General features: G+C 34.7%; 2 protein-coding genes across 6 annotated transcripts in view; both read left to right on the forward strand.

Moving 5' to 3' along the window:
- The first annotated feature begins 15,167 nt into the window (after positions 1–15,167).
- LOC143256025 (triple functional domain protein-like) lies at positions 15,168–95,081 on the forward strand. 5 transcript variants are annotated; one of them, XM_076512595.1, is made up of 17 exons: positions 15,168–15,472; positions 45,926–46,166; positions 67,779–67,881; positions 77,186–77,297; positions 78,098–78,181; positions 79,078–79,254; positions 80,525–80,611; positions 81,087–81,307; positions 82,160–82,226; positions 82,598–82,710; positions 84,469–84,628; positions 84,888–84,980; positions 88,136–88,270; positions 89,883–90,068; positions 92,004–92,187; positions 93,223–93,268; positions 94,209–95,081. In XM_076512595.1, exons 1-17 carry the CDS (start codon positions 15,410–15,412, stop codon positions 94,792–94,794), a joined length of 2,658 nt encoding a protein of 885 aa, XP_076368710.1. In that variant the 5' UTR covers positions 15,168–15,409; the 3' UTR covers positions 94,795–95,081. The 5 variants fall into 5 exon arrangements, with proteins under 5 accessions (XP_076368710.1, XP_076368712.1, XP_076368709.1 ...); XM_076512594.1 differs by lacking the exon at positions 15,168–15,472 and adding an exon at positions 22,592–23,229; XM_076512597.1 differs by lacking the exons at positions 15,168–15,472; positions 94,209–95,081 and adding an exon at positions 22,514–23,229 and having other exon boundaries at positions 93,102–93,229.
- A 22,017-nt stretch (positions 95,082–117,098) lies between these two features.
- LOC143256027 (A-type potassium channel modulatory protein DPP6-like) overlaps positions 117,099–144,179 on the forward strand; it is a 367,278-nt gene continuing 340,197 nt past the window's right edge. The window contains exon 1 of the mRNA XM_076512601.1: positions 117,099–117,572. The gene's annotated coding sequence lies outside the window, so the exon portion shown is untranslated. The remainder of the gene's footprint in view (positions 117,573–144,179) is intronic.

Here is a 144,179-nt window from a genome sequence, read left to right on the forward strand (position 1 = left end):
GAGTTCAGCCAACATATTTCCGCAAGCCGCACATCATATGTCAAAGAGCCGCGGTTTGGCTACGCCTTATATACATTTTAATACCACATACTATCATTTAGTCCCTTAGGATTTTTGAAGAAGTTTCACCTATCCATTACTACATTTGTTGTGCCACAATAAAGTTAATGATATTGAGCAAAATTCATTATCAGCAAGGGATATGATAATAATATAGTTGAAATACATCGTTGGCCAGGTTTTTATCGATTATTCGGTTAAAATAATATGAATTTCAGTCCACTTAATGATAATGAACTAATTTAGTTCTTCAATAAAGCTTCCTGCAGACTAGAAGGAGCCTGTTTTAAGATAGTTATTATCCGGTTCTACGCACCAGAAAAAATAAAACAAAAAACATTTCTTAGCTAATGACCCCACAGTCTTGATCAATTTGTATTCCTTAAAATTGTTCGGAGATTTAAAAAAGAATTATAGTTTCTTCTACAAAAATTTTTAGGATTCTATTAAAAATGTCAAACATTTACATTTTTTTGCCAGGAAAAATGGCAACTAAACCATAAGATCAGATCATTAAAGTGTCAGAGTTACATTTGAAAATACCTTTCTTTTCACAGAATCAGCTGTGTGTTGTATAGGATTAAGATATCTCTTTATTTTTGCCTAGGATGGAGAATGTTTGTTTTGAATTTCACCCAAAGCTACACGAGGGCTATCTGTGCCAGCCGTCCATAATTTAGCAGTGTAAGACTAGAGGGAAAGCAGCTAGTCATCACCACCCACCGCCAACTCTTGGGCTACTCTTTAACCAACGAATAGTGAGATTGACCGTCACATTATACGCCCCCACGGCTGGGAGAGCGAGCATGTTTAGCGCGACGCGGGCTCGAACCCGCGACCCTCGGATTACGAGTCGCACGCCTTACGCGCTTGGCCATCTTCTTCGGTGAAAAGTTAGCTTGAAAACGCGTGTGGCCGTCCAAGAATAAAGCTAGCTAGCTTCTCGTCAAGTGAATTGTACCTACGTATCAACATAGAATCAATTCGCTCATCGCGAGATAGCCCTCGTGCAGATTTGCAATTCTAAACAAGCATTTTTGGTTTGTTTTTTTTTGGAATTTCGCACAAAGCTACTCGAGGGCGATCTGTGCTAGCCGTCCCTAATTTAGCAGTGTAAGACTAGAGGGAAGGCAGCTAGTCATCACCACCCACCGCCAACTCTTGGGCTACTCTTTCACCAACGAATAGTGGGATTGACCGTAAATTATACACCCCCACGGCTGGGAGGGCGAGCATGTTTGGCGCGGCGCGAACCCGCGACCCTCAGATTACGAAGCGCACGCCTTAACGCGCTAGGCCATGCCAGGCCCTCTAAACAAGCAAATTCTTCCTTTTTTGCTCACAGCTTCTTGTAACAGATATGGAGGCGAACACTTATAAACCTTTACAACTTTCGTTTGATGTCATAGCAATGTGGAAGATGTACACGTGGCCTCGTTCATAAGCAGATTATTAAAATTGCTTGATTTCAGTATTTGTGTCTGTGTTATGCCCCAGAAAATTAATTCAACAGCTAAGGAAACCCCATTGAAGTCTTTAAGTTTAGTACAACATAGAGAAGTACATTTGACAAATTAAATACATTATGGTAGAAACAAACAAAAGCAACAACATTATATATACGCTTGTATGTAAGAGAATCTTTATAACATACTATATTGAAAGAAATACGAAGCCGTTTTTGAAAGTAGTGCATCATATATTATTGATATTTTAGTCCTAGCTGTTTTTTGTTTTGATTGTTTCAAACTTGTTGAAATCCTATCAAGATATTTTATTAGTTCTTTTTAGAAAATACTTACATAAACACGATCGTATTTGATTTATTCAACTAGTATTCAAAGAAATTATAATTTTTATGTTACACATTTTATATATTAAAGCAGAAAACTATAGTCAGTAAAATAAACTGTTTGTAATCAATTTCTATATAAGTGCTTTTACAGTCATTTGTTAGAATGAGATTACGGTTACTAATAAAAACATGTTATTGCTGATAATTCATATGTACTAAAACTTGCATTTTGTTTTCACATTGGATTCCAGTCACTGATAATTTTATGACTAATTTAATTTTACAAACAGAGAAGGTTTTAAACCTTTATTTGTCAATTCGTGTATAAAAGCAAAATGTCCGACTTGATCTAAGTGCAAAATTTATTAGAGCTGTTGTATGTATACTGTTATAAAGAATATTTAATTTTGGTCAACACTTCATTTCTTGTTCCCTGCCACACTAAAACATGTTATAACGGTCAATTAATCCTACTGTTTGTTGGTAAAAGAGTAGCCCAAGACCTGGCAGTGGGCGGTGATAACTAGCTTCCTTCCATCTAATCTTACACCGCTAGATTAGGGACGGCTGGCGCAGATAGTCCTCGAGAAGCTTTGCGCGAAATTCAAAACAAACAAACATTTCTTGTTACTGCCAAATTATGACGAGGGATGTTGTGTCAGTAATTTGATACTGTTAAAAGTAATTTTTTATAACCAGGGCACTGTGTTGGCTTGGAACAAACACACACATATAATGTGCTTATTCATTACAGAATGAATAAAAATAACTGTTTTGTTAGTGGCAGAACATATGAATAGTGAACTTGTTATTTTAAGTGGGTCTGACAAATGATATGTGTCAAGACGGTCGACTGAACTACCTCTTATGTGGTAGCTTTGCAAACTCTTCAGCTTTCTGTCTCATTATAAGGTAACCTCTTTGCCTGGTATACTGGTGTTTGTGAAGCAGACAGATGTGAACTTTTCTTCTAATCATAAGGTATGAAATGAACTATTATTGTTAACATGCTGATAACAAAACTATCTTAATAGAAAAGTTTTGTGATTTTTATATCTCGGATATTACCAGTAATGAATATGGTTTTACTGTTGATACCAACATGTTACCACTATTTAGCAATATAGTTTAATGTTGAGATTGAAAACAGAACTAGTTACAGACATGTATTGTTTAACTTAAGATTTTATTAATACCTTAGAGCAACTACAATGCATTGGTGAGATTAACGTTTGTTGTATTAGGTAGTGTATTACTGAGATTTAATGCTAATAAAATTTAATAATATATTTCAATAATATCTAATAGTATATGTTGTTGTTGAAATTAATATACCCATAACACCTAGTGTAATAGTAAGATGTAGTGTAGCTCGAAGATTTACAAAAATGTAATTATTCTTACCATGAGATTGTAAGAGTGAAGTTGAGAAGGTGTGTGTTATTAAATATTCACTAAATATTGTGAAGGCAGTTAGCAATACTTCAGTATATAACTGATTTAATTTGTGGATGTCCACTGAACAAACAAACTTGAATGAATTGTGTCATTCTAAAATCACATTTTAAAATTACTATTTTTAAACCTTTTTAACATATTTCATTTAATACAGAATCCCAAATAACATTTCATGAAAAATGTTTTTATAAACAAAGCTCTAAAAGTAGAGGTCTAGTTTTTACTGAAGATGAATTATGTCATTTTAATAAACCGAATTCAAGGTTTCAAAAACAAAAGGAAAAAAAGCTAAAAATATCTTTTCATTAAGCATTATGCACTAACAGTTTCTTAAAATTCAAAATATTACAAGTGCAATTATAGTGCTAGTATGACTTTAGAACTTGATTTCACTATCATCTACTCTATATAACATCTATGCAAAATTGATGTCTAAATTAGCTAAAAGCAGAGGTTTTTGTACTTGAAACTGTAATATGTATACTCACAAGGCAAAAATAATGCCAAAACTGTTGATAAATTAATTTGTAAACAAAATAATAATAAGGCCAGTTTTATTACGTCAATTTCTTTGGGAAATTCCAGTATTGTAACTTCCACCTTTAGATTATTTGTTTTTGTTCAGGGTTTCCTTGTGGTAAAACCCTTACTTCGAACTGCTAGATATCTTATTGTAAAAAAATAATGCAAGTGACCAAATCAGAATGTTGTGGTTTTTCATACTGCTTTAGCATATGCCTCTGAAAGTAAGTAAAGAATTTTCCCAATTTTCTTGTTTCTGATATGACTTTGTAGGATGTTATTTATGAAAACAGTGTATAACATATGCAGAGGCTCGGTAACCAGTAATGAACCTACAAGTACTAAATACCAAGTGGATGAGCTACAACAACAAACCTACTAATGATGAAAATAGTTAATAATTTCAAAAATTCTATATTATTACAAATTATAAATAAAATAAATTATCACATTGGAAGCTTATCAGTATATACAACTGTGAAAATATGGACTGCCAGGTAGGTATCCATAGTTTGATCATTCTTGGCAAATTGCAGCAAATACACAGATCAATCAACACTAAATGATTTATTATAATTGTTTGTATTTACAATTCAAAAGTTTTATTTAAATTTCTTCATTAAGGTTAATGAAATTTAGTCTTGTAATTTACTATTATTCATCTCTAAGTCATATGAGAGGTTAATCATACATTATTAATATTCAAATTTTTGGACTACCTGGTATCATGCTACAGCATATACAAATATTAGTATTATAAAAAACTATATGGTTTTACAAATTTTTTTTTCAACTGGAATGTTAACAGTTGTAACTTTCAGAATTTTTACAGAGAGTTTTCTATCTTTCATATAACAAGGAATACGAGTATGTAATGAAAGATTACAGTATTACTGGTGTTAAACTGATATATTAATGTTCAAGAGATTGCTTGTTATATATCTTGTCTTTCTGTTCAAAAATTAGAAAAATAATGTTTATACAAAAGCTCAGAAGCACTATCATTGCTATTTTGTGAATACTGTAAGAGAGACAGTTGATATTTAAGTACCTTGGAAGTAACAAACAGTTTGGCTTGGGTTACATAAAAAAACAACATTCATATCAGTAATAATTACCAAGCTCATAATTATGGTTAAGAATATTTAAATGTAAGTTTTAAAACCCTTGAAACAGAAATAAGACTGGAAAATATTATGCAAAAGGATCATTCCATGCCAACTCACCTATGGCTTTCCTGTTCATGTTAGATTTTCCTTGAAAAAATTCAAACAAAATCTTCATTGTGATTTATTCAGCCATGAGGTACAGCTTTAGGATTTTGCATGGCTGAATAAATCAAAATGAAGTTTTTGTTTGAATTTTTCAAGAAAATCGATGGCATGAACTGAGAATTTTTTTTTTCTAGGTGACCCCAAATTAACATTTGAACAGTTCCCTTTTGATTGAACATTTGACAAGTATTGGTTTATTCTTTTGAGATATAGATACAATGAGCAATGAACTAGATAACAAAAACAGTGAAACTTAAAAAGATTTAATAGCTTTTATGTTTGATGAGAATAATCCTCAAACTAACAAATTCACTGGCATACCCTCTATACATTTTTTATTTCAGGAAGGAAAAAAAAACCAAGGTATTTTAAGCAATGTTTTTTTTCGTTCTCCTCCACTTGAGTTTTAGAACATGAATTTAAGCATTTTTTGTCTCTAATGTTGTTATACATTGAACAATAAATTACTGCTGAATTGAAGCTGCCATATACTCTAGTATATGTAACAAATTAATTATTATTAAAACTGACAACAAGTTGTTCCTTATTTTTAATTCCATAAAATTAGATCTTTCCATATTTATAAATAAATTTTGTAAGTACAGAATGTTTCTGTCACACTGGTTAGATATATTTTATTTAAATGAGTATGAAATATGCAACTTTAATTTAGTACTGACTGCAAACAACTGAAAATTCTTCAAGTTGATATGGTGACGTAATATTAACAGCAAAATGATGTACATTAAATGGATAAAACCAAGTTAACGTTCCAAGAATATTAAAATTGAAATACTGTGAAAAATTTAATATAACACTTCTAAATAATATAAACTAATACATACAAATAAAAGTGGATAAAAATTTAAAAAGAAAACAAAAACAAACACCAAAAAGCTTCTCTTAATGGTTTCAAATGTCAACAGAGTCCTGATGTAAGAAGCACATTTGTAATATTTAAATGTAACTACCTTAAGCAATTTTAAATTATTTGGGTCATCTAATGTGTATGTTTAATGAATATAATGGTTAATGGAATTCAGGTTACTGCATTAAAGGGTTATGATTCACTGACAAAAATAAAAAAGGAACCCTGCCGATACATTAATTGTGTTGTCAAAAATACAGTCTGACTATACAAGGTGTATGGAACGTATAGTACAGTAAAAACCATTAAGGGTACGAATGACTTTTCATAAAATAATGTTACTACATTATTTACACAAGTTTAGGTATTTGGTACCATTCTTTTAACTTGTGTTACTGCATATATTATCAGTTGAATATCATAATTCTAAATTGAGTTATTAACTGTATTATATGTTGTTAAATTGTATCAAAGCAGAACCAATCACAACTGTAAACCTTTGGAAAAAAAAATGTAAACTTTATGCACAACTTTACACAGTTTAAATTTTGTTCTTTGTCAACTCCATCAATACAATTTGTCCTTAGCCAACAATTTATATATATAGTAGTACTAGTAGTTTTAAAAATATGGCCATAGAACTTCAAGTGCAAACTACCCAACTTCGGTTTTAAAATATTTAACAATACCATAATTTATTCTACAATTGTTTTATTTCAAACTCAATTTTTTCTTCTTGCAATGCAAAACACGTTGACTCCTAAGCCTAATTTGCCGATACTTTCCAGGGTCCCACTAGTTCTTTTACAATTACTATTTTTTAATAAGTGTATATGTAGCCGTTGTGTCCTATCCAATAAGTGGGACTTTAAAAACAAAATACAGCACGACTCATGAGTGGGTCGTTTGGGTTTTACTCGCAGACTATCACGACCCACTGGAGGGTCGTCTGGGAGCCAGCGTGTTTAAGTTAAAGGATTTGGCAGTCGTTACCCTGTGAATATGCAAATTTTACGTCACCTTAAGAACTGAAAAAATAAAATGTTTGAACTTCACTACTGTGTGAGACACACCAATAAAAATAAATTTCGTTTTCTCAAGCAACTTTCAGTAATCAGTTTTACGAAATAATACAATCTTTTACTTACTGGTCTCACAATCACGTAAATGTTTCAAAAGGATTACCGTTGGTTCTAATGCTACTAACTTGAGGTTACAGAATAAATCGCGAATAAACTGAAAAAAACAAATCGGGATATGAAGATTCATCTAACTAATAAACTTTCTACTCTTACGTTACACACTTCTTTAAAGTTGCATTCTTGTACAAATTGTAGTTATAACCGAATGTTACAAACCAATGTGATGGATCCTTGCAATACAAATATTAGTCGTAGTACCTATGATTACTTTTCTTCAGATGAATTAGGATACAGGTTTTCTTTTAATAACCGGTGATATTTTTCTACGTTTATGAGCATGCTTTATAAGTGCATATGTTTAACATACAGTTATGTTAATTTATCATAGTAATTGTAAAACAATATTAACAAACAACACCTCACCTTCCATGCTTAACTTATAATTATTATAGCGCCCTCAATCTAAGTTAATATACATTTTAGTATAAATTAAACAATAGGCGGTAAATTAATATAATTTAAGGTTTATTTAAAATACTAAGGAAACTAGAACGAATAAATTAGAAAATAAAGTGAACAAATCAAGCATAGTTACTAGGTTTAAAGATATAGAAGACATTATAAAAATGTTGAGATTAGGGGTTTCTTAATATGTAGTTCACCAGGAATTGTGCGCACATAAAAATAGTTGTTGAAAATTCATTTACACAAGTTCAAGTGGATAAATACTTAAAAACAACCACTTACGATTATAAAATTATATTTTAGAGTTTATAAGGCGTCATATATTAAAAATGAAGTTAAAATATGGCTAGGTATTTAAGGCACTCGACTCGAAATCCGAGGTTCGCGGTTTCAAATCCCCATCAAACCAAACATGCTCGTCCTTTCAGCCGTGGAGACGTTATAATGTGAGAGTCAATCCCACTGTTCTTTAGTAAAAGTGTAGTCCAAAAGTTGGCGGTGGGTGGTGATGACTAGCTGCCTTCCCTCGAGTCTTAAATTGTAAAATTAGGAATGGCTAGTGCAGATAGCCCTCGTGCAGCTTTGTGCGAAATTCAAATCAAACCAAACCAATCGATAAGAAGGTAGAAATCGAAGTCACAAACATTAGTATTGTAAGCTATATTTTCAGTGTTTTAATTTAGATATTAGCTCATGACGGTAAAATCAAGTAAGTTTGTAAAAGTAGTTTTAAAGTTCCGAGAATATTCGTGAATATTACTAGTCGAGAAATCTTGCGATGCGTTTAAAACCACGGCCACATTATAAATACGAAATTTATTTCAGTTAATAAGTATCAGTCAAAGTGAATTATTCAGGTCAGTGTTAGTTATTGGCAGTATTATTAGAGAGTAAATGTTAAACGAAAGTGAAAATGTTATTGATGAACAGGGCCTACAATCATGGACATGTGGTGGCATTAGAAGGCTGTAGCAAACACAAACAAAGAAATAAAATAATTTGTTATTGTTACGTGACCTAGAATTTTCTCATTATTTTCATTAAGCATTCTAAAATAACCTGCCTAACAAAAGAACAAAATTAGATTTCTACCTTTGAGAACATACTATGTATGCTTTCTTATACAGGGTGTTCGGAAAGTCACTGTGCACTTATATATTTATTAACAGACATGTTTCAATATAGAATACAGGAGGTAAATATGAATGACAATTATAAACAATGTTGAAAGTGACCCTTGTTGGCATCAATACAGGCTTGGATCCTTTTTATTTTGTTTCTAAACACTGCTATCAGTTGCTGACTTGAAATAGACTGAAAAAATTTGATTACAAAACTGCACAGTGACATTCCGAACACCCTGTAGTACAGCCACATCGGGCTCTCTGCTACACCCACCGAGGGGAATCGAACCCCTGATTTTAACGTTGTAAGTCCGCTGTACCAGCCGGGGACAAGAACGAACTGAAATGGAGTATTTGCTATCAGCTAAAAGCTTCTAGATGTCGAACTTGCCAGAATTACGTGCTAAATTATAGGAAAAACAAACAAACAAACAACATTAAATCCTTAAATCAATTAATTAATTAAAAGAAAATGCGATATTTCTTGTGAAATTTCTATTGATAAAGATCAGGGAATCAATGAATAAAGAAGAGAAAGATAAGTGTTACGATCTAGTTTAACTTATACGTGACTACAGTCACTTGATCCCCGGAAAAATAAAAAGTTCGTTGATCTGATATACAGCAAGGGTTGTGTAGCGATTTATCACACATGGAAGAGACAAAACACAGTGTTGAAGTCAGGATTAAGATAAAACGTTATTAAATCAAAGCACATAGCGACTGGTTATTAGATGCAATAGGATTTTGCAAACGAGTTTAGATAAATGAGGGAATCGTATATCAAATTCAAGAGATAGCAGGTTCTATTTCATTCAGTTCAAAAATGCATTATCTTCTTCAAAAATTGCAACGAATCTGATGCTAAAGTGTTCAAAACTACTTTCACAATAACGTTCTTTCTGTTGTCGACCAATGAGAAAATGGGTTCCGGAATCTGGAAATACATTTGCTCCATGTAAAATTCACAAAATACCCTACATATGCAAGGTTAGGTACGACACAGTACAAACATTCATAATACAGTAGATAATTATTTTGACAAACTAAGCTAAAACGGATAAAATTGCAACCGGGTTTGTGATGTTCTGACGTGTTCTGAAGCGCTGCTCCCATATATGGAATTGAAGCTGACTCCAGAAACTTAAAAAACAAAACAAAATTTAGTATAATTCATAACGAAACTTTCAATGACAGAGAACACCATAGTTGTTCGTGATTCCCCAAATGACGTTTTTATCAAGACATGGAAATAAAACCTACACGTTTTAAAAGATTTATTATTTACATAACACACAACGATGTGTTTTTTTTTGTTAGGTATTCGTACTGACAGGAAAAGAGGTACGCAAAGCATTATAAAAGTCACTTATAAATGTTGCAAATTAATAATAAACGTGGTTTGAAAACCTGTTTTATTGCTAGTGATTTTCATATGGTACCTAGTTTTTTCATTTTCTTGTTTAAGAAGTTGTGTGTTTTCTCTCAGTAGCGTACGTGTATTCATCTTACAATATAATTTAATTGTTTGCTGGACAGAAATACTATTCATAACGATGAGGGAATGTCTAGACATTTCATGAGTGTTAATAATCAAGACGCTTCGTGTAATATGTAGAAAAAAAGGTACATTATGAATATGTTTTAATTTTTATTTGAAATTAAATAAAAAGCTACACAACGGGTTTCTATCTAAACAATGTTTATAGCGTTGGAAGTCTACAGACATGCTGCTGTGCCACTGGGGGTACATAACGCATATAGGAGTCAGTGAGATTGTAAATCAATGAGAAGCTATTAAATAATGAGTGTATAATTTATTTCATTATAAGAAACGCTGATAGGAGTTATAAATGAGAGTTATCACGTCTGATGAAATAAAAACCCTATAACCCGAGCGCATTCGAAGAGCGAACCTTTTGAAAGCATTCGGGTTATAGGACTTTTATTTCATCTCTATCATTCTTGAATCTACGTATTTTTTCAACATAATGAAGTCTGTGTAATTAATCAATCCATTAATAAAAAAATCAAGAAATACGTTTATTTGTAAATTAATTATAGGCATCATCAGTCTCGGAATTTCTGTTAGAGCTTTGTATATTAACTAAAGTGTATAACTTGTGTCAAAGTAAACGTAGTCTGTAGGAGTGTTATAGAAGAAATAAGGTAATTCCATTTCCTTATGGAGTAGACTTGACATGATTTTAACCTGGCCAAAGACAAAGCATCTTACAACAGTATGTAACAGATTTACCGTTGAACACTTATTTTAATATGCTTGTTTAAATTTGGTGCATGAGACGTATATTGTTGGATGTATATTGCACAAGTCCCGCTTGTTCTCTAAATTTGTAAAATATTCTTGAGAGTAAGAAACAACATTATTTGTTTTACGAAAACGCTAACATGTTTTCGAACATTGTTGAACGTTTTAGAATCTCGCGTGATTGGTATAAATCGATACGCCGAAAGACAGTTATTATTATTATTTGTCAGCTACAGCGAGCGGACTATAAGCCTCGGAAGCTATAATTGTGATTAACGTTTATTAATTGGAAAACTACAGCTTGACCAGGAACATTATAGATTTCGAAAATTAGTGCCATTTAACTTCAGTGAATAAACTTCAGACATTTGCATTACTACCAGGAAATTAAATATCTTCGTCGGTAAAAGGCAAACTTGTAAGACATGTGAGGCTAGTCAAGAAAAGACAGCTAGCTAGCTTGAGCGAGGTGTAACAATATCAACTCGGGATTACTTTGCTTGTCGTGGACCTAGATCATCGATAAAACATTTAGTCCTAGATTAGATAGAGGACTTATTATAGTTTGTAAAACCCCTGTATATTAACTCATATTTGTAATAACCGTATTATAACTTGTATTGTTGTTTGTATATTAAAATATATTTGTGTTAAGAAAGAAAATTGTTTATCAATCTTGTTGGCAAATATAAATTTTATATCTATTGACTTTCAATTAACTTCTAAATTCAGATTCAAATTTTCGGTTATTTGAAATCGTAATGCGTAACGTACTTAACATAATAAATGGGATACTCGTCCAAAATAAATTATAACACATAAAAATTCTTATGTAAGTGTTGCTGCTTATGCGTTATTCATCTAAAATAGATTTATAAAAGTGAAAATTAACTTCAAATATTAGACTTTTACCCTGATAGTAACATCACAAGTCTGATGAATTTTATCAGCTCTCCGACATATAAGATCTAGTTAGACGCCACTAGGTTATCTAAATTATAGCTTAGAAAAACTGTGTGCAGAGTAAGTACGCACTTTGGGAGAGCACGGCGTGTAGTATTTGTGCACCATCCGCAAACCGAGAGCGGAAGCAGAAATTTGGACCAGACAGTGGCATTTCTCTCACATACGTGATGAAGAGAATAGGGCTCACTACCTCTCCTTGAATGACACCTGTCTTCGCGATATGAGCACTCCGAGAAGGTGTCAACACATTAACACAAATAAGAATATGACGTTTAAGAAAGGGCCCGGCATAGCCAAGCGTGTTAAGGCATGCGACTCGTAATCTGAGGGTCGCGGGTTCTCATCCCCGTCGCGCCAAACATGCTCGCCCTTTCAGCCGTGGGGGCGTTATAATATGACGGTCAATCCCACTATTCGTTCGTAAAAGAGTAGCCTAAGAGTTGGCGGTGGGTGGTGATGACTAGCTGCCTTCCCTCTAGTCTTACACTACTAAATTAGGGACGGCTAGCACAGATAGCCCTCGAGTAGCTTTGTGCGAAATTCAAAAACAAAAACAAACAACAAAACAAACGTTTAAGAAATCTGTGCAATATTCTGACGGCGCAAAACGATACCTGTAATAACAATACACAACACATTCTCTCAGGTGGAATCTGAAACACACTTCTTCACCCATTTTATGGTTGATTAAAAAGTTAGTGAAGATCAATTGAAATGTTTTTATGTACTAAAAATACACACTTTTTTATACATTTAACAAACTGGGAAACTTATGTGTTTGATCGAATTTTTGTGCCCCCCCCACAAGTATCGAGACTATTTTAAGCCCTCTGGCTTTCGGCTGAGCCACTGGAGGGGGGCATGATTTTGGTTGTTATTTGTTGTTTTTAGCGAGAAGCTACTCAGTAAGCAGTTACGTTTTGTCCACTGTGAAGAATCGAACCACAGATTTTAGCATTATAAATATGCAAACTTACTGTCATAAAGGTTCGAACATTTAAAAAGTAACTTTTGAGTTACAAGAGCGCTGCCGCGGGAAAAAGGGAATAAACAGGTGTTAAAGTTGCATCATGCAACTTCGAGATGACCCCTTAAAACTTGACAACTACCATTCAGGATTTGATTTGACCTATATATTCATAAATACGCACGTACTCGCTCTCCCCCTGTATTCCTTGACTGGCACTCACGTACATCATTAAACTGGCCAGCGAAAGGACGCTACAACATTTTGGCTGACAAAGTAATCGATATTTGACCAGAGAAGACATGAAAAAATGTTTAGTCTGAGAAATTTCAGTTTTCTGAGCCACGTGTTTTAAACCATAACTGGCAACTATTCAGAACGAATAATAAGTACAGAATATTAGTTTTAAAGGAATAAGAAACCTCTGGAATATTCCAATACCACACTGTACATACAGTGTGTAACTGTTGTGTATTACTTAAAAACAAAACTAAAACCATAGTCCTTACGTATTGGTTGACTATATACTATTTAACTACTACAAGCTGAAATTACTATACGTATAAATCATTATTTCAAAATGTTATTCCTATATTGATGTTTTTCTTAGCCATATAGAGACATTATTGTTCCAATATTTTACTTACCTATAAGACTTTATTATACCAATATGTTACTCACCTATGAGACGTAACTATTATATAGCTTTGGTATAAAACATTATAAAAATGCTGCTTAGTTATAAAATGAAATTTGAGGCCCTATTATTTACTTATGTGCAGAAACCATTGGGCAAAGTTTCAATAAAGATACCGATTTCCGCCAAAGCTCTTTTTTAAGCAAAGCTACTGAAAATACTGAAGTTCCTCTTGCAACAAATTTGCTTTGTACTATTAAATTAATTCTACTAGTAAAGCTGATAAATTTCATCACTACAAATTCCCTATTTAGATTTTTGCAATAGCCCCTTAAGAAGACAATTTCTTTCGACATGTCAAGAAATACTGAAATACAATTTAACGAAACACATCCCTAACAGAGATTTAAACTGACACATCCAAATAATGACCAAGTAGTTAAGGCACTCAATTCATAATCTGAGGGTCGCGGGTTCGAATCCCCATCACACCAAACACGCTCGCTCTTTCATCCGTGAGAACGTTATAATGTGACAATCAATCCCACTTTTCGTTGGTAAAAAAGTAGCTCAAGAGTTGGCGGTGGGTGGTGATGACTACCTGTCTTCCCTCTTGTCTTACACTGCTAAATTAGGGACGGCTAACGCCGATAGCCTTTGCGTAGCTTTGCGTGAAATTAAAAAAACAAACACACATTTCTATAGTGAAGCGTTTATTATTGTTAGCTAACCGGAAGCTAGAGATTTGTCAAAGATTTGCTTTAAATTACATAGTTCATCGTAGAAAAGTACTTACTGTATGATAAATGTGACTAAAACAACGTCTAACATTTTAATATTCCTGAATTTCTCCTTCTAGTAATTATGCATATTGATTATTTCCTTCCATTCTAGTAATTTTCAAGATGTGATATTTCGATATCTTTAATGTATATCAAGATCTGAAATGTCCAAAATTATGTTTTTTTTTGGAATTTCGCACAAAGCTACTCGAGGGCTATCTGTGCTAGCCGTCCCTAATTTAGCAGTGTAAGACTAGAGGGAAGGCAGCTAGTCATCACCACCCACCGCCAACTCTTGGGCTACTCTTTTACCAACGAATAGTGGGATTGACCGTCACATTATACACCCCCACGGCTGGGAGGGCGAGCATGTTTAGCGCGACGCGGGCGCGAACCCGCGACCCTCGGATTACGCCTTACGCGCTAGGCCATGCCGGGCCCCCACAGATTACGAAGCGCACGCCTTAACGCGCTAGGCCATGCCAGGCCATCCAAAATTATAGATTCGTCAGTTTGGTGTTTCCTAATATATGGAGTTTATGGATTTGCAATATTTTCTTTATATCCAGTATTCGTTCAAAATTAATATTTTGTCGAGATATGACATTCATTTTCACAGAACGAGCAACGTTTCTCATAGAAGACAAAGATGTTCATATTATCAAACGCAGTGTTCGTAAGGACCTGAAATGTTCATACATCTACTTCATTGTCCACATTGGTTAAATAAGTACACTATACATACATACCATCAGTAGCGTTTCAAATTTCACTCGTATGAATTGTTCATGTTAGTTTAGTCAGTACTTACAAATCATCGGTATAGCAGTTATAATGTCACATAGACTGTTGTTCACACTGGGCTAATAACTATGTTTGTATATCGACAGTAGCGCTCTCTGATTCTTGGTTTGTTTGTTTTTCAACCGTAATGTTAATTTAAATGTTTTTTACCTGTTTTTGACGTGTTTGAGTACGCTTAATGTCACGTTAATTAATTTTCCCTGATCATGCTTCGAATAATTTCAATTTGAGTTTATCAGCTAACGTTCCTGATGAGTATAAAGTTGATTCAGGTACATGCGCACTCCATCCTACACTTGGTATTTATTGCTGGCGCACGAAAATAGAGCTAATAAAAAGGTAAGGGAAAAAAAATAGGTTAATTTAACCTAATTCTGCCTAAAAGAATTTCAAGTGCCTCGGCTGTTGAAGATTCCCTCTTTTTATTTTCATATATCTACAGTCAGACTTATGTAGGTGTTATATGCTTGGTGATATATCAAATAGCCGTTATGAATGTTTGATGGTTTGATATAACAGCTATATTGTTCGTGAGCATTAATATATTGATATATATATCTACAGCATTGCTAATATTCTCAGATACGTGCATATAGCAGTGGTTTATTTATAGGTTCTAGGCATTAGCTGTACATTTAGATATTTGTAAGCCTAATACAGAGTAACTTCTGAACCCATATAATGTATTCTAAATTTTAAACTACTGTTTACCGCATAAGTTGCTACAAACGGTTTAGTGGACACGCATGTTCTCTTGCACGCGTTGTTCGGTTTTCTCGACAACGAATCTTACCAGCTACTTCACCAGTGAAGAAACGAAACATCTGTACGTGGATTGACTTTATTTAGAAATATTAGTGGAACACAGCGTTGTTTCATTACAGTTTCCGTTCGATTCGGTAGAGCTGGTTTGCAGCGTATTAACCTAGGAATAGTATTCAATATTTTAGTTGGACATTTCACCTTAGACTAGCATATTTTATAGTTTTATTGTGTCTTAGACACATAACTTCTTTCATGAGGAGGGGGAACAATAACAAAAACAAACAAAAAATAAAATACGTGAGATTGTTTATTTGGTTTAGACGTTTCTAGTAGTTACCTTGCTTTAAAGTGGTTTATCACTAGTTGAGTTTCTTTGCGAGATATTTTTCTTTCCTAAAAATCCTCATATTTTGAAATTTTGGTTTCGACTTATCTGGCATTTTGCCAGTAAACGTGAAACTCGTTAGAAAGGAAATAAAAAAAAAAATGAATTTCCCATTGTTGTGCATGAAAAAGCAAAATATCACCAAGTTGATTGATGAAACATGAACGTGGAATCACTTATTTTGTTTTGCCTTGCACTTAGTACTTATGACCAGGAAACTCTTCGGAAAAAAACATCTTATCTAGTTGTTTAGCGTGATCTTTAGTTTTAAAATATTTCCTAAATAGAAACGTTTCTCTTGTACGTTGTATTATTGGTAGTTAAGGATTTTTTATTGTATCTAGATTCGCTGTAATTACTTTATTAAAAAAACAAGAAATTTTGTCGGTATTATTGTTTGTTTTGTTGAATTTCGGGTGAAACTGCTAGAAGGCTATATTATATGTGCGAGAAGTTCCTAATTTAGAAGTGAGAGAAGGCAGATAGTCAACACGCCCTCCGCCATGTAGTTCAGGTTTAGTTTTAAAACTTGTTAATTAAGTATTGAGATTTTATTATGATATTAAACTCGACAGAGAATGGTGTTTTTTGCCTTTGAGTACAAAGCTACACAATTCAAAATGCTGTTTGTTTTAGCGCAAAGCCACATTTAGCTTTCTGCTGTGTACACCGCGAGGTATCGAACTCCAGATTTCGGCGTAGTAAGTTCGTAAACTTGCCGTTGACCCACTAGCGCACCGAGAAACACTATCAGGAAGTAACAAAATACCGTAGCCACATTTCGCCTTTTGAACAAGACCAACAAGCATATGAACTTACTGAGTTCTGTTTAGGTTTAAATACTCATAACTATCGTTTTCCATTTCCTAGCGGGCCTGGCATGGCCTAGCGCGTTAAGGCGTGCGCTTCGTAATCTGAGGGTCGCGGGTTCGCGCCCGAGTCGCGCCAAACATGCTCGCCCTCCCAGCCGTGGGGGCGTTATAATGTGACGGTCAATCCCACTATTCGTTGGTAAAAGAGTAGCCCAAGAGTTGGCGGTGGGTGGTGATGACTAGCTGCCTTCCTTCTAGTCTTACACTGCTAAATTAGGGACGGCTAGCACAGATTGCCCTCGAGTAGCATTGCGCGAAATTCCAAAACAAACAAACCATTTCCAAGCTCCCACCCGCTAAATAGTTGTTGTGGATTGTCGTGATTTACCAAGTTCATCCATTTTCTTTTGTTTTTTCAGTGACAAAAACTGTCGAAAATAGAAAAGGGTAGAAATCGAAATATAAAACACCAGTTAATAGTGGTGTTTGACCAAGTTGTCATTTAAAAAATTAATATGCGTCTATATTGTTTCTCATTTTCTGAAAGTTGGAATTTTTAACCTGAACATAACCTTATGCAATACTTGGAATAACCAGCCAGCTAAGTCAGAAATCCCAAGATTATAGCAGTCTATATCTATAACTGCTTACGAGATTGAGGTCAACCGGTCGGCTGAGCTTTGGATCTGGAAAACACTTTCATTTCTTCGGACTCTGATGCTTGGTTCAGGCACAACTGTAATGGCATTTCGAAAGTGAGCGACAGGTTTGGTATTGAAATCTCACCAGAAATCACTTTGAATTGAAGCAAGCACAAAAACTTGTCATCTCTTCAACTGGTTTTAAACCGCTCAAATGTTTTCTAGGAAATTCCAAAATACTGCATGATTTATAATCTCTCAGAAGTTTCATAAATAATGTCGTTATGACAAGTATTTCAGTTTCTTGAACATTGCTAAAAGCAATATCAGGATAACATGTTTCGGGGTCTCATAGTAATATTAGTTAATTCAGGGGTCTTTTAATGTCGTCGTAAATATTGGAATGATACTGTTCATTTCATTACATTTTCAAATATCATACGCACTTTCAATGGTTCGTAAGCTCTTTGATTTCGCTAAAGGCATTCTTAGTACATTATGACAGACGTTTATGAAGCTTAGATAGTTTCACACATATGTTAAAGTAATATGACAGGCAATATCACTATAATAGATAGGGCATTTGTTCTTTTAATGCCATTGTAAGAAATATTACGACCTCCAATACTTCATGACCACATGACATTAGCTGAAGTACACTTATGCCACAGTATGTAACTTAATTGTCATACCAGCGTACTAAATACGTTAAAAAACGTTTAACTAATATATATCACCGAGTTACTGATCTTTTACGATGTTTACAAGTGGATTCAAGAATCCAAGTATGTCATAATGTATTTATAATATTGGAAGCAATTTCAAGATAACTGTTTCGTCATTTCTTATCGTGTTTGAGTAATAAGAAACTGACTGACAAACAATTTTAAAAATTGCATGATAGGACGAAATTGTCATATTGTATGTGACGAAAGTTCTCATCTTGATGTCACCGTAGCTGTTATGGTATTTAATATACTTTGACGTCACCTAACCTGCGATCCAACAAAAATTATCACGAACCAATCTCGTGTGCTAAAATCTAATCTGTAATCTAAATAATGTTTTAAATAGCTAATGCTATAAAAAAGTACACAGTCTTATGTCATCAATTCACGAACACAATGTACTGATATCGTTTTTGTGTGAAAACAAAATGGATTAGTCATCGGAGCAGCACCTATGGATTTCTGTACAATTGGATTGTTCAACCGGCCACCGAAATACGCTCTCCTCATACACTAAATTATGGAAAGGAAGCAGGAAGAGAGATTCGCTAAAGGACTATTGTAAAGATGCACGGTCGTCAAATAGGACATGCCAGACGTGGTGAGGCTCCAAAATCGAGTTTATACAATGTCCTCAGTCTCTGTAGAACACTTGTAGTTTCCTATTTTGTGGCGCATTATACACAAAATAATATTATATATCTCCTTACTATTTGCTGTTGTTATAGTGTTCCTAGATACTACAGTTACCATTCCTTAGAGGTCTGGCATGGCCAGGTGGTTAAGGCACTCGATTCGTAATCCGAGGGTCACGGGTTCAAATCCCCGTCACGCTAAATATGCTCGCCCTTTCAACTGTAGGGGCGTTATAATGTGATGATCAATCCCACTATTCGTTGGTAAAGGAGTAGCCCAAGAGTTGGCAGTGGGTAGTGATGACTAGCTGCTTTCCCTCTAGTCTTACATTGCTAAATTAGGGACGGCTAGCGCATGTAGCCCTTATGTAGCTTTGTGCGAAATTCAAAACAAACAAAACCATTCCCTAGAACATTCCGTATTTCGTTGACATCCTTTTTATTATATATCTACATCATTATAAGTTTCTATATTTTCTTTCCTCTTGGGCAGTCCTATTTGTTGTAGATATTTTATTTTCACTTCAGATTGTGTATTCTACCTTCCACTCAGTAATTAGTACACTACAATATGTTTTAGTTTTTACTCAAATATTTTATTGAAATTCATAGACGATTAGTCGTTTTGCCAGTTAGTCGCTTAACGACACGATTTTCACTAAGAAAGTAGCTACAGTATTAGTTTCAGTCGTAAGTCCAATTGCAACAAGAAAAATAAATCTTCCCACGAAAACCTAAAAGAAAGGGTACTACTGTAGGTTGGCTAAACCTTAATAACTTTTTGTTTTGTTTTTATATCAATTGACTTAATTTTCAACTACAGTAAAACATTTGCGCACTTTATAACTGGTAGCACGGTATAAGTGAACAATGCGAGTTTTACAGAGTTCATCTACTGTTACTCGTTTTGTTAATGGTACACTTTACACACTTGTTCTCAATGACGAGCGCTTTTGTTTCTTTAGGGTTGATTGAAGAGAGCAGTGAGTGATACGCCAACATCGTACAAGAGGGCTGAGCATGGCTCGTTATTTAGCGTGTTGGACTTTGGATCTGGGGTTCGGTTATCGCATAACAAGAAACAAGAAATACTGGTTTGTTTGTTTTTTTCTAGCAGGCTTTGCATATACCGTTGGAAGAATCGGGAATCTGATATGTCAAAATATGTAATTCATATGACAGTAGGCCCCGGATGTCCAGGTGGTCAAGGCACTCAACTCGTAATCCGAGATTCGCGGGTTCGAATCCCCGTCGTACCAAACATTCTCGCCCTTTCAGCCGTAAGGGCGTTATAATGTTACGGTCAATCCCACTATTCGTTGGTAAAAGAAAAGCCCAAGAATTGGCAGTGGGTGGTAATGACTAGTTGCCTTTCTTCTGGTCTTACACTGCTAAATAGGGACGGCTAACGCAGATAGCCCTCGTGTAGCTTTTCGTGAAATTCAGAAACAAAAATAAACATAAGATAGTAACGTACTTCTGTCGGGATTTGTGAGCAATCAAAGAGAGACGTGTTTTCCAAGTGATTTCACCGGTGACGGTTATACACATCAGTTTGCTGTTTCTTTCTTCTTTTTTTACTCTAAAATCAAGTTATGCAACCTTTCTTCATTGTCTATTTGATGTGGAAGGCCTTATTCTTGGTCTTCTGATCTGTCAGAAGACTACAACGGTTGTCACTGTTGTCCTTGTCATCACCAAACCTATTTTGAGGTGTCGACACAGCAGTTTAATGATTCGTAGCTAAACTTGCTGGAACAGAGGTTGTCTAAAAGCCCTATTGTTATTGCAGCTATAGCGACAATACAGATTGTATGAAGAACTTCTCGGAACCTTGTACATGTAGGTAATCAAGAGAATAATGACGACTGGTGATGATATGCTGAAGTTCTAGTATTTATTGAAAATCTCTTGTGTTCTGGTCTGAAATATAAATGTGATGACGCACGAATAAAAAAAAACATGATAAACAGACCCACTAGTTACGCAACAGGAAGTTCTGTCATTAACTATTGGGATTTCTATTGATGATGTGGCCAGTCATAGCTTGGTCCTTTTATGTATGACTTGGAACCATCTCGTCGTATGGTACATTCTTGAAAAGAATAATTTGATATTTTCGGATACATTGATTTATTTAATCTATCGGATAGTAGCCGCAAATTACAGGAGAAACGACCAAGAGACGTATCATGAAGTCACACTGTGTCACCAAGAAGCATGTTAGTATATGATGCACGTTTCTCTGCGAGCTGCCCTTGTAGTAGACATTGGACTTCGGAGCTGGCGAGCCGAGTTCAAATCCGTGCGATACTACAAAATGTTATTCGCGCTTTAACCTTTTGGCGCGTTATTAAAGTGATAGTTAAAAGTTAAACACTTAGCGTGGAGGTGGGTGCTGCTGACTGACTGCCTCTCTCTGGTCAGTAGCTCAAAATTAGAAGTGGCTGCAGTCAGCATTATTAATTTCCCGTAAAATATACTACAAAATACGTGATTAACTAGTGTTTACTACTGTGTTAAAACGCTTAAAAGTAGAAGTTAGAATGTTTTATTATGAGTTCTTAACTTTTTTAAATACTGTTCGGTATTGAATACAACCTTGCAACACGCAGTGCTGATGTCGGCAGTGCACTATTAACAAGCAACCCTTCATTCAGTGCAAAGTCACATCACCTATAATCATCTTATTGTGACTTACCCCTCTCCTTTTTAAACTAATAATTCGTTGTTTAGTTTTTAGAGAGATGAGAGCGCGCACTCATGTGCGTGTGTGTGTGTTTACCGTTGTGTTTGACAGTTGTTGTTGCTGTCAGGTTTAAACGCGCTTAAACGTGAATATAATTATCCATTATTGTTAATATGTGGATATGATATCACTCACAAAATATGTATTCGAATTTCAGATCATTTTCCAAACTAGCTAAGATCGTGTTTTTTTTTAAACACGTGACTTCACAGTGTTGTTGTGAAACACTGCTTAGTTTTCTATGTGGAAAAGTAAAAAAATACTATTATGAAACGCGAGTGTGGGATTTCCAGTGTACATACGTGTTATAACCGTAACATAAAGACTTACTGTAGTCTAGGCTTAGTTTACAGATATTTTAACGGTATGCCTTTTGCGCTTTACACTATCAATTTGCACGTATGGCCTCCCCTTCCCCGCTGACTGCTGTGGCACTAGTGTTTGTACATAATAGAAGTATATGTAGAAGGTCTATCGAAGTCGTTTCAAGGCCAGTGGAACTTCTTTTACCGTTATTATGACTAGAGATAGCAACACTGTAACATGTCTATATAAGGTCATAGTTTCTGATAATATTCATGATATTCAGAATGAGTATCGATACAAGAGATGTAACTCCCGATAAAAGACAATGCTGTGAATCCTAAACCTTTACTATCAGCTCGACTCGTAACATAGAGAGTGGGATTCTTATAATGTTTACGCACACTTTTACTTCAATAACAGGTGCAACGTATGGCTGTTGGCGAGAGATACCTTTAACGGGAAATTTCGCTCTGAACCTTGACACTGATATTACCAGCAACAAAGTAGTACTTAAGGCGCATTTAGATATAACGTGAGGTGTTGGCTTAACCGTTCTGTGTTAGTTACTTTCTTCCATCAGTACACTTGGAGCTGTCCTAATGTACTGATCACGTGGCACACCTTGACTAATACTCTCTCACATCAACTGTGGCGAGTTTGAAGTCATTATTTATTTGTGGTGACGATGTTGCCTGAACACTACCAGTGAGTCATGCGGAAGTTTAGCCTTCCTTGGAATAAAGGATCCTCCTACCAGCTTGATGCAGCTTCGACTAGCGAGCAGAATGGGAAATTCACCTCCAGATATCGTAAAACTTTCCCATCAGAAGTCCATGAACACGGTGCAAATGGAGAAGATTCTTGTTGTCGTTATTGTACCAACTCGCATCATCACACCAATACCTCGACAGGCTATGGTAACATTAACGTGAAGAACGAACATTGTCAATGTTCTTGTTGCTATTGTCAAAGCCACCAGCGTAGCCCAAGACAGGTTATGGACAAGAGTAACAGTCTACCGTTGGTACAACATTCCAAGCTTCCACATGAAGGACGCCTTACAGGATTCGGGGAGGTTGGCATTCTTTAAGATTTTTGAAAGAGTTAATTACTGTTAGACGTAGGAGTATTAGCCCCGTTTATAAATAACTTGTACCTTAATATACGCATAATGAAAAACTAGTTGTAGAATGAGTTAAGCTTTGTTCAAAATTGTTTAAATATAAGTTTCTAATTAAAACTAACAAATATAATACTTAAATGTTCGTTATGCCTCATAATACATTACCTCCAGAATCGAAAACTGCATGTTGGAAACGCCACCTATCTGTGTTTGTAGTGTTAGTACAGTCATGACTTAAACTGTGTGTTTGTAGTATAATCATAACCATGCGTAACTGTGCTTGTAATGTTTGTATAGTCTCTTGTGTATGCGACTGTGCTTGTTTGTGATGCTAGTAAAGTCATGTGTGACATGGACAGGTTTAGTATTGTTTGTTTGAATTTCGCGCAAAGCTACTCAAGGGCTATCTGTGCTAGTCGTCCCTAATTAAGCAATGTAAGACTAGAGGGAAGGCAGCTAGTCATCACCATCCATCGCCAACTCTTGGGCTACTCTTTTACTAACGAATAATGGGATTGAGCGTCACATTATAACGCCCCCACAACTGAGAGGGCGAGCATGTTTGGTGCGACCGGGATTCGAACCCGTGACCCTCGGATTACGAGTCCAACGCTTTAACTCACCTGGCCATGCCGGACCACAGGTATAGTAAAAACTGTTAATTTCAAAAGGGGAAATAGGGATAATCAGAACTACATTGATTCAAAATGAAAGTATTATATTTTTAAGCCTACAACTAGGGACTATAAGAGAAGTAAACTAACTAGATTGGAAATAGTGTAAGCATTATTTTCTCAAGTGATAAATTCCTATTTTGACTAAAATTGATAAGTACTGTAAAATAAAGAGATATGCTGCAAGTAGTGTCTACATCATTTTCTCAAGCTATAGATCTCTATTTTGACTATCTTTACCGTACTTGTTTCTGTACTATTTTATTTTTGTGACAGTCCCTATTCCACTTTTTAGAATAACAATTTTTTATTAATTTTGTTTCTTTATATTTTGATTCCGATTTATGGAGAGTAAATTTTATCAACGCATTCGAATCTTACATGCTTGTCAGTAGTTTACTGCTACGTTGATTTTCCCATCCAACAAAGTTTACTGAGCCAGATAGATTGCTTTAAGCCTGAGGTTTAATGTAAACACGTGCCTACCAAGCATTGAGTATAGATAGGGACAGCCACTTATATTGCAGGGTATATTTATAAACCAACTTTTAAATAGGTCACGGACATTGGTGCAATATACCCAGACGAATTTCCTGTAGGTCTGCGAAACAACAATATGAATAATAACGTGAAGTGTGATAATTTTGATTTTTGTGTAATAATAATAATAATAATAATAATAATAATAATAATAATAATAGTAATCGTGAAATCGCTTATTTTATTTATCATTAAAGTTTGGGTGGTATTAACTGTTGAAAGGGAAGGCTTTAGACTTTTAGTGTTGTTTCAAAAATAAGTATATTTTTGTCCGAATTTTACGAGTTTTGAGTAAATGCCTATGCGATCCATATTATGAACTACTATTGTGGATCATGGTAACGCTAGTGTAGGAAACAACAATAAAAGCTAAATATACAAATTCAACTTGGCTGTATTTTAATAAAATCAATGTTTTCAGTCCTACTAATCAAATAACTGGTTGAAAATTAAACAGCTGTTGATATGTTACGAAAGGGGTTATGGGAAAAAAATGAGGTAGAGCAACATATGCTTAAAACCACGTGAATGAAGCAATAAAACATTAATAAAGTTACAGTCACAAGTGTGTGTCTGTGTGTATTAGTGAGACAGGGGATCGTCTGGTAACTATAGTTTTTTTTTTTTGCAAAAACTACTTAAACTTGAACATCAGTAACATTGATGTTTATATTATTGTAATTTAAGTTTAGAATATTTTTAAAGCATTAAGTGAACTTTTCAGCCATTTTAATAAATTAAACGTGATAACGTCTTGAGTTATTTTTGTCTATTTAAGTGTGTAAGGAATTCTACGTTGTTTTTCTGCCTCGATTTACGTAAGAAGCGAGATTCTGTAGACAAAGCTTTGTAAATTGAGATTTTAATTTCAATGCTTGATTTGTTGGAGAGTGGACATTTCTCTCTTTTAGATATATTATAAACGACTTGTATTCTTTCATATCAAAGCATGCATTTGTTGACAGACTTAAATGGAGATGTTATTTAAGAAAATCTAAATTTCAGAAAGTCAACAAATTTCTACGCCTATTCTCAGTTTAATTCTACATTGCACAAACAAGCAGCTTATTAAATTTATTGTTTAAAAATAACTTCCCAAGTTGGGTTGTTCGTTTGAGGTTTTTGCTTTTGCATACCTGTTTACAAGCAACAAGCCTTATTCGCATATTAAAGTACTGTCGTGTTGCTTATCGGTTTGGAAAGAGCAGGTGACACTGACATATTAAAGTACTGTCGTGTTGCTTATCGGTTTGGTAAGAGCAGGTGATACTGACATATTAAAGTACTGTCGTGTTGCTTATCGGTTTGGTAAGAGCAGGTGACACTGACATATTAAAGTACTGTCGTGTTGCTTATCGGTTTGGTAAGAGCAGGTGACACTGACATATTAAAGTACTGTCGTGTTGCTTATCGGTTTGGTAAGAGCAGGTGACACTGACATATTAAAGTAGTGTCGTGTTGCTTATCGGTTTGGTAAGAGCAGGTGACACTGACATATTAAAGTACTGTCGTGTTGCTTATCGGTTTGGTAAGAGCAGGTGATACTGACATATTAAAGTACTGTCGTGTTGCTTATCGGTTTGGTAAGAGCAGGTGACACTGACATATTAAAGTACTGTCGTGTTGCTTATCGGTTTGGTAAGAGCAGGTGACACTGACATATTAAAGTACTGTCGTGTTGCTTATCGGTTTGGTAAGAGCAGGTGACACTGACATATTAAAGTACTGTCGTGTTGCTTATCGGTTTGGTAAGAGCAGGTGACACTGACATATTAAAGTAGTGTCGTGTTGCTTATCGGTTTGGTAAGAGCAGGTGACACTGACATATTAAAGTACTGCCGTGTTGCTTATCGGTTTGGAAAGAGCAAGTGACACTGACATATTAGCACGCACACAATGTAGGGCAACTTTTCAGGCAAGATAAAAACAAACAAACTAACAAAACAACACAAATGTGTCACACTTAAAGACTTAACGGTGCAATGTGCAATAGATGGAAGGATAAAATCACTCTAGAAAGAAATCCCTAGATGTAGGTCCAGACTGAGGTAAAGACACGCGTTCATCCGGTTTCTACAACTGATATAATTGTTTATGATATTGTGTGTTATATTTATTACTGTTTTGTGTTCCTGATTTTATTAGTTCATTATAGTTGATGCTATGTTGTTTGCCAAGTATATTATAAGGCAGTGGTTCCCAACCTTTTTTTATGCCCCGCACCCCTAAAAAATTTTAATATGTTCTCGCACCCCTCACAGTAATTATTTATTTAAGAATAAAGGTGAAGGTGGCCTAAACAAATGTTATCTCGCATTCCCTGGAACGCTATCTCGCACAACTGGTTGGGAACCACTGTTATAAGGTAATGAAGTCGTTTGTGCGAGTTGTCGGAAAAAAAGACATGACAATATTAATTATTTAAAATAATAGACAAACATAGAAATAAAGACTATGAAACTGAAGACAAACTTTGGGAAGGTTCAAGGGGAAACGTTTATGTGATATCTTAAAAATATTCGTGAATAAATTCATCGATTCACCATACGCCGCTACACTTGGGATCATTTGATACAGATTCATGGGTTTGCATTTATGGAAATAACGTTTCAGTTATGGTAATCACTGAAATTCTTCAAAAAGAATTGTATATGGATTACAACACATTGTTCACAACTTTGTAAGATCTATTGTTTAAAAGGAATTGCTGCGTACTCTTCAGGACAATGTTGTGGAATAAGCAGCTGAAGACAATGTTAAGAGTTTTTTCCTTTAAATTTCCGTTACCTCTCTCGAGACTTGAAGAAAGTTTGTTTGGTTTGTTCTGAATTTCGCGCAAAGCTACATGAGGACTATTTGTGCTAGCCGGCCCTAATTTAGGAGTGCAAGTCTAGAAGGAAGGCAGCTAGTCATCACCAAACACCGACAACTCTTGGGCTACTCTTTTACCAACGAATAGTGGTATTGACCGTAACATTTTAGCGCCTCCATGACTGTTTTGGTGGGCCGGGATTCGAATCATGGACCCTCGAATTACTAGTCGAGTACCATAACCACCTGGCTAAATTGGCCCTAATGAAGACGTAATTCGAATTTCATTTCTCCTACTGTTCCTCTCATCACTAGTTATTCGGAGAACTTCCAGTTAGGGTTTCATAACTATAGATTTCATGAAAAATAAAAAAGTCGAGCTATCAAAAGACATTTGCAGTTTATGCTTACTGTCTCCTTATCGTGAACAAGAACTTGTTTTTATGGGTGGGTTAGTGAAAAAATTGTGTTTAACAGAGATGTGCTTAAAGCGCAGCACTCCAAGACGACGTTCATTCACCCAGCATAAATACTTGCCAAAGCGGTAAATGGAGTTTATTTGTTTTGTGCACTTTTTACCAAGGGTTTTATTATGGCTGCGAAGACAAAGATAAACAAGCGATGGTAATTTGAAGTTAAAAAGAATGACTCCTGGAGTGTAACGACTGACAAAAGACTATACTGTTAAGCATTTTTTTCTTATTTTGTGCATGCTTGATTGGACGTTAGTGTGCTGGTTTCTTAGAATACAACCTATTTTGTGAATATATTATGTAAATACTTAAAACAGTTGTTGGAATGAATTGTTGGAATACGTTGTTGGTGAATCCTTGAAATACACTAATCATCAAGAATGCATGACATCTGTGACTACCAAAAACGCATACACGAAGTCTTCTATTGACGTGGCCACATACAATTCCTTTTCTAGACAATTGACGTGATCACATATATGTAACTATCTAGACCACGGTCATGTAAGTTTGGTAGTTTGTATCACCTACAAGAAAAGGTATTTAAAGTTTACCAACAGTTTCATGTTATTTTTGGTTTTAAGTATTTATCTGTAAAATAAACCTGAGTATGAAGGAGATGTTTACGTATAATAATGTCAATGAAAGAGCTACTAACAAGCCTGCCATTAATGTTAATAGTTTTCCCCAAACCTTAGCTTTTGATCTTCAGTGTTACTTTGACTGCTAATACTACATGAAAGTTTGTATTTATAGACCAGGAGGTGTAATATATTTTATGGTCCAGCAGTTATGTAAATTATACGTGATCATCAATGATTAGGATTAACACAATGTATACATATTTACAGAATGTTTGTTTATCGTAGGTTTAATTGACGACTCCACATTTTTATAAAAACATTTTGTTAACGTATAATTCAGTCTGTGTTTACAAGTACAGTAAAACAGAACAAGGATGTAAATATACGAATGAATTATATCAATCTTTCAAAAACAATGCAAACAATATACAAGGAATGACACTTGCATCATCCATTCACAATAACACAAGCACAGTGTTGTAGAACGTTAAAAGACAAAAGTAGGATAAGTTAAATTCAGTTGTGACTTAAATAGTTATGTATACTGCTGTATCTAAGTTCTTGCCTGTGTTATTATGTGGGAATAATACAAATACAGTCCCTACTATCTTGTTTGTATTGTTTTTAAAGGCTTGTTGATGTCAGTCATCCATACATTTGCATCCTTTTCGAAACGTTTTTTATACTTGTTTGTTTGTTCGTTGTTGTTGTTTTTAATTTAGTGTTTCAATAATCAAGCTTTAAATACAATGAGATTTCAACTGTATTATTTATTGTTTATCTATCATTGGCTGATAATTCCTGTTTCGCTATATAGTTAAGGTTTTTTAAATAAACACCAAGTTTCTGTAAGAAAGTTTCAAGGAGTTATGATAACACTACTATTTTTTAATGATACTTATGAATATTTATGTCACCTCAGTGAAATTGGCTGAAACCAGTGTTTTGGTTTTTGAGTTAGTACTTTAAAAAAGAGCAGAAGAAAGAAAAACAAATTCACACTTTTTACTACAATATCTATGTAATGAATGAGTCACAAGTTCTGGTAATGTTTGTAAATATTACAGTATTATAATATTTTGATGACGTAGTACCAGGTAGGCGGCAGCACTGCTCATGTAGGGATGACTCGGATTGTTTATCGAAACGGTATTTTAAGTATCTCCTGAACAGGTCATCAAAACGGAACGAGTGGCTAATTTTTACAGTAGTGGTAGATGTTTGTTTCGGAAATTAGTAGCGGGCTACACAAATCCTATCCGGCTAACTGTTCTAATTTTGACTGGTACACCAGACAGACGGAGAGAAGGCATAATCAGCAGCACCCACAACCAGCTTTTGGACTACTGTAACCAAAATATTGGATTTGATCATTATTACTATAAAGAAGATCCAGCCCCAAAACACAAAACATGTCTTAGACGGCAAGGGAGTGCAAACCATAGATCCTCGTATTCAGTCTAACACACTGTGACCAGAAAGTCAGTCTCTGTCCACGGAGGATCTAGATGACTTCTACGTCAAAACCAACATTGAAATTTTGATTTAAGTTTAAATCTTTTGAGATTTAAAACCAATAAGTAAAATATCATGTTTATTTTGTAATAAAATAACGGAAAACTTGAGAAAAACCCTCGATATTTGTACCGAAATTAGATGGTTTCACAATTTTGAAAACTGTTAAACATTTCAAGATCTAAACTAGAACCAGTTTTGAAACTTGTAAAATTTTGAAGTTATTCTCTAAAGTAAAAGCATCATTACTTTAAAAAATAAACCTTCATGATATTTTCAATAATATTTTGAACAGGAAAAAGTTTACCAATTCATTCAGTACTTTGCATTTTGGTACTTTCGTACCGTATGCTATTTCACCATGTGTTAAATACAGAACTATCTTTCTGTAGCGTTGAAGACACACCAACAATTTTATGTTTAAACAATACTATTTCGTTTGGACAATAAAGCCAAAATCAACGTGTCAACCTTATTATAAGTAAGGTGAAACTGAGACTTGGACAATCTAGAATAAGCTGGAATTTTGTAACAAAAAAACACAACAACAACAAATGAATGACACTAGCATAATAATGCAAAAATAATCACATAATTAACAAAGAAATTAAAAAAACACCTACTGAAGGAACAGAATAAGACTGTTCTCAGCATCTTGCATGTTTAGATTTAAAACTACTCTAGAAGGGGCAAGGTTTACTGTCAGCAAGACAGTGCAAAATCTAAATTTTTTGTTGTTGAATGTTTAGACTTCGAAATAATATTGAGCTCAAATCCAATATATAAGTGAGCAGGCTTTCTTTTTAAATATTTTTGTCGATTCTCTAATGTTGATGGGAAAAATCTGGAATGTGAAATAATTTTTTGATTGATCAAAGTTAAATATATGGTTGATAGTATGAAGACTTAAACGCTAAATACGATTTTTGAACTTCCTATCGATGGCAATAGCCTTTATGGTCCTTACCTTTAATTGAAAGAGTTGTTGTTTGACTAATATAGCCATCCGGTAGCTCAGTGGAAATTTTGAATGTTTACAACACTAATTTTTTTTCAATACACAGATAGACCATTCTGTAGCTTTGTACTTAACAAGCAAACAATTTAACAAGAATAAAAATTATTACGAAAACAAAATATACTCTTCAAAAAAAGAAACGCAAAAGGCAATATGGGAGACAAATTGTTAACAAGTTTATTCCGGGTAGTTCTGTATGACATGTGTGAAACTTTGCACATTCACTGCTGAACATTCAAAGTCTGCAAAGGCGAAGTCCACGCTTACTAGGTGAAGGTTAACGTCACTCAACGTCAATAACGAGTATGCCCCCCCGTGAGCATCAATAACTGCTTGGCATCTCCTGCCCATGGAAGCGATGAGATGACGAATCACATCCTGTGGAATGGCTGTCCACTCAGCCTGCAAAGCTGCTGCAAGCTGAGGTAGAGTCTGCGGTTGAGGTTGTCGCCGTCGCAGACGTCGGTCCAACTCATCCCAAAGATGTGCGATGGGGTTTAAATCTGGTGATCTGGAGGGCCAGGGAAGAACGTTGATGTTGTGGTGTCTCAAGAAGACAGTGGTGAGTCGGGCTGTGTGAGGACGGGCGTTGTCATGTTGAAAAACGTCGTTGACGTTCACCATGATGGGTTGCACATGGGGCCTAAGAATCTCGTAGACGGTTGCATACGGTCTGATCGGAAATCCTACGCAGCTTTGGTATGGCTGAGGCAGTAGACGTCGCAGTGGTGGTCCTATCCCGAAGGTGACGTAACCGGATGTTGCGATCTTGTGCGGGCGTGGTCACACGAGGTATGCCAGATCGTGGACGGTCACGAGTTGATCCATGTTGTTGGTGACGATTCCATAGCCTTGTGATGGTGCTTGGGTGAACATTCACAGCTCTGGCAATATCTGATCGAGATTCGCCTGCTTTCAATCGACTAATGGCGTTGTTGCGTTGTGCTTCAGTCAGTCTTGGCGTAACTGTATTGCGTGTCGGTGGCTTAACACTGAGCTATGGAAACCGAGAACCCGTCACTTTTATAGGGATTTTGCACATTTTGTACTTGCAGAACATGCAGATCTCTCAAACAAATTTATTGGACACGCATGCGTTTTGGCGAAAAATCCGATGTTTTCCTCTGTTTTCAAAGTGCACAACTTTTATTGTCATTTTGGTCTGACAATCAGTGTCTTAACACGTGTAACATCACATACTCTGAGCTTGTAACGTTATTACATATATTTCTCTTTGAAATAACAAAAATATCCCTTTTGCGTTTCTTGTTTTGAAGAGTATATAAATAACTTCTTTGTTGGATTCTATCTGATTTTTCTCTTTCTTATAAGTTGGTTTAATTTTATCCCGTTTTAATAAGATACATATTTTGTTTTTATATAATAGTTAGATAAATATCATCCTTTAATCCATCTGCAATTTTTTGTTTCGTTGAACTGAGTACTATTATTACACATTCAAAGAAACTTATCAAAGGGAAAATAAGATAGAAGGAAACCTAAGGTTGAGTTTAGGCGAGTGAATGCTGTGGGAAGTGTTGATGTCTTCTATTCGTACAGATGAATATGTGGATCTATATGAAAGGATTTCTGTTGATTCAGTCTGATAAACCTGGCTACTGGCAAGTGTAATTAGATGATGAAAGTAGATCTCAAACTTCTTACATTAAGCCAGTATAATACACATCTTACTTTCAAGGAGCTGATTTAGCTTACAATTAGATAACTAATCTTTATGAACTATATACTGGTTTTATTTGCAGTTTCATGGCTGAACAGTTGTTAATGTATTTGAAACCGGTCTACTTAGTGTTCAAAAACAGAGTAAACATAAATAGCGAAAAGATTACTGTTGTCAAGAGTGGCTCCAGCATGGTACCAAATGGAAAATGGAAGAAGATAGCTTGGATCTTAGAAGTGTATTTGCAAACTGTAAGCTAACAGCTTCCAGCTCCTGATAGCAATAGTATTTGTCAAAGAATGAACTGCTTGCGGCTGTAGCATTTGCCAGAAATTATTGGCGTTACTTGTATGACAGAAAAGTCAATATTAGAATGAATTATACATCCAGAAGATATGATTGTACGTTATACAACAATTTGAAAGAGTTGTATTGTACACTAAACCCAAAGCATAAAAATTTGAACATATTATTTTAGTAACTTATGATATTGTCTATTCAATGGAAGCCCACATCATAAATCCTGTGCAATAGAAGCCATGGTATTGTTAACAAACGTTAAAAGTAGTTACAATTTTGTTTGTAGGCTGACAGTACAAATAGGTAGTCAAGACCATTCTGATAGATACATAAATAACCTTGATTACTTACCATGCAGAAAGATAAAGTGATGAATGGCAACTGTTACATAGTGGTAAAACGTATTGCTAGTGTGGAAAATATGTAGTCGGTTACCAATACAGGAGGATATGATGTATGTTGTTGTGAACCAATGAGGGATAATAGCGAACTTCTAACATAGTCAGTAGACTACGAAGTTATAAAGCAAGAGACTATTCAGATATTGCATAACGTAAGCATTGTCTGAGACTAGAGAGAGTGGCGCATAATTCCAAGAATGTGGAAACAGTCAGCAAAGTGACCACACGAACTATCTAGAGTATAAATTGGCACTATGCTGGTAAAGAGACGTAGGTTCTATCCTAAAGAGAATTTCCCTGGATATAACTGGTACTATTGCCAAACCTGAGAAGGGTAATAGGTTTAGGTCCGTTGTTATTAACTGATCTATTAAATAAATAAAAACTTGTCCATTGGTGAATACATTAGCACAATCCGTTTCTTTTGTTTTGGCTGTAGAATAAAAAGCGCTATTTGAGATCCTAATTTCAATGGATCAGGAAGCCTCCTTCAGTAGCCAGTTTTTCAGCATTGTGTTGAGTGTTAGGTGTGGTTAAAATGCTCACTTCACCATATCATCTTCAATAGAAATAAGGTACAGTTCTATATCATCAATGAGATTTTTGAGAACTGATTACTTCATAAATTATAGTTGAATAGTATATTAATTTAAACCACTTTTCATGAAGCTTGAATTCAAGTAATTGTGTGCAAGGTGAAGGCAGTAAATATCTGATGGTCTGTGAGAAATCTGTTATCAGATGAGGAAATCCCATTATAAGAGTGGTTTAAGATGCTGACACTGGTCACCTGGTTATTATTTTTGGGATTTACTGTTAAAGAACGGTTAGTATGGCTAGTTAAATGATAAATCAATAAAGAAAGAAATGAAATTTTGTGGTTCACAGAAATACATCTACTAGATATTAAGGGGTAACTATTTGATTAAAATATAGGAAAGTTGGATGACTGAAGGATCATCAAGTGAAATGTGACCATTCACTGTATTAATTGTTGATTGATAATTTGTTACAAAATATTGGTCCGACATAAAATAACTCCTCAATCAATCTTATAGGTTGTAATGACATTTCAATGGAACAGATATTGCAGGACAGCAAGAACAGATGTTAATGTCAAATAAAAAAAAGAAGAAATTGATAATTGATTTTGGCTGTTGACTTCTGGGAACTTTTGACATTATAACTGACCGGAAGGACTTAACAGCTCTTGCTTTCCAAACACTCAAGTTGAAATAATCCTTGGCAAATATTACCAGATGTATATCTGTAGAAATTTCGTTAGTGAATTTGTGATCTTGCACATAATCTAAGACAACTTTGTTTTGTACCACGGTGTGAGATTGTAGATTACCACTCTTTCTCTGATGGATCTTCCTAGAGTACACTAAGACAGATGTGTTTTAATACAGCAAAATGCTTTGGTAATGGACAGTAATAAATCAGGCGAATATAGTGTTATATATGATAGCACGAGAATGGGTCTGGATTGTGATAGCAGGTCTATTTCTCTTTATTTCTATCCATTATTACTTTATTTTTTTATATCTTTCGATTTAGTATCGGTGTAACTTGTTGATTGGCTCCTGAATTCCATAAATGTGCTTTAGTTGATTGATGTTGATTTGCTGTTGGATTATGACGTCGTGTACTACAAATATAAATTGATTAATATGTAATGGCGAGTTACATGTGCATTTGTTTGCACATACACATTTCATCTTGCATTCCGATTATTTTATGTAATCTGATTATAAAAATTAATTTTAAATACACAAGAAGACATATTTTAAGGCAAATAAACTTTGTCGTTTTGAATTTGTGAATGCTTTTCAATATTTCACCCTGTTAGTATTTACAACCAAGGTTTCTGTTATATATAAATTTTGTATTTAACCTCTATTTATCTGCAGTAAATTCATTATTTTACGTTTTTTTTTTCAGATTAAAAAGAGAAAATTGTATAAAGGATAACATTTCCTTTCTTCCTTCGTTATTATGTTTTGAAATCCCTAATAATCTTATTGGATTTGTTTGTTTGTTTAGAATTTCGCGCAAAGCTACTCGAGGGCTATCTGCGCTAGCCGTCCCTAATTTTGCAGTGTAAGACTAGAGAGAAGGCACCTAGTCATCACCACCCACCGCCAACTCTTGGGCTACTCTTTTACCAACGAATAGTGGGATTGACCGTCACATTATAACGCCCCCACGGCTGAAAGGGCGACCATGTTTGGTGCGACGGGGATGCGAACCCGCGACCCTCGGATTACGAGTCGCACGCCTTAACCCACCTGGCTATGCCGGGCCGGTGATCTTATTGGATGTCAATTTCATACCTTGTTGCATGAAAGGTTAATAACTGACTTTTGTAACTGGTTAAATAATTGTCTTTAATTTCAAACCCAAGAGTCTATTTAAAAAAAGCGGAAATGTTCTCTTTTTAAAGGTATATTTTTTACCCTTACTTTTGGCTAAAATATTAAAATAATCCACGTACACCGTCGGACAGTTTCCAGTTACCATGATAAAACTATGATGCTAATAGAGCCAACCAATACACACACATATACCCTCGATTTATATATTTGAAGAGTGTTGTTTTTGTTTGTTAATGATAACATTTCTGTTTTGTAAAAGGTTATAACTATTTTGATATATTCAATTTCATTTTATCTGCCAACTGAAACCTATATGATTAAATAAGTCTTTCACTGTTGATGAACATAAGTGTCATGGGATCGAGTAAAGAGATGATTATGGAACTTAAACTAGTCTGATAAGATTAATTTTTACACTACATTTAGTCATAAATCCTTACATAATTTATTAATGTTGCTAGGAGCCAGTGTACCGCAGATATCTGGCCCGGCATAGTCAGGTGGTTAGGGCGTTCGACTCGTAATCTGAGGGTCGCGATATCGAATCCCCATCACACCAAACATCGTTATAGCGTGACGATCAATCCCACTATTCGTTGATAAAAGAGTAGCCCGAGACTTGGCGGTGGGTTGTGATGACTAGCTGCCTTCCCTCTTGTCTTACACTGCTAGCGCAGATAGCTCTCGTATAACTTTACGCGAAATTCAAGAACAAACAAACAATCCGTCAAAGTTCTACAGATTGGACATTCTTTAACACTTGGGACATGTGTATTATTATTACAGTAGAGAAGGAATGGCTTTACCAGACACTCACTATCCACCCACTAGATGATGTTTCTTGGAATAAGGCCTTACATTACTTGCTGAACCTCTGACCAATCAGAGTTGGGTTGACTTGGAATTTTCAGTTTTGCCTTGATTATATTGTTTATAGATCTAGTAATATAACGTAATATTTGGCAGACGTCACTGGGATACCATTTGTCTCAGGTGAACTGCTACATCTTTAAAGCCTAACTGAATGGAAAAGGAGCTAAAATCGTCTAAGGGAAGTTGAGTTAAACTCACCATGTTGGTGATATTGTACTCAATATTTCGGTGTTTGGTGTCATCATCCAAAAGCTAAAGCCATCCACTAGATAAAATCTACCAGACCAGCCACCCAGAACCTGATATGACAATTCTCCTTGCTATATGCTGAATAAAGGATGAAGCATCAGCACCCTGTCTAGTTGAGAGGTGCAGAGCCACCAGGTTGCATTGTGGAAGTAGGTATTAACGTCTTAAAATTTGTACAAGAACACCCTCCCAAACAGCATACTCCTGAAGATCTGATGACCGTTCAAGTCTTATGTCACTGAAGTTGCTGATTTCATCAAGGTGAAGGAATGTCTGGATACCATTTCCGTCACTTTAATTGGAAACGTACTTGGCTTCACTGCTCTGACAACCTGAATCTACAGATCACAGGTGTGGTGGTAATACCGTTAGCTCTAGGCTAGCTTAATGGAGGCCCATATTTTGATACAACAAGGAGATTGGACTAAGGTCGGATCTGATGCTAACGAGAACTGTTGGCTTTAGAGTTAGAAGACATGAATAACGAGATATTTATAGGGTCAAAGATTTATTTCTGACAGTCTCCTTTCGACTATACAAATACACTTATTGTTTAGATAACGTATGCATTACTAACGAGCCTTTGAATGTTTATTTTTCTCCTTATATTGCTTATTTTAAATTCAGTTTCATTTAATACGTAACTGTGCCTCGAGTCTGTAATTTGAAATCATATGAAGTTGATTTTTCCTTTCTTGGTTTTTAATTAAGATCGAGCGTACGTGCGGACACACATAAATGCTTCTTGTCGTTTTGTGTTGTATTGTCTTTTCTCGCATATTATACATGAACTCATGCTGTTTTCTTTATGTTCATGTTCAAAAATATTGTTTTGAGGCATTGTAGCTGATTCCCTTTTACATTTTATAGGTTTAATTTGGTTTTTATGCTTGAGTTTAAATGAATGTTTGACCAGATTTTGTATTATAAGATACCATCTTGTTTCTATATTTCTTTTTATGGGATATTTTGTTTATTATATTTGTTTTAGTCTTCCGTCATTGTACCAGTTCAGTTGCAATAACTTTTGACAATTTTTCACTTTTGTAAAATAAAATTCAAACACTGTTTTAAGTCATTCAGTTTTGCTTTATCTTATCTGTCTATTGGGTATGGATATTTAAATAATTTTCCATTAGTAATGAACATGGAAGTGTTATAGCATCATATTAGGACGTGATTATGGAACTTGTAGTAATCTAATGAGGTGATAATGGAATATATATTCTCGTTAAATGAATTCATAATTTGGCATTTTTAACGTTCAAGTTTAAGAAATCTTTGAAATAAGGAAAGGGAAAATATCGTAATCAAAGAACTGTTGCATTTTATTTTTTTATAATTACATTTACTTCAACAAATTCAGGTAAAATTATCAAACATTTGCGTAAGTGCTCTGCACTTAGTTTATTAATGCTCTAGTATAAAGAATCTAATAGGTTATATATTTGTGCCAATTTGTATCTTTGATATAGGTAACATACTTCAACAGTCACCAAATAGAAGGCTTCTTCATGCTTGCTTAAGGCATGGCCAGGTGGTTAAGGCGCTCGACTCGTAATCCGAGGGTCGCAGGTTTGAATCCCTGTTACACCAAACATGCTCGTCTTTTCAAACCCTCGGTGTGGATTCCTGTACCTGGTGAGGGGACATCCCAGGGAAGGTTCCGTTCTTTCAGTTTACATCCTCTGGGATCTAAACATTTACCCAAGTGTTTGCCGTGCGTGGCAACCCGTGAAAGGGAGGAGAGGATCCTGGTGGCTGAGGCGTACAATCCTGACACACCACTTTGATCATGAATTCCAGTAGACGGACGGCCTTGGGGTGGCCCCCCTTGGGTCAATCGGCTGGTCCACTCGGGTTAGAGTCACCCAAGTACCAGTGTTGGATGTTCTCAACAGGTGTTGTGGACATTATATCTGATGCTGGTGTTTGGATATATTGCTCACGAAACCCTGGCGTTCCAGCAGTGTCCTTGTTTGACATTGTAGTGCGTCCCCTCGTAGGGCTCCATGGTAGGTGGGGCCAGTGGGCACCGAAATTTTCCTTTATTATTATGGATACTCCAATTAAAAATTTTAAATAGTGAAAAACAGTGAGACGTATCTCCATTCGCAAAGATGGAATTCTAGTGCCGACCAATGTTCTCATTCTGACATTTACGTCACACGTCCGCCTGCCACCATGAAGGCAGGTTATCTTAATTGCAAAGTACGGCTATACATTCCAAACCCTCTCCAATGTTTCCAGTGTCAACGGTTCGGCCACTCTAGGACGTCATGTCGTGTGCTCGTTGCAGTGGCAAGGACCATGATGCTTATAAATGTGAAACGGACCCTCATTGCATCAGTTGCAATGACTCTCACCCATCCTACTTTCGTTCTTGCCCTAAATTGTTGGAAGAAAAAGATGTGCAGCGTCTGTAAACGATTCATAACATTACCTATCCTAAGGCTCGAAAATTGCTGCCCACCACCTCATCTCAGACATATGCTGCTGCACTTCGTTCTACAGCTACTGTGGGAGTGCAGACAGATCTCTCTGTGCCTCCTAAAGAATCGTTCTCCAAACAAATGAATTTTTTTTACCTCTATGGTTAAAAAAGTTGATGAACCAACTTCGACACCTATCTCTGTCCCTTATATACATTCCACCAAACCCCAAGATCCACATCCCTTTGGTTACAGGTACAGGCATTTCCTCGGATCCATCTTTCTCTCTCACCCCAAGATGTAAAACAATAATTCGTTCACGTCCCCAGTCTCTGGAATCCCTTTCCAACAGCAAAGACCTGTCCAGTCGACCCAGGGCAGGATCCATGGAGGTCGATAGACTTTTCTCGAATAAGAAAAAAAGACGTGGTCATAAACAGAAGGGTTCTCCGCCCAATTCGCTTACAAGAAAATAAAAATGGCCACCCTGATACAATGGAACTGTCGAGGTTTACGTTATAATCTGTTTGTCTCTCCCTACAGGAAATATTTCTGAAACCTGCCGATACACTACCTTTCGGCGGTTTTCTTTATACAGAAATGACAGGTTGTGTGATGGACGAGTGCATGGAGAACTGGCACTGTTAGTTGATCAGCATGTGCCCACCCTATCTTTGCCACTCGACACATCCTTAGAGGCCGTAGCCATCCGTGTTTCCTTGGGTCATACCATCACTGTTCGTTCTCTCTATCTGTCACCTGGGGAAGTGCTGATATTGATAGAAGGGGTCGCTCTGTAGAGCGTATGCTCTCTGATCACAACCTTTCTCTTTTCAATACTGGTTCTTCTACTTATTTCCATGCACCTAGTCAGTCCTTTACTGCTATTGATCTCTAGATTTGCTCTCCTTCATTATTTTCCAATTTTTCATGAAGGGTTGACAATAATCCACAAGGCAGTGATCATTTTCCTGTAATCTTGAGAGAGACTGGCTGTGATCGATGTCACCCGACCCGCGTGCCCCGGTGAAAGCTGGATCAGGCAAACTGGCTCTCTTTCACTGTTCTCGCAGAACTTGATCCTGCCATTGTCTGTAAGCCTTCAATAGACAACTGTGTGGCAACAGTAATTGACTGTTTTGTACAGGCAGCTGCTCAATATATTCCTAAAACCTCGACACGTTTTCCACTATATCCTCGTCCATGGTGGAATCCTGCCTTCCACATTGTACGGAAGGCTGAAAAACGATCTTTGGATACTTTCCGTAGATATCCCACACTCTCGAACCGCATCGTTTTCCAGCGGGCCCGTGCACATGCTCGATGGGTGAGACGTCAAAGCCAGAAGGAATCTTGGATTAAGTTCACAACCAACATATCCTCTAACACCAGTTCCAAAGTTATAAGGGACAAGATTAGAAAGGTCAGTGGGCAATATCATTCTGTCTCCCTCTCGATCTAGCTCTCTGAAGGCCAGGAAGTAACTGATACCCAGAGCATCGCCGATACTTTAGGTGAAAACTTTTGCCGGGTATCTAGCATTTCTGCCTCTTCTTCCACTTTTTTAGCCATCACGATTCGGGCAGAGCAATCACCTCTTTTCTTTCGAGCTGATTGTCTCTATGACTATAATCGTCCCTTTACACTGGTGGAACTCAAACTGGCTCTTCATTGGTCTGGCAGTACATCGGTTGGACCTGATGATATACACTATGAGATACTTTGCCATCTATCTCCTGCTTCTCTTGCTATCCTTCTGGTTGTTTTTAACCGGATCTAGCAATGAGAATGTTTTTCCTGATGCCTGGCGCCGGGCTATTGCCCTGCTTTTCTTTCAAGCCTGGGAAGGATCCCAAGATTCTTTCAAACTACCATCCAATTGCTTTGACGAGCTGTCTCTGTAGACCTTAGAGACGATGGTTAATGCTTGTCTTGTTTGGTTCCTCGAATCAAACAACCTTCTCTCGCCCACCCCGTGTGGGTTCCAACGACAGTTCACCACCATGGACCACACGATTCGAGTTGAAATGTCAATCAGAGAAGCCTTTCTCAAACGACAACATCTTGTATCAATATTCTTTGCCATTGATAAGGCTTATGATACAACATGGAGGTATGGTATTTTGCGAGACCTCCATATATACGGGTTATGTGGCCATTTGCCCATTTTTATTAAAAATTTTTAACAGACAGAAGATTCCGAGTTCTTGTGGGTTCGACACTTTCCCGTTCTTTTCTACAGGAACTTGGAGTCCCTCAGATCTGTGTTCTGAGTGTCGCACTTTTCAATATAAAAAATTAATGCCATCACTGAACAACTTCCTCTCGCTGTTGCAAACGGGCTCTATGTCGACGACTTTCACATCTCATGTCAATCGTCGAACATGAGGTATATTGAGCGGCAGCTACAGACTGCCCTCAATCGTTTACTGAAGTGGACCACAACAAAAGACTTTACCTTCTCTCTCTCTAAAACCGTTTGCAGGCATTTTTGCCGCCAACGGGGTATTCACCCTGATCCTGAACTCCGTATCGGTGAAGTTGTGCTGCCTGTCCTGTGGTCTCTGAGACTAAGTTCTTGGGGCTTATCTTTGACCGTAAGCTAACTTTTATACCTCACATCAAGCAGCTGCGAGTCAAATGTACAAGAGCACTGAACATCCTCCGTGTCCTCTCTACCACCACCTGTGGAGCGTATCGACGTTCTTTGATTCATGCTCTTATTTGATCGAAACTCGACTATGTGGGCTCTGCCATCGTTTTTTGTGGTTTGATGGTTGCGCGAAGAATCCCCTCTTCAGCTTCTGTGTTCACTGCTGAACTCTATGCCATTTCTCTTGCCCTGGATTAAATAGAAGCTAAGCAGTACTCGAACTGCATGATTTATACTGACTCGCCTAGTTCTCTAGTGGCCCTGGAATCGCTTCACGTTGATTCACAACCTGTTCTCACCGGTATTCAAAACCAACTGGCCCATTTCTCTTTAACATCTACTTCTGTCCAGTTTTTCTGGATGCCGGGCCACGTTGGTACTCGCGGGATCGAGCTCGCCGACACTGCAGCTAAGTCTATCTGCTCTGGCACTGTCACTGCTGTGCCTGCCCCATACATGGACTATGGTCCTGTATTCAAGGCTCGGCTCCGTGCCAGCTGGCAGTCGACTTGGAGTGAGCAACGCGAAAACAAGCTTTTCCAAATAAAACCCTGTATTGGACTTTGGCCGTCCTGTTGCCATAAGGATCGAAAAGAGGAAGCTGTTCTGACTAGACTACACATTGGTCACACTTTTATAACTCATCGTTTTCTTTTATCTAGAACTGATGCACCAGTGTGTAGTCTATGTAACACTCAGATCACAATAAGCCACATTTTACTTTCTTGTCATCGTTATGATTCACAACGACGACACCATTTTAAGCATGTTCTGTCCCAAGGTTTGTCCATAACGTGAGACAGTGTTATTGTGACACTGTCCACCTTGGTAATTTTTTTAGTTTTTAAAGGCCATTAATCTTTTTAATGCCATTTAAGTTTTATAATTTATACTTTACACCTTTTTAATGTAGCTTCCTTTTAAAAATCACAGTTCATCTAGTTCAATTTGCAATTAGAAACTGACCGTAACATTGAGTAACTCGAAACCAGGACTGGAAGGGTCAACTTCAGGTGACTGACGGTGGTTTTTGTACTTACCTGTTTGTCTTCCAGGCGAGTTATGATTATTACAGTCACGCTACAGAAAGTCCTTTACAACTCGAATTACTGTAGGTTTTCTCTTGACGTTGTAGACTAGATGTAAACATTGGTTTTATGCTATTTGTTTATGTTTAAACTTTGTTTTGTTTTACCTTAATTTCCTTTTATGAATTTTACTGAATTTACTTTTACCTTTTTACCGGACGTTTGGCGCAGATAGCCTCGCTGCTTTGTGCCATAAAATACTAAATCAACCAACCAACAAACCGCCTATTTAACCGTGGGGGCGTTATAATGTTACGGTCAATCCTCCTATTCGTTGGTAAACAAGTAACCCAAGAGTTGGCGGTGGGTGGTGATGATTAGCTGCCTTCCATCTTGTCTTACACTGCTAAATTAGGGACGGCTAGTGCAGATAGCCCTCGTGTAGCTTTGCGAGAAATTCAAAAACAAATAAGCAAATTTAACTCTGTATTTGTGTCTTTAATCATCTGGGGCGTGGAGTATGGTCAAACTAAAAGGTGATCCATGTACTTATAAAAGTAGATAAGATTTATCTATTTTGAGTATGTGTAACTGAAGTGATTTTTAATGTAGGTACTCTAGGATTGTAGGATGCCACGCTTCGTCACACCAAACATTTGTCAGATACATATGTGTTTTAAGCTTGTTTTAACAGCAAGAAGATGACTCAACAGACAGTATTTACACTTAACATAAACCACAAAAACTGCAGCGGAAATTAGTTATGAAAAGTATTTTTGTTTCTGGATAATGTTCTGATATATCAACAGTCCATCATTTTAGTAAGTTTTAAGTTGTATATAAAACAATTGGTTTGTTTTGAATTTCACGCAAAGCTACACGATGGTTATCTGCGCTAGCCGTCCCTAATTTAGCAGTGTAAGACTAGAGGGAAGTCAGCTAGTCATCACCATCCACCGCCAACTCTTGGGTTACTTTTTTACCAACGAATAATGGGATTGACCGTCACATTATAACGCCCCCACGGCTGAAAGGGCGAGCATGTTTGGTGCGACGAGGATTCAAACCCGCGTCCCTCAGATTACAAGTCGAGTGCCTTAACCATCTGGCCATGCCGGACCATAGAAAAGAAACCAGCTATGTAAGGTAGCTTATGTTTGTTTTCGTTTTTGTTAAATTAAAACTACGTCTTCTGATTAGATTTCTTGAAATAAACATATATTAAGTTGTAAGATCGAAAAATGTAATTTTGTGTAGCCAGGTGAAACTTGGCTGGTTTTACTTAGTATAACAGTAAACCTTCATGCTTTATGAACGACGAGATCCAGTGGCTTACGTTCTTTACGTTATTTAGTAAAACATTCTGTTCATCAATGAACAAAAATGTCTTATATCAGTTTTTTTTTTCATAGGTGCACCTTTCAGCTAACATGGCTCTTGTAGGAATGTGTTTAATTTTTTTTTGAAAGTGAAAAACACTTTGATCTCCATGTTGGTGAATCATCTTTTGGACATTTATTTTACTTTTGTACTTTTTGTGCAAATTCTGTGTCACTCTTCCTTATTATTATTTATTGTTGTTTTAAAAAAATAGTTAATTTTAATAATATTAACGTATAGTTATAAATATCTTACATTGTGTTCGCTACCGTTGTACTTTTATTTACTCAATCTCACAAATGATTTTTGTTTCGGATGTTTCTGTGGATGGTATTGAGATAATTTGTTAGGCGTTGAAAATGTTTTACGTATTTTCTGTATTTATTTCGTTAATTTTAAAATATTTCATGACAAACTGTTAATTGTCAGATATCTTATTCGGACCGGTTTTCTTCGTTTTATTTTAATTTTGATTTTTAAACCGGTCGTGACATATTGACAAGTGTACCCTTCCTGTTAACCCGTGCGTTAACGGTTCGCTACCCGTTGTCTCAACAAAGCGCCCTGCGCTTTGAGGCTTGGATACATTATAAAAGTAACAGTCGAGTCTCACTATTCGGTTAGATACGAGTATTACAAGAGTTGTTGGCGAATTCTATTCGCTAACTGCCTTTCCTTAAGTACAGGTAACACAAATGCGCCTGGTGTAGATTTATGCAGCGAAATTTTGGAACAAAGCCTTTCGATTTTTTTCATTAAGTTACATGTTTACGTTGTAAGTTGTTCAGCAGCGTTTCATTTTTTTCCCTTGAGTTGTGGGAAATTTTATTTATTTTTTCGTCTTTTGATTTTAATTTATCTGGACTTTGGACAAAATATCCTACAGACTGTAGTGTTGGTTACTGATATGACATAACAGTTTTGTTCTGGTGAAGTTGACCCTGGTTGTTAGTTTTGATACGTAACAAGAATCAAAGCTGAAAGTATAGGTCACAACTAGTTTGGTTTGAATTTTGCGCAAAGCTACAGGAGAACTTTGTGCGTCAGCCGTCCCTCATCTAGTGGTGAGGGAAGACCGCTACCAAATACTATCCACGGCCAATTGTTTTACCAACATTATAACGCCCCTACACCTGGAAAGGCAAGCAAGTTCTACGACAAGGATTCGAACCTGCGACTCGTAGAGTCCGACTTGAGCGCTTCTTTATTTTTCCTTTATTAATCCACCCTTACAGAGGGGTGGATAGGTGGGATATAAACAAAAATACATAAATGATTCAAGACACATGATTATAGTTATCCAGATGGTAAAGAAATATTAGCGAAGGGTGGTTACCTGAAATACATACACAGAAGGTTAGTAGTGAGATAACAAATTAAAAATAGGATAAAATAATTACTAAACATACTAACCACCAGGTCATGTCAACAGGAATCAAGCAAGGGGGAAGAATGAAAACTTTTCACATTAAATTCTACTGGAAGAGTTTTGAGCTCAGGTTTTCTCGTTGGTGAGTGTATTTTAAGAATTTAATGTTTTCAAGTTAGACCTCATGTTTGCTAACTTTTTACATTTTTTCGACGTATTTTTACACTCAATATCAACAAGTTTCTTTTAAATGAAAGTAATGCATTACTTTACATTGTCTTACTTTCAGGGTTTTGATGAAACCACGCGAGTTGTAGAGAGACACGTGGCCTGTTCCAGCTGTCAGGAAGTAAGTGTTCGACCCGGCCAGCAGGTGGAGAGAACAGATACTGCAGGTTCAGAGTGCTGTATGGTTCGTCAGCAGTGCTCTAGTGGTTCTTCTCGTCATCAAGGTCTCGTGTCTTCCTCATGTTTAAAACCTGCTCGAAACATGCGTAGTTCTACCAACACTGCTAGTATGGATAAAGAAGGTGAGGTTTTTTTTCGTACATTGTAAACGAAATCATTCAGACGGCATAACATCAGGAATAAATAACAATAGTGTTTGATATTCGTAGTTGGATTTGTTTTTGAAACCATTACTTACAGAGAATGACATTACCTCTTGTTTTTATAATTCTTCACGGAAAAGTTACAAAACACCAGCTGGTTGAGAAGATAAAATACGCTCTAAAACACTGTTTCTAGCAATACAACTTACTCTTTACTGTCACGTACAAAAGCTTAAAAATGTATGCTGCTAAATAAATTATATTTAATAACACCACTGTATTATAGTCATAACTAGCTAGCGAACAAGTGGTGTTGTAACACATTTATCTTTCTGCCCATACAGGATGGATGTCGAGAGACTGGACATATTTTGCTAGGTTGGTGATTATGTGATAGATTAGGTACTTGTACTAAGTGGACTGTTTTCGTAATTTAGAACCTGGAAACTGAGGACTCGTCTTCCTATAAAGAATCAATTGTAAGAAACAACGACTAATTATACGTGTACACACGTACATAGAATACATTGGTATTCTTTAACCTGAAAGATAAGTCTTCACATACCTGACATCTGAACATAGCATTATCAACAATAGCCAACAGCATAAAGTGATTTAATTATCGTATAGAAATTACATGTTCGTATTGGACTTTTTTAAAGAAATTCTCTGTATTTTATTTGTTTAATTAAAATTAGTTAATTTTAACCTTCATTTTTTACAACATTGAGTATGCTTACATTTATTATTTATTACATTCTAACAAGTTTCTGTGACAGATAAATCAGTCTTAGACTACACATGGCAAATGAACGTTCCAGGACCTCCCATTGTACGTGAACGTCAGCTACTAAAGTTGCCCAGAACCCTTTTAAGCAGACCAAAGGCAAAATTACTATTAGAATTCCATACGAGACTTTGTCAGGTATTTGTCAAATGGATTGCTATAATTCCATCCTTTACATGAAAATAATATTTGATTTCGCTGTTTGGCTGGAAACTTGAGAATATCTGGTTTGTGTACTTTAATTAATTGTAAGTGCTTGTTATCTTTTCAATGTATCAGGAAGTATATCCAACGTCACTGCAATGTTTTTGTTTTAGGTTGGAGAAACCTCTTTCATAATAATAGCTTGTTTTACAGATGATTGGTGTGGTTGGTGCTCTAAATATAATTTTGCTTTTTTTTTTTTTCACTGTTCTCCAAAGCTCGGAATGTTTCTTCCTATAGTTCGGTAGGTATTAGTTAACAAGTGCTTCTTAGAAAAGGGCTGTGTGGTACTCACCCTGTCAGAAATCTTTCCGTGGCTGTATTGCACTGTTGACTGATCGGGAATTCGCCGTTAAGAAAATAGTTGCTAAATATGATACACATACTTGCGGGTGACACGCCACTGATTACATAAAGCACAATTAGTTCTGTGTGATTACGTACGAACATATCAGTATCTTACTTGATGGTGATGCGCGATGTTTGAGGAAACATGAACATTTCAAACAACGTAATATATCTTAAGTATATCATATACCCACTCATATGTTTTCATTGTTATATACCACACTTTTGATTTTAAGTTGAAATAAACTTTATATCATCTTCATATGAACATCTTAACTTTTGTTATAAACATTTTTTACTAACTATTTACAACTAAGATGTGAAGTACGGATATCAAATGCTATGTTTAACAACTCGTACGATCTCGTAAGAAAGACAGTTGATAGCACATCAACCTTCTTATCTGGATGTCCCAGAAGACTAGTTAGCCAAAACAATAACAAAGTAATTAGTAGTTTAGCTTCCGGTAGTTGAGAAATATTAGTAACTTAGTTATAATTAAATGTACAGATTATCATATGGTGCTAACCATAAAAGCGAAGTTTTAATAAAATTGATTAAACATCTCTCTCTCTCTCTTTTTTTTCTCTCTTTTTAAAGTAATAATCCGGTTTTGTGGGCACAGTTTTATTGTTTGGTCTGGATCAGTATTTGTGCCGTTGCACGACGTGGGGGGGCTAAGTTCATTCAGAACCCGGCATGGCCAGGTGTTTAAGGCACTTAACTCGTAATTTGAGGGTCGCGGGTTCGAATTCCCGTCACACCAAACATGCTCGCCTTAACAGCCTTGTGGGCGTTATAATGTGACAGTCAATCCCACTATTCGTTGGCAAAAGAGTAGTTCAAGAGTTGGCGGTGGGTGGTGATGACTAGCTGCCCTTCCCTCTAGTCTTACAATTGGGGACGGCTGGCGAAGAGAGTCCTCGTGTAGCTTTGCGCGAAATTCCGAAACAAACAAACAAACAGGTTCATTCTATGCTTCACCCCCCATGGCTGTTGTTATTGACAAACACTACGTGACAGTTCAAGAGAATTAGCGCATTAATGGTGGTATTTCTTTCGCTCTTCGTATTTAGTGTCGTTATAAGCACTTATCTGCTGAATTAGGATTATTTCCAAGAGTGAACGAGACATAACGGAATCTGTTTTTGAGGAAACTTATTCAAATGTCTCCCACAAGATGTTGATTGTATTTTAAATTTAAAAGTAATAGCAAAATTACTTTAAGTGGAAACAGGAAAGTTGTCATTTATATCGATTTCAATAATGTTACTAGCTCTTGAAGAAGACTTATTCAATAAACGGACACTGAGTAACTGAATTTTGGTTACATTATTTTATTACAGACAGTTAGGGTGTTTCGCTTCAGTTACCGTACTTTATTACAGACAGTTAGGGTGTTTCGCTTCGGTTACCGTACTTTATTACAGACAGTTAGGGTGCTTTATGTCATGAAACAGTAGGACGTAGGCCAGTCTCGTTCTACCGAATGTTAGAAACAGTTTGGTGGTATGTTTTATTTTGGCTTGCAGTGGAATGTGAATTAGTTTGTTTTTACCTAGTTGAAAGTAACGTAAGTTGTTTTGTGGTGTGTGATTTAGTTTATCTTCAGTACGATGGGATGACTGCAGTACGTGTTACTTGGCTTGATGTAAAGTTATGTAGAACGGATCTCGACGTCAGTTGCGAGTGCGAGTTCATAATGCAGATTTAATGTCATTTTAAGACAGAGTATGGGATTATTGAATTTATACAGGGCCGTATAAGTATATTTGTACTGAGGGCAGCACCAAAATTTACCGATTTATAGCGTATTATTTTTCATTTCATTTATATTATCAAAACAACTTTGGTAATCATATCGCATTTTAATTGCAACCAAGGAGATACACGAATATTCTTTATCCATTCGCGAAGCGAATATTATAATACATAAGTTTAAATACTTAGAATACATACATGATTATTTTAAAATATGGTTATTTGGATTTACTAAACAAAATCAGTATCATTAATCAAAGCATTTTACAGGTCACTTCTGAGTAAGTGTTTTTTTTTTTAATTTTACAAAATACAGTTCTTGCAAAACCTATATTATTCATGACTTATGAGAGTCAATATTTTCACTTTATGTACGGTCATAAAATTTTAATTGGAAGACATTTAATGTATGTTATTGTGTGTTTATACCAGCCAAATGTAATGCTACCATCTATAATGTTTCTTTGGCTTTAAAATACTGACACAGTAATGTTAATGTTCACTTCACATAGCTTGTTATTCAAATTACTGGTTCTTCCTGGATAGGCCCGGCATGGCCAGGTGGTTAAGGCACTCGACTCGTAATCTGAGGGTCCCAGCTACGAATCTCCGTCGCACCAAACATGCTCGCTCTTTCAGCCGTGGAGGCGTTATAATGTGACGGTCAAACCTCAGTATTCGTTGGTAAAAGAGTAGCCCAAGAGTTGGCGGTGTTTGACTAGCTGCCTTCCCTCTAGTCTTACACTGTTAAATTTGGGACGGCTAGCACAGATAGCCCTCGTGCAGGTTTGCGCGAAATTCAAAACAAACCAAACAAAGCCTCTAAAATTAGTTTGTCAATCTAATTCAATTAGTTTATTTTTCAATTTTAGTCTAAATTTTTACTTTTTGTATCACTTGGGAATTATAATGTTATTAGATATCCTAGGAACATTTAGCTCTCGTGCTTATTAGAAATACTCTAAATTACATGTTAGAGTCACACTTTTTTTTTCTTGTAAGTTATTTGATTTTATTTGTTCCTGTTTCGTTACATGTAGTTAAGTTTTATTTCTTTTTTATAATATTCAGTACTTTTATTTGTATATTTATTCCAATGAGCTTTTTAAAACACATCGCAGCTCTATTTTATCTACATTGTTTTTTCTTTACCTAATCATCTACTAAGTAGAAAGCCATATGAAAGTTTGACGTTTAACAGGGATCAGTGCTTTCAGCTGTACAATATCTTTTACGACAGTTCTTCCTGTGTTATCAACATTTTTTTTTTGTTAGTGGCCTTGTATAGCTAGCTCTCTTTAATCTCAAAACTCAAAGTCTGGCGAAGTTATCGCACAACTTGCGTTACCTATTTCCTCCGGGGTTTCCAACTTACTACCAATCACAAATAACACTGCTGACTATCACGTGGTTTAGTATTAAAAACATTAAACATTATCTACTTGTGTAGACAATACTTGGAAAAGTTTAGTAATCTTAACTTTTTAGCTGACTTGACTACCCTACCTCGCTTTTGTTGTTGCTAATATCAGCCCCAAATAATAAAACTATAAATCTATGTAGTACTTTCAACTAGATAACAGCAGTTGTATATTTAGAGATTTATTAGCAAGATAATTATAGACCGTTTAGTTGTACCATTTTGTGAAGTGTGAACAAATTTAACACGGAAAAAAACAATAAAACCTGAAATCGATCACTGTAAACGAAAATTACCGCAACTTTTTAGTTTCAACTAACTTGGGTTTACCCCACGCTACACTCGACCACTAGTTATGTTAAATAAAATTTATCTGATAGCCGTAGTTGATTCTAATTTCAAATGCATGAAAAACTGTTAGTTAGATTCGTTTGATTTGGGTAATTGTTAAGTACGAAGCTACACACTGGGCTATCTGAGCTCTGTTCATCGCACGTATCGAAACCCAATTTGTTGCATCGTAAGCCTGCAGACGCACTATTTAGCCACTGGAAGGGTTTATATAATATAAAATTACAATCTAAATTGCAAAATAACAGAGTATATGATACTATAGGTTATTTTGATTGCACAACATAATTTCACGGTGCCATATTGAATAAGTGGATAAGGTGTTGGCACACTTACATATTATTTTGCACTTCACAATAAAAATATGCGCTGTTTATTGTGGATATGTCACACTTTGGATCAAATTATAATAACTAGGAGGATAAAAAAAAAGAGTAAATGAAGTAAGGGTAATTTTATCTCTCTGTTAAATCTAAGGTCCACTTGTATTTTCACTCCTATATTTTTGGAAGCACTTTTCCTGGTGGTGACACGAAGAGGGCCTGTCTGTAAAAGAGTACGTTACTTATATTATCGGAGATCTCTTCTTGACCGATTATGAAGAATAAATATTTACCAACTGGTTAAACACCGCGTGGAAATGTTCCTTCCGCTCGTGTCTTCTTAGAAATTTTCAGCTTTTATGTAACGTACACGATTGTTAACTTCCTCATAATGCAATGTGACTCCGTTGAGTGGAAATGGTGGCGAATACTAACTATAAAGGCATTGATTGAGGAACATTTCAGGTAATTCCTGGTCGAAACTGTTCAGAAACAGTCTGGTGAGAGTTTATCTTGGGCTTGTTTTACATGAGGTAAGAAAGAAACTTGATGTAATTTCAGGATATCAAGACGCGCGTTGAATTGATAGATTTTGTTTTCTTTACATGAATACATTAGAAACAATGATGATTTTATTTTGCTTTAGTAAAAAGCTACTACGTAAGCTGTCTGCGGAATTTAATGTTAAGTTTACAAACTTGTCTCTGTTATTGGGTGTGTATTTTCTTATAGCAAAGCCACATCAGGCTATCTGCTGAATTCACCGAAGGGAATCGAACCCCTGAATTTAGCGTTATCAATCCGTAGACTTACCGCTGTACATGCGGGAGTACGCCTCTGTTATTGGAAGTAAAGGCAGCAAGCGCTTTATAATTATGGGTGATTTTAATTATAGTTTAATCAGACAAATCGGGAAATAAAACTGAGGTATATAATATCACAAACATTATAAATTCAAAACAAAATAAATACCCTACAGTTTAATTTCACTGTACATTCTTATTTTAAATGGTCGCTCATAGTGATACTGGGAAGAAATTGGAACAACAAGCTAAATTTTTATAATTTTTTGTGATAATTCGAAAATGACTTTAAACTAAATGAAAACTAAACTCGTAACGATAAGCGAAAATGACCAACTAGAGGGTGGTATTACAATTAGGTTCATTTAAACATTCAGCATAATTATAAATATTTAGATTCTATGATAAAAACTGATGAAAATATTACATTAACTTCAAACATTTTTTAAACTAAAAGAAAATTTTAAATTTAAAACACTTTTACGAACAATTTAAATATTTCTTCTGGATTAAAGCATGCGTGTTTTTATCGTTATTTGCTATCAATCATTTCATTCCTGGAAAAGTAGCTGAAAAATAATTTAAGAACAGCCTAAAAACATACACATTTAACTACTAATTAGTTTGGCATTGCATGGCTGGGTGGCTAAGGCACTCGACTTGTAATCTGAGGTTTGCGGGTTCCAATTTCTGTCACACCAAATATACTCGCCCTTTTAGCCGTGGAGGTGATATAATGTGATGGTCAATACCACTATTCGTTGGTAAAAGAGTAGCCAAAGAGTTGCGCGATGGGTGGTGATGACTCGCTGCCTTCCCTTTAGTCTTACATTGCTAAATTAGGAACGGTTAGCTCAGATAGCCCTCGTGTAACTTTGCGCGAAATTCAAAACAAACCAAACTAAACAGATATAGGGTACTTGTTTTGTGTTCATCAGAACTTCAGTTATGCAAATATATAAGTGTAATCCAAACGAAACAATGTGTTTCGAAGGAATGATCATATAAAATGCTTGTAGAAAACAAAAGTTTGAAAGTTGATTTGGCCCGGCATGGCCAAGCGTGTTAAGGCGTGCGACTCGTAATCTGAGGGTCGCGAGTTTGCATCCCCGTCGCGCCAGACATGCACGCCCTTTCAGCCATGGGGGCGTTATAATATGACGGTCAATCCCACTATTCGTTGGTAAAAGAGAAGCCCAAGAGTTGGCTGTGGGTGGTGATGACTAGCTGCTTTCCCTCTAGTCTTACACTGCTAAATTAGGGACGGCTAGCACAGATAGCCCTCGAGTAGCTTTGTGCGAAATTCAAAACAAACAAACAAACGAACGAAAGTTGATTTATTGAAACATTTTAATGTGCACGGATATATTGTTATTATTAAGGTATTGTGGAAATTGTTCTCGTATTATTACTTGATATGAAAAATATTAGTTTATGACGATATTTTGAATATTTAAGCACGTGTTTAGCGCCTTTATGACTTCATTAAGAAGCGTATCGAATGAACCATTAATGGGTAATGCTTAATACGCATTTAATGATCAATCAGTAAAATTACTACTGTTATTACTATTTGGATTTACATACAGTTTTGTCCGCAAAGTTCTAGAATTTATTACCCAAGAGACAAAAGTTAATGCAAGCAATGCCATTTAGGGTATTTTGTTTTGATTGTTATTAGGCACAAAGCTGCACAGTTGATTATCTCTACTATGCCCATCACTGGTATCGTAACTCGGGCTTGAACGTTATAAATCCTTAAACTGGACCTCTGATCTACTGTGGGAAGATACAGGGAGCTTTTCAATAGCTAACTGAAGTGCTTTCAATTATGGGTTCCAATTTAATGCGTAGTACCATTCTATGTAAGTGGATGTTCCCGGGCAAATCAGAATTAAGTTTCAAGTTGAAGTTCGAACAAGGAGACGTCGAGAGGCAAGTCGGATCCCGGGGACAGTTTGAAGTCTTCATAAATTCATGAGCGTATGAAGAATTTTTCTGGTGGGCGGAAACCGAATGTGTTGAGAATTCACATTTTGGGGTAAAAAGGTACTTCTTGAGGCAAAGAGATTTCCCACAGTACTGCGATTTTTTCTTGAGTGTATTATGAAAATGAGAATACATTATTTCACTGGACCCCGGGACTGTACCCCCCTGATACCCCCTCGTCTGGTCTGAATCCGAGGTTCGACGTAGTTGATATCACCCACTGTGTAGCTTTGTGCTTAAACAATAACAAGATGTGTGTGCAATTGCTAAGAAAATTACCTCATGAACATTTCGATGTACATACTTCATAAGGGCCCGGCATGGCCAGGCGGTTAAGGCACTCGTAATCCGAGGGTCGCAGGTTTGAATCCCCATCGCACTAAACATTCTCGCCCTTTCAGCCGTGGGGGCGTTATAATGTGACAGTCAATCCCACTATTCGTTGGTAAAAGAGTAGCCCATAAGTTGGCGGTGCGTGGTGATGACTAGCTGCCTTCCCTCTAGTCTTACACTGCTAAATTAGGGACAGCTAGCGCAGATAGCCCTCGTGTAACTTGGCGCAAAATTAAAAAAAACAAACAAACAATACTTCGTAGGTTTTTCACATAGCACCACTAAACGTTGTTTCAGGTCAGATAAACTGGATTTTTAGCTCCAAATTTTTACTTGTTCAAACTTTTTAATTTTCAACCTAAACTTAAATAGTTTGACAACAAATGATACTTCGAAGGCTACTGTAGTTAGACGCGAACAGATATTTCTATTAATAAAACTCACTTTAAATTCAACAATTTCTAAATGATATATTGTAGCTGACAAATCTCTTCCAGGGAAATTATAATAGTTACTTAGGACATAACAAATAACTAAGTGTTATTTAAAACTCGTAGTTTTAAAGCAGTTAAGATGATAGTTATCTATTCAGCTACATAAATACAAAATTTCCAGTGTGTGTGTTGGGGTTACACACAATACACGTATTTGAAACGCTTGTGATTAAGGAGAGGAACCAAGCTTCCTCCTTCGTTGTGCGCATGTTTCAGATCCATACTTGGAGATGCATTGGCGAAGGGTTGTGTTTATTACTTTATTGGCAAACAAAAGCTTGTTTAGGTTATCTGTAGAACCAGAAAGAGGGCGTACACGTGTTTAAACTCCACTACTGGTATTTCCAGGGCTCTTGGAACATTTACTTCAATGTATTTAGAAAATAACTTCATTTTCAGAACTTTATAAATATTTATAACTGCATTCTTCAATCATATTCAGACAATACGTAATGAAGTCAGATTTTAATTAGGTAATATTTAGTGGTTAGTTATGATTAGGTGTCGTTGCACGTACCTGGTTAATATCCTTAGTCTTCGTGTGTGTGTGTGTTTTCTTTCAGGAAAGCCACATTGGGCTATTTGCTGAGTCCACCGATGGGAATCGAACCCTTGCTTTTAGCGTTGTAAATCTGTAGACTTGCAGCTGTACCAGCAGGGAACCCTTAGTACTTGCTTTTCCACAAAAATATAACAAATGCTGGGTGAAAATTTCTGAATGTAAAAAATAGAAAATGTTATCAGGATTCAACCATAAATCACTTTTCTTCCTCTTACAATGATTTTCACAATTTCTTCAACAGTTATTTTGACTTTCCACAAACTATACTGAAATTTCAACTATTTTTCAGCCCACATTTAAAATTTTTCTATTCACATGTATAATATAGTATTTATTCTCAAACTAATCCATGATGACGAGAAAACCCACTTGCAGAGTGTGTGATTTTCTTATATCAAAGCCACATTGGGCTATCTGCTGAGCCCACCGAGGGGAATCGAACCCCTGATTTTAGCGTTGTAAGTCCGTCGACTTACCGCTGTACTACTGGGGGGCCCACTTGCACAGAAAATTGTATATGTAAAAACCGACTAGTATGGATAGATAAAACACTATGTAGAGGAGCGAACAACGTTTCGACCTGACGATGACCGAAGGAGGCCGAAACGTTGTTTGTTCCTCTACATAGTGCTTTCTATATCCATACCAGCCGTTTTTAAGAAATATAATTCTCAAACTTAAGCAGGTGACGTCATAATAATACTGACCGCTAGTTTTTCGAATGAGTTTGTTTTTGTTTTTTGAATTTCGCACAAAGCTACTCGAGGGCTATCTGTGCTAGCCGTCCCTAATTTAGTAGTGTAAGACAAGAGGGAAGGCAGCTAGTCATCACCACCCACCGCCAACTCTTGGGCTACTCTTTCACCAACGAATAGTGGGATTGACCGTAACTTTATAACGCCCCCACGGCTGAAAGGGCGAACATGTTTGGCGCGACGGGGATGCGAACCCGCGACCTTCAGATTACGTCCTCGAATGAAACATTCCTTTACTGTGACTCAGTGGTACGTATGAAGACTGACAACGTTAAAAACTGGATTTCGACACTCCAGGTGTCCACAGGATAGGTTACCCATTGTGTAAGTTTTGTGTTTAATAAGAAACAAACCTACCTTTTTATTTAATAATAAAAAAATTGCGTATCCCTTTGTACTCCTCCCAAAAAAGGTGTATAGAGAAACTCTCATAATTTCGGCAAATCTTGTGGTTTGAAACTCAACAAATGATTCTTTCGAAGCTTTCATGTACATTTTATATGAACCACAAATTGTTTTAGAACTTAAACTTTTAACATTGAAAACAAGTTACTAAAAGCAATAATAAGTGTTTTGAAGACTCTTCTCTCTCCCCTTTTTGTTTAGTACCAAGCTACATAATAGGCTTTCTGCGCTATACCCACCACAGGGAATCGAATGATGAACTTAGGCGTTGCAAGTACATAATCTTACTGCTGGCACACTAGGGGCTTATACTGAAGACGAAATCGTTAATAAAGGACCTGCTGTTGTACACAACTTTAGAGGGTTAGAATGTAGATAAACTAAACTGACAGTGATAAGATATATTACTGTGTGAAAATCGAGAAAGTCAATGGTTTTACGGGTCATATGGTCCTCAAAGAGCCTAAAAACTTTCAAATAACTAGTATTTGATGGTTGTTAGATGTGCTTGTTAATAACTAGCGCCACCCTGTTACGTGGGTGGTAAACATATAGCGCTTCCCGAAGAATCGACTTTATACAATGTTACCATGTGCCAAAAAATCACACAGCTGGCATTCCGAGTACGAACAAGTGTGTAATAATTTTTTGTATTTGTGTATGTTTCCCGTGACCTACAAGTTGTTTCACATAAAGTTATTGTTTATGCCCGTCAGAGTTACAAATTGCTTCATTCAATGTGTCCTGTGAGCGTTGTTTTTCAATACCCACACCCACCTAATAAATTGTTCATTTTGTTTCTAAAGTCAACTAAATTCGTTAGGCAATATAGGTACAATAATTTATAAAGATAAAATTAGACGTTAGAAAACAAGCTCTCTTGTTTGGTCACTTTAGGACATCTGTACTGTTAATTTTTAAACGAATACGAAAAAATGTTTCATACACACACATGCAAACTGAATAAGACTATTCTGATTAAGGTTTTTGTTTTGTAGCTAATGGATCAATTCCTAGTTAAAGCTCGTGCTTTCGTCATGTGATGTCGTTCGTGTTTTAATCATAGACATTAGCTAAACTAAAAGTTCACAAAGTGCTTCATAATATACAGTGGATATTTATTTTTTATTATGAAACTATATGATAATTTCTAATGCAATACGAAGAAAACTTGTTTTAAAGGCAAGTACCACAATAATGATGCAGTTCATCCTTACACGATAGCGGTGCTGGTGGCAGAGTATCCTCATTTGTTCTTTGGGTAGATAGATAGTTATTGGTTGCCCTTTATTCGGTCACAAAGTGCCACACCAGTTTTAAGCCTATACCAACAACCAGTTATATTATGCCCAGGTGTTAGCGCAACTTCAGATATGGCTTCCATGACTGAAATGAAATCAGTTTTGGATGGCCAATGATACTGACTCCATGCATTAAAAAAAGAAAAAAAAAAGAGGTAAGACGTCTCGTTTCTCATGAAGCCATTCATGTGAGTATTCGTTTGTTTGCTGAATTGTTGTTAGCGATGGGTTAGAGGGAATTATTGAACTACCATAGTCCATTAGTGGATTGACTATTACATTACAACTCCCGCATGGCTCAGAGAGTGAGCATGCGCTGTGATGGAAGAACTGCACTCTGGAGAGGGCATACAAAACCGTTAATATTAGAAGTAATCATGAGAGAAAACTCGAAACTTTTCAACTGTGATGTTGTGTATCTTGGGGTGTATTATTTATGAGGCGGGTGACAGTTGCTTACAGACTTTGTCAATGATATAGGTGTGGATGTTATGGATGTTACCCCTAGAAGTGTAAAACATGTATATATATCAGCACGAAGTTATTTCGTGAATGTATAGCTGTTCGAAAACGACCGCTGAAAAGAATTAGCCAAACCAAAAGGTTGAAACAGGCATTGAAACACGAACAGTGGAATGAGAAAGGATGAAAACTCGTTGTTTTACAGATGAATTCCAAGCTTGTTACTGGTTGCCAACAGTCAGCGTCAATTTGTTTGAAGGGGGAAAATAAAATGGTTTCATTGTAAGTGTACAATGAAGCATAGCGAGAAATCAATACAAATGTGAGGAAACATCTCGACCAACGGTGTTGACGATCTATACAAAACTGATGAGGCCTTAAGTGCTTATAATCACGACTTACACTCTACTGACCACTTTACTTGCACAGTATCTTTTAACTCATTGATTGAAGTATGAACGAAAACTTGTCTTCTTAGTTACAAGTTGTGATTATTAGAAATGAATGGTTTTAACTTAGGCAGTAGCAAATTTTAAGCATGAACTAATAATATTCAGTATTTTAGTTGCTAAACAGCCGAACTATAGTAACATGTATTTATAAAAAAAACGTTCTCCTGCGATCAACATTCTAATGTAGATATAAACGTTTCAAGTCGATGAATTAAACAATTATCAGAATTTGTTAAATACAATGGATCAGAATATCAAAACTTAAGCTGGTATGGAATATTTTAACAAACTTACTAGACTTTAGTGTATTCGATAGTATTTTACAGACCGAAAACGAGAGGCATCAGAATGATTATTTTAACTTAATTCTTGTATGTGTTAGGTTTCAAGTATGAACTGGATATTAACGTGTTCATAATTACATTAGACAATCGACTGTGTGACTATTGATTGTTTATTTTCCATTGGAATAGTGTGGACAACATTATTAACAATTTACTTCTCAAAACCGATGCTCAACCCTAATTCTTTCTTTTCGGCGGATTAGCGATAACTTTCCGAACTAACAATGCTAAAATCCAGGATTCGATTCCCCACGTTGTATAGAGCGCAGATAGCATATTGTATAACTAAACACCTCTTAGAACGAATAACAGATTTAATGTGTTTCATTCTAATGAGTCATGTTCTCGGTTTTGTAGATCTCTGAACCAAGAATGTGTGTGTGTGTTTTCATATAGTAAAGCCACATTGGGCTATCTGCTGAATGCACCAAAGAGAATTGAACCTCTGATTTTAGCGTTGTAAATCCATATACTTACCGCTGTACAAGCGGGGGACCAACTGATGATGAAAAGCAGTGTTTCTCTATAAGCTGCCTGGCATGGCCAAGTGGCTAAGACATTCGACTCGTAATCTAAGGGTCGCGGGTTCGCATCCCCATCTCACCAAACATGCTCGCCCTTGCAGCCATGGGGGCATTATAATGTGACGATCAATCCCACTATTCGTTGGTAAGAGTAGCTCAAGAGTTGGCGGTGATAACTAGCTGCTTTCCCTCTAGCCTTACACTGCTAAATTAGGAACGGTTAGCGCAGATAGCCCTCGTGTAGCTTTGCGCGAAATTCAAAAATAAAAAAAAACCTCTATAATCTTCTGACGTCTTCGGTCTCACTCCTTGCTTGGCTTATTTTTCGAAGCTATAGTCCAAGCAAATTAATTCATGTGTAATGTACTAAATCATTTTTATATGGAACATACTGTTTGTTTTTTGTTTGTAGTTAAACATAAGGGGCTATTTGTACTGTGTCCACCACGGATATCGAAACCCAGTTTCAAGTGTTTTTTAATACAATCAAATTTTAATCGCAACTGGTCTTCAGCTGTTAAGTTATATGCATGGCTAAATCACAGTATTTCACAAAATCTTTAGAGAGTCTTCCTCAAAGTTGACTGATTATATGTCCGTTCAGAAAACAAACTAGTCATTGTTTTTGTTTCCATGGTAACGAAATGGTGTGCTTTGTTTAGTTTTGCGTATGTTGTGAAGTTCTTATTTCCAAGTGATCCTTTCTAGTCGTAGAGATCAAAACGTTTTATATTACTCTTTTTATTTGTTGGAAACACTGTTAGCCTTTATATGAATCTGGTTACTTTGATACTGACCGTACCTATAAGAATTAGACGAGAGAGGACCATTTACTGCTGGCTCGACATTCATATGTTAGACCCCTCAGCATATGAGAAACTGTGTTGTTGTTGTTCTGTGGGATTTTATATAAGACACTTTGTTGTTGGAAGTGGAAACTCTTGTACGAAAATGAAAGGATAAACTATATATTTCGCTTTAAGTGCATCACGAAAGCCTGAATTATTTCCTCGCTATCACAACAATAGAGCATATAATAAATTTTATTTTACCCTAGAAGTACTGATAAGGGCTAGGCTTTCTTGAGTGTCAATTTTTCAGCTGGAAAATGTTTTAAAAAATCTCCGGTAAGTATGACTTATACAGTTCTTGAAAATATAACTTCTGAAAAACGTTGTTTCAAACATCTAGCTCTCAGGCTACATTCTATCATGTTTTGTCCACCTGGATGAAACTTACTGCTGTTTTTCTCGTGTTCTACTTCACCAGATCATGTTTTACCTCGAATAAACAAGGAAAAAAGTAAACAAATTGTAAATAAATACATATATAATATTGAAGACTCGGTTACACGTCACGTGATAAAATAAAGATTATTGTTTCAACTTCTAGCATAATGAACTAATAGAGAACACCTAACTTTTATAAGTATTCCATATATTAGAGTGTGCATTAAAAACAATTATTTAAAACAACTGTTTTCATTCCATACAGTTAGATACACGTATCTTATGTAACCTCACTTTCGAGGTTTTTTATTATAGAAAAATGAGTTGATTTGTGACTAATACATTTCAAATCCAGCCTGTGATAATCATCCACACATGGTGGAAACTAAATATAGGGGGACATTATGTTTTATGTGTATTCCCCTCTGAAGCAAAACCCGAGAATAGGAGATTACTCACTTTTACATTCAGTGATTTTTATCAAAGAAAACAATTTACTCATTTCCTTTAAGTTATTGATGAAAACAAATGTCTTGGTTGTTATTATAACGATGTAATAAAATGACGTAATTTGAGTATCGACACCAGATATATGCCTAAAGGAAATACGTACTTAAATTTTATTACAAACTCCAAATGGACATACCCAGAATATATTTTAGTACCCTGTGTTTCGTGTATGATCAAATAAAAATTAAATACCTTTTAATATTTGGGATTTTAGAGTCTAATTTTTACATTTCCTCAAAAGCTTTTAATTATCTTGAAAATTAGCATATTTTTATATGTGAAAAGGTAAAGATACAATAGACTTAATAAATTTTCAAAACACAAATGTTTAGTAATTAATCACAATGAAAGCTTTAGTCATGCTTAGGCATTTTTTATCTTGTTATTGCTTTGATATTAAATGCTCCTGCTGGTAACATGATACTTTTAACACCCCACCATTGTTTATTTCCTCGGTTTCCTGGAAAAACTTAACCTCGGCATGTTGGAAAGCTCTGTCCATCGTTGTGGAGATACAAGTATATAGGAAGACGTTTCGAAAGTCTTCCGCCTTTGGTCTTCAGAATTATGTTAGAATCTCTTGATTTTTTTTTGTCACATATTATATATATGTGTGTATGTTTGTGTTCTTTGAGGAATTTTGACATCTTGTTTGTTAGTTGACAAAGACTGATAAAAATGCTTTTAAAATTAGAATACAGACATCTGAAAATTTAAATGAAAGGAATTTAACAGATTTGATCTTGTTTAAGGTTTCGTTGTGTTTATTTCTTACTTATGTACGTGTATGTGTGCCAGATATAAATTTGTAGTTCTATGTAAGATAACTTAAATTCAGAGGACGAAAGACAAAAGACTTTCAAAACGTCGTCCTCTGCACTTGTGTCCCACAACAGGCAGTTACCGTCCATTTTACAAAGCTTCATCATGAATACTCTGCCTAAACAATCTATAAAAAAACAACAAAAAATACACGTTTGTGCAAAGTATGTATTCAGAAAAATTTGCTCCGTAAAACTGGCAACATCAAACTGGACATTTTATAAAAGCCTTGCCCATAAGGGTCCCATCAAAATTTTAAACATTTTTTTTGTTTTGTTTTAATAATCATGTATACATCAAATTGCTCGTGAGTTCATAAATTTGTTGGTTATTGGAATCCTAATCACATAAGCAAGAAAACAAACCAAACTACCACAAATATTGCAATTACTGTGAGTATTTAAAGCCCGGACCTTCTAATGTGTTTTACACAGAAGATGAATGATATTGTGTTATTTTGGTTAGTTCTTTAGACGGTCGAAAACATTTACGTAATACCACGCAATATGTAGACCCCACATGTCGATAACTCGAAGGTTGAGTAAAGGAATGAAATATTGGTCAAATAATATAAATAAATAAACACAAGTTTTATTATATGAATAAATAAACAAACATTGGATTGTTAAAGAACAAAGCATTGTAGTTTGAGGTATTAAATAGATTTAATTTACAAAGTTAATGGGAGGAACAGAACGTTATTAAATAACAAATAGGTTCTTTGTTTTCTGGTCGGTGTTCTAACTTGTATTTTTTATTTAAAAAAAAAGTAGCAATGCCCTAAGAAACTTTAAGCAGATGCATTAAATCAAAGGTTGGGCTAATATTACGATCGTAAAGATTTAGTTTTGGCAGGTGCGAAGGATAATGTATCCTTAAGACAAATTAAATCTGACAGCTAAAAACCTTTTTTTTTTTTTACACAAGTTCGACCAACAATTGTCTTTAGTAATAAAAGGGTTATGATGTGAAAGCAGTCACAAAAAAGACCCACTTCTTGTTTAATTCACCCATTGACGTGATTTAAAGAAATGACCTTGTATTATGACTCTGTCTAGCGTTTATCAAGAGGTCCACGCGCTTCGTACTTCATAAAGAAGGGTGAGTGGGTGAGTGAGTCTGGCGTTTTATGGCGCAAAGACTTCATATGGAACCGAGGCTAAAAATCTTCGTGCACTGACTGGTTAGGCTAGTAGATGCCAGTGTGGTGGCGTAAGAAAACTTATGGTAACATGTTGGTTCTATGTTGTTTTTGCTTAAAATGTCGTTATCCAAGTAAGTCAGGTGAGCCTGTTATTATTCACTTCCCCATCCTACAATACCCATTTTTTTCCTGAGGTTTAGAAAACTATTAGAATTACAGAAGATATTATGCTTATGTACCTTGTTAGTATTCTTACAACTACGCCTAAAAGTAAAACTATTGTTATTGTGAAGTTGAAGAATTATAATTAGATTATTATTGCGAGCCAATTGACAACACAATAATGACAGTTAATTTATACGAAGTATGGAGTATCATAGATATGTAAAGAATTATTTGCAGGTAATAAATACTATTGTTTTTCATAGTTAATTGTTATAATACATTTTTTTCGGATCATGCTGTGAAGGCTAAAATAGCAGATTTTTCTCTAAGGTTGCAGCTTCATACCTCTTGCAGTTGAGGGTTCTTTACGTGGAGTAAAAATAACAGATCCCTTATCTTGGACCATTGATGCTGTGAAAGATGACAGTATGAACATATTTTTGTAATATTATCATTAGCATTTCGTCCAAAAATCCTTTTAGCTTTTTTTCGAGGTCTTCATGATGTTGGAAAAACACGTAGGTTTACGAAGTCTTGGTAGAAATGAATAAAAACCCTATAACCCAAGAGATTTGGAAAGGTGGGCCTTTCTTCTTCAGGCACAAACTGGGAATGTAGGTTTTCTGAGGTTGATGTTATTATGTAACAGACAAAAATTGTTTTGTATGTGTGTTATATTTTAGTATGCGAAAACGAAATTTATATGTAAAGGCCATTGTTTAAATGTGAAAAAAGTAAAATATTTTGTATGAAAGAACACCATTGTTACGCGACATAAACACAGTAGTTGACTGTAATGTTACTACTTGTTATTAATAACAGTATTGTTTTTGTATTTAATATTATAACTTCGTTTCTTGAGGATAATACGGCGGTGTTTTTCCAGTAAATACCACCTCACAAGTGATATCTGTTTAATTAGGTGAGAATAGTATTATCTTCAGTAATTTCCATAGTTTTGTGGTTTTCGGTATTGCTCTGGTATGTGATATCGATTGAGGGTAGCTTGTTTTTGTTTTTTGAATTTCGCGCAAAGCTTCACGAGGGCCATCTGCTCTCGCCGTCCGTAATTTAGCAGTGTAAGACTAGAGGGAAGACAGCTAGTCATCACCACCCACCGCCAACTCTTGGACTACTCTTTTACCAACGAATAGTGGGATTGACTGTAACATTAAAACGTCCCCACGGCTGAAAGGGCAAGCATGTTTTGGTGCGACCGGGGTTCGAACCCGCTACCCTCGGATTACGAGTCGAACGCCTCAACACGCTTGGTCATGCCGGGCCACGATTGAGGGTAAAATGATAGCATTCCTTCAGTAATTATTAGTTTTCAAGGTTTTAAGTAATGTTCATATTTGATATTGGTTGGAGGATAACAGGATGAAATTCTTTCGTTTGATATCGTTCTTGTTACTCAGTTTTATTCTTAAAATAAAATTAATAGTTGTATTATTTGAGGACGAAGATCATGTAATGAGTATAGTTGAAGTATATAACTACTGGCTCTACAATAAATACCAGTTTCAGTCAAAGATGGTTATTCGTCATAGGCAAACACATTCGAAGTGCCTTTTCTTCTCAGCATGTCACTCTCTCTCACACACACACTTACAAATTATATTCTTTTTATCTTTAATTGCCAGGATTTTAGAACCTTAAAATGCTGCCTTTAGTATTTACAAATTTATTAAAGTTAATACGTTATTTTTTGCAAAGGTAATGCAAGTTAAGCCTTATTCTGCTTGTAGTGAGTTTTCCACGGAAAGATTTTTTTTCCCTGCTATTCTCTCTTCCGCTCCCTTTCCTTTCTCTTGGCCTTCAGTTTGTTGCCTCCCCTACAATGTGACGTTGTAGGCTGCCTACCCCTTAGACCGCCATTAACTCTTTTTAGTAGTTAAACGTATCGTTAATTTTTTTTTTAGTACTTAAAGTTACTGTAGCGTCTTGGTAACCGATGTTTTAATTGTGTGTGATTACTATGACAACAGTTTTTCTACTTTTCGATGTAGTATATTTGTAAGAAAATAGCGTTTTTCTTCAGATAAAATATACGCGTCTTTCTTGACGAAAACCGTAGAATATTAGCTGTTTTCTGTGTTTTTGGTGAAACCATTATTTTGTTACTTCTTTACTATTAACAATTTAAATGTTTTTCTTAAGATTCAGAGAAACTGTACGGTCTGTATACGCATTTAGTACTGGGTCACTGTTTCTGTAGCCGAACTATTGTGTGACAACTCTTTTCTTTAAAATTGACAAATTTCAATAAGCCATGTAATGAAATACCAGTTATAGAAATATCAGTTACAGAAACTCGTAGTTTTGTTCGTAATGTTTTACGAATGTATTTGTGTAAAGTGTTATTTTAAATACGGGTTTTTGCACCACTAAATACTTATTTTTAATTTGACACAGAATTTAGATGTTATTGATCAAATGTTTTTTTTAGTCAGTACAAAATTCGTTGTAAGTACCGTTTCTACAAATAGAGCTTTGGCTCGTATAGGTCAAACTGTCAGATATGACCTATTTTAACCCATAATAACACACACACACACACACACACACTCCTCGCCGAACGTCGGCAGTCAATGTTTGCCTTTGTTATTACTTCTTTTGCTTGCGTATGTTTGAAATTCAAGATTTTATTTTTACACCATGCATACAGCTTTTGTGCCGTAATACGATATGAAACTGTTAAACGGCTTGAAACAAAGTATTTATTTACACGTACAGATGTATTTTATAGGAGGTATGTTGACAGTTTTTATTAAATTGTCAAATTCAAGGAAATGGCTATTTTCCAGTGGACTAATGTGAAGTAATTTATAGAATTGTCTAATACGCAAACGCACGCGGCAGATACTTTAATGGGAAGTGATGTAGTGGGTGGTTACAGTCAAGTGGAGAAGAATGATTAACAAGTGTGGGACGTTAGTAACATGGATTAATAAGGGTGGGATGTTAGTAACGTGGTTTATCAAGTGTGGGAGGTTAGTATTACGTATTACGATTTCGTATTGCCAGAAATTTCAGTTTAATTGAATGTCAATATGTATCAAATTCATAATATTTGCCAACAAGATTTATGCACACAATTTTTTCTTAACACAAATATGTATCTTAATAAATATTTTAACACAAACAATAGATTATTACAGCTAGTTATGACAAATAATAATTTATATACAAAAGATTTACAAGCTTACAAATTGTACTGAGTCTCCTACCTGGCTTGGAACTGAATATTTTGTCGACGGATTACGATGAGTGAATTAATTCTATTTTGATATCGATATAGTTCACTTAACGGGTAAGCTATCTCTCACTTTTCACAGGTACATTTTTTACAGACGAAGTTACGTAACGTCCTCACAGAAATACTTACGCCCGAATTTAATTCGCTGAAGCTAGACGGTTTCTAACATTCGAAATCCCAATGTTCCTGTTCAAATATCTCCACTTTACCGAATAATAAACGTTCATCACAATTATAGCTTCCGAGGGTTATTGTATATTAACTGTAGCAACCCAATCACATTAAACTGTCTCTCTGCGTTGCGTTGGTTACCTTTTATTAACTCGACGGGAGATTTTCTAGAATTTTCAACGAAGTCAACAATACTAGTAATTTATATACACACATCGTACATTGTTGATTATTACGCTCGAGAATCTACAGATTTAGAGAAGAGTCAAGACTTTCGTAATACACGTATAACAATGCAAGTTACTTGCTTAGTGGCTCGTGTGCCTGGTTGTGTAACTGAGAATTCATGGTTCGCGTCTTGTTGTTGCAGAAATGTGTTCCATACTTTGGGGCTACGAGTATGTTGTAAGAGGATTGCTCAGATCCCATCCACTATTCAATAAGAAAATAATAGCCCAGTAGTTGGTGGTGGGTGCTGCTGACTAGTCTTCCACCTAGTCTATGGAGTTCAAAATTAGGGATGGCTCTGCGCGGAAATCCGAAACAAACCAAAAATAGTGATAAACTTTATCATGTTGTCTTTTATAACCCGTTACTGAATAATTTGGTTTGGATTAAGAAGTCGTTTTAATTCTTTTATTAAACAGTGATACCATACAATTGTTATTTTCAGATGTTGAGGGGCTTACTAGTGAAGCCTCCCCTGCTAATTTCGCACGCTGTTCCAGTCCTCGAGATATTGTTTCTCCTACCAATAAACATCGGGGACCACTGCGGTAAGTAGCCAACACGACTCTTTTCGTTTTTGCATATATCGTGCATTAGTTGTAACTCTCGGCTAATAAAAAGGAAATGAAATGGATTGTTCATATCTTTAATCTCTCTACATATATGTGTGTGTGTGTGTGTGTGTACATAATACACTACTTTATTATAAGTAAAACTGTTCCATTGATTTTCTTATCACTACCACTTCAAACAGTGAAAAACATTACAAGAGTATCATGTATTTGTAAATAATACCAACTTTCATCCTAGATTAAAGTCCTTCAGGTAGAAGTAAGACTAAAAACGAATATTCTGTAATAACTAAATGAGTTTCTTTAAAATGTAGTCTCTCATTCCCATCTATTCCTTGACAAATCCTGTGTTTGTTAAGTTAGTGTTTTAGAAGAGCGTGGTTGGCAGACAACTCATATAGTAAAGGTAAATTTTATTACTAAAAACACGCACACAATAAGCAGAAATGATTCCATATTAGATGCTCAGCAGGTTATCTCTAAAACATATTTAAAAATTGGTTTTGTCCTTAAAATTAACGTCATGGCTTCAAAAATGAGATTCAAAACAAACAAGCAAGCGGGATAAAATGGTCAGTCTCCTACCAATCGTAACCGACGCGTATAATTTAGTAAAGCTGTATAGAATAGCACAGAAAAGGTTGTACGTTATTTTTATACGTTGTTAAACAGATTGAATTAGTAATTAAATATGTTACTAATGAAATTCTTATTAACTGTAACTAGTGTATTTAGTTTTAGGGGCTTGGTTCAACGACGGAAGAAATCCTGTAGAAATACACTTTACTTTTCTGTGGTTTTCAATACAGCTTCGTTATATTAGTAATTAAATTAATTAATCTTAATATTTTTCTGATTTGAAATAGGCCTATTTACTATTTAAGTTGAGAAGTGTTGTACGTATACATGCATATTTACTAACGAATATTGACATTAGTACAGTTTTAACTTACCTGATAGGGAAATATCCAAAAACAGGGAAAATTCATCCTGGATGGAGGAACTACTTTTATTTCTTGCACATCACTGTTGTAACACTTAGTTTTCAATAAGAACTAATAAACACAATCAAGTGATATATTTACATGTATCGATAATTGTCTGTTAAGCAGAGGCTAAAGCATTCGCAGTAACGATTTTATTTCGATCTTCACGAAATAAACTATTGGAACTATTGTGTTAGTAGTTTGCTGAATGTGCGTTCCGTGTTCTTCCTTGGACGTTTGTCTCACTTTCGTGTGCTGTGCTAGAGTGATTGTATATTATTACGTCATATACAATTATGTTACCCTATACCCCCCCGTTCCACTGAATCCCGAAACAACAAACAATTAAATACTGATAGACAAACAATAAAAGTTTCCCACTTATACCAGTTTTTTTTTTCCTATTTCTGCAATGTACAAATACTCTTATGATAAATATAATGGTGAAATTCACAACTTAACACACATGCACAAAAGGTAACGGATGTGTGGCCATTATGTTTGGAGCTACACTCTTAAGAATGAACTTCAGAGTGGAATTTTGAATATATATAATAATTGCCTGCCAAACCAAACCAGAGCTAGTTAGGAAGCCCTAATTTCAACCGCTCTCGCGGACCTTGAATGAACTACATCTTCTAACAAGCTACACCTAAAGGAAAGTTTTCATAGATCATCCCATTAAATTGTGATCCTTTAATCTCACATATGAAAAAATTCCCCTTTTCTTTCTTTTCGCCTATCTCACTACGGAAAGGAAAGAAATGGACTTCCGCGAATCTCTTATTAGTATTCCTGATTGTGTTTTCTTTATTTTGTTTCAGTTTGGTTATTTTAAGATGTCCAATGATGTATATTCTTGTAAATAGTTGAAACGTTAGGTCTTCAAGTTGAATTATGAACTCTTCTATTTTGAGGTTTGAATGCTTGCAGGACTTCTTAATGTATTGGTATCATTGCTTAAAACACCATAGATATATTGCATCCCTATGCATTCACACTTAGTCTCCAGGAATTTAATTTTCTTTGTATAATTTCTCACACCCTTACACTTGCTTCCCCTGTTGTTTTTTAATAGCAGTGCCTTAGTTCTAGCTTGTAATTCTTAGTAATTGCACAATGCGAGGCTTTTGTACTTTTTAATGGAGTATTCATAGAGTAATATGGAGTGTGTTTTGCCTTTTAAGCATCGATGACAAAAGCCAATTACAGCAAGTTACTTGTTAGTTTTTTAGAAACTGTCTTCAGTTACTCTTGTGAAGAGCTTCAAAATATAGTTTCATGTCTGAACCCATTTACTGATCCATTAGGCTCAGAGGGAAAAGAAGATTCCGTTCAGCTTAAACTCCTCCTCTTGGGCTCTTGCTCAAGTTGTGTCCAGTTCTGGCTTCCTTTTTGGTGTGAATAGTTATGTGGATTTCTCTGCATCCATCCTCTTCAGAGTAGATGTTGAATCCTGAATCTGTGTTGATTTTTTATTATCAGTCACTTACACCTGGGTTGTAGATTACACAGGGGAGATTTCTTAGGAGCTTTTAACTTTTAGCCTTGTAAACAAGTTGAATAACTGTAACAATAGGCTGATTGCTGAACCCACTCTCTTCTGTTTTCTGGTTCAGGCAAATCTTCATCTCTCTCTCAGTTTAAAATTGAATTTTCCGTCGTCCTGTCTTTCCTCAGCTTTTAGATTAGTGTTTGTGGTACAGGCTTCATGAATAATAAATAAAAGACAGGAGTAGTTTGTAGGCACTTTGAGCAATTTCTTTCTTTTTTGAGAATCTCTTGTTTGTGTCTTTAGACATTTTACAAGTTCTCTCCTGGCTGTAAAAATATGGATTTTGCATAATCAAAGGGACTTTGCTCAGTAAGCCTGGAATACAGTAGTTTCTAGAAGGGAGTTCTGTTAGTATATCTAAGATCATTTGATACAAATATTGTGTTTCTTACCAAAGGCATCTGGAAAGGTAAGCAATCTACCTGCCTGTGACTAGGGCAAGACAATGTTTGACATGCAGAAGTTGTGTGCAGTCAGAAAGCCAGTTTTTGGGTATTGGAGCAAAGTCTTTAATTTCACAGGATTGTGAGCTTGTGATATGTCACTTGCTGGGCATCTTTCCAGACTTGTGGTTGACTGCTTTTGTTTAACTAAAATAGGATAATGCTGTGATGCTCTGATCCGTGTTGCTCCATCTCTCTCTTGATCCACCAGCATGGAGCCTTTAAACATCTGGATCATTGTTATCCTTAAGAGATTCACACATTCTCTCTGTGATTAACCAGTAATTCGGATGATCTCTCTAATGCTGTGTGTCAGTTAGACAGCCATCAAACATTGACCCAGAAGATATAACCACGGAAAGAAAAGTGAGTTGTGAAGGAATAATTCTTACCTTTCTTTAATATTTTAACATTCAGGAATGTAATTGACATGTTTTACTGTTATGGCAGATTTGAGTAGCAGATAATAATATGCAACGTTATTGTGAAGAAGCCATTATCGGTGTTGTTTTGGTACAACAATGTTTTACATACTTAGTGCTTTCAACCTCATTGGCACCTTATGCACACCTGGGTTAAACTGCGAGTTGAGAGGCCAAAAACTTTTCCAGAAATTAACCAAGATGCTTACCACAAATTTGATGGTCGACAGCTATGGCTGCCTGTTTGTTCTCTGTTTCTTGCTGCCTACACCAACTTTCATATATCAAACTTCTCATCTCTAATAGTTTTTTCTAATGTCAACGAGCCAAGCGAGTCTGTCTGCTTCTGTTTCTTTCATTTCACACATCTTAATCCTTGTTTTCCTTTCCTAGAATCTAATAGCATGCTCCAAAGTAGCACGTGTCTAGCGGTTGTACAGTTGTCTTTTTGCCTTTGCTCTTTCTAAAACTTTAACACTAGTCTTTCTTTTCATGTTTCTAATCTTCATTGTTCTTATATAACACCACAGTGCAAGTTCTTCACATTGTTGTTTCACCAGAAACTAAGTCTAGGCATAGTCATTGCTAACTTAGAACTGCTAATCAGATGGAGGGAAAACAGTCAGCAGCACCCATCGCTTACATGGTTAACAGAATAGCGCTGTTGGCTGTCACGGTAGTAATGCTCCCACAACTAGTAAAGCGGAATGTGTTCAGTGGCATATCGCTTTTCAAATATTTGATCTTTCGACCTGCAACTCGGCCTTCAAATTTACGAAATATTTATAATTTACCATTGTAAAATTTAAATATTATATACACCAAAATAGCGTGTTTTATTATATTAATTGCGCATACGCATATATTTGTATTCAGATTGTTGAGAGAACGAAAACGTATGGCGTACTGCCTAGTTCCTGTAACAAGGTTTATTAATTTTGTTTAGTTTGTCCTTCTTTCAGTTTTAAATATAAGCTTTCTATTCTAAAGTGCTCGTACCGTAATTATGACCTTGTTTCTAAACCTAATTATATTTTTGAATTAGGTTAGTAATTTCGCAATATTTCATAACCGCCAAGTGCTTTATCTCGACCAAGTTTTCCCAAAATTCTCACGTACATTATTTACTCCCTGTACAGTTAAAAAAAACCCAACAAAAATCTAACTTACTTTGTCCCATCAGAATATGCTTTAAGTGTTTTATTTCTAATTATTTCACTGTTTCTAACACACAGCACAATATTATATAAATATACAATAAAACGTGTTATGTATTGCATACTGAATTTTGGTCTATTGAACAGACGTAGCTTTAAATTAATATGCAACTGTTATGAACAAACTTTTATATGTATAAATGTTTACGTTAGCTACTGTTGATGAAGTAACCTTTTGTCATATGTGGTACATTTTTTGTAAGCATTAACGGTATTCATAAAACAAGCTTGAGTCATTTTAGTTTTGTTTAATTCAGTGATTAGAAGCTGTTACGTAACACAAATGCTGAAAAAAAAGTTCCTTGTTGAGAAAAGCCTTAAGTTTAGTCACTTGATAACAGTATGAAATTATGGATCATAAAATGTAATGACTGTGGTTGGTTGTAAGAAATACTGAAGTATAAATATTCAAAATAAGACAGAGGAGGTGATGGATGGTATGGGGTGTATGTATGTGACGGTTGGATATCGGAGAGTCTAGACTGGTTGTGTGTGTGTTGGGTGAACCAAATGGGGATTATTTTGTTATATCTTAACGAGTCACGAGCGTTATTGTTTTTAGGAAGTTTCAAATAATAGTTCATAACTCTGAAGGGAGACAAAGGTGGAAGTAATTTGCTAACAGCCAAGCTACTCGGTACGAATGGTACTAGGAATGATGTGAGGTGTATTTTGCTAGTTAAATCGGTCATATGCATTATGTTAGTTGTATCTGTAGCGTATGAACAGGAGTTGTAAAGACAATTTTATTTGTAGTATTGTCATTTTTTGCTATACCCGAGTTGTGGCGGGTTGGTGACGTTTTTTATTGTTTTAGACGTTTCCTTTCAGAATTAGCAGGAGAATGGAGGTGTTGTGCCCCTCTACAACATAATGTTTAATTTGCACGCTTAACGTTTAATTTGAAACAGAGAGTGAAATTAAGTTTATGAAAACAAGATGTAAACAAGTTGAACCGGAAACTCTTAACATTCTCCAATGTGAAATATGTGTTTAAACATGATGTAATTTGTACGTTTTAGACGTCATCGTATTAAAGAAGTGTGCATGTGAAATTGCTGTACACCTATTGTATTGGTTACGTACTCTACACACATGGAACTAACCTACAGAAGTTATATGCTAAAACTAGGTCTCAGTCAGTGTTTTGTTCTTAAACCTGTCTTTACCAAGAAATAAACCATTATTCATACTTGACTAGTTTTGATTGTGTGATTCTTCATGCTTTATAAGCTAATCATAAGCGACCACCAGGTGGAGTGGAGCCAACATGATTGTTTCATAATGTAATCCACAAGAAACCATTGTAAATCGACATGAAAAGGCGTGGTGAATCACTTACTCAATTATTTTTGTTGTCATGCTTACATGGGTGGGGGGAAGGATACTTAACTATGCCTAATGACGTGGCTTAACAGTTATACATTGATTGTCAATTAAAATACATTAAGATACTTAGCTTAACAGTGATTGTTTCTCTACAGACTATCTATTAGGACATTTATTTTCCTAATTCATAAAATATCTTGAACCATCCGTAAGCAATATATATATGTTCATAGAATACATTTTCATTCTACTATTGTTCAGTTTTGTTAATTTTTTTTATATGCAAATTATGACTGTTCTTACGTCTGTTTATAAATAATTTAAAACTCAAGATTTAAACTTTATCATTATTATTTTGTTTCCACCTCTATTATTAACTGAGTAATAAGAGATTCGTGTCGTTCTTTAAGTGAAGAAAAGAACACTTGAAACTGTAAGTCGATATTCCACCTCACTAAGAAATCGGATTGTTTGATCTCTAGATCATTTAAAAGTCGTCTATACCATGTTAGGGTACAGACCTATAATCGTAAAAAACGTAAATTAAAACGGTAACAAGTACTTTTTACACCTACACGTGAACAAACAATTTTTAAGCCTTGTTCTAGAGTCGGTAACTAATTATACACTGACATTATGACGTTACGGACGTGATCGACCTTTACGGTTTGAGCCATGAATCAGTAGTGTCCACTGAATTGTTGCTTAGGTAATTTGTGACTGGTTAATTTGTTCGACTTGTGCGAAGACCAGTATGTCTAACATGTAAATTTATGGTATCGAATATAAAGCAACTTGAAGGCACTTGAAACGACTACACAAAGCTATAGCTCGAGCTGGGTTGTATTACGTTCTAGACAGTAGCACTCTACTTGTAAGCTGAGTCATTTATGCTTGCATATTTCGTAGTAACAGTTAAGCGAGCCTTTTGAGCCCTGCTTTGTTTATGTTCGCCTGTTGTGACGTTTTACTTTTTACGTTGATTATTAGAAATGTCTGCCTGCAGCCGCAGTAACGGTAATTTGTCAGCATATTTATTTACAGTACACTGTTTAAATTTCTCTCATCCTCCCGGCTAGTGGATTTTCGCATTAATTCTATACATTATTAAAATATTCTTGTTGGCTCTTCTTTTGCACTCTACACATGAGTGTTCGCAGAAATTTTTGCCAGGACAGAGGTAGGATCTAAATGAAGGGACGATGAACCCGCCTTCAAAGTTTTGCAATTACTTACGCAATCACGAGAATAGATAGGTAAGCGGCCACAGTTAGATTTGATGAATTTAATATGTGTAAGTTTAGTTTGAACCATACTGCACATTTTAAGTTATATTTTGAGTGAATAAAGAATGAACTGTTTCTTGTGTTGCCAAATTTATTTTAATTTGATGGTACCTACAAGCTTTAAAACAGCAGTCGTGTTATTGAAAGTCGACTTGATAGTGTCTTCGTCTCTTAATCAGGCATAGTGTTACTATGGAAATTAGCTTATACAAATTCGTATCTAAATTACTTGTAGAATGTAAACAATTAATCGGCTGTTGATAAAAGAAATAACTAGGCTATGATAAACGTGTATGAATTACCAATAAAATAAAAGTATTTTCTTCACGGCGTGTTCAGACATGGATTAAGAAACGTCCGGATTTTAAAACACTCATTTATCTTCAGTTTTATTTAATAAAAATGATACAAAATAAAATGTATGTTTTCGCAAACATTTCTTACTTGTTTTTCTTGGACCGTAGTATAATGATACGCTGCTGATGGATCTATTGAGTAACGGGTAATATGTTATCGGCGCACAATTTTTTTTAAAATTATTATTTAGGAGTATGGCTTAGCCTGTCTATTGGAGCGCTCGAGTTGCAAGTTGCGGGGTTGAATCTTGTCACCGAGTATTCCCTATCATTTCAGCCTTATGGGCGTTATAATTTATGGACAATCCCATTATTCGATTTGAGTAGTCTAAGAGTTGGCGTAGGGTGGTGTTAACTAATTGCCTTCCCACTTGTCTATCACTTTTAAATTAAGGACTACAGCTGGTAGGTCTCGGGTGGTTTGCGAGAAAATCGCCAAATAAACAAATATTTTAATTGATATTAATATCTCCTATAAAAAGCAGTATATTAATAAGCTTCTAAACGTTCACCCAGATACAAGCAGGGGGTTTGTAGGCGGCACCTCAGTGATGGTGTTATCTGTGTTTAGTTTTTTATAGGTAACTTGTAGAAAGTTCAAAGTGTTAAGAGCCAACGGATACAAATGTGTCTTATAAACTGGTTTAGTAGCTTTGATATTATGTTTAAAAATAATTATAATTGATAAACCACATGTTGGCAAGAAAAAAAACAAAAGAAATATGTGAACAATAGATTTTACAAGATAATTGGAAATAATACACATAAAGGCTTAGTAAATTTATTATATAATGCATATTAACTTCTTAATATCATTTTCACGTAATAATTAATGTATGTTTCTTTCTTTTTTTAAGGTTTATAATAGTTTTTAACATGCCATGGCGAAACGCTTCACTCTTTACTATTGTTGTGAAGTCTGTCAGCAGAAACAAAGTGTGATAAACATACTGTTATTATTGGGGGAAAAAAATCCCAAAATATCCCAAGGACCGATCAAAGAACGTGGTGTTTCAAAATACAATAATGCTCGTAATCCGAGGGTCGCGGGTTCGCGCCCGCGTCGCGCTAAACATGCTCGCCCTCTCAGCCGTGGGGGCGTTATAATGTGACGGTCAATCCCACTATTCGTTGGTAAAAGAGTAGCCCAAGAGTTGGCGGTGGGTGGTGATGACTAGCTGCCTTCCCTCTAGTCTTACACTGCTAAATTAGGGACGGCTAGCACAGATAGCCCTCGAGTAGCTTTGTGCGAAATTCCAAAACAATCATGTCCTTTTTTAAAATGTTATTGATTATAAATACACTTCGCTAGTGAAAAGTGCTCACACCGTAACAAATTGCTATATTAAATAAGGCGTTTTTTTCATTGTGTATAGTTTATAAGACTGAATACCCAACAAATAGCTAAAACGTTTCTTCTTATTCTGAACGGATTTCACCATTATGTCGTGTGAAACAGCCATCACAATTTATGAAAAAGTTAATTATGTTTTCAGAGGACTAATTTATATAAACTCGTATATGTTACAATTTATCGATTACTTGGTGCCAAATGATGTAAAATATAACCTATAGGTTTTTACGTATCGGGGATAGTACTGTTTCGTGAGAAATAATAGAAAGATAATTTTTTTTCTGTCAGTTAATACGTAGCTGCTTAGCCGAGTTTCTTTTTTCTGTTTCAAGGAGAATTTTGTCGAACCCTGTTAGAAGACTAAGTCATGGTTGGTTGGGAAGGTCTGCTAGTGATTTGGCAAAGCCCACACTTAAGAAATCGGCTGTTCCACATCCCTGGAATGTATGTATTTATGTTTAAATGCCTTAAATATTTGTACTTAATAAGAAAACAATGCAATAAGTTTTAATTTATTGTTTTTTTTCTTCTGGTTAACACTGCAGTGTAGCTGTCAAAGACTGCATTTTAATTATTTATTACAGATTGTTCAAACTAGCCCTCTGGTGGTACTTCCAACATAGTTTTTCTTTTCTTGTAGTGCAAATCAACAGATTCAATGAAAAAGATAAATAATATCTTCAGTAATTAAAAGTTTTAAATTCACACTGTTTGTTTGTCACCACTTTTAAACACTGTTTGTCTATGATAAACAACATATTTATTGGAGACATTGATTATAATTTACTGAACAGTTATTTTACTCTAATTTTTATACAGTAAACTAACACCAGCTACCTTGAGGGGAATTATGCTTAATTACTTTCAACACAGTTTAAGTAGGAACATATTTCCTACAACAGAAAATAACGACACACAAATATCCACAGCTTTACCATCCTTCCTTAAATAAACACTAAATGTAATTCATTAGTTGTAAAAATTAACTTTTAAAATAATTCTTAAACTTCTTTCACTTTCAGTAATCACTTACGTTGTCAACTTTTTGTTTCAATATTAGGAAACGTCATTGTAAAACTAAAAATTTCAAAGGAATTTTAGAGAATTAACATTTGTTTTTATTAAAAAAACAAACCTAATTAAAAGTAAGCTATAGGTCTCATTACACATGGCTAACTTTAATTAAATTACAAACTTTTTTTAAATAGCTTTCACTAAGTGCTTGAATTATTACTCTATTCCAGCTGTTAAATTGTAAAGAAGAAATGGGAAACAAGTCATGTTCTTATCATCCACCAGTGAAAGGATCATCTGAAGATGGAACGAAGGTTATTTGAAGTTTATATTGCTTGTTTTTTATAGAAGTCTTCTACATAAACCAGTTATTGTGATTAATTTCAGGCTTTATGACGTGTTTTATTAAAACTTGGACTTTTTGTTGAAATTTCTATTCTTTAAGTTTTCTTTTGTGTAAATCTAGTCTTATGGAATGTTTTGTCAGTGTCCAACCTCATATGTTTCATTAAAATGTAAACACAAGCTAATGCATGCTTTTCTAAAAGACAGTAAGATTAACAATTTAACTTCTTGACACAAGTATTGCATCACTTTTTGATAAAAATAATTCTTTAAAACTTTAAAACCTGCTTAAAGAAAGATGCAAACCTGTATTTTGTTTCTAAGAGCCTTTGGTACTTCACACACTATTTGTTATAAGCATTTTTACTCTGAGGTGACTGTGCAGCAGTATGTTGATTCTAACAGCCATCTCACTATAAACTTTGATTAGTAAGTTTATTATATAGGAATTTCTAACAACTCCAGTTTTGTCTTGTATAAATCTCGTCTATTAAGTTATATTGCAAAAGATCTTTGACGATGAAATGGTTTGTCTTAATAAAATACCATGTGTAGAGGTTTATTATATAAGAATATTTAACATTTAAGAAATTGTCTTCTTTATACATCAGTTTTTATTGCAAAGAAATTGATTGCATGAATATCATTTTTATATGAGGAGTTTGAACTATAATTATCATGCTTGCTTGCATTCTTTTAAAATCAATAATTTCATTTTGTGATTTCCATATCTCATACTAACTTCTGAGGCCATTTAATAAACATTTTTTTGGTCTAGAGGAATTTTAATATTACTTAATGTGACTGTTACAGATTTATCAGATCAGAAGTGATGTTATATTTATTTATTTTATTTGTTATTTAGCAAAATGATCTAGTAAAGTTTAAGCTCATAAAGAAGTCTAAGTCTTTTGATTTAAATGGAAGATCAAGTGAAGATGAAAGCTATGGTATTGAAATTCCATCATCCATGAATTTTCAAGATTGCATCTTTACTCCTATTCATACATCTTTCTCCTCAGAGGAAGATGCAGGAAAATCAGTAAGTAATTAGAAAATTAGTTTTATACAATCAATTTATTCTCTGTCGTCAGAGGAAGATGCAGAAATTGTGTTGAGATTAATGAAATAACATTTTTAGCCTCTTCATTATTTCCTTTTTTCAAAGAAAACTATGGATAAAATTATGAGCTTGAGAGAGTTCATAGTTACACTTCTGTTATTTTTCCTTTATTTTAAAGGATGATACATACATAATGCTGTACTCATTGCAATAGTAATTGCAAATATAGGAGATACTGGCAAAGTGGTAGGCTTACAGCAAATTATAGTTTCAGCCCTAATGTATCTCAAGACATCAGGTACAGGTATTAAAACTTTTATTAAAATAAAGTAAGGAACGATGTTTAGACATTCTTAGGTCATCTTCAGGTTAACAAAATAATACATTTTACTTTAAGTGAGTTTCTTGTCATCATGAATAGTTTCAGTCTCATTAGTTACTTTCTCTTGAGAGGGCTATAAAGCTAAACAATAAAATATTAGTTTATTGTCCTTTACTTCGTTTTCTGATACCAGAAGGAACAAACTTTTATATTACTGTTTTTCTGCTTTTTGCCAGTTTTAATATCCACTATATTTAAAATAGATCAGTTTGACTGTTGTTTTTTGAGAGAACTACATTAAAAATATGTGTGTAATCTAACTTATGTTTGCCATTTTGTTTTAAAGAAAATCTAGAGAAAATAGTAATTTTAAGGAACACTATATTTTCACTCTTATCCTACTTTCTTTCATTTTTCAAAGTGGTAAACCTTAAAAAGAACATATTTATTGCTTGTCTCAATCACATATATTTAAATGAAAATGGTAGGCTTTGAGTTTGTACTTTTTCTCATGTAACTCGTGTTTTTCTGAGGAAGATACAAATGAAATATTAAACAAATAATTTTTACGTTAAGACTTCAGAATTATTTATGTTGATCATCTTAGTCTAATAATCTTATATTTTTAGTTTTTTACTGAAGCAATACTATGGGTACTTTGTCTGAAATGTATTTGTTTTATTTTTTGCATGTAGTATTGTCTTCATTATGATGGCTGACTTTGAAAGACGTTCTTTAAAAATATGTGTAAAAGTTTCATAAAATAATAGTTGATTAATTGTAAGTGGTTTTTTTGAATTGGCAATGGCAGCAAAGGTTTTGCAAGAATATTTTATCATTTATTTAAAAACTGTGTTTTGGTTTGTTTCCCGCAGCTTTGTATTCCAGTCGTATGTTTTTTAAAAGTTTATTTTTGTTTTGTTTCAGCATTCAAACAATCCAATAGAGACAACAGAAAGTACAAGTTCTGTTGACCTGGCATCAGAAATTGAACAGATAGTCAATGAGCAAATGGTAAATGTGAGAAAATTGGAACAGTTAACTGCATTATGAAAGGATAAATATACACAGTAGAGTAAAATATGATAATTATGAGAGCAACTTAATACATAGTGAAGTAAATAATTGTGAAAACGAAAAAATAAATGGTTAGGCAAGAAGGGATTATAAAGATTATAAAACTGAGCAGTATATATACACTCATTATATTTCTGTCAACCTTCGTATTTGTTTGTTGAGTATCTGAGAGAGTGGTAACCAAGGTGGTAATGATTAGGATGATATAATTTTATATTAGACAAGGAGGTAGTAAAATATTTAAATATGATATGAAGGTAAAAAAAATAAATTAAATAATTGTAAAGATGACTTTTTGTTTCAAAACACTGTTTAACATAAAATACTCTTTACTCTTGTTGTTGGTAAAGTAGAATATTTATATTGTTGTTGAGAGGTGTACTATACTACAAACGTTATTTTATGACAACAGGAACTTCACCTTGAAACTTCTAAAGATTGCTCAGAGGTTGTGGAAAGCAAAACATCAGATGTTATGTCTCTGCCAACTGTTGTGCTTGAAAAGGTGCCAGATTTGGCTAATCAAGAAGAGATACCAGTCACTGTGTCTACTGAAGACTTCTGTTTTACAGAAACTGATTCTTTACACCCTTCGACAGAGGATGATAAAGAAAAGGCTTTACAGAAGAGAAGGTATGGTTTAAAAACAGTTTTCCTTATTCATTACACTACTATTCTGTTACAATATAACTCCAGACTAAGCATATTTGTTGTCATTAGTTAGATAGGTGTAGATATATAAAAATGAAAACAATTTGGGAGACAAAATTTTGAAAATAAACAAAATCTAAGAGGTAATGCTGAGGGTTTTGGAAAGAAAAAACGCTAAACTAAATAAATACCCTTTATTTCTTTGAGTTGTATGATGTTGAGATGGTTCTAAAGAATAGGGGCTAAAAATGAATACACAATATTAAGTCTGTTTCTCTAAATTGTAAAATATTTAGGGAAACGAGTATTAGAGATGAAATTTGAGTTATATGGTCGAGTGAATCTTCACAAAACTAAATACAGGAAGTTAAAATTGCCTTACCTGGAAGTTTTAATGATAATGAGAATAATTTAAAAACATTAGTTCATACAAGTAATTTACACAAAATTTGTTCTAAGTTGTAAAAGAAAACAAAAAGAACAAATAATATGCAATTAAGGTTCTCATGATTAACTATTATTAACGTAATATAGTATTAACACACACCATCTTATGTTCTTATAACTAACAGAAAAAGTGAAAAAACAGATTTGATGAGCTTTTGAACACGTGTTACTATTTTTGAAGCAGATGTTATAACTTTCAGAGTTTGGTGTCTCAGAAGTCATTAGTCTTTCTCTGGTTTGTAAGGAGAGAATTTTTGAGCTATGACATTCACTTGGTATTGATATTGTAGGTTATAGTTATAGAGGAAGAATGTTTGAATTTTATTTTCTGGAACACCTACAGTTTAGTTGAATAAATGTTGCTAAAACTGATTTTCTGTTTTTTAGATATGTGGTCCAGGAGCTTGTAGATACAGAAGAGGATTATGTTAAGGATCTCGGAAGTATTGTGGAGGTGTGCGTGTGTTTTGTTCTACTCCATATTAAATATTATAAAATTAATGTTTTTTTCTGATATTGCTCATAGCATTTGTTAAAATGTTGGTTTAACTTTCATTTTTTTACTTTATAAAATATTATACAATATAATATTATACACTTTATATTATAAGCTGAAAGATGGTAGGATAAGAGTGAAAATATGTTCCTTAAAATTACTATTTTCTCTGGATTTTCTTCAAAACAAAATGGCAAAGATAAGTAAGTATTGTAGAGGTGTGTGTGTGTTTTATTCTACTCCATATTAAATATAATTTTTTTTCTTCTTATGTTGCTAACAGGAATTTAAAATGTTAGTTTAAATTTTATTTTTTACTTTTTAATCAGGGTTACATGAAAGAAATAAAATCTGGAGATATTACTGTACCAGAAAATTTGAAGAATGGAAAAGATAAAATAGTGTTTGGTAACATTGAAGCTATCTATGAATGGCACAGAGAGTAAGTAAATATCTATAGTTCTTAAGGCTTTCCATTAAGCAATGAGGCTGATATTGCATTACTTATAAATAGGTTTGTTTTAGGACAGTAAACTGAGTGCATTAAGTTTTCTTGTAGCCCATTTGCTTGTGAAAACAGTCTTCAGTTGTAATTGTACATGGTTTGTGGAATTATCATTTGTGGCTATGTCTGCTTTTGTTTTTTTTTGATCTGTCACTCAGTTAAGAACATTATTTAACCAGTGGTTAAACTATTTAAGAAATAATATATTTAACATAGTTTAAGTCTTGTGTTTTTTGTATGATTGTACGAATCATACTTATCTTTTTGTAGTATATTTAAAATGTGAATGCTTTTACTTATAATATTTTCTGTAGTAATGTTCCCTTGATAGGTATGCATACTGCACTTTTTTCATGTGTGTCTATTGTATTTGACATTTTTATTATATTTTTTTTGCTGTATATCTCATGGAACTGTGCTTGTAAGACATCACTGTAAACTACTGCTAATGAATGTAAGATGTCTGTTGGTGGTAACACTAATAGTTCTGTGTTTTAATCTTGCTTAAAACTCATTGTATTACCTTTTGTATGTTTTTCTATTATGCAATACCTTTTAATCCTATTTTGTACTTCTATCTGTAAGTTGTATGTGCTTCTAGTGCTACTAAAGATTAATCATAGTTTATAAGAATCATATTTCAGATTTACGTTACACTTGAAGCTATACAACATACATTGTTGATAGTTCAGTGTGATTTCCTTCTGGTTATGGATTAAGTACCAACACCTGACACTGCAACTTTCATTATAGCAAGCTTTCTGAACTTTTCACAGATGTCACATGGATGTCAGCCTTGAAAATCATGTTTAAGGTTGAAACAATGAACCTGCTTTTGTTTTTTTATTAGTGTACTTTTTTTACACTAGTTGTAAAAAAACTACACAACCACTGTAAATGTTAAAAACACTTACATCTCCATCTGGATAAAATGTTGTGATATCCCTTTCACGTAATGGTAGTATGAAACAAAAAAATGTGTATGAACTTTTGTGCACCAGATCCATCCAGAAAGACGCATGCAATAAGTCATACCCCAGTTGTGATAAGCATAGTATATTTTTATTACAGGTGAGAATAAAGAACCCCAAGTTAGTAGGAAAAGCTGTCCCTGGCAAAAGTATACAACATAATCATAAAGGATCTCCATCTGGAAATGAGGCCAACAGGGTACTTGTTTACAAAGATACGGCTTTTGGCTGTAACTACTGTTCACCCATCTCGTATACTGTATTCATGCTATTCCATACAAAGGTATATTGGTGATATTGCTAAAACCATCATCCTCCTACACTAGCTGGATTATTAAAAAGAAGCAAGGAGGGGTGATGCACTTTGGATGTTAGTTTTATGACTAAAGCTTTTACAGTTGAAACTATGCTGCAAGACTATTGTTGATACATATGGTCGTAAGGTAGGAAAGGACAGGACAAGTCTCCATTTACTGTAATGACGTGGTGAGGCTCCAAAATTGTTTTTACATAATGTTCTGAAACTGTATTTACCATTAGTTACAGGTTTGGCTTATTGTGATTTCATTACATAATGTTTCAGAAGGACTTGCAGAAATGAAGTTCCAAACCAGGAACGTATATTACCTTTGTTTTTCTTATGAAGATTTATGTACTTGTGGCTAGAACATTATTGTGTTTTGCACGTTCATTATTCATATCTTATGGCTATCTTTCCTTATAGCACCTTCCATGGAGAGTTACAGAAATGTGTCTTAGAACCAGAAAAACTTGGACCCTTGTTTCGTCGTTATGAGAGAAGGCTAAACATGTATGTTGTCTACTGTCAGAATAAACCTAAGTCAGAGTTTATAGTCTCAGAGTACATTGATACATATTTTGAGGTAAGAATTGATTTGTAATAGATACGTTGATAGTTAGTATAAGGCAAAGTATTTTTTTAAAGTTTATCCTTATTGTAAAGTGAGTACTTACTTTTTAAGAGCACACTGTTCTTCCAATTCAATTTGCTTAAAATATATTTTCAAATTAGTAATTACATTTATTGATATTATACGTGTTTTGAAAACAATATACATGAAAGAAGATATCTGATTTCAAAATATTAAGACATATATTGGATATAGTTTTTAATCCTTTTAGGAGGTGCGGCAGAAGCTTGGTCACAAACTCCAGTTGCCTGATCTTCTAATAAAACCTGTCCAGAGAGTAATGAAGTATCAACTTTTGTTAAAAGTAAGAAAAATGTAGTGAAGTTAGTTTATACATTAGTTTTGAGTATTAAAACCTGGACTGAATTTTGGAACTGATCTTTAACTTTCGATTTAAAATATTTATAAAATCTGTATTGTATTTTAATTAAATTTGATTTTTAACTCGTAGGACATTTGTACTGTATAAGTTAGTTTAAATCCTTGTTTAAATAATGAAACATTTCTGCTCTATGAGAGGGGTTATTATTTAAACAGTGAAATATATATACTGTTCAAGAAGAATTAGTTTTAATCTTTGTTTAAACAATAAAACATTTCTGCTCTATGAGAGGGGTTATTATTTAAACAGCGAAATGTATATACTGTTCAAGAAGAATTAGTTTTAATCTTTGTTTAAACAATAAAACATTTACCCTGTTTTGAATATAATGAGGTTTAGTCTTTACTTAAACAATGAAGCATTTGTACTATGATCTAGGATTAAACTTTATGAAATCATAAATGAATGAATTAGGTTTGAATTTTCCTTTATAAAAGTAATATTAAGTTTGAGGTGTTATCCAAATCAAGTTTTAATGTAATAGGTATTTTAGTGTAAAGTTAACTGTAAACTGTTTTAAAATCAACATTTTAACAAATATTTAAATGTCTTCCCTGATGGAACAGTGGTAAGTCTATGAACTTAGTCTGGGGTTTGATTCCCTGCAGTGAAAACAGCAGATAGTCGAATGTGGCATTGTTCTCAAGCAAACAAACAATATTTAGAATATTAAATATCTTAACACATGTTCTAGATTTTCTACTATGTATATATTTTTTTATGAAGCAGTCAGTTAATCTCATTGTTATGCTTTCTAGTGCTATATTATTGTGAAGTTACAGAATGTCAAATTATGAAATGTATTTATTACTGTTTTAATTATGGGATGAACCATTATACACTAGTGCTGCTAGTCCTACATCTGGATAGTGATAAATGATATCTAAACCAGGTGTGCTAGAAAAAGTTAATCCATTTTGAATTGATAAATATTTGTGTGTTTTTACGCCTGAGTAGATATAATATTTAACACCTTAAAAAGAATGAATATATTCACATGCTTTGAAAAAAAAACTACAGAAATTAAATGCAAACAGATAATCAAAATTAATTTTCTCCAAAAAATAACTTAAAATTTTTTTTCTTAAATTTTAAGACTCAAACATTAATACAGTTAGGTTAATTGTGGCCAACAAATTGATAATAAGAAGTAAACCTTGTAACTAAGTCTTTGAAATTTTACAACAAAACGTTATGTTAAAAAACAACAATCAAACATTTAAAGTTAACAATAAATTAAGAGACACCAGTTGCTCAAAATAGGAGCTAATCACTGTTCTAGTTGCAAAATCTGTAATACACCCTGAAGACCTGAATTTTAACAAACTACCTTAATATTAATTTAAAACTGAATTGTCTTTCCAACCTTGGGCCCAAAGAACAATCTAGATAACAGAAGCAATTAATAACCTTTGAAACGAACTCTTAAAAAAATGTCTCAACTCTTTATAAATACAAGTAGTGCTGAGGGAGAGGGAAAGAAAGAGAAACATATCAGGTTATAGTTTGGTCTTTCTTGGTTAAGCCAGTGTAGAAAGCACTTGACACAGGTATCCAAAATAAAGGCAACATGAAAAATATTACTGGGTTCACATTGTAGGAAACGCTCTGAGCAACATTTAGCTTAGAAAATAACCAAGATATAAAGATCTCCCTCCTCAGCTGTTAGTCCTAGGTACATGCTACCTATTTGGATTGTGTGCACACATTCCATTCTTCAGCTTGATCCAAAACCATCCCTTGATTTTATTTTACAACCTTATTCAACATTTTCTCATAGGGTGTATGTTTTGTTTCATAGTAAAACCACATCAGGCTATTTTCTGTGTCCACCAAGAAGAACTGATCCCCTAATTTTAGCACTGTAAATCTGAAGACTTACCACTGTCTCTCTTGGGAACTTTTCTTAAAGTTCAAGTTAGCGAGCTAATTAAATTTCCCTTAGAGAATTTCAGTCTTAAACTTAATGTTTATACCAATAGAAATGAGCATATTTCAGAATAGTTCCACTAACTCTGTTAATATCTCCTAATAATATGTTTATTTAATTTATGGATACCTCAGACTTATTAGCTAAACAAGAACTAATGCTATGTTATAGCAAAATGTTACTTGATTTCTAAAGGCCTTTTATTTGTTAACATAGAACAAATCTCCACATATGTTACCAGAATTTTTCCTTCTAAAGCATAACAATTGGCTACTGTACTCATTTAAATTGATGCTTAGCCACCTTATATTTTTATCTCAGTTTTAAAGTAAGCGAGATTGCACTGTTGTGAAACTTAAAGCTATATTTTGTTTTCACGATTTTGACAATAAACTCCTCCATGTGAATATAAAAGTATAAAACACATGATATTTAATAAGAATACAAATGTTTAAAAACATTCTCGCATGGATTGTAATTGTAATTCAACCCAATACTAATTTATTATCAAAATTTTGCAATTTAAAATGTATTTATAACAGTTGTTGCCACCAAACCTTTATCATAACATTTAGTGACAGGAGAAATTATGAAACTTTTAATCAAACACGAATGGTTTATATGTTAATTTCTCCAGTTACTATTTTAATAAATTGTTCAGAACTATCCCCCTCTCTCCACAGAAGTACACACATGCTAATTCCCCAAGAATTTTGTTTGTCTACTGGTATAATACACACAGATATTGATTTTGAGTAATGTGACACACATAATTTTAAATATATTTTACAGTAAGTAGCTGAAACGTTTATTAACTATCTTCTGTCTATTGACAGTTTATTTATTTTAAGAAACAAACAAACTGCCAACAGAAAAAACTGCAACTAATAAGACTCATCAGTTGTATAACTGGTGATTAGTTCAAGTATATTACTTGATGTTATGGTTTGAATAAAGAACATACTACTGTGATTACTTTTCATATGAGATCTCAGTATGCTGAGATGTATATTAATTGTATGTTTTCTTAGTGAAGTTATAGGATAATTTACTCTCTAAAACAGCATTAGTGGCCTAACCAAGTTCTGTACATGCAGACCGAGGTGCAATCCTTGTGTAATGTGAATCACTTGTTTATGAATTTCAGGACATTTTGAAGTACACAGAAAAGGCTGGACTTGAAAAAGATGCAGAAGATTTACAAAAGGCTGTTCATATTATGCATGTTGTACCCAAGGCTGCCAATGACATGATGAATGTGGGACGTTTACAGGGGTTTGATGTGAGTAGACAAAGCAGTGGGTTTAATGTTTGAACTTAACAGGTTGGTACTGTTTTATGTATGAGTGCTTGAAGAGAAAGGCAAAGTAAAAACTGAATATAGTTTTATATTTTTATTCTCAAACTTTATGAACAAAACAACGCACAAAAGTTCAAAGATAAAATGACACACTAATCCTAAACAGAAAAGATAAAAAACCAAAAAACAATACAGTTGAATTAACTGGTCTAATGTTTTCTTGATGGGTGATGAATGAACCTAGCTAGACTTTCAAGCAAAGCAATATACCAAAAGTTCTTGAACAGTTCTGTACTTTTGAGTCCAAATAAATCCAGGAGGAGTGACTTCTAATGATTAATAGTTCCAGAGAATCTGTGTAGATAATATAAAATAGTTCTGGCTTAAAGTCCAAATAATATCTGTTAAATTGTAATTTTGACTGACTGGCATGAATATCCGAGACTCATTTGCACAAGGATTGTTTTGTTTGTTTGTGTTGGAATTTCGCACAAAGCTACTCGAGGGCTATCTGTGCTAGTCGTCCCTAATCTAGCAGTGTAAGACTAGAGGGAAGGCAGCTAGTCATCACCACCCACCGCCAACTCTTGGGCTACTCTTTTACCAATGAATAGTGGGATTCACCGTCACATTATACGCCCCCACAGCTGGGAGGGCGAGCATGTTTAGTGCGACGTGGGCGCGAACCCGCAACCCTTAGATTACGAGTCGCACGCCTTACGAGCTTGGCATTGCCAGGCCCTTGCACAAGGAAGAGATGTATAGAATCACATCTTTATAATACATTGAAAACAACAACAAGAACAAACTCTACTGATCTGACAAACACACTTATACACCACAGCCCAGAAATGTCCTTAAGATTGGAGAATATTCTTTACTTATCTTGTTTTACATAAGATCACGTAAGAAGCATTAACAAAATCAGTACTATGTTCACAGACAAGTGCTAATACAATTAAGAAAATGGAACAAAATAATAATAATGCCTGAGATAAGGAATGATCACTTAATGAAGATATGAATGTCAATGCACTGTGCACAAATGTTCTTCCAATTTCCATAAACATTCATAAGTACCAATCAAAACTGATGTTTCAAAACAAAAGCAATGATTCTTTTACAATGATTTAATGATTTATAGTAGAATGTTTAATCAGTTAGAATTAATCCTTGTTATTAATTTATTTATATATTTATTAAGACAGTTTTAGCTTTATTAAATCAATATGTTTTGTTACTAAATTTAACTATAAATTTCAAACTTGGGCTAAGTTGTATACAAGCTATGTACTGTTTGTTTCTGTTTATCAAACCAACATTCTATCAATTCTATGCTTCTTTTGTTGTTGTCAACTGATATTTGATATATTAGACCATTATTTTTTGTACCCTTTTGTTATTCCTTTTATCTTTTCTGTATTTTACTGGCTGTTCTGTACTAAGTTCTAATGTAATATTTATTTTAATTTTATTGAACAGGTATTCATTCTATTTCTACAGAACATTTAGAAGTAACTTAGTTTGAGAGTATGATGTTTCTTTCAGATATGTATCAAATTAAAATATTACAATGATCATTTTGGTTTTTCAGGGTAAGATCACAGCACAGGGGAAGCTGTTACTTCAAGGAAATCTCCTCGTAGGAGATCCGTTGTCAGGAGGAAAGTTAAAGGACCGTCAAGTCTTTCTCTTTGAACAGATTATTATTTTCAGTGAGTCTGTGGGTCAGAAAACACAGTTCTCTAACCCTGTGTATATCTACAAAAATCACTTGCAGGTTAGATTATTAACGATTATTTACCTTGTGATAATTTGGAATTCACAAAGTTCTGTATGTTGGGAAACAGCTTATTGTGTTGTTATACTGAGTAAAGTATAATATTTATTTTTATATTTTTAGTTAAAAATGAGGGTTTACAAACTAAAAGCTGGTGAAGCATTTGAATGAAACCAATAGACCCAAAATTTGAGATTAAAAATAACATGAACTACAATTTTTTTTTTTTTTTTTTTGCTTGTCTACTTTGTATTCAAAATCAAAAGTGTTGAAAAATAATTTTCAGATCTATCTTTTATTCTCTAAAGTCACTCCCCAAGAGTTCCTTTGTTAATATCAGAAATCATCTGTTAGACTGGACAATGAGACAAAAGATTTTCTGAAATTCTATTTATATATGTTGTATGATACTGTAACAATTTTAGTGTTTGATTGTCAATTTGGTGAAAAAAAAAATAGAAACATATATGCATAACATTTAAACAATTATACACACATACAGAAATCCACCATTTTAAAGTTGCATCCCTCTATTCTTAATGAAAAGCTTGTCAGATCAAATGATACATCACTCTGTACCTTTTACTGAGGGAAAGACAGTAACAAGTTTTAATATTGAATATAATCAACATGGTGAGCACTTACACAGTTTTAGGTACTTCTGCTGTTACTTTGGATAAAGTATTTTGTAATATGTATATGAAGGAAAAAAAAACCCTATAAAGAAGCCACTGCTTTTATATTACCCATCTCATTACCTTTGAGTCATGAAGAAGGCTATGGTTTTTAGCAAGTTAACGAGACTTTCATTTATTTGTTACAATCTCAGTGGTTTAGCAGATGTGATGGTAGATATTTGGGAGAATTTAAAATTTATTAAACAAATTGGTTAACAAAATTTTTATCATTCAAGAAAAACGAAAATGAACGAGGGTCAGGAAGAAAGTTTTGTATTCCAAATAGTTTTTATTAGTTGTAAGGTTAATATTATTAAGAATGGTATAAGAGAATCTGGTTTGCCGTATGAATGATATAAAATTTGGCTAAGTCGCATCTAGTGTAGTCATCATTTATCCAACTCCTCACTTGGTGCCAAATAAACAACTGTGTTGCATGTAGCCAAGGACTTCTTGAGAAATGTAGGGAAAAAGATGTAATTTACAGAATCTCTTGTGATACATTTAAGCAAACTATATTGGTGAAACTGAGAGTCCTATAAATGAATGTTACATTGAACGTCTACTTGCCACAATGATGTGGGAAGTGGACAGAAGGGCAATTAACGCGTTTTTATAATGAGGAAGAATTTAGTAAATTTGATCACCAAGTTGTCATTAAAATATAAAATAAATGCTGTGGTTTCCCTGACAGAAACTACAAGTGTGGTCCCTTCTCATCAGAGAATTTTTTTTTTTGATAAACAGTTCACACAAATAGCATTCTGACTATTACTGTGTTTATTGTGCCCAAGCTAGCCTGATGAATTCTGTATTGAGTGAAACATATTGACAATGGACATAATGTATGTAATGTACTCTTCTTGAAAAACAAACCCTAAAGAATTAACTAAAGAATGTAGTGGTAAAAATATAATAGATTTAATAGAACTGTCTTATAACAGATAGTTAATTATGATCATATTTTGTTAATTTAGGTTTTCCATAAAATATTGTTGCATCATGAACTTTGGTGTAAAGTTGTGCAGTCACATCTTTTGGTGACATAATTTTATATTCGTTTTTTTTTTTTTTTAATTTATAGTACAGTAATTTGTGTTTAGTAATTAAGTTAACTATAACAAATGTTCCTAATGAAGGTGTATAGTTGAAACGGTGAGTGAATAAAACACTTTGAAAGACCTTCTGGACTTCACTGTCATGTCATTTTTTCATGGTTTTACATTGTTTTTGAAAACAACAAAACCCATTATTTTAGGTCAACAAGATGTCTTTGGAGGAACAGGCAGATGATGAAAACAGTCTGAAGTTTCTTCTCAGATCTAAAGATCCCAATCAAGAGGGTTTATGCTTTGTTGTCCAAGGAATGTCGCAGGAAGATCGGGATGAGTGGGTTTCCAACATCCGAGCAATCCTGGACACCCAGTTAGATTTCTTAAGAGGTAATTTTTCTGTGATAGCCATTCTCTGAATTATTAGTTTAATGATATACTTAATAAAGTGTTTGTTTTTGGTATAAACCTAAACCATGTATTCTTATCTTCTAATGTAACTACAGTATTAATTTGCTTTGCTTGTTTTATTGAAACTTAATTTTTATGCCTTTGCATTACACTATTCTTATACTATTTGTTTTCCAGTTGGATTACCTGTCTGCTGGAAGAAAGCTATGCAAATTCATGATTAATGAAAAATTATCTTAGGACATGAAAAGTTGTTTCCCTATACATAATTGTAAAAATGCTCATAAAAAAAACAACTAAAATTTTGTTTGTGTCTCACATGAACATCCATCCAAACATGAAAAACAGGTAGGGAGGAGAAGTACACTTTGAACATGACAACCTCATAACTAAGCCTTTTGTAATGGAAATTGTACTGCAGAGCTATTGTGAAAATGCACAGCCATTAGATAGAACATGACCAACCTAGTATCTTGAACTATAGCAATGTATTGAAGCTTCAAATCGTTTTAATATAAGTATTCAGCCTCTTTATAATTGTACTTTTAGTTAAATACAAATTAGGTTGTAATGGTTATAAGGTGGTTTATTCTATGGAAATTTCAAAATTTAACCAGTGTTTTGTTCTTAAGTTATCTTGTGATAATGGTTATGATTTTATTAAAGATATTAATAAACCACATAAGCAAATAAAATCTGAATAAAATCGATCTAGCAATAGAAACCTTAGTTGACCTTATAATTGTACTTGAAAAATAAATTGGAGCATTAATACAATAATTGAAACTGAATGTATAAAGCTTGCTGGGACTTGTAATATTAACAAAGTATTTTGTAGTTTTAATTATAGAAGATAAATTGTAATTTATAAGAATTATTTGCATGTGCTAAAGCAATGGAGTGTTGCAGACCTGGATGACCCTTCAGTAATTCAATGCTGCTATATATGTACATACGACTAGAGGACTAGATATGAACAAATCTTTATTCCGTGCACTTGTTTTCTTCTTACAGCCTTACAGTCACCTATAGCTTATCAAAAGGAACTAACCAAAGACTTGTAAGTAAACAACATTTATTACTAAGGCTTCTTAATTTATTGATGTAAATGAAAAACCTGTTGCATTTACATGTGTATATGTATATATAAATCAGCATGCTAGTCATTGTTTGGTGTTTGAAAAAAAAAGTTTTAAAAGATGTGCAAAATAAACATTTCAGAATCAAACGGAGATTCCACGTTTAAAAAGAAAATGTCTGAAGATTTTGTATTTCATAATTTCCATACTTACTAAGATAGATTCAGGTGATTCTTCTAAAATTTTGTAGAGTATTCTGCATGTTGGTAATAACATTTTACAAACTGGATATGGATAGTCCATAAATTTGTGCTAATCCAACTCGGAAAAAAACAAAAAACATAGGACTCTAAGCATATACTAATCTTCTAGCCTAGTCAAATGCTACATGCTACATTTTGTAATGCTCAGCATTAAATATTTAAAAGAAAATGGTTTTCAACAACATTATTTATGAGCAAGTTTTATAACTAAGTTTTTTATTAGAAAGAAAATGTTTTAGTTTCAAATCAATTTGAAGAAATGTAAGCGATTGAGAAATTGTAAAATTTTATTCAAAGGTATGAAAAGGTCAAATTTGGAAAGCAAACTATAGACACGTGAAAAAATATTTTTAGAGACTTTTTATTTTCATGTCTATATCTAAGTAAAGCGTACTAGATGTACTATTTTATATTTCTAATACAGTAGAATATATGGCAGTGATATAAGTATTATTAATGAGATTATTGATTCAAACTAAATCAACAGTATATTTGTATGTCAGAGTAAATAAATATCAGGTTTTGAATAACACCTGGACCAAGATAAATCTACTGAAAACAGTTTTGGTATTAAAGTTGCTACGCATCAAGCCGTGTTCTTACTTTAGTGATAAGGGTGGAAGTACTTACCACAACTTTTTATTTTGTTGTCTTGCAGCTCTGAACTTGAACTTGGATCACTGTGGAACCCAGCATTACATAAAACGTTATCCCATCCTCCCTCATCTCAAAAACCATCAAAGAACTCGAAGGAAGTTTGCAGTGACTCTCTGTGGTTTCCAGGATTAGATAAAAAAAGCAAATCTATTGATGTAAGTTCTATGACAATAAGTAGAACTTTTGGTGATGAGAATCAAAATAATGATTTGGTGTCTTCCAGGCCCAAATCGTTACCAAGGTCTGAGGTTTGTAAAGAGGAGAAACAAAGTCCAGTGTATCTGGATGGCAAGCGAAAGCATTCTTTTCCATTAGAGAAACACCCAAGTACCCCACAACACAGCCCTCCTAAGAGCAAATGGAGCTTTTTTGAAGGATTTCGCAACCCACTTCGTCCAAAATCCAAATCAAATTTAATGGCAAGCAGTTTGCTCTGCACAAGTCAGAACTTAGATTCACCCTGTAATTCCAAAATGGGACTAGATCCTAGGAAAGGCAGTGGAATGAACCGTAGGTGGTCGGAAGTTTCTCCTTCACATATGTTAAGGCCCAGTTTTGTCTCCGACACATCCAATCCACAAAAGTAAAGCCTGTTCTTCTTCCTAAGTATTGACATTAATTGCTGTTTTACATGTTAAAAGAATGACATTAGTGATGTCTGAGGTTAAGTTGTTTGGGATACTTCCATATGAATGACTCGTTGGTGAAAGTGGCAGAAGCTAGCTTATGTAAATATAAAACTTAACGAAACAAGGTGAGTACTGTTAACTAAACATCGGACTGTATACAGGAAATAATGTACATACGTATATATAAATACATGTACGTATTCTGTAGTTTGTTTGCAAATTCATTTAATAAAAAAATTGTTTGATTTTTGCCTTTGTTTTCATTAAATGATTCAGTAATTCTTTTAACAAGAATGTTTGATGTAAGTAATAACAAATCCATTTAACTGAGATTTGAGATGAAAAAAGGCTTGTATGTTTAGGTAAGTAATGAGTTAAATGTAGAATAAAGAATGACGTTTTGATCAAGAACACACATACAATAAAATATTTACAGCAAATAACATGCAGTGTAAGGTCGTGGGATATTGTTTTTAATAAAGGTTTATATATATGGTCAAAGTGAAAGGTATTTATGTCTATGCTAAACTATATTTGATATGTTAACATGAATTAAGTAAACTGTGTGTGTGTGTGTGTGTGTGTTATAAAGGTTTTGGTTTTATAATTTATTTTGTGTCTGTGTAGACTAGTAAATTCTGTGTGTGTGGGTGTGTGTACATTTTTTTTTTTTTTTTAAAGGTTTGTAGTTTTATTTATTAATTTTGTATCTGTGTAGACCAGTAAACCTTGTTTGTGCTACATAAAAGGTTGTGGCTTAATAATTTATTGGGCCCATCATGAAAGGGTGATTATGTTTAGAGGAACGAGAGTTCGAACCAACGATCCTCAGATTGTGGGTGAAGCATTCTAACCATCTGGTTATGCCGGGTCGAAAAAAATATGGTAATCAACGCGACGGGAATGGGTATGTGGTATGGAACAAGCAACACTTAATATGGTATGTAGGGCGGTATGTGCACGTGACTCTGTAAAGTAGTGTCAAAACAAAAAAATAGGCACTACATAATCATGGTAAAAGAAGGTTAGAACTCATCAGAGAACGTGATAGAAAAAGTCTGAGTAAAGTTTTAGGGAGAATTTTGAAACCAGTAGCTCAAAGAGAAAGAAGGAAAGCACATTGAAAACAAATGTAAAACTAACAATAATCCGGAAAGATATATTTATGGTTAATTGCATTTTAATTAAATCGAGTTGCATACGTTAATAAGGTAGAGTTTTACCACAGATACAAGTCTTGGTGTGAAGGTAACACGCTTAGTACCGACGTATCTGTCTCGTGCCAAATTCCTCATCTGTCTATATTGCGCTGCTGTAAAGAAATGTATATATTTGGAGAGAGATATCAAAGCCTTTTCTGAGTACGAGTATCTGCATAGCAATTTAACAAAGAAATAGAACTGGCACGAGATAATCAGTATATCATCTCCTGACAAAACATTTTGACATCATTCAGTCATACACAGGACTGCCACCTACTATTCCCACATTTCACAGCCGAGTCGTTTATGAAGACCGTCCAAATGTATGATGTACAAAAAGGATCTCTTGGATTTAGCCAATCTTTTCATATTGTCTGTTTCTTAAGCATACCAGTTTTTGTTAATTTCAGTCATGTTCAATGCAGGAAAATTGAACATACTGAATTTAGCATTTAATTTATGAAATTGAGGTAGCGTTACTACTAGATTTTAGTCTTAACAAAACACATTTATTTCAATCATTTGGGAAGAGTATACTTCACAACTATCTTGCCGCTGTAAAAATCATAAACCACGAGAGCACTAGCTGCTTTCTTAGGTACAGTGGTGAAAGAATGAAAAATTTCAGAAAACAGTTTAAAAAAATACCTTGCAAGCGAGAAGAGAAAATTCGTTATAATGTTGACTGAGAAGTGAATCTACTTCAGTGACTACTGCAACGGTAAGTGGTTTGCTACTGATAACAATGCGGGTTTCTCATAAAGTGTGAAATTTAAATTTCGTAAACTCCAATTATTATAAGGAGTAACTATTAACAATTATGTGAGATGAGATTCCTGACTCCAAAAGATATGGCTACATCAGGATAAAACATGTCGGATGTCTAACATGTTTTATCTTGATGTACATGTATGAGATCTACAATTAACCCAACTAGCCTTTGCAAAAGTCCATTACAAATTGGATTTTGGCTTTAGGGAAGGATACATAATCATAGCTATCACTATGATTGACCTCGGCACAGCCAGGTGATTATGATACTCGACTCATAGTCCGAGTTTCGTGGGTTCGAAGCTTCGTCACACCAAACATGCCATTTCAGCCGTGGGCGCGTTATAAAGTGACGGTCAATCCCACTATTCGTTGGTAAAAGAGTAGCCCAAGAATTGGTGGTGGATGGTGCTGACTAGCTGCCTTCCCCTCTACTCTTACACTGCTAAATTAGGGACGGCTAGCGCAGATAGCCCTTGTGTAGCTTTGTGCGTAATTTAAAACAAACAAATTATTTATTTGGGTGTTACAGTACAAACTAACCCTTGGAATTTTCAATACTACATAAATTACTACAGGTAATTTTAAAGTCGAATGAATGATGTCATGAAATATTTACCTTCTCTCAACTAAAAACTGGATGCTGTATTGGCGCTTTGCTCAACTATATTACGGTTTTTAACAATATTGGTGAAAAGTTGATACCGGCGGTAGAAATTCAATAAAGAAAGATCAAGTAAATCAATTTGTAACAAATCATGCGCTCTGATAGTTTGTTCAATTTATAATTTTGGTCTGAAGTTATAGAAACAGGAATAAAACTATGATCTTTTACTTCAGTTATAAACGAGTTTGTAAAAAGAATGTAAATAATTATCGTGAATTAACACTCGTGTACAAGTTACGAAATCTATAATGCGGCATTTGAAGAAAGAACGAGTGAATGATTTGAAGACAGGATTACTTTTCAGGAATTTCAAGCTCGTTTTAAGAAAGGGAAAGTTACATTAGTCAATATTTATATACTAAAATTTTCAGATTTGTTTCCTTAAATTATTTTATCGAAATATTTTCTTTCCCTTTACATTTATTTGCTAGAATCGAATAATCTTGGGTCATACAATACTTCCAATTGCTTCTAACTTCATTACAGACCACATTGATTCTGTTGGATTCCTAATATGGAAAGGGCTCTCCATGACCAAGTGGCTAGGTCGCGGGTTCGAATCCCTGTCACACCAAACATGCTTGCTTTTCCAGGCGTGGGGGCGTTATAAAGTTATGGTCAATCCCCTTATTCTTGGTAAAAGAATAGGCGGTGGGTAGTGCTGACTAGCTACCTTCTCTCTAGTCTTTCATTGTTAAATTAGGGACTGTTAGCGCAAATAGCCCCCATGTGGTTTTGCGCGAAATTATAGAAAAACAAACCAAAGTGAAGGAGGGCTGAGTCTTCGAACTTGCAAGACTGAAAAATGGGTTTCAATACTCGTGGTGAGAACAGTTCAGATAGCCCATTGTGTAGGTTTGTGTTTAACTCAAACAAAGAAACAACTCTATCGGAAAATTGAACGAAGAACCAAAGATTTGACGACTAGTAAGTAAAATGGTTTGAACTTATCAGTTTCCCGGTAGGAGTTCGGTAAGTCTTCTGAGTTATAAAGCTAAAATCAGCGGTTCGATACAGCAGATGGTCTGATGTGGCTTTAGTATACACACACACACACACACACCTGAACTTTTTAAAAGCCTTTAATTGTTAGAGAAAGGTATTGCATCTTATCCAAGGGGTATCTGCAATGTTATTGTTATTATAATCTTAAACTGATGCTCCATAATTATTATTCTAGTGGCTCAACAGTAAGTCTGAGGGCTCACAGAGTTAAACATCGGCATTCGACGTCCGTTTTAGCACAGTACAATATAGGTAATTGTATAGCTGTGCTTCGTAACAAATAAAAAAACTACAGTAATATTAGAAGTCGTGTTATCATATACCGTTATTTAAATCACGCTTTCATTTCTACTACAATATTGGAGTTAAGTATTTGTTTCTCTTATAATAAGAATGAGCTTATCAGACTGTGAATCCAATGGTTCGTAGCTGAAAAATCGTGTTCCACATTTGGAAACATGGGTGACTTCTAAGTTTGATTAGAAAAGCTCAAAAGTTGGCAGTGGAAGCAAATGACTAGCGCTCTCCCTCTCTAGGCTTTCAGTTTAAAAATAGGGATGGCTGAACCAAGATGGCTCTTGTGTAACTTTTCGCGAATATCAGAAACAAAGTATAACAATAGTGGAGCTGTTTCCTTTTTTATTTTTATTTTATATGTTGTTCATATTGCAGAATTAATTTTTTTATCCGTTTTGGTCATCATTCGTAATCAGTTAACCATAGACAAATGTCATCGTAAAAATACGTGGATGACCATTCGAAAGTACGACTAGTAACAAAAACTTATTTTTTTTGTAATTATAAATTTTCGAATGAGAAATAATTTTTTCAGCATAAAATGAAAAATACATTTCAATAATCTTTTACTATATACAATAAAAGTTACAGGGCTTTCTAGATCTTATTCATCTATTCCACCCTAAAAACCCAGATGAGATGATGTCTCCAAATGAAAACATCAAATATAATCTAGACCACAAAACATCTTCAAATTCGATAACTACAAAATATTTCACACTAGATAGTATCTTTTAAAACGAGAATGAGCTAAGAGGCCCGGCATTGCCAGGTGGTTAAAGCATTCGACTCGTAATCTGAGGGTGGCGGGTTCAAATCGCCGTCACAACAAACATGCTCGCCCTTTCAGCCGTGAGGGCGTTATAATGTGAGGGTGGTTGAAAACTAACTGCCTTCCCTTTAGTCTTACACTGATAAATTAGGAACGGCTAGTGCAGATAGCCCTCCTGTAGCTTTGCGCTAAATTCAAAAACAAACAAGAACCTAGGAATCTAACTAACTTGAAAAATTAATGTCATATACCAATCCATACCAAAATACTGTTTCAATAGTGAGTGGGCACGGCATGGCCAAGCGTGTTAAGGCGTGCGACTCGTAATCTGAGAGTAGCGGGATCGCATCCCCGTCGCGCCAAACATGTTGAACCGTGGGGGCGTTTAATGTTACGGTCAATCTCACTATTCGTTGGTAAAAGAGTAGCCCAAGAGTTGGCGGTGGGTGGTGATGACTATCTGCCTTCCCTCTAGTCTTACACTGCTAAATTATGGACGGCTAGTACAGATACCAAAATACTGTTTCAATAGTGAGTGACACGTAGAATTCTTTTACGAATTCTTCGAAAGCGAATAATATGCAAACTAAAGAGTCATATAAAGTGGAGGTGGAATGGAATTTAAAAGGCACTTATTAACTTTCTTAGGCCTTTTGTGGGTTATCTGATACTCACTGAAAATCTACCACATTTTGTTCTTATAATCCAAAACATTACACCCAAAACAGATCGAAGATGCAAAATTTTCAAGGAGAGATATCCTTGTATTTAATATCATTAGAAGTAAAGGAATACGGATGAACTAGAGGACAACAAGAAAGACCTGCAGCAACAAGTAACAAGTATTATCCCCTCGTGATAAGAAAAATGAGGCATTTTGTAATAAATGAATTTCTACAAGCTTAAAAGTCGGTGACAGAAGCTATTCATGGGTTCCAGGTCTAAAATATACCTCAAGCAGTTGGATGATGAAATAGGTGTACATGCTGTTCTGTACAAAAACATCCAGTCGCCAGACCAAGTGCCTGTGAATTTGTGTTCAGAGAGTTTTAAATGGCGCTGGGAAACTGCTATCATTACATGTCGGATGGCTTACGGAAAGCAAGTAAGGAGGAAAGGTGTACTTTGAAAATGAAAGCCTTATGACTGAACCTTTTGCAATGGAAACTACGCCGCAGATATGCGTCAAGATACACGGTCATCACGTATAGCACGACGTGGAGACATATATTGTAACGATGTGGAAATGTTCCAAAATCGTTTTAATATCACGTACTGAACTTCTGTAGATCAGCCTTTAAACATTTTCCAAATAACAACTCGTAGAGCTTGGCATGATCAGGAATTAGGAACTAAGCTTGTTATTATTATTTTTTATTTCAAATTTGTTTCTACAGTTTTAGAGTAACAGTTTTACATTTTATGAATTGGCAGGATAATTCAGTTTTAAAGTGGCTGTTAATACGGAGAAAATAAAATAGAAACTAGGCATACATACGTTGAAAATTACTTTCTACTTGAGATCTCGGGTATATTAAATTTCAAAAATACATGGTAATTTGTTCATAACAAGCATCTGTATATAATATAAAAAAGGAGTTACAGTTTAGGCCCAGAACAAGACTCATTGGTCAGAAAGAAGCGTCGAAAGTCGTGATTTAAAATAAAATTATTTCTCAAATGTTGAAGCTCGATAAATACAGGTTAGAGTATGTAACATCAACAGTATCTTAAAGAATAAGGATTACTTTTCTATTTTTTGTTGTTTTCATTTAGCCTTCAGGTATTGAATGGTGATAAATTTCCGAATTTAGAAACTTAGGCCTATAATCTGTTTTTCGTCGTCCATAGAGGAATATATGACGTATGAACAATAAGATTGGTCGTTATTCACCGAACGTTAGCAACGCGTAAAATTAGCTCCTCAAGCAAAAGATTTTGTTTTCATCTCGGTGATTTTGGATCTTCATGTGAATAAGGAAAGGTCGCATCATACGTCAGATCATAACATGATTACCTTTCTAGTGACTTCTAGCTTCATTCAAGTATACTTACTTTCAATGTCCAACATAAGGCTATTTACATACATTACTCACGGAAAGCTAGCTTCGTGATAATTGAGTTTCCAAATAAACACCTAAAAACGTCCCTACAAACACCAACTTTACCAAACCAGCTAGTTACGTGGTGCCCCCAGTGTCACAGCAGTATGTTTGCGGACTTACAACACTAGAATCCGGGTTTCAATACTCGTGATGGGCATAACATAGATAGCACATTGTGAAGTTTTGTTCTTAATTAGAAAAAAAATGACGTGGTAATTATATTTCAAAATAAACATCTAACAACGTCCTTACAAACGCTAACATTACCAAACCAGTTAGTTACATGGTAATTATGTTTCCATATAAACACCTAATAACGTTCCTACAAACACCAATATTACCAAACCAGGTAGCTACGTGGTAATTATGTTTTCAGATAATCACCTAACAACGTCCTTACAAACACCAGTTTTACCAAACCAGCTAGCTATATGATAATTATGCTTCCAAATAAAACCTAACAACGTCCTTACAAACACAAGCTTTACCAAACCAGTTAGTTACATGGTAATTATGTTTCCATATAAACACCTAATAACGTTCCTACAAACACCAATATTACCAAACCAGCTAGCTACGTGGTAATTATGTTTCCAAATGAATTCCACAGTAATTTTACCAAGTCAGTTAGTTATGTAGTAATTATAATTTAATAAACTCTTTATAAACAAATATTTGAGAGATATTAACGTTATCCAGCAGGTTGTAATAGTTATATTTCCACGTTTTCCTACCAACGTCCCTAAAACTTTGTTTTTTGTTTAGATTTTTAACAACCAAAACAACTGATTTTTTCTGGACAAATGTAGGCCCGGCATGGCCAGGTGGTTAAGGTACTCGATTTGTAATCTGAGGGTTCTAATCCACGTCACACCAAATATGCTCGCCCTTTCATCCTTGGGAGCGTTATAAAATGACGGTCAATCCCACTGTTCGTTGGTAAAAGAGTATCCCGAAAGTTGGCGGCGAGTGGTGATGACTATCTGTCTTTCTTCTAGTATTACACTGCTAAATTATGGACGGATACGCGCAGATAGCCCTCGTGTAGCTTTGCGCGAAATTCAAAACAAATTTTGGCAGACACACTTTTGTATGTTACTTAGCAACGTTCTCATACAACTACAAGAACCTGAACAATTATTGCGTGGCAGTCGTGTTTCTCTAGAACTTACAATATTCTCACATAACCAAGTTCACATGAGCAGTTGTTACGTGACAGTTAGCTAACTTAATAATCATTGTGCGAAATTTATGCTTCGATAGACCGGAGGAATTCGACCCTTTCGTCTCATCAGAAGTATAACGTGGACGGGTACTAATCTCGTAGTAATGTGTGACTGCTTTCTCAATTCGCATTTTAATTAGTTAAATTTTAGAATATTTCAAAGTCACGACTTCATTCATCAACTTCACTTGAAAAGCGTTTACTTCCCTGAATTAGATGAGCGATAAGCAGTTTGAGCATGTTGTTTGGCCTGGATTCAGTAGGTGACGCACATTGTAAAGTTAAGATGTAAGATGTGGACAGATTTACGGAGTGATAAGGACGCATTTACTAACACTACTTTCAATCTATCTGTCTAAAGTTTCATAACATTAAGGTTAATTATTCATTAACAATATGAAAGATATCTGTAGTTAACAATTTCTAAATTATTGCTATCTTTATAACACGTGTGTTGTTGTTTTGCCTTTCAGCTTATGCGTATTATTTATTTCTCGACAAAATTAGGGTTATTTAAACTTCACAGTTTCAGAACATACAGATTACTTACGTATAAATATCTATACTAACAGTATGCGACGCACGTGCTGTTGGAACTCACAAAATTAATGCTATAAGAAAGCACTGTTTTTCACGAGTTTTTATTTTTGGGAGACATGTTAGTATTACTTAAAATGTCTTGATTTTACACAAATACATTATATTATTAAATATATATACACACACACACGACCTACACTAACTACGAATGACGTCACTGAGGACATGTGCTTTCCAGATCAGGCTTTGTTGACAAGAAAAATGGGCTGGTGTTGTAAACAAATGGACCACAAGCAACTTCCTATCTTTTCTAATCTTGTGTAATGCAGTGTTATGGATGATTAGCAGAAATTTCTTGGACTTCCATAACACATGGTTGTGAGATGTATTTCTAGTCGATATTTTCCAGAGCACAGTTTCGATCATTACTAAAACTTACACCAGGCTACAGTTTGCGTTTGTTTTGTTTTTTATCTCTAAAGATTGTTTATAATTTACACGGGTCGTCACTATTTCGCTCTGGAGAAAGTGTTAATGTTTGTAATTTAAAAGAATAATCAATTCTTCACTCTGTGAAGGATGTTTATAATTTGTTTACAAGAATCATCAAGTTTTGAACCAGGGGGGAAAAGGTTTATAAATTTCATGAGTTATCCCTTTTTAATCATGGAAAGGATGATTATAATTTACAAGTCTGTTTTGATCCTAGGAAGAATCTTTATTATTTAAATGGTTTACCTTCTTTCAACTCTGGAAAGAAGTTTTGTGATGCACTCGGGTCATCAGTATTTCACCGTGGGAAGAATATTTCTAATATTTATGCATTGCTTTGCAAAATGTTTTTTTGTTCAACTAAGAGTTTCTTTTTATTGATAAATTTGTTTTTGTCATTCATTACAACTGTCAATTTTATTTCTGTAATACAGAAACTGTTCATAGTGTATTTAGTTTAGCAGAAAAACCACGTAGGGCAGGGATGGCCAACTTATTTATGTCGTAGGCCATTTTCTGACCTTTGACTGTAGATAGGGGATCGAAACCGTACGATTGGATAAAGTAGTGCAACATGTGTGCTTAATTTAAATACTATTATTGATGTCAGTTAATTGTATGGTTTTGAATAACTAGTGAAATTAACATTTGACGAACGTTCTAAAACCGTCAGTAAACTGGTTTGTCTGGTAGTGGTTTTGCCAGTTTGGTCAAAATAAAATACTTTCGTGTGCCCACAGTTGCCCATATATGGCTTAAAGTATGGTGTAGAGAAAACAATTTTAAAACATACCGCTATGTTTCTTGACAGCATATAAAAACAAAGAAATTATTCAGAACATACACATATCACACAAAACTTTTAGATTTCAACCATGTAATCTTGTTTTGTGATTTCCTGCTCAGTAATTTGGGGCTGAATTTAAATTCAGCATTACTACAGAAGAGTCATAAATGGTATCAAATAATTTACATAGCAACCAATATAATGAGTTGTTATATGGCAGACGATTTACTTTTAATCCAATCTTTATGAATGGTACAAAAACGTTTAAGAAATAACCAGATAATACATCTTTCTTCGTTATATAGACTTTTGGTAATAGTGACACTATTGGTAATAAAATTTGTTCGGATGAAATGTTTTCAGTATTGTCAAAGTTGACATCAACTGGTGGTGTGAAAATATTTTTGTCTTCATAAATAACAGAAGTTTTTTGTTATTGTTTCTTTTGATATAACTTATATAATAACCAGAATAAACAGAAAAGATTGTGAAACTGTTGCCAGTCGGCAGCGATAGATTTTGAAGCTATCGTTATTTGTGAGTGTTTTAAACCTGTTATCAGCTGTCCGTGATATAGCTTGAAACTATTACCAGCTGTCAATGATAGAGTTCGAAACTGTTATCGGTTGTGAGTGACAGAGTTTGAAACTGCTGTCAGCCGTGTGTTTAGTATTTTGAACTGTTGCCAGCTGTCCATAGAAAAGTATGAAACTGTTGTCATCCGTCGGTAGAATTTGAAACAGTTGTCTAGTTGACAGTGATAATATATTAAACCGTTGTCAGTGGTAGCATTTGAAACTGTAAGACACTGTAGATATTAAGAGAAACGTGTCTGTTATAACAAAAGCTATCTTAAATAATAGCTAGTCTTGGGTACTGTAGATATTATGGGTATGTATATATACTGAACGATATTAAAAACTCAACAAGTAATAAATTGAGTCGTTTCATACAGGTTGAGCAATATCGGAGCAAACATACATGAGTTTTAATCATGAGTATTCTCTGAAAACAATTCAGTAGTTAAGATCATTTTAATCAGCGTGGTCATGTGCCAGTACTGAAACCGGTCAAAACTTTCCCATCTCTTGTTGTTGTACATAATTTAAGAGTACGGAAAAACTATTGTATGCAGTACACACTGTTCCTTCAGTCTATAAAATGCCGGGTTTTAAAAGTTTAATATCACTACAAAGAAAGATCCCACGGCTGACGCAAGAAAGTAGAGATCAGGGGGTCGGGATGCTAATGACACCAGCCAGGGTCCCGGCGCACTTTGAGGTGCACCTTCATGAACGACGATGCACGTCCGCACACGGCAAGTGTGTACAAATTGTTTGAATTAGAACAATGTGAATGTTCTGGACTGGCCTCCATATTCGCCCGATATTAATCCCATTGGGACATTCTGGATCAGCGCATCCGTCATCGGGATCCTGCCCCCAGCTCTCTCGCTGACTATGTGCAGCACTTCTGGCTGAGTGGGACATCATCCCCCAGAGGCAGATTGACAATCTGGTGACATCTATGTCACGCAGGATCCAAGCTCTTCTGGCGGAGAATGGAGGACATACCCGCTATTAGAGTTCTGGACGTTGAAATCCTGATTAAACTGTTTGTGTGCAGTTTGTAATCAAATTTGAATATTGTGTAGTGCAAAGACATGATAATTTCGTGATATGTACATTCAAAACTTATTTTTAATCTAGTATATTAAAACTGTTTAACTGTATGTACGTTGTTGTGTTTTAAATCTCTCTCAGTATATGTTTGCTGCAATAAGAGTAACCCTAAACAGTACCTGCAAGGTTATTTTTGGATACTATAGATATTAAGTGCGTGTAATAAGAACCACCACAAATAATACCTACAGTGTCATTATTAAATACTATAGACATTATATGTGTGTGTGTATTGTAATAACAAAACCACAAATATTTTTCATGGTATTTCTATTAGATATTCTAAACACTTTATGTCTTTTGTAAATAAATTCATACAGTGTCATTATTAAATACTATAGACATTAAATGTGTATGTATATTGTAATAACAAAACCACAAATATTTTTCATGGTATCTATGGTATCTAACAACAAAAATTACCTTTATTAAAAATTAAATTTTTGTTGATAGGTAACCTAGATACTAAGTGTATTTTGTCTGTCTTAATAAGAGGCATTATAAGTAACTCTAACAATGCTATTGTTCGATATTCTGTTTTATAAGTGAAGTGTATAATGTCTGGTGTAATGTTTACCTAGTGCACAAATAGCTTGTGGTGAAGTTCAAGGCTTAACTACAAAGAAGCAAACCTGTCGTAATAGGTGGCGCAGTAAATAATATTTACAGTGTCATTGTGAGATACTTTAAGACAGAGACCTCTTGTACTAATGATCCCCAATCAACAGTATTTTCTTTGTCATTGTAAAATTTAATTAACACGATGTAACATATTGTGAAAGGAAGTATTACTGGCACATTGTACTGCCTTAGGCACTTTGTGTTATATACAAAAACAGTTAAGTAAAACAGCTGGATGAGTGATGTGTATATTTTAAACATGATATAACATTTTGGAAAAATATAGAAGTGATTTAACCTTATATTCATGCCGCATACGTAATACAGTGGTATGAATGCTATAAAGGTGTTAGTGTACCACGAACGTTATGCAGAAAATTTAGCTGTGATACACAGCGTAAATAAATAGCCAATACATCATTACTTATACACCGTAGATAGTATAGTTGTATTAACGTGAGTAATATGGATAGTGTAGACGCTATTCAAATATATACAACATTATGAACGACGTATTTCTAATACAGCAGTGTGAATTGTGTTTAGGTAGTACAGCATTATGAATGATGTATAGGTAAATCAGCAACAATGATACTGTTTATAAAATACAGCAAAATGGTTGTCATAGAAGCAATTGAGTAATATTGATGACGTAGAAGCGATAGAGTAATATTGATGTTATAGAAGCGATAGAGTAATATTGATGACGTAGAAGCGATAGAGTAATATTGATGTTATAGAAGCGATAGAGTAATATTGATGACGTAGAAGCGATAGAGTAATATTGATGTTATAGAAGCGATAGAGTAATATTGATGACGTAGAAGCGATAGAGTAATATTGATGTTATAGAAGCGATAGAGTAATATTGATGACGTAGAAGCGATAGAGTAATATTGATGTTATAGAAGCGATAGAGTAATATTGATGACGTAGAAGCGATAGAGTAATATTGATGTTATAGAAGCGATAGAGTAATATTGATGACGTAGAAGCGATAGAGTAATATTGATGTTATAGAAGCGATAGAGTAATATTGATGTTATAGAAGCGATGGAGTAATATTAATGTCGTAGAAGCGATGGAGTAATATTGATGTTATAGAAGCGATAGAGTAATATTGATGTTATAGAAGCGATGGAGTAATATTAATGTCGTAGAAGCGATAGAGTAATATTGATGTTATAGAAGCGATAGAGTAATACTGATGACGTAGAAGCGATAGAGTAATATTGATGTTATAGAAGCAATGGAGTAATATTGATGACGTAGAAGCGATAGAGTAATATTGATGACGTAGAAGCGATAGAGTAATATTGATGTTATAGAAGCAGCAGAGTAATATTGATGTTATAAAAGCAATAGAAGAACAGGAAGAAAGCAATCAAATATCATTTCTTATCCTCAAAATTACAAGAACCGATACACAATTTAAAACAGAAGTCCACCGAAAAATCACTCATACTGGATTATACATTCCTTAGGACTCAGCACATGAAACGAAACAAAAACTCAACATACTAAGAAACCAAATAAACATAGTCAGAAAACTATGCTCACCAGATAAAATTAACGACGAATTAGACAAAATAAAACAATACTTCATCAACATCAATAAGTTTCCTCCACTAACCATAGAAAACATTATACGCACACACCTAGACAGAAAGCAAAATCAACCAACAAAAGTAAATATATCTCACGAATCAAAAAATCACGAAACCATATACTGCTGCATACCATATATTCCCGACATCAGCAGACAAATAACCAACATTTGGCAAAACCTAACAACAAAATATGACATTCCAGTTAATACCAAATTTATTCAAAAACGAGGCACAAAACTAAGGTCTATACTATGTAAAAACTACACTGACAAACACCACACCAACATTATTTATAAAATACAATGTGATAATTGCCACGACTTCTATATTGGAGAAGTAAGTAGAAAAATGGAAACCAGGTTCAAAGAACACAAAAAGTCACCTTCACACGTTTTCGAACATTGCAAATCAAATAAACACAACATAACCATAGAAAACACCCAAATACTAAATAAAGAAACAAACATAAACGAACGCAAAATTAAAGAAACCTTACTTATGCAACAACTCAAGCCCAAAATAAACCAATAAAAAAGAAACACCTTTAAACCTATATTAATAAATATAATAAAACATCTAAGCACGCCCTCTACATTCCTACACGCAATTACACAACCCTCTTCAAACATGTGGTCAGCTATCGGTCAGTTACCTATTTCTTTCTTTGTGAACCTGACGATGACCGAAGAAGGTCGAAACGTTGTTCGCTCCTTTACATAAATAAATTTTCTCAATCCATACCAGCCGTTTTTACATGTATATTTTTCTCTACAAGTGGGTTTTCTCGTCATCACGGAATAGAGTAATATTTATATTATATAAGCACGAAAGTATTGTTGATGTTATAAAAGCAATAAAGTGATATTGATGTTATATAAGTAATAGAGCACTAGGATGTGACATAAGTAATTCATCTTGCTGAATAATACTTAGTAATTCTGATATTTTGTTATTAATTAAGTAATGTAATTTTGTAATCTTCCCTAGATTACAAAATTTGTATATACAGTTGTGTATGATAAACTAATTCAACGGTGTGGACTCTATATCTAAACTAGTAGTATTAAACATGCGTGCTCATCATTAGACCCTATAGATGCCCAAAGTTGCCATATCGGACTTTTGTCGTCCTGGTGTCGCGGCTTGTGTTATGTTTTCTCCAAAAACTAATTACCCTCAGACCTTTGAAGCCGTGGGTGTATTAGTGAAATAGCAGTCAAATCTCATTATTTGATCTGACAAGGACGGTACAACATGTCACGGTGGGTGCTATTCACTAGCTGCCTTCCCTTTAATTTTAGGGCTACGCTAACCGAATAGTTGGATTTGACTCTCACTTTTATATCGCATTCACAGTCGCGAAGAATGGCATACAACTTGGCGACAAAAAGACAAATGCCTAAGGCTCACTGTACACACTAAGTCACGTCCGGACTGAGTGACATTAAATAATTCAATAGAATGTATATTTAAAAGGAAATTTGTTTATAAGTCAGTAAGATGTATATCTTAAAAAATACCTCACTGAACTGAGAGATATGTGCACGAATTTGACAAAGTGAATGTTATAAACACACTGCAGCATAAAAGATCGCAAAAAACAACAACAACACCCCGACTATTTGGAAGATACTCCATTAAAAGAAGTAATAAATTACTTGTTCAGCATAGTGTTTATATTAGAAGAATTTCTGTAGGTTAGGTGGAAAGTTTCGGTAATTTGGCAGAATAAACAGGATATTTTAAAAAATAGCGTTGTTAATAAAGGTCGAAGAACTGAGGAGAATAAGCAGGTCTGTAATGTAGTTATGGGAAACATTACTAAGCAGGTCTGTAATGTAGTTATGGGAAACATTACTAAGCAGGTCTGTAATGTAGTTATGGGAAACATTACTAAGCAGGTCTGTAATATAGTTATAGGGAACATTACTAATCAGGTCTGTAATATAGTTATGGGAAACATTACTAAGCAGGTCTGTAATATAGTTATAGGGAACATTACTAATCAGGTCTGTAATATAGTTATGGGAAACATTACGAAGCAGGTCTGTAATGTAGTTATGGGAAACATTACTAAGCAGGTCTGTAATATAGTTATAGGGAACATTACTAATCAGGTCTGTAATATAGTTATGGGAAACATTACGAAGCAGGTCTGTAATATAGTTATAGGGAACATTACTAATCAGGTCTGTAATATAGTTATAGGAAACATTACGAAGCAGGTCTGTAATGTAGTTATGGGAAACATTACGAAGCAGGTCTGTAATGTAGTTATGGGAAACATTACTAAGCAGGTCTGTAATGTAGTTATGGGAAACATTACTAAGCAGGTCTGTAATGTAGTTATGGGAAACATTACTAAGCAGGTCTGTAATGTAGTTATGGGAAACATTACTAAGCAGGTCTGTAATATAGTTATAGGGAACATTACTAATCAGGTCTGTAATATAGTTATGGGAAACATTACTAAGCAGGTCTGTAATATAGTTATAGGGAACATTACTAATCAGGTCTGTAATATAGTTATGGGAAACATTACGAAGCAGGTCTGTAATGTAGTTATGGGAAACATTACGAAGCAGGTCTGTAATGTAGTTATGGGAAACATTACTAAGCAGGTCTGTAATGTAGTTATGGGAAACATTACTAAGCAGGTCTGTAATGTAGTTATGGGAAACATTACATTAAAACAACAGTGAAGACTGTAATGAAAAAAGTTTTCCTTTGTAGTTACCAGAATATCATTGAAACAGTAAAGATTGTAGTAAAAAAGTTTTCCTTGAAGTTACCAGAATATTATTGAAACAGTAAAGATTGCAGTGAAAAAGTTTTCCTTTGTAGTTAGGAGAATATCATTGAAACATTAAAGATTGTAGTAAAAAAGGTTTTCCTTGAAGTTACCAGAATATTGTTGAAACAGTAAAGATTGCAGTGAAAAAGTTTTCCATTGTAGTTTACCAGAATATCATTGAAACATTAAAGATTGTAGTAAAAAAGGTTTTCCTTTGTAGTTACCAGAATATTATTGAAACAGTAAAGATTGCAGTGAAAAAGTTTTCCTTTGTAGTTACCAGAATATTGTTGAGACAGTAAAGATTGCAGTGAAAAAGTTTTCCTTTGTAGTTACCAGAATATCATTGAAACATTAAAGATTGCAGTGAAAAAGTTTTCCTTTGTAGTTACCAGAATATCATTGAAACATTAAAGATTGCAGTGAAAAAGTTTTCCTTTGTAGTTACCAGAATATTATTGAAACAGTAAAGATTGCAGTAAAAAAGGTTTTCCTTTGTAGTTACCAGAATATTGTTGAAACAGTAAAGATTGCAGTGAAAAAGTTTTCCTTTGTAGTTACCAGAATATCATTGAAACAGTAAAGATTGCAGTGAAAAAGTTTTCCTTTGTAGTTACCAGAATGTCATTGAAACATTAAAGATTGTAGTAAAAAAGGTTTTCCTTTGTAGTTACCAGAATATTATTGAAACAGTAAAGATTGCAGTAAAAAAGGTTTTCCTTTGTAGTTACCAGAATATCATTGAAACATTAAAGATTGTAGTAAAAAAGGTTTTCCTTTGTAGTTACCAGAATATTATTGAAACAGTAAAGATTGCAGTGAAAAAGTTTTCCTTTGTAGTTACCAGAATATCATTGAAACAGTAAAGATTGCAGTGAAAAAGTTTTCCTTTGTAGTTACCAGAATGTCATTGAAACATTAAAGATTGTAGTAAAAAAGGTTTTCCTTTGTAGTTACCAGAATATTATTGAAACAGTAAAGATTGCAGTGAAAAAGTTTTCCTTTGTAGTTACCAGAATATTGTTGAAACAGTAAAGATTGCAGTAAAAAAGGTTTTCCTTTGTAGTTACCAGAATATCATTGAAACTGTAAAGATTGTAGTAAAAAAGGTTTTCCTTTGTAGTTACCAGAATATCATTGAAACATTAAAGATTGTAGTAAAAAAGGTTTTCCTTTGTAGTTACCAGAATATTATTGAAACAGTAAAGATTGCAGTGAAAAAGTTTTCCTTTGTAGTTACCAGAATATCATTGAAACAGTAAAGATTGCAGTGAAAAAGTTTTCCTTTGTAGTTACCAGAATGTCATTGAAACATTAAAGATTGTAGTAAAAAAGGTTTTCCTTTGTAGTTACCAGAATATTATTGAAACAGTAAAGATTGCAGTGAAAAAGTTTTCCTTTGTAGTTACCAGAATATTGTTGAAACAGTAAAGATTGCAGTAAAAAAGGTTTTCCTTTGTAGTTACCAGAATATCATTGAAACTGTAAAGATTGTAGTAAAAAAGGTTTTCCTTTGTAGTTACCAGAATATTATTGAAACATTAAAGATTGCAGTGAAAAAGTTTTCCTTTGTAGTTTACCAGAATATCATTGAAACATTAAAGATTGTAGTAAAAAGGTTTTCCTTTGTAGTTACCAGAATATTATTGAAACAGTAAAGATTGCAGTGAAAAAGTTTTCCTTTGTAGTTACCAGAATATTATTGAAACTGTAAAGATTGTAGTAAAAAAGGTTTTCCTTTGTAGTTACCAGAATATTATTGAAACATTAAAGATTGCAGTGAAAAAGTTTTCCTTTGTAGTTACCAGAATATCATTGAAACATTAAAGATTGTAGTAAAAAAGGTTTTCCTTGAAGTTACCAGAATATTATTGAAACAGTAAAGATTGCAGTGAAAAAGTTTTCCTTTGAAGTTACCAGAATATCATTGAAACTGTAAAGATTGTAGTAAAAAAGTTTTCCTTTGAAGTTACCAGAATATCATTGAAACAGTAAATATTACATACAGTGAAAAAGTTTTCCTTTGCAGTAACCAGAATATCACCAATTTGAATGTTCTTCAAGTTAACTCTAATGATGAATGCCGAGAATTAAGTGTTATTAGTTTCCACATTAGTGTAGGTAAATGTAAAAATTCAGTGTGCATGTTAAAGTGGTCATTAGCAAGCTGTACTGAAGTAATTATAACAACTACCTATCGATTGATCAGTAATTACCTTCTCCCCATGACGATACATTCGTATTTTACAGTCTGCATGTGGTCACGTGATTAACCTTATGTTGGACTGACTGTAAAGGATACTTGGTACGGCAATTCATTGTCACGTGAGCTAGCATGGTACGAGTCCGCACTGGTTGTCAAATCACTAAGTGAAGTAATATTTTGTTTGTAAAGGAAACACAACATTAGATAATGATAATATTTGGGCATTCTATACTTGAATCATTTCTACTGTAGTTAAAAATAAAACAAATGTATTTGGACCAGCTTGAGAAAATTCCAAAGAGAGGAAATTATGAAACTATTGAGTTATTCCTAGGACTCAACAGTTTCGCGGGTTGTTTGTATTGACTTTGGTGGATAAGTAAAATTATTATTACAGTATTTTGTAATCAGGCTTATAATGTATGAGAAAAACAAAGAATTTGTTTACTTTGAAGACGCTGGTTGTATCGCAGATTAACATTTTTACTTGATACAGTGCAGTTTTTTTTTCGTAGTTCAAAAGTACAGTAATAAACTGTAAAATATGTTGAAATATTTTGATTACTGTAAACATTATATGGATAAAGATTCCTGTGTGGATTTGGACTTATTTTAAAAAAGCGAGATGTCGGACTAGAAGCAAATGCAAGGTTTCTTTGCAGAACTCATTTTAAAATTATCTGAGATAAAAAAAATACTTGTTGTTTTTATATCAAATGTAAATTCAATCCGAAAACTTCTAAAAAGGATGGTTTTGACGTATCTTTTCGAGACAACTTCGAGATGAGTTTTCGTTTATTAATTAATAAATTTTTAAGTGAAATACATCATCCTCAAGTCTACATATTAGCTGGTACTGAGATGAACAAGCTGGTAGCAAATTCAGTATATATCAATAAAACCACATTCTCAGCATCATAATTAAGCAACTGCCAACCTTTTGTGCTGATGTTGGTACTTTATTTTAGCTTTCAATTGAGATATGACCAATTTCACTTCTGATTCGGTAGGGAAGGTCGAAACGTCACGATAGTTAGCAGTAGGATGAGCAGACAGGAACACTTTGAAAGCAGCTACAGGCATAATATTGTACTCGGCATTTTGCACAATACCTACCAAAGTGATTCTAAACGGTTCCTCAATACCTCTGGTGTCATTTAGAGACTTCCACGTTTATTGTGTTTGGCCGTTAATCTCATGATGCTCCGACTGATTCCAATCACCTTCAAATCACCTTTCGCAGCCTCAACGCTATGAGTGTGAGAAATGCACTTTTTATCCAATAAAAATGTCCAAAACTATTCAATTCAATTAAGAAAAACCGAAGTGGGTACTATGTTTTTTTCAAAACAAAAATGTCTCTCGCTGGCCAGTCTTAACAGTTATAATTGATACATACCTAGAGGCTCGTCAAAACAGGAACACAAACATAATAGTTATTATTCAAAAAAAGAAAGAAAACATTTTTATTTCTACCGTGGCGGGAGTACAGATATGAACAACATAGCACGAAAAAATAGTATTGAAATATCAAAATACACATTTGTTTAGTGTAATAAGATATTTTTGTGAAACCATTATGTAGTTTCTATTGTAGATGATTCAATCACAGTATTCATGATGAACACGCAGTTTATATGGGAAGCAACTGTCTAGCCCAAAATGACGTTTGAAGAGATTGCCTTTGACAATTAATCTATAAAACTAGCTCAGGTGGAAAGGACGACATTTCGAAAGATTTCCGTCTCTAAATCGGAAGTCTTTCGAAGCAACTTCCCTTCCACCTGAGCTAATTTTTATAGGTTAATCGTCCAACGTTTTCTCTCCAAACGTTACTCTGGGCTAGACAGTTGTTGCCATCTAAACTGCGTATTCATCAATTAGTTCTTCTCCTTTGTTGAAGTCAAATACTCAGGTAAAACTTTCTCAGTTTTTCTGAAAAATGAGTGAAGTTAATTCAAGTAAAAATAAATCATAACAAATAATTAGTATTGAAATAAACGAATAATCATGCGTGATCAATCATTACTCTAATTCTGATTTGAAAACGATTAATCTAAAATTAATCAAAATCACACTACCAACTTAATCTACTTCACACCCTAACGTTATCGTCCGTTGAAGTTCTACAACTTTCGACTCCCAGTCAGGCACTGGGTACATTTGATATTGTGTGGTTGACTCATATACTTGTATATACTTTCGCTCATAAATTCTCAAATTTTTGTAAATATATAAATACATGAATGATTATTAAATTGATTCATTATCTAATGTTTTTTGTCTGTTTCCTAGGTGTTTTCTCATAGCAAAGCCATATCGGGCTGTCTGTTGTTTTCATCGAGGGGGATCTAACCCCTTGATTCTAGCTCGGTAAATCTGAAGGTTTACCTCTGTTCCAAGGGGGGACGTTTTTGTTTCCAGTACGTGCAAATAAATGTAGGTGGCTGTTAACGTCGGTTTTTATAAGGAACAGTTTTACGCAGGACGACTACATAACTTCTAATTTTCTCTGGTTTTTATTTCAAGAATCATATTTCAACAGATAAGGACATACTTGGTTCATTGTTGAATTTATGTTCCATGAACAAACACTGACGTCAGTCTGACAAAAATTCATTCAGTAAATAAAAAAGAAATTATTGTGAAATAATGTAGCAAATTTTAGAGGATTTTGGGGGAAATTAGACGTTAGGCCTAAACGTGACTTATTTACAAAGTATTCAACTTATCATTGAAAATTTGTTTATACTAATATATTTATAATGCTACATTTCTCAACCACATGCAAATAGTTATTGCTGGGAGACGAAATTTTTGCAGATCTAACATTTTAAAACGTTGGGGCTATGAGTGCGTTATAAGAGTGCCAGTCAAATCGTGTTCCGTACGTTGGGACTACGAATGCGTTATAAGAGCGCCAGTCAAATCCCACTATTAGATTAGAGTAACCCAAGTGATGGCTGTGGAGGTTGTCGACTGTGTAAGGTTTTTATAATTATCTGTTGCCAGTTAAACCACTGGAGTTACAATTATTACTATTTACTAGATATTTTAGAATCAAACACGGTATTCGTAGTCTTGCGAGACTTTTTCTCCAGGTCCGAACGACTTCTTCGACTGTTTTAGGGTACGAATTTTCCCTGCTGTTCAAGTACCGCAGGGTGCACTGTAATAGAGATGATACGGTTTGAATGCTAGAAGCGTACGAAGGATAAGATGGACTGTAGCTATCTTGAAAGTTGGCTAAAAGTATAAACAGCTTTTATCGATCAGATGGTAATCAACCCGTATTGAAACAATGTATTTTTCTGTGTTTTATTGAACGGTTCGGGAAAATTACATCAACAGGGCTCCAATCCGAGGGCACACGGTCGTAAGAGTGCACCGTTGACAACTGTTGCTATGGCAATCACTTCTTCGTAAGTTGACATCATCACTTTGAGAAAAGGCTCGTAAGCTACAAACGAGTATTTCAGACCATAAGGCGTACTTGGCTTGAGTATTTGAACTTGTAATCTCAAACTGTCTTTCGAAGATTGTTGTTATGTCTTACAACTGTTTTTATATTTTATAAGAAAGTAGTCATTTGTTAAAGATGCATTAGAGGACACATCAGCATACCAATGTCTTTCGAATAGAAAATTGACGTGTCTTTCTTCTGGATAAGAGCGCGAACCAATATTCCCTGAACAAAGTCTCGTCATGGTTTGCGTCATTCTAAAATGTGGAAACATCGTTCGAACGGAAGTGAAAAATAGTTTTCCACTCTTCGTGTTTAAGATGTAGTTAGTAGACGTCCAGAGCACCTCAGACTAGAACAATATTGCATCGATCCAAATCAGATAAACTTTAGCGATAAACTATCGTTGAAAAATGATTTTTGAGTGTTTGTTGATAATTCTAAACTTTGAAGATAATGGGTACCGTTGACGGACAAAAATCCGCTTGCGTGAACAAGTGAGTAAATCAGTTTCGTCTACTTGTTATAAATATATGTGTTTGTGCTTACGTTAACAAGACACTTTTACAGTTTTGTGTAACAAGCCTCGATGGAGTAACATTATCTTGTGTTTCACTGAATAAAACATCGATTCTCTAAAATAATGTTTTTATTCTACTATGTGGTTTATTTGCAAACAAAAATAACCGATTAAAACTCTCAACATAATACATTTATACGTTTTACGTTAGTATTAAAATATTAGAACCCACTTATGGGATTATTTTGATAGTTTAATAAAAACATTAGAGATCTTAAACTCTGGTTAATCTGATGTTAGGGGTAAACATTTTTTGTTAATATGTAAAAATGTTTGTAACACTTATTAAACAAATTCAAGTCACGAACTATTGTTATTATTGCTATTGTTAGATTAGCAACACTATCATTTCAATATTATTTTTATTTTGAGTTTCCTCACTAGTTAAAAATATTATTTTATTACAAATTACTGCTTTTACAGTAAAAACAAATCATCCTAACTGTAAAATTTCTTATCTGTAATATAAAAATATTTCATTTTCTTGAAATCTATATTGTTGGAAAAGTTGGTTTGGATTCAAGATGTTTTAGATCAAGATGAACTAAATGAACAAGTTTCTAAGTGCTAGATTATTTATTCTATGATTGCAGATTTATTCAAAGAAATATTAATTGAACAAGTATATTGTACTCAACATCATTGTACATCGTCATTTGACAATATTACTCCAGCTATTCATCTGCTTAGCACAGAGAGTGGTGTATTAGATAGGTAACCGCATACTAAAAAGAAAGAGAGTTGTTTTTCGTTTTCCAGGGGTAATTCGTACACACAGATACACATTTATTTTCTCTGTCAATGTGCTAAAAATACTCAATTGTATGTATACTTACAAAGTGAAACATGGCAACTCCAACATCTAAACAGAAGAAAGTGTAAAGGAACATAACAGACAACTACACCAAATTCAATACAAATGTTACACTCACAGAAGAGAGAAAATTAGAATAGAAAATACATTGTGAAACTGTGAAAATATACCACAGTATTAGATGTATCTGGAGAAGTACGACCTACACAGTGATGTATACACACACCCTGTCTTTTAGATCTAAACTTTATTTAGATTTTTCATAGGCCCGCTATGGCCAGGTAGTTAGGGTGCTTGTAATCTGAGGGTCGCGGGTTTGAATCCCCGTCACACCAAACGTGCTCACTGTTTCAGTCGTGATGGTGATATAATTTCACGGTAAATCGCACTATTTGTTGGTAAAGGAGTAGCCCAAGAGTTGGCCGTTGGTGGTGATGACTAGCTGCCTTTCCTCTGCACAAATAAACATTAACAATAAAGCTTACAACACTTACACCCAGTTATGGGAAAATATAGTTACTCCTGACGAACAGAAAGTAATTAGTATGAAAAAAGGTTATTAAAAACCGTCTACTCAGAGAGATAAGTAAAGGTTTAGCTTCTGAAGACGACGCTACAACTTTCATAAAGGCCGACTTTTCGTAAGAATAACATAATAAAACTAGGATTCCCTGATCAGTAAATATTAATCTTGGATCAAAGTTAACTTAAATCTTTTCTGTACCTTTACAAGTTTTCAATGGTACAAGCGAGTAAGAATAGTGACTCGTTTCTTCTGGACAGGATGCCAGTCCATCGCAGGCTAATCCTCAGCTAACAGCTAAGTATACATCGTACAGCTGTGTAAACTAGAACAACAGTATAACGTGAGTCAACTTCGAACTCGCAATTATCAGACTACGAGTACAGAGCGCTAGGCCATTCAAACAAGCTGCTATTAAGTCAAGTCAAAGGAAACAGGAAATTACCATCCAAATTGTGTATTTTCTATAGATGAATTAGGAAACAGGTTCCTTTCTGAGCAGCGTGTCGTAGACTGTGAATACGAGGGTTCATGGTTCTCTTCCCTTGCAGCGAAATAGCTTTTGAATTTTGGGATGTATGTGCAGTATAACAGCGACTGTTAAATCCGGTTAGCGAATTAGAGTCGTCCAAGGGTTGACTGTAGATTTTTTTGTTGACTAACTACTTAATATCGTTTCAAAAGTAGTGACGGTTAGCGCACATAGTCCTTGTGTAGCTCTCCGCGAAATTTTATAACAAATAAAAACAATTCAAAGTAATCTGCAAAACATATCCTTGCAAGAGAACTTCGTTATTTTTAAATATTAGATTTAGGGTTAGAACTTTACTTGTATACATTTATTTTCAATAATAATATTCGCTGATCATGACATTTATCTTACAATCGAAGTAACATGCTGATCATCTTCGTGAACTGGTTTCGCTGCAAGGTGAGGTTTCAATTTTATTAACCCTTCGTTTGAAGCTTGTGGAAATCTGTGAAGCAACCCATGCGGGTTCGTGAAGTTTTGCGGCAGATCATTTAAAATGTTATGCGCGAAATGGTTGAACCATATGAGAAAGGACCAGACGATATGTGAATATTAATTATAGAAACTACTCAACTCAACAGCTTACTTAACACGGACTTAGCGGTAGATTACAAATAAGTATAAAATAAAACCTGTGTTGTCTCAGTTACACAGTTATAAAGTGCATGTAATCGGTCTTCAATGCCTGTATATCTTTTAGGGCCTGGCATGGTCAGGTGGTTAAGGAATTCGACTCGTAATCCGAAGGTCGCGGGTTCGAATCCCAAACATGCTCGCCCTTTCAGCAGTGGAGGCGTTATAACGTGATGGTCAATCTCACTATTCGTTGGTAAAAGAGTAGCCCAAGATTTAGCGATGGCTGGTGATGACTATCTGCCTTCCTTCTAGTCTTACATTGCTAAAATAGGGACGGCTAGCGCAGATAGCTCTTGGCTAGCTTTGCGCGAAATTGAAACAAAACAAACAAAATATCTTTCCGGCTTTCGCTGCAAAGATTCAAAAACTCAAAACACTTCTAGTAATTTCGTTTGAATACTATCAAAAACACACTATTTCCAAATGTACCGTATTAACCTTCGTATGTGTTAAACGCGGGAGAAATACGTTGGAGCCCACAAAGGTGGGGCTTTGAGGGTGTATGCTAAATTTAGTGACAATCTGTTCAGTGGTTCGCTAGTTATAAGTAGGAAAACACAAAGAGACTCTTGTCAAAAAATGGACTCAACTATGTAGAGAGTTTGAAACTATTTGTTAGTTTCGTGAATGGATTTACTTGTTTTATATGGAAACTTTTTGTTAGTTTCTTGAACGGATTTACTTGTTTTATATGATTGGAAAGTTTATACAATTGTAGAACCTAGTTTTCAACACTTGTTCAATTTATGAGAAAAATATATATATATTCGGAGCAACACAACATATTCAAGTGTAATAAACCATGAGGTTAGGTCCATTTTTACCTCATCTTCGACTGGCCTTTAATGACTGAACATATATGTCCTTCCTGACGGCTCCACACAAATCTAGTTTCTCTGCTATTACAACTTGTCCCACTTAATTTCTAACCTATCAAGTAGATGTTGTTCTGTTATTTCAGACAGCTTGAACGGACTTTATCATTCTAAATGACAAGCTCAAGTCTCGTTCTTATGATCCTTTTCCAATTGGCTTTTTGCCAGTTTGCGGGAGAATCCGACACTCCTACTCTTGTGTTGTGAAATGTCCACATGGTTTATGCTTAGCGTGCATTCTACTGTACATCATCGACATACGTAAGACGATTGTTTGTTTGTTTGTTTGTTTTGGAATTTCGCACAAAGCTACTCGAGGGCTATCTGTGCTAGCCGTCCCTAATTTAGCAGTGTAAGACTAGAGGGAAGGCAGCTAGTCATCACCACCCACCGCCAACTCTTGGGCTACTCTTTTACCAACGAATAGTGGGAGCGATCGTAACATTATAACGCCCCCACGGCTGGGAGGGCGAGCATGTTTGGCGCGACTCGGGCGCGAACCCGCGACCCTCAGATTACGAAGCGCACGCCTTAACGCGCTAGGCCATGCCGGGCCCACGTAAGACGAGTTTTGACGGTTACACTTTTGTATGCCTGAGCACAGAAATGATGACATTCTTGTAGCACCAGTGGTATTGAGATGATCTATACCACTTTCTTTAGACTACTAGCAATACTTCTGTTTTTTTGTTTTAACTTTCATTTCACCCAAAGAATGGACATTAATAAGGGATTGTAATGAACCATTGCATCACAGAAAACATGGTGGAATGAAAGTATTTTGTGTTTAAACTTTAAACGTTTTAACTGCCATAAACGATTGGAAAATAAAATGTTTTTTCTTCTCGTTTGGTTATTGTTAAGCACAGAGCTACAGAATAGACTGTATATGCTCAAAACCCAATTCTTGGTGTCGTAAGCGTGCAAGCTTGCTGTTCAGCCACTAGGGGAGTTGTTCATGTCATATTGTCCTCTAACACAACGGGAGTACACTGTTGAACCACTAGGGGAATTACTCATGTCATGTCGTTCGTTAACACAACAGGTGGATGGAAAAAATCACACTATCGGATTTACAATGGTTCTCAATGGAGTTATGCGCTAATAATCTCAAGTGCTTCTGTACAGAAAGCAACTTTTATTTGTGGCAGTTGTCAGTTCAGTTCTTCACAGAAGATTCATTGTCTAGTAATATCAGATCATTGTTTCGTCGTGTTAATGTTTGCAATGATTGGTTATTATTTATTATTAGCTTTTTAGGATAAATGGAAGAGCTAATCAATATTGGTATTTTGTTTTTACAATTACTGAATAATCTGGAAACCAGCATTGTCACCAGAACAATGGATAGTTTCAAAATAATACTTCTAATGTCATTTAAAGGCTAACATTCGAATTAGAGTGAAATATTTCTAATGGACATTTTTGTGGTCTATTTTTGCTTTAATAGCTGTTTTAGACTATCTTATTAGGTAACAAAGAACTTTCTTTTCATGGTAAAAAGTTGATTTCTTGTCCATAAGGCTTATTTTATTGGCTTGAATAGAAATAAGAAAAACGCAGACTGGTGCTATGATAGAGGTCTAGATTTCGTAAATGGCGACTAGCTGGTTCGAATCTGTGTGTTACCAAATGTCTTTGCCCTACTTTAACCTGTGGATGCATCATAAAAAGAGACAGTAAATCGCGTAATGTGGGTAGTACTGAGTAGCTGTTTTTCCCCTGGCTGGACAGTAGTTCATAATGAGACTAATATACAAACCTAAAACATTTGGTATGAACTATGTTCCTGTTCACCCCCCCCCCACCTTGTTTCAGACTAATACACAAACCTAAAACATTTGGTATGAATTATGTTCCTGTTTACACACACACTTGTTTCAGACTAATATAGAAACCTAAAACATTTGGTATGAATTATGTTCCTGTTTACACACACACATGTTTCAGACTAATATAGAAACCTAAAACATTTGGTGTGAACTATGTTCCTGTTCACACACCCCCTTGTTTCAGACTAATACACAAACCTAAAACATTTGGTATGTATTATGTTCCTGTTCACATATGATTGTTTCAGATTGGTATAAACATGTTGATAAAAGCCAAAGTGGTTGTGTAGACATTAATAAAAAAGGCATTTAAGGATATTCATTTAAATAATCTCCCAGTGAGAAAGCCGTATATTTGTGAACTATCAGCGCTAAATTCTGGGGTTCGATTTCACCCACGGTGGACACAGCTAGCAGCCCATTGCATGTTTTGCCTTAAGATCAACAAAAAATAAAAGGTTTAAACAGTAATAATTATAATTGTCAGTAGGAAGTGACTAATATTTAGATTACAAATTTAGCGGGACGAATTTGTCGTGACTCTCGGTGTGACAGCTGTTAGTCTTCAGGTTTACAATGCTGAAACGAGGGATTCGATTCCCCTGGGTGGACACAGCAAATAGTGTGATGTGCCTTTGCTATAAGAAAACACACACTCGAATTTGTCCAGAGAACGAGTTTTTTAAGATATATTTGAAGAAAAAGGTAACACGTGTGTGTTGAATAATGTATTATATAATAAAATGTATCAGCGTACGCACAGCTTACATTTTGTGAAAGCATTTTGGAAAAAAAACATTATGTATTTGCCATCAAATATTAAAGAACATTTTTTTTACCAAAATTGAGAGAAGAAAGGAAGGCGATGAATCACAACTTAATTAATCTTGTAGGGACGATAAAGAATTTAAGCACAAAACAAAATATAGAAATGGGTTCGGCATGGCCAGGTGGTTAAGGCACTCGACTCGCAATTCGAAGGTCATATGTTCGAATCTCATCGCACTAAACATGCTCGCCCTTTCAGCCTTGGGGGCGTTATAATGTGGCGGTCAATCCCACTATTTGTTTGTAAAAAATAGCCCAAGAGTTGGCGGTGGGGGGTGATCGCTAGCTGCCTTCCCTTTAGTCTTACGTTGCTAAATTAGGGACGGCTAGCGCACATAGCCCTCGTGTAGCTTTGCGCTAAATTCAAAACAAACCAAACCAACATCGAAATGACCAGTTTTACACGAAAGCCTAATCCACGATTACAAATTTAATTAATTAACTTGTGTTTGCACTTAAGCAAATTTCGTAGTAAACGTAGTGAGTGTGTTGATGAATATGGTTTTATTTTTGATGATATTTTTCTGTTGTTGGTTTCATCTTGGTCGGGTAAAATCATTTAACAAATAAGGAACTTCGCTTAGAGCCTTCAAAATTGTGAAGGCTTAAGTTGTACTTAGATTAACTTTTGAACACAGTTTTACATTACGGTTACTAAAGTTGTTGATGAGAAACGTTAGGACGACTAGAATAATGCGAAGACGATTAAACCGGTAGAATATTTAGTCTCTTTAGTTAATACTTAATATAGTTTAGTACTAAATTGGGTTCTCAGTGTTAATACAAATAACATTCAGAATATGTTTAATTTTATTTTGAATTTCGCACAAAGCTACACCAGGGTTATCTACGCTAGCCGTCCCTAATTTAGTAGACTAGAAGGAAGGCAGCTAGTGATCACCACCCACCGCCAACTCTTGGGTTACTCTTTTACCAACGAATAGTGGGATTGACTGCTACAATATAAAGCTCCCCAAAGCTGACAGGGCGAGCATGTTTGGTGTGACAGGGATTCGAACCCGCGACCCTCGGATTACGAGTCGAGTGCCTTAACCACCTGGCCAAGCAGGGTCCCATTCAGAATAAATATTGTTGAAGTAGTAATATATTGTTTATGTCACCTCTTTGTTGAAGGCTGAAAAGGTCTACGTTTTCCTGAAAAAAACAAGAACCAGTTTTAGAGTAAATATCAGGTGGGAAAACATTTATGGTATTATGAGGCTCGAAACACGATTCCAAAATTCTCATATCGTGTATCACTTAAATAAATTAATAAATGTATTTATAAAGTAGAATTTTTATTTAAGCGAACGAACCAAATCAAATAATATTTATATAACTTATTACGTTTCGAAATAATTGTTCTCGAATTGTTACTGTGGGTTAGTATTCCACAAAATATAACTAAAAGTTTTGAATTAACGCGAATCCCTCTGAACATTTGAAAGAACATTTTTTTGGATTATAAGAGCTTTATCGTCCCTCTTCCTGAAATAACAGTTCTATGAATTAGAATAATTGTTTCTACATTTTGGGCAAAACAGAACATTTTGCGGATTACTACAGATTACTTGAAACGTAAAAATGAAAAGAGTTGTTGTTTTTCACATTTAAAAATATTCTAATATTTACTGTAGAGCTATTTTGTTTACGTGATTGAAGCAGTTTTCCATTGGTTTTATGTTCGTTCCTCTTTGCTCTATCTTTTTCATTCAGATGTTCCCCGTCGTATTGGGATCCTGGTTTCTAGTCAACTTTATATTGTCTATTGTTTCTGCGGGATTACTACTAATATTTGTTTTGTATGACTTTGTGCGGACATAGAGGATTTTTGTATGCTGTCACAGAATATATAATGTATTACAGATTTAAAAATGTTTACATATACAAATAAAATAGTTCTTACTGCTTTCACGTACACCCAGAGCGTATTGTAAATACAATTTCTGATACGTAAACTTTTATGGAGGAAGTAGAAACCGATTTAAATAAAACAAAATCATCAGTACATGACAATCAGGCATTAAATTATACATCTTTAATAAATGAAAACTAAATTTTAATACAAATAAAAATGTTATTTTCAAGCACATTTCTCACCATTTTTTGTCCTAATTACCAAATGGTTTACTTGTACACGAAAGGATATTATATTAATGCTATAGGAAACTGACTTACACTTTATTAACATAATGTGGCTTTTATGCAAATAGCTTAATATATTCGCCTGTGTTCTTTCGTTATTAAGTGGTTTATATACGTGTTTAGGGAAAGTAATAAAGGTTTTGTTTGTTTCTATTTATTTTTCAATTTCGCGCAAAGTTACGCGAAGGCTATCTGCGCTAGCCGTCCCTAATTTAGCAGTGTAAGACTAGAGAGAAGGTAGCTAGTCCTCACCACCCACCGCTAACTCTTGGGGTACTCTTTTACCAATGAATATTGGGATTGACCGTCACAGTGTAACGCCCCTACGGCTGAAAGGGTGAGGTTGTTTGGTGCGACGGGGATTCGAACGCGGGACGATTAGATTATAATGCTCGTGCCTTAACCCCCTGTCCATGCCAGGATGGGAAGCAGGGGCAATATCTGTATAAATTTAAAATAAATATGGTATCAGCTACCATAAAAAAAGTTAAACAATTAGATTAAGATGTTTTTATTGGTGTTTAAATATTATAAATTGGAAGCGAAATTGCAGGCGACCGAATAAGCGTGGAGCATCATGTAAGTAATAAATTTGGAAGAAAAATATTAATAATAAATATAACTAGTCTTCTGGAGTTACATATTTAGATAATAAATTAGAATAAAATTCAAAGATAAATTGTATTTTTAATTATAATTTTCAGCTGCGGCATTTCTAATTTAGACGTATTCATCAGAGTAAGGCGGCACACACAGCCTATTATGCAAATATCCTTAATAAAATAACGGTATTGTCTGTCTCAATTAAAATGCCCTTAGAGGCAAAAATTCGGAGCCAATTCAGCAGCATATTGTGACTCGAACCTTGAATTTTTCAAACCATATCGTGTCTCGCCAACCAATAAGCTTCGCCCAGACTTTAAAACTAGGTAAAACAACATTTTTTTCATAGAAATAAAATGAATTTTTTAAAAATCAGATTAAAATGCATCCATTACATCGAATGAAATTTCAAAAGTAATAGTGCACAATTTTATAAGTTTTAAAAAATAATAGTATCACATCTCATTAACAATCTACATAAATATAATAGTACCCTCTGTTGTACGTTTATGTAACTACTTTGCAGGGTATGGACGGATCTTCACCAAACTTGGAATGGAGGTTCCTGGGTTTATGAGGAGATACATATAAATTTTCAGTTTTTGTGGGGGCTTTTGCGTTTTTCTACCACTACTTTACCCCTGTTGATAAATTTTCACTAAATTTGTATTAAGGTTTGTTGCGTCCATGCGAAAGTGCACATAAATACTTCATTCCATATACTGAGTTTTGCAGTTTGTATAGGCGTTTTGTTTGTATTTTTATTTTTGTGTGTATGTGTTTTATTTGGTTTTTTTTTCAATTACGTATAATAGAAACAAATTTTCATGTCCTTAGATAACCTTTTATTAATCATGAATTTACATAACGTCTGTCCAGGGTATGGGTACACCAGATGTTATTGAATAAAAGTTTTCAGTCTTAAGCCTACTCGTGTGTACAACGTCCAATTACAAACATTGTCGGCCCCCATGGGCTTTATAACACTAAAATCGGATCTGGATCTATGCAGTAGAAACAGTAGAAATAGTTATGTAGTCCATTGTTCAGTTTATCGGTTAACAATATGCAAACAATAAATTATAACAAACGATAAATAACACCTAAAAATCGAAAGATTTTACAGGGTAGAAAAAAATTAACAAATATAAATGTATGATTTTTCAGGTTTTTACAAAATTTATATAGATATATAGATATAGACAATATCCTCGGCAGACAATTATTAGCTGCATATACCGTATTAACTGATAAGAAGCAGATAGTCATTAGCTGCGTATTAACTGATAAGGAACAGATAGTTATTAGCTGCGTGTTACGTATTTACTGATAAGGAGCAGATAGATATTAGCTGCGTGTTCCGTATTAACTGATAAGGAGCAGATAGTTGTTAGTTGCATGTACCATATTAACTGATAAGGAACAGATAGTTGTTAGTTGCATGTACCGTATGAACTGATAAGGAGCAGTTATTAGTTGCACGTATCGTCCTGACGAGGAACAGATAACTAGCAATTTTATGTGACGTGTAAATTGATACAATGCAGATATTAAAAAAAAACTTGTAATTAGCTAACTTGTTTAGACCTCCCGTTGACGTTTAAGATGAGCTCACTGACAAGGTTGAAATAGTTTGTTATCTGTGGATGAGTGGATCCCAGTGTCGTTAATTATGTTACGAAAACATTTACTGTGCTGAAACTACAGCCAAAAGTGCATGCATATAATACAGGTGAGAGTTTACTTGTTTTCGGTTATTTTCGAGTTCATGCGCCTGTACAGGGAATACTTGCTTCATCTCTTGTCCGCTTGGTAAGAATACGACCAAATAACTAATGACACAAGATACTGCGTTATATTTTGTATAAGTAAGTTGTTTTTTTTTTTTATATTTTATTGAACGAAAGTGTGAAGTCAGTCTCACATTTTCATTTGATTTATGAAGTAACGTTTCTTCGAATTACAAAATGGTATAGGATGCCCTTTCCAAATTAAATTACGTTCTCGATTTTGTTTTAAGGCGAATTGTTCTCTAAGCAATTAATATACAGTGAGCTTAGGTCAACTGAAATATCTTTACATTTTGTCAAAAGAAAATACGTTTTAATACTTTATTTTTTAGTATTTCTCAACATTTATTTCTAATAGCAATTAATTGTAGAAAAGTGTCCTTGAACTCTTAACTTTTGATAGCTAAGTACACAAGAAAATATTGTTCAACAGTTAAGTTGCACTAAAAACTGTTGTTCAATAATTAAGTTACACTAAAAAATATTGTTTAATAGTTAAGTTACACTAGAAAAATATTGTTTCATAATTAAGTTACACTCAAAAAATATTGTTCCATAGTTAAGTTGCACTAGAAAAATATTGTTCAATAATTAAGTTACACTAAAACATATTGTTTAATAGTTAAGTTACACTAGAAAAATATTGTCTCATAATTAAGTTATAATAGAAGAATATTGTTCAATAATTAAGTTATATCAGAAAAATATTGTTCAATAATTAAGTTACACTAGAAAAATGTTGTTCAACAATCAAGTTTTGAGTTAACTTAAGTCAACCTGGAAAAAACAACAAAAACGGTTTCATATGTAACCCGGAGAACTAACGGTAAGTTTATGGAGTTACAAAGTTAAAATTCTAGGTTCGATTCACCGCGGTGAACAGAGTACAGATAACTCATTGGGTAGCTTTGTATTGAGAAACAACACCAATAATGCATATAGATATAGCTTTATTTGATCAATTTTATATTCTATTATTATAATTGTTTCAATTTTTTGTGTCTGCATGAACATTCATTTTGTTTCATATATATATATGAAGAGTTAAAGAGAACGTACCCTTTCATGGTTGCTAAGATTTTAAAGAAAAACGTAAATCGAAATATGTTTAATTCTATATACAGGTATATTGGAGAAATGGACAGCACATTATCATTTTTAAGTTAGTCCTTTTCTAATTTGAATTAAATTTAGAATATGACTTCAAATTGTAGTTAAAGCTTATTTGTTGTTCTGAATAAAGCCACATTGGGCTATCTGTTGTGTCTACCGCGGAGAATCGAACCCCGGATTTTAACTTTGTAAGTCTATAAACTCACAGATTTCTTATCCGATAAAGATTAAACCCAGTAAAAAATGATCTGATTTAGAGGATTAAAACTCAGTAAACAATGGTTTGATTTAGATTATTAAAACCCAGTAAATAATACTTTGATTTAGATTATTAAAACCCAGTAAAAATGATCTGATTTAGATGATTAAAACCCAGTATACAATGGTTAGATTTAAATGTTAAAACCCAGTAAACAATGGTCTGAGTTAGATTATTAAAAGTCCAGTAAATAACAATCTGCAGTGTACTTTGTGAACACGTTTCTACTAAAAGAAAAACATTTATTGGAATGCGGATAAACTATGGTTTAATCATTATAATACAATAACAGCAAAATGTTAAACTGAAAATGGATTAGATTTATAGAAAGATGCTCTATAGAGAAGCAAATAATAAAAGAAAAAGAAAATGCGCTTGATAATTCAATTTTTTTTAGATTATAAAATAGGAAGAACCATGTTATAAATAAGTACATGGACCAAGCAAGAAACCTACGTCATACATACATAGAGTAGAGCTCCCGCCATCATCACATTGAAGTTGACAGAAGATTTCCAAAAGGATAGATGACATGGAGCCATATGTACGTGTTTGACCAACTGTACTGAGCATATATTTTATTCTTAGCACAAGTCGCTCTTTCAACCAGTATATTTCATAAGCTACTTCAGATTATGTTTTCAATCTTCAACCTTGGTGGTGATAATATTTTATCCGAGAAAAAGGCCAAGAACATGATCCACTTCAATGTTTGGATTTGACAATGATGCCACTTTCCCTTTCTTACCATTACTTTGAAGTTGAGGTCCGTTGGGGTCTTGGTCAGTGCAAATACCGGATATGCCGTGATCTTTTTTTTAATGTTCGTTAGTTTGTGTGTCGTTTATTCTTTGGTTAGCAGATTTAGCCAAAGTGATTATAAACTCTCTGTAGAACATTTTAGCTGGCTCACATCTCCTGTGAAATTCATCTAGTTCTCAGCACTAGATGCACTCTGTCTAGCCTGGAGTTGTGATACCATTTTTTTCTAATGTTGACACCTATCTGTATATTCCTTCAACGGAACGTTCTTTTTTGGTTTTCATATTCAACGTTTCATATTGGTTCTTAAAATAAATTGATGACCTAAAATCAGCTTATTGCTCTTTCATTAGACGCCGCTGGCGTAACTGTGTTCACTTCTAGCGTTTTATACATTCACAAAGGTATCTTTGCTTTACGTGTAGTATAACTTGAAAGAGAACAAAGTAACACCGTACACTTTTTATTTACATACTTAAAGTACATAATACAGCAGAATATCTTGAATAGAGTGCATACTGTGAATTTAACATAAATAGTCTTGAGAAATAGCCAGTAGAAGGCGTTTCATTTCCGAATTTTTGATTCTAAAAATGGAACACATTTCCATGGTGCACTACGCTTCCTTACGCTTCATAAACTAACACTTAGCAGTTCTTAACTACTCAGATAAACTTTCGGGACTAGTCGTATTTCGGTTCCAAAATTATGAATATATACACGAATGTACAACCACTATCAAGGAAAATATTGGGTAAACCATGTGCTCCCTTTCTGTTGTGTGAGCTACAAAGACTGGTTTTATTTTATTTCTGACACGAGTTTTATGATTGTTTTACGATTCAGGTTAGTTTAAACTTATATCTATGTAGTTTTGATAACTTATTTTGCACTACTTACTTGAAATACCACAAATTAAACAGTAACGATTAGTTTTGCAGTCTTTGTAATGTGTCTGTGAAAAAAGGAAAAACAGCAGAACCACGGTTGTCACCACGGACAACCCTTGGTATACTTAACCCTTTAGTTTTAATAACGGTATAATTTAAAGTGCGTATGGAGGAAGCTGAAATTTGTTAAAATACAAACATTCCTACAAACAACAAACTCCAACAAAAAATGTTATCACCATAGAAACTTCCGATTTGTATAAATATAGATATACGCATAGTGAATATATTTTGTAGCAAGAGGGAATCCTCAATCCTCAGTAGCCGTGGCTGTAAATAGAAATTGGTCAAGAGATGGGACTATGAGCTAAGAGTTTTTACTTGAGACAAACAAAACCAGAGCCATTCTATCAGCTGTTATGCCGTGGCTGAAAAATACGACATTGAGTGAATTTTATATAACACCATAATTATCCTGCTGTTGAGGAAGTTCTTAGAAAATCAAATCCTTCACTGAAACAAACATCTATTTGTTATTTAAACGAATACAATGAAAATATTAATCACAGGTGGTTAAGACTGCTAGGAAATAATAAATAAAGTACTATATTATAATCAAGAAGTAAAATGGTAAACCTTAGGTAGGTATTTTAATTCATAAATCAGAATTATCATTCAAACAATCTAAGAATAAAAAGGAAGGCGGTAGCCACAGATTGCTAATAGGTTCTATACGTTAAATTTATTGTTTTACTTCATAGAAGATCTGTGTAATAGATAAAATGTTGAGGTATTGAGAGCTGCTTTCATGAGCACTTCTGTGGAGTTTTACCTCTGTTGACCTGAAGGTATTCCTGACGAATTAAAAATAACTTCAGGCTAGGAAAAGTTTCATAATTTTCCCTTCGCAACATGTGATTGGAACAGCTTTAAAAACTTTAAAGAATAGGTTCATTCAATTTAAATTATAATGACAAAAATATTTTTATCGTGAATAATTTACTTCGGAAACATTAGTGTGCTTTCTGTAAACATGTTTTTCCTTTGTTGAAAAGTATATTTGTAAATGAATTTCCCAGGCGCACTAGTTCATTTGTTTGCCTGCTTCCTGAGAATATCCTCTTCCTTTGGAACAGCGTTAAGTCCGAGGACATGAGAAGCTAAAATCCTGAGTTAGATTACTGGCTGTAAACGCAGCAGATAGTCAGTCCAATGTGGCTTTACTCTAACACGAACAAAAAACACAAGAGTTTTGACAAAAACAGACAAGTATGTTAAGTTCAGTTTGTCTATGTCTGGTTACATTTTAGTAAAAATTACAAAATAACAGTGAGTACAACAGGACTGAGTCTATTCTAGTTCCACAAAAAATGTAGTAGTTATTACATCATTTTTTGAATAAGGCCTGGCTTTATTATAAACGGCGTAGCTCACGTAATGTATCTAATCACGAAATGGCTGTTTCTTTTATATTTCCGTAGAGTTTTCTATATCTACTATAACTAAAACAATACGATATACTAAAATAATAATATGCTTATAGGATTTTCATATGAAACAGTTGCATCTGATAATAAGAAAAAGTATGAATTTCTCATAGCTTACATGGGGGTAATAAAATGTCGTCTGTAGCTTTATCTAGCATATTTAAAATTAATACCATTCTATCAATGATAAGCGGTTCTCTTGTTAGTAATAGCGCATGAACTTCCTTCCCACATGATGAGAGCTATCATCAAACGAGGCTCTTGAAAATCCTGTCTTAATTAGCATCGGAAATATAATTCAACTCAATCACGAAGCTGTCGTTAGTACAATACTTCCTTATATAGGATATTACAGTAGGAAAGTGATTAGGTGTTGCAGCACAATGAACGTAGATGACGCTCCAGTTATTTAACTGAAGGTTCGATACGGTGTTGCTCTCACAATACCTGTCAGGTTGAACAATGTCATAAATTTTATTTATTGACGTTTAAAAACATAGTATCTAAGTTTAATGAGCAACGGACGTATTAGATTTGGTCAAACACGTGAAAAAAAAAAGAGATTTCTACTTCTTATTTAATTAATACTTAAACCGGCTGAGGTTATTAAAGTATTTCGAAGTTAGCGATCTTTTGCGAAAAAAAAAAGAATAAAAAAATCCTATGATACCGTAGTGTGTATAATTAAACTTTCAATACAAAAAGTGTTTGCTTTAGACCAAAGTCTGCAATGGGCTATTTGCACTATGCCCACTGGTGGTAAATGTATCCCAGATTCTAAAGTTCTAAATTCATAAGGTTAACCCCGCTGGTGCAACGGTAAGTCTACGGATTTACAATGCTAAAATTAGAGGTTCGATTCCCTTCAGTGGACTCAGCAAATAGCCCGATGTGGCTTTGCTATAAGAAAAATACACACAAATACATACTCCTAAGGTTACCGTTAATCCAACGGGGGCTTGGAGGTTAAACAACGAAAAGTATTTAAAAACGTAGCACAGTTAAGCTGGGAGGACAGCCCGGCATGGCCAGGTGGGTTAAGGCGTTCGACTCGTAATCTGAGAGTCGCGGGTTCGAATCCCCGTCGCACTAAACATGCTAGCCCTTTCAGCCGTGGGGGCATTATAACGTGACGGTCAATCCCACTATTCGTTGGTAAAAGAGTAGCGCAAGAGTTGGCGGTGGGTGGTGATGACTAGCTGCCTTCTCTCTAGTCTTACACTGCTAAATTATGGACGGCTAGCGCAGATAGCCCTTGAGTAACTTTGCGCGAAATTAAAAAAACAAACAAATAATAAGCTGGGAGGAGGGATGTTGCTGTGACAGTACGCTTACTGTTACTGACTTTCTTTGTTAAGGTCGTTATTCTGAAAAAAATAAATACGTATATATTTACGCACACGTGTATTATCTCAAAGATTTATATGTCTTTCGTCTTTCCAGTGAAATAAATCTTAATTTTGTTTTAGCCTCTAGTGGATCAGTGACAAATTTGAAGTCTTATAACACTGAATATCCAGTTTTGATACCTGTGGTCGGCACAGCACGTATATATAGCTCATTGTGCAGCTTTGTGCCTAATAACAAAATATTGAGTGTTTTTCGGAAGTTATTCGGATTGCCACGTTTATTTTTACTACCTTTGGATACAAATAACTAACTTCTGTTCGGTTATTTTCATTGACTTTGAATACAGACTTTTAATTTCTGTTCACAATTGTTGTTTCTGTTCGGTGATAAATAATTTTATTGTGTCCAGATACCAACGTCTTCAGTTATGAATACGTGTACTGTTATGTCTTTACTGCAAGTTTTTACTTGTGTCCAGTGTGGACAAAATCTTTTAAATGTTGTTTGATGATGAACGTGTTATCTATTTCTACCTGTGAATGTCTATGCACTAACTAATACATTTGTTGTGATTGGTGAAAGAGCTATTATTCAGGCCTATCATAATCGAATGGTAAATACAATATGGTAGAGATGGACTCTTCTTATAGTGTGGTTGAAGACAGTGTTGTACCCATTCAAACCCTGAACACTGGCTGAGACCTAACTCGTAATAACATATATGGATCTTTATTTTGGCTAATAAGAGAGCTGGGTTTTTTTTTTTTTAAATAAAATTACTTAAATTTGTTGGAGCAAAAAATGACAGGAACATAAAAGGAGGACAGCATCTCCACACATTTATTCTTCAAATTATGTAACAGATTAACAACAAAGTGTGTAGTGTTGTCAGATCAGTGTGAATGTTTTTTCTTTTGTATCGGAATTTTCAGTTTATTGTCAACCCTAATTTTTAACTGATAGGCTAAACAAAAAGAAGCTATTAAACAGTATCCACATTTAACTGTTGGACTTCTCTTTTCTGTCTGACTAATTAGAGGGAGTTGACTGCCATTTTTATAGAAAACCCACGACTGCAATATGCGGAGTACGTTTTAACAACAACGATCCACGAACTTTCGGATTCACAGACAGAGCGAGCTAACGACTAGACCATGCATGCGCTGCCCATGAGTAAAATAATAGAAAACCTGATAGCAAGTAAATTATGAAACTATTAAGCTATATATTAAACTTCAGAACCCCCAGTACTGACATAACGAATCTAACTTTGTAAACTTAACAGAACTTGCGTTGAGATATCGAATTCAAACAGGGTGGCTAAACAACTTAACCTGGGTCGACGTTGGAAAGACACGTTTGTAGTCTGCTTCGTTTTGGTTTGTTTTTTTTGATTTCGTGCAAAGCTACATAAAGGCTATCTGCGTTAACTATCCCTAATTTAACAGTGTAAGACTAGAGGGAAGGCAGCTAGTCATCACTACCCATCGCCAGCTCTTGGGCTACTGTGGAATAGTGGGATTGACCGTCACATATGACGCTGAAAGAGAGAGCATGTTTGATGGAACGAGGATTCGAACCTTCCACCTCAGATTACGAGTCAATTGCCTTAACCATCTGCATCAACGTTGACTATTTGATATTATAAGTAGATTACTCGTAAATTCATCCTAGTGAGAATAATCAAATACAAGCTATAGAAGAAAACATTTTCAGAGTGGAGGACCCTAAAGAAAACTGGATAATTTCTAAAAGGAATTTGAATGTGATAAAGATCAACACCACAGGACTTCAGTAGTTCGTCATTAACACAAACAACACAGCTGTCTGTCAAATTGGGTTTCATACAAGGTTAAGAAATTTATAAACTTCTTATAGGAAGAAGGCGGTAGAGGTTCACGTGATTATTTTTTGTGGCAACTTTTAATGCTTGTTTGTTTTGAATTTCGCGCAGAGCTACACGAGGGCTATCTTCGCTAGCTGTTCCTAAAATTTCAGTGTAAAACTATTGGGAAGGCAGGTAGTTATCACCACCCACCGCCAACTCTTGAGCTACTCTTTTACCAACGAATAGTTGGATTGACCATCACATTATAACGCCCCCACGGCTGAAAGGGCGAGTATGTTTAGTGTGACTAAGATTTTAACCATCGACCCTCAGTTTACGAGTCGAGTGCCTTAACCACCTGGACAACATTTAATGAACCTCTTGCTTTGAATTCTAATTGTGTGTTAATTTTGTGTTTTTCTTGTAATTATTCCTCACAGTTTCTCAAATTGGGTTCACGAGTCATGTCCAAAATTACATTAAAAGTGTTAAGAAATATTATTTATAGAATCAAAACGTATTTTTCGTAAAATTAAATTTATATGAATTACAGAATTGAATTTTGAAATTAGCTTTTTATTTATACGGTATGTTTTTTGTTTTGTTTATTTTTTAAAAATAAAATATCGATAAATTTTGGGGATCCTCGAAAACACTTGAAACTGAAAGACGCCCTTGGGTTCCTCAAGTTTGAGAATCGTTAAGGTACAATATTAGATTATTAAATATGTCATAACGTGTCATTCCTCCATTATGGTTTAATTTTTCTAACGTCTGAAATTTCCTGATAAATATTGTTGTTCAGAAGTTTCTCAGATATTATTAGTATCTTCTGAGCAAAGCAAACTACCAATGTAGATTAGAAGTAACATTTAACTTAATAAATAATGTAGCTAATGTAATACACCAGTATACCTAAAACTCATTATGACTGGAATGCATTGGATTTTCATTTGGATATTTTCGCTGTTAGTGATATTTTCGGTCGTAGTCAGTAGAATAATAATGACTTTATAAAGAGTACGTTTCGAAGAAACAATGACTGGCCTGAGTCATTGGTTGTATGAAATAACGCATGAATAACTTATTTCGTGTGTGATAAGGTATATTACCTTCTGTAAACTTTCATTCTTGTTGTCTACTGTTCAACTGACTTGTTCAGTCTTGACCAAAATAAGCATTTGTATATTTTGTAGCGATTAAGATAATGATTATTAAGGTGGAATATGAATACACACAGTGACGTCAAACTGATAAATACATGTTATATTAAACATATACATATGTAATTTGTATAATGAGACAGGTTCTGTGGACATCATGAATGATTTAGTAGAACAATAAACAATTTTATGAGACTCTCATTGAAAGGTGTGTAATTCATCATTTCATCTATCACAACAAAAACTTACCAAAACGTATATAATGACAAAATACAACACCAAGCTGTCATAAGTAGCCTTTGTAACTTCATATTAAACATTCATTAATTGGTTGGCCCTTCTCGTACTTTAATAATGGAATGACATCGATGTTTTTATTGATGTATTTCATCCCAAGAAGGCTGCAATTCAACTACAACAATAGGTTTCAAATCGTGGTTGGCAAATTTCTGGTTCAGTTTTGTCCAACAGTTCTCAATGGGATTACAATGTGGAGACATTGCTGGCCACGGTAATCTTGTAACGTCCTTGTGGTCGAGATAATCCTGAACAATATATGCAATATTGGCAGTGTCAGTGGTACTGTCATCTTGGAACACAAAGTTATTGCCTAACCTCGCTCTCGCATCTGGCAAAAGTAATGTGTCTATATTATCATTGTAGGTGGCGCCACCGACGTTTCTTTTTTTTTTTTATTATGAAGGATGGCTGCCCAAAGATGTACGAATCCCACCATCACCGTTAACAAGCCGGAAACAAGACTCATCTCAAAAGATGACTTGTTGCCAGTGTGCTGTTTTACTCAACTGGCACGGTTTCTATCGGTTTCTAGATAGCCCTTATTGCAAAATAGGTTATGTTTGGTCAGTCTTCTAACGACTGTGTTCAAACATTCTTGTGGTAAGGTGTTGCAATACTTCTTTCGATCTTGATGTGGTAACCTGACACAGTTGCGGTAACCTGATGTGGTAACACAGTTTAGTGTCTGTAGTAGATTTTCTCGGAACAAAGTTTTTGAAGTCCGATGACGTCTCAGGATTTTCAATACAGCACATTGGGGGTATCCTATTATTTTGGCAACGCCTGATTTCTTCATACCAGTTTTGGACATTCGAACAATTTGATGCCGTATAACTTCTGACACGTGTCGAGGCATGACTTTACGTCAAGTACAGAGATAACTTCTGACACGTGTCGAGGCATGATGTTACGTCAAGTACAGAGATAACTTCTGACACGTGTCGAGGCATGACTTTACGTCAAGTACAGAGATAACTTCTGACACGTGTCGAGGCATGACGTTACGTCAAGTACAGAGATAACTTCTGACACGTGTCGAGGCATGACTTTACGTCAAGTACAGAGATAACTTCTGACACGTGTCGAGGCATGACTTTACGTCAAGTACAGAGATAACTTCTGACATGTGTCGAGGCATGACGTTACGTCAAGTACGGAGATAACTTCTGACACGTGTCGAGGCATGACTTTACGTCAAGTACAGAGATAACTTCTGACATGTGTCGAGGCATGACGTTACCTCAAGTACAGAGATAACTTCTGACACGTGTCGAGGCATGACTTTACGTCAAGTACAGAGATAACTTCTGACATGTGTCGAGGCATGACGTTACGTCAAGTACGGAGATAACTTCTGACACGTGTCGAGGCATGACGTTACGTCAAGCACAGAGATAACTTCTGACACGTGTCGAGGCATGACTTTACGTCAAGTACAGAGAAGCTGTCTGAATAAAATGTTGATCTATTTCAAGAAAGATTATACAAAAAACACACCCTTTGCACCCCAGTGGCACAGCAGCATGTCTGCGGATTTACAACACTAGAAACCGGGTTTCAATACCCGTGGTGGGTAGAGCACAGAAAGTCCATTGTGTAGCTTTCTGCTACATTGCAAACAAACAAGCACGCCCTTTTGTACAAAACAGGTGTGTTTTTGTCTCTTAACGAATAAATGCTTTAAACAACTTAAACAGATCACCATAATAACTAGTACATGTTTGTTAAATCATAAACTACCTTCTCTGTTACTAATCGGACATTTATTGAAGGACTACTCCATGCATGTAGACAATAACCATGACATAATACAATAAGCAAATATTTTGGCCAAGACTGCACATATTCTTGGCTGCTTTAAGAACGTATCATGTTAATTTTAGAAACTGTTCAGCAAAGTTTGTGTAAAAGTACTAAGAAATCATGAAGTTTTACTTTTCAATTCAGCAAAACAAGTTCTGACTTTATACATGGTTTCTGTTGAATAAATATTCTCAAACTGCACCGTTAAGCTGCCGTGATGATAACAATCCGTGTATTTGAGCAAAAAACTATAAGAGGTTTTTAAGCACGTAAAGTTGTAGAATATGAGCCATAGAGGCAATCTTTCCACGTGACTATAAATTAAGCCTAACATGGCTTGGTGGTTATGGCGCTTAACTTAAAATCAACGAACGATGGGATAGAAACTTGCCGCCGAATATGCTCACTCTTTCATCTATATGGGCGTTATAATATGACTGGCAAGCCTATTATATGATGATAGAGAATAGCCCAAGATTTGGTGTTGACTAGCCCCATCCCTCTAGTCTATTACTTCAAAATATGGAGCAGCCCAGATAATCGTCAAGTAGATTTGCGCGACATTTAACACAATAAATAAACAAGGAAACAAGTCAAATCAACATTTTGAACCATATTCGTGAAATACTGAAAAACAATTATAAGGAACACTTCGTTTATATGGGCATGAACTTTGTTAAAACATGAATATTACACGTGATGTATGCGAACGACCTATTCAAATCAACACTTTGTGTGTTTTCTTTAAATAAACCTATACAGCAATGAACTAGGAATAATAAGTGATTTCTCTAAAAGAGACCAAGGGCCACCTGAAGGGATCACCTGTTTTAATCACTCGTGTCACTATATAGTAGTGTGTTGTCTAGCCGTTAGTCAGTAGGCACTAATATGATGCTATATAAGGAACACTTAACGTTGCAATTTGTAATAGTATGACGTCAGTAAAACGCGCGCATGCCATGAATCACGAGAAGAATTATGGACCTTTATAGTCTAAAACACACCATGACATTTGAACTTAAAAAGAAATAAATAAAAATAATACTTTTTACTTTTAATTGTGGTTTTATTTACGCTAGGAACAGAACAATTTCGTGAACCCTGCGGAAGTACATCTAGTATATATATATATATGCCGTATATGTCGAAAGGTTTTAGATATAAGACGGTTCCCCTGTGAGACAACAGTAAGTCTCTGGATTTACAACGCTAAAATCAGGAGTTCTATTCCACTCAGTGAGCACAGTAGATAGCTCGACATGTCTCTGATATAAAAAAAAACATATGGACGTCCAGGTGAATTTAATCATGGTGACATATTTTAACACAGATATATAAGAGATGTTACGATGGAGAGTGGTCGTTGTAGCAATAGTAACGTTACGAAGAAAGTTTAGGTCACCTCAGTATGTGTATTTTATAGAAGGCACTCATACGGATTATCTAAGTTCGACATTAAATACAATAATTGGAAAAGGTACACCTAGAACGCCATACCAACAGCATATTTTTGTTTTAACACTATTCTGTGAGTTTACAGATTCGGTTGACTAAACGTACTTTAAAATTAATTTTTATAATAGTTCATATAAAATTATGATATGTAGGCGACAAAGCTGAAATTACTTGAGTTTTACAGGAATGCACGTGACACTAAAAACAAAATATCTTCTATTGTAAAGCAGCTTGTGTAAAATGTCTAGCCTTGCGTGTCATTTGTCGAAAACGCGTGTCGTGCACTTTGTCTCAGAAGCAAACCGTAAGGGTGATATTATCGAACTATTATTGATGTACTTAACATTACTCTTATATCATAATAAATATTTATGCAGCTTCTCTCAACAGCTGGAACATACACATTATTAACGGTGTTTGCCATGACAGTGACGTTGCGCAGAGTAAATTAGTTCTACCTCAACGCTAACATATCATTTTAAATTTGCAATTTAGCCCTCCGCCAACTATCCTCCATAAAGTAATACAGTTTATATCCAGGTCTAATTAGGATCGACATTAGCGTTTGTTTGTTTATGAATTTCACAAGAGCTATCTGTGCTAGCCGTCCCTTATTTATAAGTGCAAGACTAGAGGAAAGGCACCTAGTTGTCACCACCAACCGCCAACTTTTGGGCTACTCTTTTGCCAACGAATAGTGAGATTGATCGTTACTTAATAACGCTCCTACGGCTGGAAGGGCGAGCATGTTTGTTGTGACGGGGATTCGAACCCGTAACCCTCAGATTGCAAGTCGATCGCCCTAACCCCCTGTCCATACCGGACTATCCAACCGTAGAGAGTAATAAATGAGTCGGTCCGGCATGGCCAAGCGTGTTAAGGCGTGCGATTCGTAATCCGAGGGTCGCGGGTTCGCATCCCCGCCGCGCCAAACATGCTCGCCCTTTCAGCCGTGGGGGCGTTATAATGTAACGGTCAATCCCACTATTCGTTGGTAAAAGAGTAGCCCAAGAGTTGGCGGTGGGTGGTGATGACTAGCTGCCTTCCCTCTAGTCTTACACTGCTAAATTAGGGACGGCTAGCACAGATAGCCCTCGAGTAGCTTTGTGCGAAATTCAAAAAACAAACAATAAATGAGTTCCAGCTTACCGTTAAGCACTTGTGCCATTGTTAAGTAGACACGCTAGAAACCAGATTTCGATACTTTTGGTGAACATAGCCCTTAACTACAGACAGACAGTTGTAGCTAGCCGTAAACAGTATTTTTCTAATGGTTAAAAGACTTCAGAAATAAAAAAATAACAGTCTTGTGTTCAGAACTAGCTGAAATTTTGTTTAAATTCAATTATTTTCAAACAAGAAACATATGATATGATGATAGTACATGCGAATAGAACTTTTGTAAATTAATATTTGTGGTATCGTTCTGGTTTGCTTGGTCTGATATAAAACGACGGTTGGCAAATGCTGCTCGTGATTTCTTTTGTAATCACATTATTTTCATGTATTTATCTTCCGAAGCAACAACTGTAAGTCAAACTATTTTATCACCTGAATCAAGAACTGTAGATCAAACTATTTTATCAACTGAAGCAACAGTTGTAAGTTAAACTATTTTATCAACTGAATCAACAGCTGTAAGTCAAACTACTTTATCAACTGAAGCAACAGCTATAAGTCAAACTATTTTATCAACTGAAGCAACAGCTGTAAGTCAAGCTATTTTATCACCTGAATCAAGAACTGTAGACCAAACTATTTTATCATCCGAAGCAACAGCTGTAAGTCAAAATATTTTATCAACTGAAGCAACAGCTGTAAGTTAAACTATTTTATCAACTGAAACAACAGCTGTAAGTCAAACTATTTTATCAACTGAATCAACAACTGTAAGTCAAATTATTTTATCAACTGAATCAACAACTGTAAGCCAAATTATTTTATCACCCGAAGCAACAGCTGTAAGTCAAACTATTTTATCACCCGAAGCAACAGCTGTAAGTCAAACTATTTTATCAACGAATCAACAACTGTAAATCAAACAACATTTCTGCAATGATATTCCCTAAACAGTAGTCGTGGAGATTGGGTGCTAATATCGTAAACAGAAGGAAACATATCGTTGTTAGCTTTGTGTCCAGTACTGTTCACAACAAAATCGAAACGATTAATTAATCATGTATTATCATGAAAGATAAGTGACTGGCTCGGCATGGCCAGGTGGGTTAAGGCGTTCGACCGATAATGAGGGTCGTGGGTTCGAATCCCGGTCTCACCAAACATGCTCGCTCTTTCAGCCGTGGGGTGGCGGTGGGTGGTGATGACTGGCTAGCTGCTTTCCCTCTAGTCTTACACTACTAAATTAGGGACGGTTAGGGCAGATACCCCTCGTGTAGCTTTGCGCGAACTTTGAAAACAAAACAAAAATCTAGCTAGTGACATTTAAAGTATAGCATTCTTTTATATTCATGAAATGTCCAATCCTTGAAAAAAGAATCCGAAATTAATGATAAATTAACAACAGCAATTACCTTTCCAATTAATCATGTCAAGGTGATTACGTAGAATGTTCTTCATTTTGTTTGAAGCAAAACAAACAGAGTGAAATAAAGAGAAAACGACTCAAAGTTTACCGAGACAATTTCTTGTTTATTACGCAAACTTCTCGGCAAATTAAAAATTTCCTGTGTCTGTCTTATTGGAACAAAATCCATGACCTCAATGGATATTAACAGTTTCAATAAATACACATGCGAGGTGCAATCAAAGAGTTCTAAGTCTTCACTTTTATTCCAAAGAATAATGTACATAGATCAGTATTATATGGTCTTCCCTTCAAAGTAATCTCTCCCTGCTGATACACATTTGTTTCAACGTTCCTGCCATTTTTTAAACCAATCCTGGAAGTCTTCAACTGTTATACAACTAAGTTTTGTTTTCATTTATTATGGGTGTTTCGAATGTCATCAAGTATATTTCCTTTCAGTTAATTTTGATTTTTGGGAACAGACAAACGTCACACGGAGCAAGATTGGGAGAATACGGGGTGTGTGGTTTTGCAAGAATGTTTTTTTTTTTGTTGCCTAAAATTCTTGAACACATACAGCAGTGTGTGAAGGCACGTTGTCACGATGAAGACGCGTGCAGAGGTTTTCAGTTAAAATCGCCTGACACGATCCACAGTAAATGTCCAGTTCATCAGCAGTTTCGGGGACAGCTAATCGTCGATCACCTCGAAATTTTTATTTCACCTTAGTGACCGTTTCATCAGTAGACGATGTCGACGGTCGCCAGAATGTGGTCATCTTTGACCGATTCCCGGCCATCTTGGAAGCGTTTTATCCACTGATAAACGACAGCCTTACTTAAGCAGTCATCACTAAAGGCAGTTCTAACATTTTAAGGATTTCTGTTCCTCCTTTACCATTTTTCACATAAAACTTGATATAAACACATGTTCTTTTTTATTCCCAGTTTTATTACGATAGGGGCTGGAGATACACATGTCTTTGAACAGGGGTATAAGGTCTGGA

Source organism: Tachypleus tridentatus, chromosome 7 (assembly GCF_004210375.1).
Source record: "Tachypleus tridentatus isolate NWPU-2018 chromosome 7, ASM421037v1, whole genome shotgun sequence".
Taxonomy (NCBI): Eukaryota; Metazoa; Arthropoda; class Merostomata; order Xiphosura; family Limulidae; genus Tachypleus; species Tachypleus tridentatus.

What these genes read in the sequence shown, in the direction of transcription:
- LOC143256025 (XM_076512594.1), top strand. Translation starts at nt 22,867, where the DNA reads ATGCGGAAGTTTAGCCTTCCTTGGAATAAAGGATCCTCCTACCAGCTT. An exon ending in CTGTTCCACATCCCTGGAAT is followed by an intron (nt 77,298 to 78,097) that starts GTATGTATTTAT and finishes ACTCTATTCCAG; the next exon opens with CTGTTAAATTGTAAAGAAGA. An exon ending in AAGGAACTAACCAAAGACTT is followed by an intron (nt 93,269 to 94,208) that starts GTAAGTAAACAA and finishes GTTGTCTTGCAG; the next exon opens with CTCTGAACTTGAACTTGGAT.